This window comes from Pinus tabuliformis, chromosome X, assembly GCF_031772625.1.
Source record: "Pinus tabuliformis cultivar Carrire ecotype Pingquan chromosome X, CPIR1, whole genome shotgun sequence".
NCBI lineage: Eukaryota > Viridiplantae > Streptophyta > Pinopsida > Pinales > Pinaceae > Pinus > Pinus tabuliformis.
The window spans coordinates 326,445,095-326,589,273 of NC_142308.1; positions in this window are offsets into that span (position 1 = coordinate 326,445,095).

Here is a 144,179-nt window from a genome sequence, read left to right on the forward strand (position 1 = left end):
TTGTGTCATTCATGTTTGCTGCATTTGTATGGTCAATTTACATCTGATCCTAGATTGTTTATGATTATATATCCATGTTCTTGTATAGTGCTATGCTACTGTGATCTTACAGGTACTTGGTGAAGCTGGGCATGCAAGGGAACAAGTAGCGAAAGACTATCAAGAGAGAGAGGAATCGAACTAGGAGATTAGCGCAAGACAGAGGTTGGTCTTCTTTGTTCTTCTCTCATCTATACTTCATAAAGGAAAATTGAAAGTAGCTTTACTTTGTTTGTTTCTAAGGTAGCTATCACACCTTACTGGGATAAGCAGTTCTGTGTAGACACTTTTCCCTGTAACAATGGCTTCTAGCAATGATCATATTTTTATAGGAAAATATGATGGTCCCGCTATTGAAGGATTCATAAGCAAGAAAAAGTTCCTATATTGGAAACATTGGAAAGATTTTGTATGGCTTGGTTTGCACGATGAGGCTACCAAATGGTTTACATCACTTTACAGCAAGAAGTTGTACAAACTTTCAGATGAAGAGTTTGAAAAAGTCCTTTTAGACAAATGGTCTCATGCTAGAAAATAGGATAATGAGACATGTAAGGGGTTATTTTATGATGGTATCTCCTTATTACAGGTTCATGAATGTATTCAGAAAGAGAAGATAATTATGTTTATAGATCCTAGTTGCAAGTATAATTTTTTTAATGTTCATTTGGCTAAAAGATTGCAAGTCCTAGCCAAACAAATGGAGCACACACAGGTTAATAATGAGCAGGTGAAATTTTATACATATTTGAAGATTTCTATGGATAAGTATGTATTGCATTCTAATTTGTATCCTTCAGATATGGCTAATGTGGATGTTTTTTTGGGATACCCTTGGCTGGAATCTGTTGGTACTATCAATATTAATGTGTAGAAGAAATTCCTGAAGCTCTGGTATAAAAAGAAGAAAATTACATTATATGATATTTCCATCAATAAATAAGTAGAGTCCAAGGAGGTTGAAACAAAAGATGTTCCAGGGTATGACACATCGGATGAGGAATCTGTGGTTGAAGTAATACTAGAAGATAAGAAATAACAGTAGTTGCCACAACATATACCAGATACCAATCAGGCTCAATTAGGTGGTGAATTAAAGAAAGATACACCATTGGTTAAAACATGATTATATCACCACCCACATCACCCAACAAGAAAACAACCAATAAGATGGAAATGAATCAGCAACAGGGACAAAAACCCCCGCATGACAGATAGAGAGGGGAGATGATCCACCCACAACTCATCAACACAGAAGAGCTGCCAAGGTCAACTTCCATCTCAAGCAAGCGAGGCATCAGCTAGATCAAGGGTTCACCTTTCTCTTGGATGGCTAGATGCACATGCATGGTACCAGTGGACTACTCTTTTGAGTAGATCTTATTATTTGTGTTCTTCTTATGTTTCGAGGATGAAACATGTTTAAGGGGGGTGGAATGTAGTATACCTAGGGGGGATAGTATGGGGTACAGAAGGAGGTACCTAGAGGAATAATGTAATAATGGGATGGGCCATAGTTATAAGGTAAGCCTGTGGTATTAGATATATGGTATTTTTAGAACCATGGTAATGACCCATGGTATTGTATGTATGAATCATATATAGAGGTTAGATACTCCCCAATGAGGCATGAAGGAATATTGTCTGGACAAGCATATGGCTTGTGGAGTGTTCTCCTTCCTTAAGGAGTGAATATATGGTGTTGCCCTACCTTAAGGGTTTTGATATTAATAAAGAGAAGTTTATCTATTTAGATCTTGTTATTTCTGAGCATATTTTATATTTTCATATATTCGAAGGTCAGATCTATCACAATGGTTAAGTTTGTTTTCTTGGGTTATAGGATTCATTAACAATGAGATGCTTGAGAAGAATGGCACCCTTTTAGGATCAAGCTTATCATTGCTGGTGCTAGTGCATATCCTCAAGATATTGATTACCCTTGCATGAGGTAGGTATTGAAGTTGGGTATTTCTAGAGCTTATAATGGAAGTCCTTTCAAAAATTTCTCTTTGTTGTGGAATATTACACCTACAAGAACTTTGTTGTGGAATATTATCAAAACTAAGAGAAGGATATGAAAGAGTGTACAATAAGAACCTTGACAAACACAGCGACTGAAACTTGCAACATTTTTTGTAGGAAGAGAAAATTATGTTTCTTTTTTCCAAACATGTATGTTACTATATTATAGTTTAATGAATATGTTTTCCTATTATCATAAATGGTTTCATACTTTAACAAAACATTCACCAGGACTTCACAATGTTTTATTATTCAGTGAAATATTTTTCAAGATCTTACAAGATTTTATAATTCAGTGAAATATTTTTCAAGATCTTACAAGATTTTATAATTTAGTGAAAGATTCTCCATGACTTTACAAGATGATATAATCTGGTGAGAGATTCGCCAAAAAAATTATATATACATATTATATTATTAATAAAATCACCTCCCATTTTTCCTATGTATCATGGGGATTTGCCCATTTATTATACATATAAATTTAGGGTGGTTCTTAAAATTTTCCCTGCTCGAGTTGCACTTCCATCAGTACCCTTTGATCTTGCTCTCTTGGAGGCGATTGATCTTGTACAACTAAGAGGCATATGAACACCTGAAAGATCTGGAGATAAAGCGACATGCATGGCAAGAAATATGTTAGCAAAAACCAAAGAAAATTCAAGGAATAACATAACACATACCTGGGGAATCATAGGCAAAGATTGCGCAATTTCTTCTAGGACATTTGGTAACTTGCTGCCATAACTATGCAAAAGGTAGTGTGGGCTATTTGGGAGGAAATATTGGCTACTAGATTTGCGTACTGCACAATCCAGGCTGACTGTTGATTGCTGGTGATGATTGTAGGCTTAGTGATTGCATTGCACAATTTTTTGGGCCAGCAGTCACTGTCACTCAGAAAGGTGCAAAGTAGACCCGGAGGATAGTTCTTGGGTAGAAATATACATTTCTAGAGAGGAAGACAGAGCCTTCCTTCTCCAAATTGCACAATTCCATCTTGGTGAGGTAGAGTCTGGGCCAAGGTTAGCCGGACTCGCCGACGGGCAACTGAAAGCAAATGTGAAAGTGAATGCATGGCAATACTAAGTGAAAGAAGAAGTGATTGATCATGCATGCAAACATTGAATGAAAGATTCAGAAAATAGATCAACATGCATGTGGGTGAAGCAAGTTGCCAAATTAGTGACCGTTTGTGCAAAATAGTTTCATGCATGCGACATCAGTGAGATAGCAATGAAAACTAAAATGGTGCTAGTACAACCTAGTATGCATGTAAATGATAGCAAGAGTTCAAAGAAATCAAGCAAACAATACTCACATAAGAAAAAACACAAAAAGCAATAGAAATGTTGAAAAAGACAAGTTGATACCACTTACCCATGAATAGATGAGTTGGATGTGTCGAAGATTCCTGGTTGTGTTGTGGGATGTCAGAGCTCCAATATTGATGTGAAATAATGAGCTCTGATGTGTCGAATAAATAAGTTTGAGCTCATGATGACATGCCACAAATCTAGGAAAAAATAACACTTGGATGAATTTTTCTAAAACGAACTTTGCATGTAACCTCCAGTTGCTAAAAATATCTCCTTGAATCAAGGGAAGCTTTTTTCATGTTTCCTTTTTCTATTTTGGGAAAAATAAATACATGCATGCAAGTCAAGTTTCCTTGGTCTCGGTTGGAACTGGTCAACCCAATTGCTCATGCATGAGGCTACTCAACTGTTGGGAGAAAATGTGCATTTCTGGATGGGAGTTGGGATGGTTACCTAGGAGATTTGTGCAATTTATGGGCAGAGCAGCTGTCTACTACCTAGGATTGCACAATTCCTGGGCTAAACAGCCCTGCTGGGAAGAATTGTGCAATTTTCTAGGTGAATCTTGATTGGTAGAATTTCAAAATTCTAGAGCACAGTAGGCTGCTAGACATAATTGCACAATTTTTGGAGGGAAGGCTAGTTTCCCTCTAGAATTGTACAATTTCTTGGGAGAGCTACTCAGCGTGCAGCTGGACCAAGTCCGAATGAACAATCTGTGAGGGGAATGCATCAAGCTTTGATCAAAAGGTTGTCTTTGTGCAAGAAAAACACTGAAGCTTGTGTACTTGATGAAACAACACAAGGTGTTGTGAAAGGTTGGTAGGGAGGCTCCAAAACGAGGCTAAGGAAAAATTTTGGAGGGTGGTTGTAGCTGCTACAACACTTGGAGACATGTTGGTAGAAATCTAGCTCTTTCAATGGACCTTGTTCGTGAAAAGAAAATCTAACACCTCCGAAAGTATTGTTTAGTTCTCATTTCATCTTGGTTTCATAGTAGCTTGATTGTAAGATGCAACATCTACCAAAACCTTGGTCAATTGACACATATTCCAAGCCAAATAAACAAAATTGTTTTGATTGGGGTTGAGGGGTATATTAGTGCACAAGAAATATAATTGTCAGAGTCTTAGTTCCATATCTATTGTTGCTTTGTTGCCAGTAGGCCTAAACAGTACCCCGATGGAGTCACATAGGAACACAAGCATGGATCCATTTCTAGTGATCCCGGTCAGTACCCTAACAGAGTTAATTGCATCACCTCCTTGCGCAGGAATCCTTTGTTTTCTTTTGCCTTATTCCTTTTCATTTTTTCAAACTTTTTTCACTTTTTCATTTTTATTTTTATTTTCATAACTGTGCATAGCACTTATTCATTTCAGAGGCAGAAGAGGGATACCAACTTATTGAGAGAATAAGAGGTTATTCCTACAAAGAGGTAGTTTATTATACCTTTGATGTGCCTGTTAAAGTTTTTCCCACACACCTTACTCTACTTGACTGAACTGACAAGGGTTAACCCAAAAATAACTGACTAGAGTAGGTGACACTAGTTAGCGTGAAAATATTGTGTTTTCACCAAGGTTCACTTCGAAAAATACATATTTTCCTTCGATGTATCATGGACTAAAAAGTGAAAAGTTCTTCATACAGAGGTAAGATGACAGATAACCAACTAGTGATAGCTACACAAGGCCTCTTGTACTTTACCTAGCTTGTTTCAAGAGTCATACATGGTTTCATGAGAAACTATCCTACGAACAAAAACATGCAAACTAATAACCAAGAAAAGCAGAAGCAAAAGCAAAAGAAAAAGCAAAGCAAGTAAACAAGCAAGAAAAAAACAAACAAATAAAGCAAGTAAGAAAGCAAGCACGCAAGAAAACTGACTAAAAGAAAACACTACTCCTACTCCTAAACTAATGGTGCATGGGCTTGATCACATGAAGTGATATTTCCAATGTAGCCGTCAGCGCATTGGTTGACCGATGTTGGTGAAGGCTTGGTCCTTGAGAAACCTAGTTATGTGAACCATAAAGCAAGAAAGATATAACAATGAAGACAACCACACTTCGTGTTTGAATGTTCCCACAAGACATAAGTAAGTGGAAGTGCATGACAAGTAGTTCATGGAATTATCATGGTGTTGTGTGACACTACATGCAACTTTAAAGAATATGCACACTCTTGACTGTGACATGTAAGAAAACGAAATAGAAAAAGATAACTTGGGTCATGCACGCCTGCTTGCAATGTAATACTCCTCCAATGCATGAGCAATAGGATCATGTAGTTCGAGTGGAGGAAGATGATCTATGTGTGAGATTGATCTTCAATGCATACATATGAGTCATGAGGAGCCTTAGGTGATTGAACAGTTTCCTGATCGGAAGTGAGACTAACCCCAAGAGAGCAAGGGCCTGACATAACCGTCAAATTGGGTTGAAGTGCCTTGACAGTCTTGGGTGTTTCAACTTCATCGTCAGATCAATCATCATAAACTAGTGGCTTCGAAAAATCAACTGTGATAGGATCATGATCATGATCGAATGTAGGGGTAATGGAGCATGACCACCATGACTAGAAAAATCAATGATTTCATTGGCATCCTCATGATCAGATGAATCAAATAGAGTGGTAGATGAAAAGCGAACAAAATCATCCTCTGCATTTCCAAAAAAGGAAGATGAAAGATCAAGTGGATTTTCAACGAATAAATTATCCTCTCAATTGTCGAATGGTGGACTAACATCCGGTGTGTCCGGCAAGTGATCAATAATGGGTGCATCCATGGATGAAGATACACATGTGAAATCATGGATGGCAGGTTCACCAAATATGTTAGGAAGGAGTGGAGGAGGCTCAAACATAAGGGAGCCATCCTTTTTCGACTGTTGACGCTCAATATCCCACTCATATTCTTCATGAATGGCAACACATGTTGGTTGTGCAACACCAACTCCGTGAGTGGCTTGTTCCTCATTCACAACAAGTGTAGAGTCTGGAATGGAAGAACACAAGACACTATCATCCGGATGAATAGTTGAGTGTGAAGACAAAGGTTTTGGAACAAAATGCATATGACAACTCAATGGACTCACAACCAAATCTGCTTGAAAATTAACCGAAGTGATGTTGGGAGGATGTGATAGCTGAACAGGTGTATGAGCATGATCCTAAACATCACTTTGCAGTGTTGGAGTTGTTTGATGAGGGGATGGCAGACATTCACTTGTGACAGTGACTACATCTGCCTGGGATTGTATAGCTCCATCATTGAAGAATACAGAGCGAGGCTTGATTTCAAACTTCTTCTTGGGATGAACAATTTTCTTAACAAAATACTCGAACCGGTACTAAAGATAGAAAAAGTTCATCTGGCTTTTCGGAGCTTGAAACTGCAAGTCATGGAAGTGCTGCCAAAAATCCATAATCAATTCATGCGGAGCCTTTCATTGTTGTAACAGATTTTGGTCAAGATGGCCTAGAACAAAACGATGGAAAGTGTCCTCAATGAGATCACAAAAGTTCTCAGGTGAGTGCATATTGTCAGCCGATAGGATGCATAGCCATCGATGTGGAGATTTGTGAAGTGTGTATGCAAGCATAAAGTTGTCTTGTTCATTAGAACACCCATCTTCCTCATGAAGCATGTAAATAAAGTCATGTAAGAACTTAGGCCAAGCCACTTCGCCTTCACCATCATACGTGTAAGTGGAAAAGTTATCGAAAAACTCTCTCGTGTTGGTGACATCTTTGTGATTTAAAAAACATTGTAGAGGGAGAAGAGTGCACAAATCCATGATAGATATGCAAAGGTTCAAAATAGGGTGAGATGAAACAGCTTGTCATCTGGACCTCTTTCTAGTTCCATAAATGTTGACGGTACTGGACCCACCAACATATTAGGGGATCTCCTGGTAAGAAGCCCCAATTAGACCTCAAACCATTTGGTGTAGGAGTCCCGGTAGTGAGCTGTACGGAAATGCCTTGACCATGATTTCGCACAGAGGCAAGTAAGATAACTCTGCTGGTAGCAAGGGTGTGACAGCTTCAATGAGCCAAGCAAGGTGCATGAGAGGTTCTAACACATGGGGGTTGAGATGAGTGCGCCCCTTGGAAACCTGTGATAGCACGCAGTTAAGAAGGGAACACATGAGCAAAGATTCATCAAAACATGGAAGGAAAGTTAGCTAGCGATCCAAAGTGATGGTTAAACTAACAACACAATTCAAAAAGATTCATAGATACATACACGGATAGTTATACATGCAGCGGTAAGCAAACATATACATATATCATTTAGAGTAAACCAAGTAGCATAGAATACAATAAAACATATGCATGAAATGCATTGGCTCTTATTATATTAAGAAGTGTAAGTTCTAGTCATACATTACATCCATGTCTAACCACTAGTTCTGATAGCAAAAATTTATAGCAACAACTGCCTGCTCCACCAAAGAGATGTACTAGCTCTGTGCAGTGGATAAGCTAAGGCTCATTACAATACTGTCCAAGCTCTCTCCATGATAGTATTATCAGAAGCTTGGGTGACCAAAAGCCTCTACAATGAGTTATGAGGGACTATTTATTGCAAAGGGTGGGGTGGTCCTTAACATTCCCCTTTGTGACAGTTCAACTATCCTCATGACTCTTCATCTACTCTATGATTGTTACATCCAACTATCCACACTTCACTTACACTTGACAAGACATTACAATGCACATGTACCCATGTGAGAGAAATGGCTTGAGAAAGCCATGCTAGACATCATTTTGACCTAGAAAACCATGGATGTCCAACTCCTCAACATCCTCGTGCTGATCAATAGTAACATACCAATGCTAAGATCAGTAGTCCACGATGGTGTTTGTATTCTCTAAGGTGACATATTTCTAGAACCTGAATCTTTCCTCCATAGCATTCGGGTAGACTTCTCAGGCTCCTCTGTCTAACTCATTTGTAAGCATGTGCATCATTATCTTCAATGCAGTTAGACTAGCAACATACTTGTGCATGATGTCTTCACTGACGGGAAAGTATGGGCTGGTGGCAATGCACATCAACTCATCTAAGTACAAGTCAAGCTCTAGTCGGACCTAAGCTTTTGTCTTCACCTGGGTGAGAGTCCCAATAGATGGGATCACATGTGCGTGCACCATAACATCCATACTCTTGAATACACATGCATGGGAAGCCTATATACTAGTGATGAGTTGTGGGAGTTCTTCATAGTTCTGTATCTGACTCTGGATACGTGCCTTCAGGTTGACCACATTGGCTTTCATCATCTTAGGCAAGTGAAGTGGGGCTCCCTCATATCTCATCATCCATGTTTGCATGTAATCAACAACAACATGCAAGTTCGTCAAGCTACGTGATCTTCTAGAACATTGCTGTTGGCATCCGTTGAGATGAATGGCTACCTTATGCATGGTGCCAAACTTGGAGTACAATGCTTGCATAATTGTGTCAAGGGACAATAATTCATCTAGTATTTACTTCTTCAATTCAGCTCAGGCAGACATTTTCAACAACTCTCCTCCTTGCTTATATGTCTGTAGTTCCTTAGCCATTCACTCATTCTCAACTATCAGAAAGTGAACACTTGAGCTAGTGGATTCATAAGACACTCTAGTTACATCGAGCAAGGCTATTGGATATTTGCACATGTTAGACATGTTCACTCTTTCCTCAACTTGCACAAGAGATGTGTGATCATACAAAGTTGACACTCTATGAGAATGCACAAATCTATGTTGAGACTCATCAAATGAGATGTTGTGCATCTCTCCTTTCGGCTGATCTCCAAGGATCTTAGTGCCTCCTTGGTGACTTGAGACTTTCTCTTCATCTGGATGGGATGAAGTGGGTAGGTCGACCACTTGGTGACGGGGCATGAGGTCAGTTTCCTGTTCCAATTCCTGGTGCTCCATATCCTTATCCAATTGTTGAAGTGCTTGCTCTATCTCACGAGCGAAATCCTGCTCCTATGATGGTTCACCCTATCTGCCTCATGCTAGCTGTTCTAATGAATCCACTACCTATACGGGCACTGTTTCATCTATTTTCACATGTTTCACCCCTTTCTGTACCTATTGCTATTGCATTTCCCTCTCCTGTTTGCACAACTCTTGTTTCTTCTCGATTTGCTCCTTCATCTCATGCAACTCCTTCTCTGTTTCCTCCATTCTTCTCTTCTCCCTATGCCTTTGTGTGATTCGCTTGTCGCAATGATGCCTCTTCACCTCTATAACCATAGCTACATTCTCTAGCAGTGGATCTGCTTGGAACTTGCATCTTTTCTCTTCCTCCATGTGATTGACAATCTTCCTCTTTCCCTTGTCGCGCACTAGTATGATTGCCTATGCTTCTACTGCTGTTGGTGCTAGTGCTCTCCGGGATTCTGCTTCATGTTGTTTCTCTAACCACTCCACAATGAAGCCGACCTATTCATTGGATCTAGAGAAACTAAAGAAGTATTTCCATGGGTCCTCCTTAGTCCAATGAAATGCCCCGTGGATACATTTGAACTGTACTCTCATGTAGTGATCTTTCATAATACAATGTAGGTCATATAGACTTTAACTTCAGAGGTCAAATGGATACTTCTTCATCTGTTCTACTTCAACATCCGCTTGCTTGAAAATCTATATCTCATATAACCCAATGCGCAATGGAAGAATAGGCCAAGGTGCCTTCTTCTTCTGGTGTACTCTAGTTATCAATCCTGCCAAGATGTGATATGCTACTCCCTGCATGACGAGTATTTCCAAGGAAAACTTCAGTAGAATGTGCGAAGGCTTCTCCACGCTGAACATTCGTATGAAGGTGCCAGACGGTGAGTGTGCCAATCAGAAATGTCTACCAGTGCTTTTATTGCTACCCTCAACATGAAGGGTGGATCCTATTCGAATATCATCTAGTAAAATCGGGTGACAAAACGATCAGACAACTGTGTGATAACTCCTCTAAAGATGCATTTGGACAACAACTTACAATATGTGTTCACAGTAGTCTTCATCAATGACCATGCCCACTCCAAGCTCGGGAACTCCTGTCAGGCATAGATTGCATCTAAGATGTAGGTGAACATGTAGATCCCTCCTTGCATACCTTTGGGTGACTGTCGAGCCTTCATTATCTGTTCCTTCAGCTGATGAGCCAACATGCTGGACTAGTTACATGGTTTTCCTTCTCTGGCCAATTGGTCCAGTGTGATTAGCCAACTATGTGGGAAGGTTTCCATGCTTTCTTTGCCATACAGTCGACATGAAAATATGACCAAGTATTGATACACCTTCCGCAATATATTCTTCTTGTAGATCTGGTTGGGTGTCATCCCGAATCTAGCCAGCTCTTTTACCCATTTCTTAAGAATGTCTCTGGAGTTGGCACTGCTGTTGGGTAAGCTAAAGGGAGTCTCCATGATAGTCACGGGCTCTGACATTTGATACATCTCATCAGAATCATGTGCTCAGAAGGTTGCAATATTCATCCTACTGACACTACTCAAAGTCATCCTCTCGAGATAACTGTGCGAGACGATCCCGTGTATCATGTATGTTCATGGGAACGCGGGGTATCTACATGCAATCCATTACAAGCCAAACTTGTGAATGTTCGCATACACCTAGTAGTCCTTGAGGTATTCCCTAAGAGTGCTTACAAATTCTTCATTGACCGCTTGCCATTTCAACTTGATGTCCTTGTCTAGAAAAACCTTGGTATCTTCATAGATCGGTAGACATGTGGACACCTGTTCAACTGCTGCTCTAGTTGCACTTCTATCAGTGTCCTTTGATCCTATTTTCTTTGAGGTCATTGATCTTGTATTGCTAAGAGGTAGATGAACAACTGAAATATTTGGAGACAAAGTGACATGCATGGCAAGAAATTTGTTAGCAAAAACCAAAGAAAATTTGGGGAATGACATAACACATACCTGGGGAATGATAAGCAAATATTGCACAGTTTATTCTAGGAGGCTAGGTCACTCACTGCCAGAACTGCCCAAAATGTAGTATGGGTTGTCTAGGAGGCAAGAATAACTGCTGGATTTGCACATTGCACAATCCAGGCTGACTACTAACTACTGGAATTGCGCAATTTGCAATTCTAGCTAGCAATGACTGTAGGCTCAATAATTGCATCACACATTTTCTTGGGCTAGCATTCACTATCCTTCAGAAATATGTAAAGTAGTCCTTCAGGAAAGTTCCTGGACAAAAATGTACATTTCTAGAGAGGAAGACAGAGCCTTCCTTCTCCAGATTGCATAATGCTATCTTGGTGAGGCAGTGTCCAGGCCAAGGCTGGTTGGACTCGTTGACGGGCAACTGAAAGCAAATGTGAAAGTGAATGCATGGCGACACTAAGTGAAAGTAGCAGTGATTGATCATGCATGTAAACATTGAATGAAGGATTCAGCAAACAGATAAACATGCATGTGGGTGAAGCGAGTTGTTGAATTGACGATCGTTCATGCAAAACGATTTCATGCATGTGAGAGTAGTGAGATAGAAATGAAAACTAAAATGGTGCTAGTACAAGCTAGTGTGAATGTAAATGATAGCAAGAGTTCAAAGAAATCAAGCAAATAACACTAACAGAAGAGAAAACGCAAAAAGCAACAAAAATGCTAAAAAAGAGAAGTTGAGACCACTTACCCATGAATAGCTGAGCCAAATGTGTCAAAGAGTCCTAGATGTGCTATGGGATGTCAGAGAACTAAGATCGATGTGAAAGAATAAGCTCTGATGCATCGAATAAATAATTTTGAGCTCATGACGCACATGCCACAAATCTAGGAAAAGGCGACACTTGGAGGAAAGTTTCTAAAACAAAATTTGCATGTAACGTCTAGTTGCTAAAAATAGCTCCCTGAATCAAGGGAAGCTTTTTGCATGATTCATTTTGCTATTCCAGGAAAAAGAAAGCCATGCATGCAAGTAAATTTTCCTTGGTCTCAGGTGGAACTGGTTAGCCTAATTGCTCATGAATGAGGCTGCTCAACTACTGGGAGAAAATGTGCTTTTTTGGATGGGAGCTAGGTTGGCTGCCCAACATATTTACACAATTTCTAGGCAAAACATCTTAATTCTACCTAATATTGTGCAATTCTTTGGATGAGTAGCCCTGCTGGGAAGAACTGCGCAATTTTCTGGGTGAAGCCTAGCTGGCAGAATTGCACAATTCTAGAGCCTAGAAAGATGCCAGATAGAACTGCGCAATTTCTAGAGGGAAGGTTGGTTACCCTCCAGAATTGCGCAATTTCTTGGGGTAACTACTCAACCTGCATCCGGACCAAGTCCAGATGAACAGCCTGTGAAGGAAATGCATCAAGGTTTGATCTACGTGTTGTCTTTGTGCATGAAAAAAACTAAAGCTTGTGTACTTGATGAAGAAATACAAGGTGCTTTGAAAGGTTGGTAGGGAGGCTCCAAAACAAAGCTAAGGAAATTTTTTTGAGAGTGGTTATAGCCGCTACAGCATATGTGTATGTTATCTCATAGATTAGTTGTTAAATTGATTGCGGTGTTGTTAAATTGCAAGTATTGGTAGATTTGATTAGTTTACTTCCATTTCTAAATAGCTTTAACAATATCATTATGGGGATAAGAAAATATTCAGAAAAGGCTGATAACAAGTGGATATTACCTCATTCCTCCCTTCTTGGGACCATGGCCTGAGGAACAATTCCCATTCAACCCAAAAAAAGATAGAATTATGGTTTCTTATGAAATTTAGGGTTTTTTTGCTAATTAGGTCATCATCTTTTAGTTTTAGAAGATATTTTTCGTTTGACATTTCTGATTTCTTAAGTCTTGCATTAGATTTCATGATGTTTTCAAGTATTCCCATGCATAAACTTGGAAAATAAATGATGAAAATTATATTTCTTCTATTTTAGTAACCGTTCTTGTTTTGAGATGAATTTATGGATAAATGCCAACAATGATGTGTATGTTGTAGGAGTTTTTACATTTCATGATGACCTCATATAATTAGCCTCAGCCTAACCATATCCACCCATGATTGCCAAAAGCTACCAAGTCTCAATTTGGATTCTCATTTTACAAGGAAAACTTGCCATGCTTCTTGAGCAAATCCAACCATCGTAGAGATTTAGTTAGGGTTCTGAGTGAGTTCCTACCACTCTCTTGGCTTATTTCCTCCTTACCTTCTCCAAGCCCCATACCACCTTTCAAAGCACTCCCTATTATTTCGGCCTGTTCTTGTAGGAAAACAAGGGATCCCATAAGTGAACTAGGACATCTTGTAGGACATCATGTAGGAAAACCTGTAGTGGTCTGTTTTGAGCCCGAATTGTGAAAAAAGCATCACGAGAGCTAGGAGTAGACCCAAGTTTAGAGTTAATTTCACCAAACAAATCCCTACACCACTGCCTAGTATGAGGAGATGCTAGAACCAAGTTTTTGCACCCATAGATGAGTGTGATATCATTTTATGCCCTGAATCTTCCTTCACGTAGATCAATAAGCCTTTAGGGTTTATTGATATAACTACCCATTACATAGTAATTTGTCACTAACCCCGCATTTCCTGATCCTTGATACTATTGGTCCATATTACTGACATCTATTCTGTGTCATGTTGCAAATTATGTGGCAATACCTTCCTTGTAATCTCAGGAAGAATGTCTCAATTTATTATCCCTTAAGCAGACCCCTTTTTACCTAAGTTTCTAGGTCATCGCAGGTCATCAGTTGTCTTACCTACAAAGATGGTCAAGTTTGCACTAGCCCTAGCAAAGTCATCACTCTGTTCCTATGTTTTACTCGAGAATATCTACTTTTTGCAAGTTTTTTTAACAACTCATCGAAGCTTCGAGATGAAACTACTTCATGGGCGGTCCTAGGGCTGGTTGTTGGGTTAGATGAGCTCGCTTCTCTCCTTTGGGATAGTTGTTCGACCTTTTGTGAAACCTCCCTAAGAGATAATATCTTCCTCCCATCTCTTATGGAACCTCTCCCTCCTATAAATGTCTCCTCCATGAATGAGATCAGCTAGCTTGGATGTAACTTGATGATAGCTAGATGCAATTTGGTAGCTTCAAGTTTCTAAGAGAGAAGTAGAGGTAGAGAGTTTTAAAAGAGTGTGGAAGTAACGTGACATGTATTTTGGCTTGAGGGATTTTTTAATAGAGTTGGTTTGAGAACTTTGCAGCATCTATCCTTTGAACTAAAGAGAGTCATTTTCTCCCTGGGAGATGGTTCACAAGTGAATGCTTACGGAGACATGCCAACGGGACCCTTCCAGGAGACTTACAACATCAAGGCTCGTTTGTAAGTTTTACTTTGATTTATATTAATAAAAATCAATAGCTTGTTCCCTATATCATATGTTGAATTGTATATCAATAGATTTAGGTTCCTTGACACTTCAAGTAGATTGTTTGGTCGTTTTCTATTACATTTGTGATGTTTCTCTATATGTTGTTTTCAAGCATAAGTGACTAGAAGAACAAGAGCTAGAGCAACACGAAGAGGAACTCAATGAACGATGAACTGAAGGTGGGCCTTCATAACACCATATTTCTAAGGAAATTTTCTTTGGTATTGTCATTGCATTGACTAGACCCACTCTAGGGCTAGAGGGGTTACCTCTGTCCACAGAGGGAACTTGCCTGTGTCACAAGTCGGTGACCATACAACTACACAATTTATGTTCAATCACGTAATTACCAGGTTCGGAGTCCCTCAGGCTATAGTCACTAATCATGGTTCCCATTTCCGTGGTTATATGATTACTAAGTTGACAACCCAGTTAGGCTTGCATCACGATAGTTTGATGCCATATTACCCTCAAGCTAATGGCCAAGTTGAGGCAGTAAACAAAGTGTTGGTTACTATGCTTCAGCGTACCATTGGAATGCATAATTCCAATTGGAATTTGATGTTGTTTTCCACTCTATGGGCCTACCATACCTCGATTAAGGATCCGACCGGATTCACACCATTTCAACTTGCCTATGGTTTAGAAGCTACCCTTCTGATTAAATGCGAAATCTCTTCTCTCAAATTAGCTATTGAATTGCTACCAAATATTACTCCGGTGGAAGAACACCTTCTTTATGTAGAATGGCTTGAGGAGACTCATCAACTTGCTTGTTTAGTCATTGAAGCACATAAGAAGAGAGTGAAAACTCACTTCAATCAGATAGTCAACCCACGTTCTTTCATGGAGGGGGATTTAGTCTTGCTATATGATCAATCTAAAGAAAAGATGGGGGCTGCAAATTTGAACCCATGTGGCATGAGCCCTATATTGTCAAATGTGTTTTGAAAAAGGGTTCCTATGAGCCAATTGACTATGAAGGAAACCCTTTAGATAAGCCCCAAAATGGGCTTTATCTCAAGAAATATTATCCATGAGTCTTCCATGCATTTCTGTGTACATAAGTGTGTTTTTCATTTTGTACATGTTTGGCTTGGTGTGTAAGCATTTGCCACTTATTGTGTCCTTTTTGCTTCTTATGCAGATGTCTATCGCATCATATGTCAGTTTCGCTGATGGTGCCTGTCATAGTACTCAGAATATTTCCTCCATGGCATGGGTTATCTATGATCCTTACGATGAGTTGGTAGATCTGCAAGGTGTTTTTCTAAGATGTACTACGAAAAATGTTGCTGAATATTTTGTATTCATTGAATTACTGATTGAGATGTTTCCCTCAATATTCATGCATTGATCATGAATCTAGATTCACAACTTTGTGCTTCTTCAACTCAATGGGCATTATTCCGTCAGAAACCCTCAAATTTTAAAGTTTTATTTGCGTGTTTGTCTGCTAGAAAAGAACTTTGATTATATTACATATTGACATATTCCTACAAGACTAAATATATTAACTGATGCATTGGAAAATCATGTGTTAGACAAACATTTGCGACATTTGTAAAAATAAACATTAAAGACATAATAAGTCAATATAGAAAAACATAGGTATATATATGTATCTCAAGTGTTGCACATCGCAGTGCTCAAAAAATATATGTTTAGGTTACATCGCAAGACAACATGTCTCTCAAAATTGTAGAAATTAAACCTAAGAGTCTAATCTGCGTGATGCTCTTTATGGCACACAACTGCTCGGATGACACATCTAGGTAGTCGGTGAATCCTACCTGACACCCCTGTTGTGTGTCGTTGGTACTGTCGAGGGACATCCTTGAATCTTGCGTAGTCTAGGATCCCCTCCATTAACACCTCTAGGTCACGAGCAATCTCGTCCTCTACATCTCCACCAGGGGGAGGGATCTCAAACTCCTGCTTAGCTCTTCGAGCAATTGAAGACAAACCTACAGGCCTTTCCAGCCCAACATCTGAAAAATTGAAACATAATGATCAGAACATATATGAAAAATGATAAAAATTACAAAATATTTAAAAAATCAACAAATGAATTTGTTACCTCTATTATCCCAGTGTTCCCCAGGGAGGAGTATTAAATATGGATGACCCATGAAGTCTATCCCGGCATATGGCAAGTCCTCGACAACAACTAGTTGGTGATCTAGCCATTGTAAAAAATCGGGTCTCCATGACATATGTTGACCCCTGCCTCCTCAGGGCATCAGCATCACCCACCGAGTCATCTGTGGCTCCTGTGGAGGTGGCTATGCCATGACTGCTTCCTGTCTCTAGAAGATATGAAGATGCTCAGGGATGAATGCAATGAGAATAGACCCATACCCAAACTGTTTGACGTCCCCTCACTAGCACTTTGTTCCGTTTTAAGTTATTTGCTACGGCCTCGGCCCGGTTAAAAATGGTGGGATCCAAATAGTCAGCTGCCAGCCGGAATTAAGTTTTGGTGGCCTCATGTGGGGCCTATGAGATAGCTGCTCTAGTGATGGTAGAGAGGAGAACTCGAAGGGACAAGTCTCTAACTATCATGATCTTGAGTTTTCTGCCCTTATCTGACTTCTCTACCTCCAGACATAATCTTCCCATAAGCATATCCATGGTTTCTCCAGTGATACAGGTCTCAGTCATGTAGGGCCTTCCCCCCCTTTGTGATAACCCTGCCAGGATATAAATGTCTACTGCCTCAATTTCCATCTCCTACCCTCGAATGTTGAATTTCCCCTCATTTGGATACCACGCTCGAACAAGATATTGGAGCAAGTCAGGTTGCGCCCTTGGACAGGGCACCATCAAGAATTTCAGAAGCCTGCAATTCCATAGCACATCTAGGAAATTTTGATCCCCCATGGATAATTCATCACCACTATGCTCCCATTCCTTCCACTCAATCGCCATGGGTTTATCCTTCATATACACATAAGCAATTATAAGTGCTCCATTTGTGCTTAAAATCCCATGAAATTGCCTAGATTTTGAGAAATATTGAATATCGACACTCGTCGCGCCTGTTTTTCTAATAGGTGTGCCGAGCCAAAATCCTCCATTCGAAAAATTTGGGATCTCCATGGCTTTTCATTGTACAGTCGCGAGTGTAGAAATTTTGAATAATATGACACATATTCACAGAGATTATCCTGATTATACACTTATAAGCGGAACATGCATAATGCATAACCTCCTCTACGTTGTTCATCAATTTACAGAAGCAGAAACATTCACAAGCGTACATAGAAGCATCAATCACACATATCAACACAGTATTTTCCCGGGGAAAGCATCTCGCTAAAAACCCCAACTATCTATATATTATAGTGATTGAATCATGTAACAACACATAGTACAATACTCCTCACAAGTACTCAGTACTATCTCCACATGCTACACACAATACAGCTCAGATCTGATCTCCAAATCTCCCCCGCTGCTTGCCTGCCTCCATAGCTCAATACCTGCTCAAGAATCAATGAGAATGGCTTACCAAACTCGTATTTAACCTCCAAAGAATCACTCACACTGGGAAAGACGTGAGCAGAGGCTATAATACTTGGTATTGGCCAATTCATTGGCATACTCAATCCCTTGGAGTGTGAAAACCATCATGCACAACTATAGTTACAACTGATAGCAATCTGATCCTCTAACACCGTCACTGCTGAACTGAACATGCACTGACATGCAACTGAGTTAACTGATGTATTCTATAGTTGCATTATGAGTTAATAATTAGTTTAAAAAGTCATCATTAGTATATTTGCAGTTAGACTAATTACAACTAGTTTAACCAAGTCAAACTGAACACAACTCCATTAACTCCACAATCAACTCCACCAAACTCAACTGATTGAGTTCTAATTAAAGTCATGCATGCAACAACTCAAATGAACCACCAAGAAAGCGTACTTCCTTTTGACAGCTGCATGTGCCACATCTGTAGCTCAAACTGAAGTGCTCCAAGAGAATAAGATCAAGTTTATAGTCCAAATATTATTATGAGACAATAATATTTGACTTTTCTATTTTTGACAGCCAGTCTAAAAATAGACTTTGATCACTCCTGCTGTGATCACTCCTGTTGTGATCACTCCTACTGTGGTCGCTCCTGTTGTGATCATCCCTACTGTGATCACTCTTGCTATGATCATCCCTGCTGGGATCCAAAAATAGAACTTGCGCCATAATTTGCCTACGGGCCCACTTAGTGAAGGCGACTCTTTTCACTAAGCTCCATAATCTTGTTGCATTCTCAACAAGTATTTCTTGTTGCACACTTTTCAACACTCCCTCTCAACATGAAAGGCTTCCTCTCAAACCCGATCCTGTAACTCTGGAATGTTCTCCATGCAACACATCTGGCCGGTCCACTTGCTCTGTCATCAAAGTCTCTGACTGTTATTACCTCTGTCGACTGAAAACTCTGCATCTCTGTGCTCTTCATTATCTGATTGCTCTAGCCTCTATCACTTTGATCTCTGATTGCATCCGTGCTGCTGATGGTTCTATCTCCCAGCATTGCATCTACACTACACCTCCCAACTGACCTCCCTGTTGGGCTAGAAACACCCTCTGATGCTGAAGCTCTACCTGCTGCTGACAAGTGCTCCCTCTCTGACATCTGTGCTACTGCAACATATCCATGCATCTCGCACCATTGCACACCTCTCTATGCCACCTAGCACTGTGCAAAACACTTGTGCCTCTCGCATTGCTGCAGCCTGCTAGCTATGCACTGTCTTGGGATTCCCTGCACTGTCACTCTCTCTGCCGCTCCATCCGCATCTATCTCTGCCCAATCAGTCAGTTCCTGCTACTACACATCGGGGCTCCCGTAACAAGGTCTCATCCAAGAGGTTAGGTACCTCAAGGATCCTGCCCCTCCTCCTTGGGACAATCAATCCACATCACCCCACCTCCTACCTGGAGGTATGGCTGCATGCGATCCCTCAGCCCACCTGGCTCGAAGTTTCCCCATACTGGAGGTCTATACATGAGTAGATGTCTCTGCTCGATCTCCACTCAGCTTCCCTTGTTGTGGCTGCTCCACAACCTCCTGAAGCTGCTGCACCAATCGTGGCTCCTCCACAATCGTCTGAGACTTTTTTTGGCTCTGCATGTTGAGAGGTAATATACGCTCCCTCTCAACCACCAAGTCTCCATCAGTTGCCTCGTTGCTCAAGGCTTTGCATGCATCTTGAACCTCAAGAGCATATAGGTTCTTGACCCATGAACCCTCCTCATGACAACGAAAGAATTGCATTTTCGATTTGTCAACCTTCTTCCCACCACTAGAAGAACTAGATTCGGAAAGAGAACCCTTCTCCTTCCCCTTCTTCACCTTACTCGCTAAGGCACAGTTCTCCTCATCATGCATGGATGAAGAACTATCTCTGGTGCACCATCTAATATCCTCTTGCACAATATCTGACCAAAGTCTCTCCCATCCTGGCAATTTCTCCCTTCCATTCACCGAGTCTTGATAGCTATGCCAACTCTTAGGAAGGCCAAGGAGTGCTAGACTCACCTTCCTCATCCGATAGTCACCCCCACACTTCCCAGCTCATCCCGGCATTGGGTGAAATTCGTGAGATACTGGGGCATACTGTCTCCATTCTCACACTTAATGTTTCTGAGTTTTATCTCTTGCTTTGGAATTAAATTCGAATTCCACCAGCTCAAAAACTCAACCACTTCTGATCTAGAATTCGTGAGAACAAAGTATTTCTTGTACAAAGATTGACTGGGCATTCACCAGATATCTCACCTTCAAAAAGAAGGATGAATCCAGAGGCTACCTGGACCGATTACGGACTCTGCCTGAAGAAATAAAATGTAAACACTTTCTGAATAATAGATCTGATGATCAATCCTCGCTTGATATCCTGTAAAAATCTCTTCTACAAATCAAGCAGCTCTGATACCATGTAGAAATTTTGAATAATATGACACATATTCACAGAGATTATCCTAATTATACACTTATAAGTGGAACATGCATAATACATAACCTCCTATACGTTGATCATCAATTTACAAAAGCAGAAACACTCACATGCGTACATAGAAGCATCAATCACACATATCAACACAATATTTTCCCGGGGAAAGCATCTCGCTAAAAACCCCAACTATCTGTATATTATAGTGATTGAATCATGTAACAATACATAGTACAATACTCCTCACAAGTACTCAGTACTATCTCCACATGCTACACACAATACAGCTCAGATCTGATCTCCAAATCTCCCCCGCTACTTGCCTGCCTCCACAACTCAATACCTGCTCAAGAATCAATGAGAATGGTTTACCAAACTCATATTTAACCTCCAAAGAATCACTCACACTAGGAAATACGTGAGAAGAGGCTATAATACTTGGTATTGGCCAATTTATAGGCATACTCAGTCCCTTTGATTGTGCAAATCATCATGCACAACTATAGTCACAACTGATAGCAATCTGATCCTCTAACACCTGTCCCTGCTGAACTGAACATGCACTGACATGCAACTAAGTTAACTGATGTATTCTATAGTTGCATTATGAGTTAATAATTAGTTTAAAAACTCATCATTAGTCTATTTGCAGTTATACTAATTACAACTAGTTTAACCAAGTCAAACTGAACACAACTCCATTAACTCCACAATCAACTCCACCAAACTCAACTGATTGAGTTCTAACTGAAGTCATGCATGCAACAACTCAACTGACCCACTGAGAAAGCATACTTCCTTCTGACAGCTGCATGTGCCACATCTGTAGCTCAAACTGAAGTGCTCCAAGAGAATAAGATCAAGTTTATAGTCCAAATATTATTATGAGACAATAATATTTGACTTTTCTATTTTTGACAGCCAGTCTAAAAATAGACTTTGATCACTCCTACTGTGATCATTCCTGCTATGATCACTCCTGCACCCACCAAGAAAGCATACTTCCTTCTGACAGCTGCATGTGCCACATATGTAGCTCAAACTGAAGTGCTCCAAGAGAATAAGATCAAGTTTATAGTCCAAATATTATTATGAGACAATAATATTTGACTTTTCTATTTTTGACAGCTAGTCTAAAAATAGACTTTGATCACTCCTGCTGTGATCACTCCTGCTATGATCACTCCTGCTGTGGTCACTCCTACTGCGATCATCCCTGCTGTGGTCACTCCTACTGTGATCATCCCTGCTGGGATCCAAAAATAGAACTTGCGCCATAATTTTCCTGTGGGCTCACTTAGTGAAGGCGACTCTTTTCACTAAGCTCCATCATATTGTTGCATTCTCAACAAGCATTTCTTGTTGCACACTTTTCAATAGCGAAGACCTCGTTTTTTCCCTATTAAATATTTTGGGTCATCGCAGTCTTGAGCCAGCAACTCGCGACAACTGTCGCGAATATATTTACCCTAAAATCCTCATATATGGTGGCCAATACCACCCAAAAATGAATCACAATCTATATAAAAATGCAAGGAATCGTGTAGTGCGTACCTAGGCCGAAAGAGTTTGCCAACAAAGTTCTGATTTTCCTCCAATTGACCGTTGAAATCAAGAATGCACAAGGGTAAAACTTTCACTCTGAGGTAAAAAAATGAAACTAAATTGATTTTTATCTAATGACTCTTTTTATAAGCCTTTTGTAAAATTAGGGTTTGTAAATTAGGGTTTTTTAATATATTTTTGAATATTTCATGTATTTTTATATCAAAAATAGATCTTGAACTTGTTTTTGTGCAACGACAGGTTTCCGCAAACACTGATGATGAATTCGCGAGTTGTATTTTATACTTTTTTGGACTCGATAAAAACACGAAAGAGTCCCTTTTGGAGTCACCTTTAAGCTCTTTTCTCACTCTCGAAAAATGAAAAGATTTGTTGAGCTTTTATTGCTTTGAACTTGCTAAAGGCTGCGAAGCATCATCTACCTAGTATAAGTTTACCCCTTTTACGAGCTGGGATAGATTACTTAGGGAAAAGGTATACATTGATCTATCATGGTTAATAGGTTCCCTTGGATATTTTTTTCTACCCTTTCAGATTCAAGGGACAAATTTATGAAAAGGGACCTTTGGAGTTTTCTCTTCCGTGTCTTTTTCAAACTCTCTAAACATGAAAAAGACTCCAAGTTTTATGTATGTCAGACTTGTTAAACCTTGATGACATTGGACTTGTCACCATGACGAGACCGAGCTTCTCCTTCCCAGGGCTCGTTAAAAATCACTGGGTTGGATTCTTCCGAAGGATGAACTTACATTACAACCATATGCTATCCCCTTCAAGCTTGTGTTTCAAAAATAATTGGGGTACTCGCCAGAAGTGGTGGGGGAAAATTTGGAAACGTTCTGTTGGTTGTGTTAGTTATTACGGCAGCTTGTCACTCTTGAACATCGACACTCTTTCTACTTCCTATCGGGTTGGGATATCCTCATTCTATCATTGGCCTCCCAGGTTTTGGGTTGTTCATTTTGCCTCATTCCATCTGATCCTTGCTGCATCATCATGGCCTTTGATCCCTTGATACCAAAATGCTGCCAAATTCGGTAGTCGTGTCGCCGATATGTTCAAGAGCTTAATCCTTCTAAACTTTGCATCATTACACACATTCCTATGATTCTTTGTTTCATCCACCTCATCTTATTCCTCTGTCTCGTGTCAATGATGTGGGAAACATTATGGCCCTCCTTTGACTGATCGCTTCCTGTCGACTTCAGCTCATTATCTAGGAAGTTGATCTCGAGATTCCTTTTTGGTACCTTGGAGCTTACATGCCTCAATGGCAATTTCTTCGCATTCGATGATGGGCTTGCATCATTGGTCTTCAATCAAGTGATTTCACAAGTGTTCGATTTCATATCATTCTTCACACTTTGTGGATTGTACTAGCGGTGCCTTGAGAACCATTGACATTACTGGTGGTCTCTCTCGCACGCTTGTTAATGGTTTACATCATTGGCCGGTAATCAAGTTATTTTCTAGTATGCTCAACATCAGCACATTTATTTGCATATTATAATTTGTACCGTGATTAGGTTGGGATTCAATACCCTAGGCTCAGATTACACAAGTTTAGCTTGCGTGGATTGATTCATACATGACTCTTTTGATTGGATGGCTGCAACCATTCCTAAGTTTTTTTATTGTGGTCTTTCTGATTAGATGGTTGCGTCCATACCACAGACCATTTATGTTTATCTTCTGGATGGCTACACCCATGCCTTATAAACATATATTTCCTTTCGCTATGTACTCATTTATTAGAGATATTAGTTGTACTTGCGTTTTTAGGTTCTCTGCGAGGATGTTCTATTTCAGTTATGGATTCATAAAGAATTTCACCCCTCGTACTCTCTTGGCCTTCATGATTTGGGGGGCATATGTTACACAATAATTTGTCACCAACCCCGCATTCCCTGATCCCGGATACTACTGATCTATATTACTGACATGTATTTTGTGTCATCTTACCAATTATGTGTCAATACCTTCCTTGTAATCTCAGGAAGAATGTCTTAGTTCATTATCCTTGAAGCAGACCCCTTTTTACCTAAGTTTATGGGCCGTCGCGAGTCATCAGTTGTCTTACCCATGAACATGGTCAACTTTTCACTAGCCCTAACAAATTCGTCACTCTGTCCCTGTATTTCACCCGCAAAGATCTACTTTTGGCAAGTTTTTTTAACAACTCGTCAAAGCTTCAAGATGAAACTGCTTCATGGGTGGTCCTAGGGCTGATTGTTGGGTCAGAGGAACTCACTTCTCTCCTTTGGGATATTTTTTCCACCTTTTGTGCAACCTCCCTAAGAGATAATCTCTTCCTCCCATCTCTTATGGAACCTCTCCGTCCTATAAATGTCTCCTCCATGAATGAGATTAGCTAGCTTGGATGTAACTTGATGATAGCTAGATCTAATTTGGTAGCTTCAGGTTTCTAAGAGAGAAGTAGAGGTAGAGAGTGTTATCAGAGTGTGGAAGTAGCCTCACATGTATATTGGCTTGAGAGATGTTTGAATAGAGTTGTTTTAAGAACTTTCTAGCATCAATCCTTTGAACTAAAGAGAGAGTCATTTGTTCCCTTGGGAGATAGTTCACAAGTGAATGCTTACAGAGACATGTCAACGAGACCCTTCGAGGAGACTTACGATGTCAAGGCTCGGTTGTAAGTTTTACTTTGATTTATATTAATACAATTCAATAGCTTGTTTCCTTTATCGTATGTTGAATTGTATTTCGATAGCTTGAGGTTCCTTGACTCTTCAAGTAGATTGTTTGGTCATTTTCTATTGCATTTGTGGTGTTTCTCTATATGTTGTTTTTAGGCATAAGTGACTAGAAGAAAAAGAGTTGGAGCAACACGACGAGGACCTCATCAAACAATGAACTGAAGGTAGGCCTTCATAACACCATATTTCTAAGGAAATTTTCTTTGGTATTGTCTTTGCAGTGACTAGATCCACTCTAGGGCTAGAGGGGTTGCCTCTATCCGCAAAGGGAACTTGCCTGTGTCACACTACCCTTAATCAGCTTCTATACCTCCGTGAACATTCACGACTATCTTTCATGGACCTTCAATATGTGAATCAGCTACTTACGCACATTAAAGATTACTCTTGACCCAGTAATTACTCAGATCATCTTAAGTGTTAATAACTTCTACATACAATAAGATAATCTACACGTAAAAAATTAACAAGAACTGCGTTCATGTAACTATATCAATCATGTAATTTCGTGCATTAATACACCATTATTTCATAAGCCCATTATAACAGGAGGTGCATTCATATAAATAGAAATAAACATACAAAACACATGAATTTCTGGAATAATCTCTTTATTAATGCTTCAGTTTTGCATATAGACTCAAGACTTCCCTGCGCACTTAGCTACAAGGGTCCGCACACTCAACTGTGGACTCTACTCTAGGCCTCTACACACACAACTACAAAGCCTTTATTCCTACTCTTATTGCTAATTCTTCAGACTTCTCCCATAGACAATCTTCATTACTTGTCTTAGACATCCTAAGACACACCTATTTATACAATCCCATGGTCTGCGAACCATGGTTAGATCTTCAAAATCTGACTCAACTTACATAAAAGAAGGGTAGAAACCTTTATGACACATTAACTATCTATGTGATCAGTGACCAAAACTTGTGGAGACTTTACATTTACACAACAAAGCTTGGGCTTTTTGCCCCAAAACTTGGGCTTTTACCCCAAAATTGACCATAGGGGACCCTATCCCAACAGGCCCTTAACATAAGATTGTGACTCATCCTCAAGTCTCTCTACTGGTGTGGAGATCTTACTGTAGAGACCTCCCAACTCTACTTGTGCCACTGCTACTTCAGTCATGCTCTATGCGGCTGCCTATTTGATCTGCTCCACCAGTTGCTCTGTTGTCGGTCTTGCACTGTCTTCCTTGAGTTTCTACTGTGTGCTCTGTAGGCTCGCCAAATTCTCCTGAATGCTGGCAGAAATAATGTAGGCCTCATCCAGTGAAGGCCCCAATATGGCCTTGAGGACCACCTCTTTCCTTTGCGTTGCTTCCACCTATTCAAGCAACTGTTTCACCTCCTGCAGCTTGGCCAATCATTGTGCTATAGTGACGATGCACATTGTCTCTCTCGTTTCATCATAGTACTACTCCAGTTGACAGGCTTCTTTTTTTAAGCTCTGTAGGTTATGATCTTTTTGTAGAGCCACGACTACCTCCACAGATTTCTCGAAGAGTGCAGTGCAATCCACCACCGCGACATCCACTACTGCAACTCCATCCTTCATAGTGGCTTCGTGCTATTCTCTGACCTCTCACAAAGCTGAAGGCTGTGACTCCAACACTAACTCTATGATTTTCAGGTTCAGTTCAAACTAAACCTTGGCCACTTCCATTTTGGTGTCGTGACCACATGCATCCAACTTCCTAATATTTTTCTCCAACGACACTTCCTCCAGGATATGCAGTTCGGGTACTATTTTGCATGTCTTGGCCACCATGGTTGCAAGTTGATTGTTCTATGCCTAAACTTTCTTCTGTGCCTCCAGTGCTACTGATTTCTCTACAAACATCTGTTCATTGTTGACTTTGTACTCGCTTATCAAGCTCAGTCTGCACTGCTCCCAAGCCTTAACCTGTGCTACCACACCTACTTGCAGTGTGTGAAGAAGCTCATTGGGGATCGCATCCAGGTTGAGGCCAATATGCTTCAAAGAGCTGAAAATAGCCTTGTTAGCAGTTACCTTTGTGCTCAAAGCTCCATTAGGCAGCATGATTGCCCGAAGATCTAATGATCAAACCATCTCTATTTCTTGAGTGGTACCCAGTGCCAAAGTGGTTGATGTAGTGTTGCTCTGTCCCGCACCTACCTAGATTCTAGTCATCTAGATATGCAGCTCACACAAATCATTTTGGATGGTGCTCAATGCCTACTTATGCTGCTGCTCAAACTGCTGCAGCAGTTTTGCGGTAGTATCCCGCACCTTGTCTCCAATTTTATCTAGGTCACCAGTCGTCAAAGTAATCAGATCTAACAACAGCTTGGTGGATTTTTCCTTCTTCCGTAGTCCTTCCTTTTACTTCTCCCTATACCACTTCATGTGGAAGGGAGTTCTCTCCTGCTGATCATCGCCACCCTGTTCTGATTGCTCTTCCTCCTCTATTTGGGGTGAAGGTGACTTCTCACTCCACTCATAGCTACGCTCTTCCGGCTCTACCTATTTCTTCACGGTGCGCTCTACTTCTACCTGGGCCTTCTCCTTAGCCTCTTTCTTTCCTTTCTTAGCCAAATTCTCAACCTTCTATTTGGCTACATCCTTCTTTGTCTTCTCCATGGACTTGCTAGTCGCTGTGGCTATATCGAAAGGGGAATGCCAATCTGTTGGACAACGCTTGATGACCTCTTCAATAGGGTCATTAGTACTAAGGTATGGTAGGTCAAACCACTTCTGCTTTGGATCCTTCCACGCCCAGATGTATACATGGTGGAAGTCCACTTTGAACTCCGCGTACCCTGAAAGTCACTCAAATAAGGTTACTGACAACCATGACTTTTGGTTGATGGCCATGCGAATGCGCACCTCCATCAACACCCAAAAGACTTTGCTCTCTGTGACCCGTGTGACCTCTGTCATGGCCTAGAGAGATGAAAACTTTGTTGCTTCTGACAGATCTTTCTCCACAGGAGGAAACTGGTTGTCCTCCAACAAATTTGAGGCAACCAGGACAATCAAGAGAAATAATCATGAATAGTGGAAGTTTTTTCTCTTATCATGTGCTTCTCTGCAGGTAGCATTCCCAGTTGAATTGTATGCACATTGTGCTTCCAATGAAATCACTCGTATCGGAATCTTGTCCGTGCGATACTTTGTCATAACCTTGCTAGCCAAAATATGTGTGGCAACCTTTACTGTGCGGTCAGTAATTGAAGTAATCGAGTACCCGCACATTGTTTTCACAAGTTTAAACTTGTCCTTCATCTTCTGAGCCAGGTCATGCTAATTAGTTTTTCTTCCAAATGCCTTGGCTAGATTTGACCCTGAGTGTGGAAATAGTGTGATATGATGGATCAACATATCGGTGAGACCCCCCAGGATAAGATGGAATTTCCTGAGCAGTAGGTCTTTGCATACCAGCATAATGCATTTGATGCTGGTAACTTTGATAAGGTTGATGGGCATAACCATTATAGTATGGTTGTTGATAATCGCTTTGGAAATGCTATTTCCCATTACTTACAAAGCCTTGTTACTCAGGTGCTTGGTATGATTGCTGGAATTGCGGTTATTGATATTGCACTAGCCATGGTTGTTGGACCATTTGCTGTTGTCTAATACTGGATGATTGACCAAGATGCGGAGTGATAGTACTTGTTTGAGCCTGAGTCGCTCCAGATAAGGAGACACTAACCTGAGGTTGTGATTGAATCGCGGAGACGAGAAGCTGTTGTATTTCAACCTGAGAAACTTGAGGTTGACACACAATAGGCAGCGCTTGTACTTGCGATACAGTGACAATAGCAGGTGTAGTGGGAATATTCGACACAGGTTGGACTGGTCGCATTAAATATATATCCCTTGGTTGTTGAGGTAGTATTGGTACCAAACTGCTGGATGTAATTCCAGTTTGACTTGAATTTTGTTGTAAACTGCCATATGGTTGTTCTCCAGGAGGGAACAATGAAAAGGCATACTGCCCCTCATATGGTGGCAATCCATTGCTTAAAGGGTAGATCGGCCTTTGAAGACACAGTGGATCAACTTGTTGAGTTTCAACATAAGAAATATCAGATGAGATCCTGGATGAAGGAATAGGAACAGACAATGTCATCAAAATAGTCCCTGAGTGGACTCTAGCTTGTTGTTGATAAATAGTCAGGACAGATGGTATACCAGCAAACATTGTAGGAATGGTAGCAGGAAGCTCTGTCGTAGCTATGTCAATTGACATAGTCCTAGATTTTGATGGTTGTTCAAACATATTTAGTCTATCCAAAAGATTTCCTATCGATTCGATAGGAACTTGCTATGAAGGATGATTACAAGGACTAACTTCTGTAATAGAAGGATGTAGGTGGATCCCAGTTCCAAAATACATTAGAGTACTGGGTGGAAGATCCTCTACTATCTCTTCTATGGCAATCAATCCAAGTAGAAGAGGTAGACCGTTAGGTCCGTAAAATATTTCTGGGGCTGAAGAAACTATAGCGTCTACAGTAACAGATACTGGAGGGTGACACCTTTTGAATTCTGGAACTCAATTTCCAGATGTTCAGGCAAGTGAACTTCAGTTTCTGGATCAGTCCTAGGTGGAGATGCTTCAGGAATAGAGGTGTCTACCATTACACTAGGATTAGTTCTAATGTCCTCTTGTAACTGCGGAACTTTTTCTATAAAGTTAGATGTACCAGAGATAATTGGAGTAATTGTAGTCTCTGGCGATGTTGAAAAACAATTTTCAAATAAATCAGGTGAATTGGACTTACTTAAACGAGACCGTTTGGCCCGAGATGGTTTCATTTCCGAGGTCAAAGACAGTTGACTCACTACTCTCCACGAACGACAGGGTTTTGAATGACTTTCTTCCACGATTGCAGATTACTTGATCAACTCAAAAATTAAAGGGGAAAAATGTTATTCCAATTTAAATGAATTTTAAGACACTTTGACGCAACTTGCTTTTTCAATTTTTAACAGTTGAGAAAAAGCTAAAGTTGACTCTAGTCGCCTTCGATTTTTAATGAGCCTGAAGTGACAAGTTCTCAGATGGAACTTTTCTTTTAAGGAGTCAAAAAGGAATGAAAGTGACTACTCTGGAAATCTAGACAGAGGGTTTACCAAACTGATCGCAAAACTGCAAAATACACCTTAGTGATAAATGATAGAGAAATTACCAAGGAATTATGTATGGCAGTCAGTCTTCCCGAATGTTGTGTTCAGTGCATTGTGATCGATAGGGTGGCAGACACGACTTCCTAAGGATAAAGGATATCAGCCTATTGTGGTCTCCCAATATATACTCGACGATACGGGCAGCACAAGTTCGTGCTGGCACTTTTCGTATCAAAGAGGAGGAATCACCCAACCTTCGATGAAAAATGATAGTTACCAGGTTTTACGACGCCGGAACACGTCTCTAGCCTAGACTTCTAGATGTGTTGCATTAGGTTCCAAGGCATTTTTATGTTCATTTAGGTTTATTTTAGAGTTTATCTTGCTTAGAAGTTTTCCTTTCAAGGTTCACCGTGTGATGTAGATGTGAAATTCCTAAATATGCAATCTAAAATGATAAACAGTCGTTTATGTTCTTTTAGCAATGAAAATCCTAGCTACAAAGGAAAGAAGATAACGATTTTTCTTTCAGCAGAGAACATAGAGCACACACTAAATTCACTTTCCTAAATCAAATTTCACATGCAGTCAAAATACAAATGCACATGCATGTATTTGTTTTTCGCTTTCTTAATGTGTGAATGCCAAAAAAAAAGCTAAGTACAGATCTGAACTATTTTTTTTCAAAGCGACATTTCTAACAATTTTTTGTCAAAACAAAAGGAAGACTGAGATGACTCTTTTCGATTTTGAAATGAAAAACTATAAAATGACACTTCAAATACTAATAACTCAAATCAAGTACAATGACAAAAGTACAATCAATTATCTAGAAGAGGAATACTTTACAGCACTCTTCTTTTGATTCAGAATGACAATTACGACACTTGTATCAAAAACGATAGTTCGATTAGGCTACTTTCGACAAAGGAAGACTGTAAATGATTGACAAATACACATAAACATTCACAATTCCTATCTTATGGAGACTAAAAGATGTGAAGGAAGAAGGTTTCAATAAGAAGGCACTGATCATGAACAACAAAACTACTTAATAAAGCTGAAAACAAGGAGGAAAACCCAACTTTCAGAGAAGAAAAAAGTATCACTCAATCATCGCACCTGTAACACACTGAAAAAGTGATTCATCTCACCTGCAACACATGGGAGGTGCGGTGCATCCAGGTTGCACAGTTACAGACAGTGTGATGGACTAGGGAGCGAAACTAAGCTTGGTTTTTGCTCAAAATTTGTAGTTAAGTTCAATGATTTAGGTCGAGTAATGATGGATAGTAAAAACAAAGCATAAGAGTAAGATTTGATGAGGTTCTGAGCTACCACAAGGGCACATAGAATGCTTTGTAAGTCAGATGTTCAGTTCATAAAACAACCCAGAGATTAACTGAAGCAGCATTCATCTACTTCACAATTGCATAGCAAAGGCGTTTCGAAGGCTAAATGGCTAACTTCAAGCTCCGTCTGTAGGTTATAAAGAAAACAATAACCAAATAAAACAAACTATTCGTTCCCCAGTGGGGTCGCCATTTTGTTTCAGGTAAAACTAGTGTCGATTCGAATTGCTAGTCCCACTAAGATGGGTAGCTATCTTTGAAACAAACAATGAAAGCTTTTCAAGAGTTCCTTTAAGTGTGATAGATTAGAGGGAAGAAAAGAGGACCAACCTGGATCTTCCGCTTTGATCCTAGCTTGATTTCTCTTTTCCTTGATAGAATTTGTCACTCCTCTCCTACTTGTCCTGCTTCAAAGAGTACCTGTAGAGTCAAATTAATAACAAACCATCAAAGCATCTCCATCTAAAACATCATAAACAATGCAGAATCAGAAACACAATGACCATACAATTGCATTCATAAACAATAAGATTCACAAATACACAATTATATGGAGGAAAACTTAAAGAACTTTATTAATAGTAATGTAAGAGACGATTACAACCTAGCTGTCTGATCCAACATCATCCTCCCAGTTGTAGAAGCCCTCTTCACCTCATGAACAAGAAAATCACCCAACAATGCAATGTCTCTTCTCACCAACAAACCAACATCACTTCCTTACAAATTACAAAATTCCAGTCTCCAAATCTCTCAGATGAGGGATCCATTTATAGATGTCTTGCAAGGGTGTGAGTCAGCTCTGGGTTTTTTATTAGTGTCATTGCACTGATAGTTTTTGGTTCCACTTGGAGATTTCAGTGATCTCTTACTCATCCCTGGGCGAATTCAGAGAGGCAAGTGTCACAGGAGAAGTTTCTGAAAGATTCCATGATCATCCATTTAGCAAACTGTCTCTGCCATTTATCTATTCTCGCTCATCACACCCCACAGAAGGCCATTTTAGTATGCATTGCGCCTGGCCATTTTGGCAGTCAATATTCATCGCACCTTGCCCATGGAGCAGTTTGTATGGTCCAGTTTTGGCTAGTTCTAAGTAGGTTTTCAGGTGGAACTTCTGGGAAATGATGTAATTAGTTGACCATGATCCTTTAGGGTATGAAACAACACTTTTATGGACTTAAGGAGCCCTTAGTTTAAGGACATATGAGTTTGGGGTTGCAGTGACCAAATATGTCTATAACACTCCTCTCCTGTTTCAATGCGCAATAGATGGTCTAGCCCTACATTCAGCCTTCTTGGCTTCACAGTCACCTTGAAATCATATTGCTAAAACAACAACATCCATCTGCATATTCCCTATCCCCCCCCCCCCCCCCAAAACACAAGTTTGTTGACTAGGTACTTTAATGTAGAGTGGTCTATATACATCTAAAAGTGTCCACTGAGTAGGTAATTTCTAAACTTCTAGAGCACGTATACCATAGCCAACCCTTCATGCTCTATCATCGAGTAATTTTTTTCAGCCTTAGACAACTTCCTATTCACAAACGCTATAGGGTGATCTAGTTATCCTTCACCAGCCTATGTCAGCACTGCTCCTAGAACAATACATGATGCATCCACATGTACATGAAATTCCTTCATCCGATCGGGGAAGAGTAGGATCGATGCGGTGACCATCTTCTCCTTTAATACATCCAGACTCCACTGACACTGTTCAACCCAACATAATATAGTTGTCCTTATTTAGTAGCTCTTCCATCGGTGTGGTAATCTGAGCATAAGTTTTGATGAACTTTCGATAGTATCCTGTGTGGCCCAGAGTTGCACACAACTATTTAACACTCGTCGGTGCCTCCAAATTAATGATAATCATGACCTTAGCAAGGTCCACCATTAATCCTTGTATGCATACTACATGACCCAGCAAGATTTCGAAAGGGATGCAAAATAAGCACTTCTTCAAGTTTAGCATGATCTGATACCTCTGGCACGTATCCAGCATCAAGCGCAAACTAGCTACATGGCGTTTTACAGTCCAAACATTAACCAATCATCAAAATATACCTCCAAAAACTTGTGAATAAACTCTATGAATGTCGTGATGACTATGTGCGAGAAGATTGTCGGCACATTCTTAAGTCCAAAAGGCATTACCATATACTGAAAGCATCCCCACTTAGTCGTGAAGGTAGTCTTACTCCTTTTTTCTGGCGCGATCTTTATCTGATGGTATTTAGAGAACCCATCAGTGAATGAGTGGGCCTCCTACCCACCAACATTATCTAGTACTTCATCTGTGAACAAAGTTGGAAAAGGATCATGAATGAAAGCATTCTTCAACTTCCTGAGATCTATGCAAATCCTTAATCCATCCGTCTACTTTTTTTCCTGAACTAGCATTGGAATCACCCAATCAGATTCCTCCACTGGTTCAATAATACCTACTGCAAGCATATTGTCCAAATCCAAGCAGACCTTTTACTTATACTTGGGATTAAGGCAATATGGCCTCTGCTTAATAGGCTTCGTGTCTGGTTTCAAAGTTATTTTCATCACTCCCAAATTGCTTATGATGCCTTTCAAGTCCACAAATTTTTTGGGAAACAAATCATGATATTCAGGGAGCAAATCAATGACCTTGTCCACCATAGCATCATCCCAGTAGTCCCCTATCTTCAAAAACTTTGACTCTACCTTTGTGCCAATGTTCACTTGTCTAGTTTCCAGTGTTGCAGTGATAACTAGATTCTCTATCTGCAGTGCCTCCACCTCGCAGTGGCCTTCCACCTCTGGGATGTTAATGTTCCTCAGGTCCTCATCTTCTTCTTTGGTAGTCACATTATAGCATTCCAACACATGGCACAGCTAGGTGCTCCAATATGGCTGAATCAAATCTAAAGGATCCTATGGTATTCTGAAGATTGCTACCTTGACCTCCTGCAATGCTTCGTCAATACATTCGAACCCATCTTAAAAGCTAAATCTCATCAATTATCCCTATCTCAAAATGTCCCACTCTTCAGTACCATGGCAAAGCTTTGCTTCTAGGCACCAATTCATGGGTATTACATCCAAAGTGTGACAGAATAAATGTACCCACTCAGGTTGCAGATCTGTCCCATAAATTTCAATCCATTTTTCTAAGTGATCATGCAGATCATTCCTTCCATCATATTTCCATACTAACCAGACATTTGGTCTACCAAACCAAAATCTCATCATTTTTCTATACTCGCGGCACCCATCAAAATTGTCTTTATGTGTACCCCACCATCTTGCAGGCGTAGCACACAGCGCCAAATCTAGTGCTTGGAAGCGATGCTTCTCAGGAACTTCCCTTTAAAATGCATCCAAAAATTTATCTATATCAATTAGACCATCATAATAAGGCAAACTTCTTACCTTCATTTATACATAGTGCAACGATTTAGTCATCATATTATAGTGCAATGTAGATACTTTGTGCAACCTATTCTCCCATTGTTCTAATTCCTCATCTGAATTTGATGTATAAGAAATTTCGTGGTCCCATGCAATATCTCCATCGACAGTTGGATTAACCCAATCCTGATCTTGCGCTATTATTTTATAGATCTGGTCCAAATCGTCATCGTTGTCCTCATAATTGTATACTGGTTCAGTGTAGTGTGGTCCTCCTGCAAAGTCCAAAGTTACTACTATGCGGAGCGATTTCCTCTCAAATTGCATTGTATGATTCTTAAAATTGATTACCCCATTCATGACGATAGCCCAATGAATCCCCAAGAGTGCACGATAGGGATTGTTGTCATCCACAATCTCTATCACTTCAAAATCAGACAATGCGCTCATGCCTTCAATATCTACTATTACTCCCTACAATATCCCTATAGGGATAATCTTCTATTGATTCTCCATCCTCAATTGAATTGGACACCACTGCAGCTGTGGTGAAGTAAAATTCAAAGTGCGGACAAAAACAATTCCTCTAGCTCGATAGCGGGTCTAGCCACAAATAAGACATTCTATGGAAGATTTCCTTAGGTTAGAACCTATTAGGTTCTTATACCAATAGGAGTCATAATTTTGAATGGCTAAGGTTAAGCCTTGTAATATGTACATACCTTTGCTTTCTGCAAATGTATTCCATATTGAAAAATCAAAAAATGAAAAGAGGGTATGTCCTAAAAGAAAAATCAAAGGATAAAAAAGAATAAGAAAAGGTCCAAAAAAGTGAAAAATATGAACCCCCAAAACAAAATACCATGAAAGTGTGCAAGTAAAAATGCCACTACTATTTACTTTTATGCATAATAATGATTGTGTGTAGCTTGTTATTCATTCCACAATCCATGGTAATCAAACTATTTAATCTTGATTATGCCATGCTTTAAATTTCATGTTGATAGTTAGAGAATAAAATCTAACCAGACTGTTTAATCTTGGCAGATCATTAGATAGATAGAGTAAATAAAAGGAGCTCATCAGTTTAATATGAGCCCTTGGATGATATAAGGTTAGAACTAAATAGTTTCCTACTTTAAAAGAAAATGGACAAGGGTTTGTTAGCCTAAATGCACCCAAATAAAATGAAGGAAAAAATGGTAGGATGAATACATGGGTAAGTAGAAGAAAGGTTGAAAAGTATGTTGATTGATTAGACAAAATCACATTTATCATCTTTCAACATATATTTCAAATGTGAATGGGCAATTAAGCATGCATAAGGTTTACAAAGTCAATTAATTAACTTCCCCCATTCGTTTCACCCCTTTACTTTGCTAATTTCCCATAAATAAATTCTAAGTGCTAAAAAACCTTTAAGTCAAAGAGGCTCAGAGCATTTCTCTGCCTTTTGGAAGGACCAAACCCTCGGCTTAATGACTTAAGGACAATAGGTACTAGATTCCCCCTCATCAAAAAATCATCTCCCTTCATTCCCCCTCATCAAAAATTCATCTCCCTTCATTCTCCCTCATTTCCCTAATAAAACCCCTTTTCCTAAGGTTAAAACATTATTTTCCTAGGGAAAGTAATCACTCCCATGTAAAACGATTTTTCCCAAAAACCCACAAAAAAACTTTAGCCTAAGTTATAATGCATATATGCGAAAATCAAACAAATCACAAAAAATACATTATGCTTAGCACAATTCATTTCCGTCGTTTTCATATTAACTTCTAACTTTTATATATTAATTCCAATTAATAACCTTTCCCATATGTATATATTAAATCCCTTACATTAATATCCCTAGACCTAGTTTTAATTATAAAACTACGAATTTCACCTAAACCTCGACAAAGCTCATTAACTGATCAGTTCACGATTACGTTAAGTAAAACTCCCCAAATCACCCCCGATGCCTATGTTCGTCATTAACCCATGCTAATCACCGTACCACCACAATTAACCCATCACCCCCCCTTTACCCTCCGTGCTCGTTCGTAGTGCAATCACCGTCTGATCTGAAGGCCCACATCCAACACTCATAAGCAATTTCGGCTGGGATCATCTGTCGAATGATACCCACCCGAAAATGTGGTTTTCTGCTTGGCCCCCGATGATACATGTCATTCAATGAATGGAATTAGGCGACCCCTCCCAAATACCACCAAGCCCACAAAAGCGGTGCGAAATAAACCACTTACCACCCTCTCGCTAAATGACAAAACCGTCTTGTCACACAGAATGAGTCGATCTTACAGACAAGATAGACCTTCCTAGAATATAACGATATCTAATGACAAGCAAGCCAATCAAAGACTATCTTTCTCTAAATATGCAATTATAAACAAAGGCAAATAAGTGTTTTAGGCCTACCTTGGGTCTAATGCAAGTTTGTGGAAGCTTCGCTCTTTTGATCCAAATGAGCTCCCTTGTTGCGAATCTGCAAACACAAATAAGAAAAAAAATTAAATAGCACCTAAAAAGCCAATATCATAAAGCATACTTAACATGATGATCAAGGAATTCATGAAACAAATTACATAAGACAATTTGTTGAAAAAAATGAATCTGATTGTATTAATTCAAATCAAAGAAGAACTTTACAACCTATGCCTTGATGTTGTACAAGCTCCTCCCAGGGTCCAACAAGAAGTCTCTTCTACTTTTACAAGTTTCACTCTCTTCCCAATGAAGCCACAAAGGTATGTGATCTCTCCTCTCAAGCTTAACTAGGAAGTCTCAATTCCACCAGCATTTACCCTAAAAAATGTTCAGCTTCTAACCTCCCTAGCAACCATCCCAATGCCTTAATTTATAGTGCAATGGAGGGAAGTTACTAGGTCCTCCTTCAAAGGGATAAAGCCCTCCTTCAAAGGGATAGCTCCTCTCATCAAGGGATTAGCTCCTTCTCTTTTGGGATGCATGAACCACCTAAGAGTGAACAATCCACGTCAAATTTCCTTCTAGAATCATCTAGAATTAACCCAAAGTGAGTTTTTTTTAGAATAAACTTGCACCTTTTTTACTTTCATAGGGGTCTGCACCCACTCCTTTAGGGACAGAGCGGGCAGGTCTGCAGGTATTGTGAACAGTGGGTGCGGGACCGCAGGCAATAGTGAGAGAAAGTGCGGAACCAGAGCTTTGTTGATTTTCAATGTCTTTCTCTCATTTTCAAAGCTTGACTTGAAGAGCTAAGGTCTGAGACTTGCTTAGGAGGACAGTACAAGTGATGATAGACCCATACTGACTGCAAATAGTCATGGTGCCGATATTTTTGTATAACATATTGCCCCCTAAAGTGCGAAGTTTGTAGTAGATGAGGATTTAATTTATCATTTAGGAAGAGTGAAGTACTTTATCATTTCGAGGATCATCTTGTGGAGAGCCCGGTCGGAACTTGTAAAAACATTCAATGCAAAATATATATATGAGATCATATCATCGCTGAGGTAGGCATTCCCATACTTAGATCAAAACTGACTAGAAAACTAACTACTGCTCTGATATAGGAATGATCTTGTAATACATCACAAGTATAGACACATGTAGACACAGTATGGATGCAGCCATCTGTTTATGAATAGTCCACAATATAATGAATAAAAAATTCCTTGCAGCCTGGATTGCGGAAACTAGATCCAGGGTCTTCATTTCTACTTCCCGAAACAGTACGATTCTATCCATGCGAATGAATGTGTTGGAGTCGAACATGGTAGAAACCACTTGATTACCAGTCAATGATGTAAAATGTTAACAAGTGTGAGAGAAACCACCAGTAATGTCAATGTCTCTCAAAGTACTCAGTACAATCCATGAAATGTGAATAGATGTGTTAATGTCGATGTTACAGGGAAAAGTGTCTATATAGAACTTCTCTATCCCACTAAGGTGTGACATCTGCCTTAGAAACAAATAGAGAAAAGCTACTTATGTTTTTCCTTTATGAATTATAGATAGAGAGGAACAGAAAGACCAACCTCTGTCTTGCGCTAATCACTTGATTCGATCCCTCTCTTCTTTGATATTCCCCAGCTACTTGCTCCCCTGCATGCTCAGCTTCACAAAGTACCTGCAAGATCACAGAAGCATAGCACTATACAAAGACATGGATCTATATTCATAAACAATCTAGGATCAGATGTAAATTGACCATACAAATGTAACAAGCATCAATGATACAAAAGCATGGAGGAAAACTCAAATATCTTTTATTGATAAACAAGAAAAGATCCAGGAGGAGTTACAACCAGTTGTTCCGACCCAGCATCAACCTCCCAGCAAAGAAGCCCCTCTTCACCTCAAACAAATCTTAGATCACCCAACAATCTGATGTTTGTCTCTAAAACCAACAACAATTCCTTACAATATGCAAAATTCCAGCCTCTGGATCTCTGGGATGAGGGATCCATATATAGATATCTGTAAGGGGGATGAGTCAGCTTGTGATTTGATTAGTGTCTTCTCTCTGATAGTTCTTGCTTCCACTTGGAGACTGAGGGCCTCTTACTCATCCTTGGTCGAATTCAGTGAGGCAAGTGTCACAGGAGAAGATTCTGGAAGCTTCCATTGCCTCTCCACCTTGCGGAATGACACTGCCATTTGTCATTTCTCGTCCATCGCACCCCACAGAAGGGACTTTTGAAATGCAACGCACCCTCACAGTGCATTTGGTGAGATGCAACGCACCTAGCCGGTGGAGCAGCTGCAATGATCCTGTTTTGACCAATTCTGAGTAGTTTTTCATGGAGAACTTCTAGGAGAAGCTGTAATCTGTTGACCTTGTTCCTTTAGGGGTTAGAACAACACTTTTAGGGACTTAGGAGCCCTTGGTTTATGGACATTTCATGCTTGGGGTTGTAGGGCCCAAAAATGTCTATAACAGTTTCCCCCTAGAGTATGAGGCCATTAACCTTTTGGTGTCGGGTGAAATGCTTTATTATGAGGATAAAAGTTCTTTCAAAACTGGGAGGAGACTTGTAATAAGATACAATACAATACATTATCTTCATAACATTTTCATGATCTAGCTGAGGTGGGCATTCCCATGCTCAGCTTTATAAATTCATTTTCATGTACATAGGATAGACAATCGTCTGAGTGTAGACTGATGATTCTGGTAGAGCCATCATCCTTTTGGTAGGATGATTATCTGTGCTGCAATGATGTACATTTAATGTATTTATTTCCTTAAATATATATCACAGCCCGGATGGATGAAACTAGATCCAAGGTCTTCAATCTTGTCCGATCTTCACTTGAAGTACAAGTCGATCCATGTGAGAAATGTTGTGAAGTCGAACATGGAAAGACATTGCTTGATTACCAGTGAATGATGTAAACTGTTAACAAGCGCGAGAGGAATCACCAATAATGATAATGACCCTCAAGGTACTGCAGTACAATTCACGTGGTGTGAATAAAGGACTTGGCATCGAACACCATGCAAAATCTTTCGGTCGAAGGCCATTGATGTAAACCTGTCGCCAGAAGTGAGAAACTTGTCATTGAGGCATGCAAGCTTCAAAGTACTGAATGGGGTGTTCCTAGACCAACTTCTTGGATAATGAGCTGATGTCGACAAGAAGTGATCCGTCACAGGAGGGCCTTAATGAATCCCACATCAATGACACGGAACGGAGCAAATGATTTTGATGGAGGTGAAAACGATCTGATGATATATGGTTCAGGGTGGTGGTCATGAAAGAATGGAGAATAATGTATGGTAGTGGGCGGGACACAGGTGGCCTTTCTGGATGACTTCACTTGAAAATTTTGGCGACACTTATGTGATGGATTGGTAGCATTAACCCCAAATGTGGATGGTATGGCGAGACCATGGTGATGTGACCGGTGAATGAAACAACCCAACCCGACTCGGACATGGAGCGGAAGTGTCACGTTCAAGAACGACTTGCTACCAACAAAGTTTCTTTGAGTTTTCTTCCCAATTTTTCCCCAGTCATTGCTGACCAGTACCTCTTTATTTTTGTCAAGCTTGAGGAGGATAACATATTCTTGTTCTATAATTTTCCCTTCGGGCAAACCCATCGCTATGTTTTAACGAGCCTAGCGATAGTGAAACTCGTTATCGTCTATAGACAAGTTTGTCGCTATTAATCTTTTTAACGATTTTAATGACAAAGATAACTCGGTCCTTTTCAATTTTAGAGAGTCTGAAAAGGAACATAAAGGTAACTCCAAAATTCCTTTTTTGTCATCTAATCCCTTAAGTCCGAAAAAGTATAAAACAATACAGAAGGGATGGATTTTCGATACTTTAACAATCCGAACAAAACAAGCGCTCGATCCTTTTGTGTAATAATCCCTGAGGTCCAAAAAGATTAAAATCTAGAGGAGGGATAGCACTTCCTGTCCCTTTAATGAGCTGGAGAGGCCAATGGCTCGGCAATCTTTTCATATTTTACGAGTCAGTTGAAAAGAGCTTAAAGGAGACTTGTCTTTTGAGGAACGAGTGATAAAACGGGTAGCAGCTGATTCCAGGTAAGGTTTGGAATTTTCCAATCACGGCAGTGTCACAAGGATGGCTAGTGAAATCACTCTTCGCAGCTGTTCCTCAAAATGGGTAAACAATCAAATGGAGGTGAATGATCGGCCAATGACAAAGTGGAGGTGATGGTGCAAACACAACCAAGGCTTTAATGGCTGAAGTACTACATTCACGATGGTTATTTACCGAGGAATAGTTCATTTTTTAACGAGCTTAAACGCGGGTGGAAACATTTGCTCATGTCTTATGTTTATTTTTTAACGAGCTTGAACTATGTGCTAAAACTGCTCGGTTAGATGGTCCTATTTTGATTTTACCATAAATAGCTTTGTTCTTTCAAATATCGTATTGTATTTTCAACTACTTCATCAAACTAGTCAAAAATGAATAATATATGCTTGAAAACGAGTTAGAACACTAATATTTTACTTTGAACTACGTAAAAAGTAATGAAAAAGTGTTTTTACCTCTCATTTTACCATTTCATTTGAACTTTGGTTTGTTGGAGCTTTGGAGGTGCTTTTCCCCCTTGATTTTCATCAGTTGATTTCGGGAGATTTTGTGGACGACTCTCAGCGTCGTCTGGACCAGGTAGGAGCTAAACCTGAGCTCTTTCATTTCATGGTTTCCATTTTGCATTTTGAGCTTGATTCCTGGCTTTTCTGAGCCCCTGGGGTTTGAATAACTCATTCTGCCTTCAACGCACCCTCTATGTATCAAAAACTGCATTGAATGTTGGCCTGTATAAAGGCTATCTGACATTCAACACACCTAGAACACTGCTGCAGGTGCGTTGGGCGCAAAAAGGGAATTTGATGCACAATTTTTGATGGAAATTTTTCCTGTTTCTTACCAAAATCAGGATCTAACTCTTCTCTTGTTTGTTTTTCAGAGATATTTGGAGAAAGATGACCATTACCTGGCGAGAACGTGAGCATGAAGAAGAGGACATGATAGCCCTACATGATCCGGTTACAGTGAACACACTGTGGAACTGTGGCTTGCTAAAGTTCTTCCGCATTTCTAGCATGAGACAGAAAATCAACTTACTGCAATATTTGCTCGATGCTTGGGATCCTACCAATCAGGTTTTCCAGATCAGGGGCAAATCTATCCCCTTGACTGTAGTAGACATCTATTTCTTGACTGGCTTGTCAAGGCGGGGTGCCCCCATCTCTTTGTCAGGTTCCGCCCGAGGAGGCGACTCTATGAGAGATTATGTTCGTCGGTACTGCAGAGAAGGATCTCAGCTGAGTAAAGACGGCAAGATCATCATTCGTGATGTCATTGACAGGTCCCTTAGGATTATTCTGTTTACTTTTGGTAGGATGGCAGTGGTGCGGCTCTTCATGTAGCCAACCGATCTTACATGCAGTATGCCTTGGAATGCCTCCAACTGAAGGTGTTCAACTGGTGCGATGCAGTGCTTCTTGTGATGAAAGAATAGTTGACCAAGATAAAGAGCGGGAGGTTGAAGAACTTTGGGTACGATTCTATTTTGACCGCCTTTGCCTTGGAGAAGATACCACTGATGCAGCCGCAGTACATTGCACTCGATTTACCTTCTCCTACTGAACCACGTATGTAGAGATGGGTTGACCATATGTCTAGGCATGCTGGCCAGTCTCAGATTTCATTTTCTGATACCTTCTTCAGGTGGTTTGATCGTCAGGAGATGGTTTATTCTGAGTATCCATACGCTGGCATGGACTTCCGGGGTGATCCAGATTTAGTACTGCCGGATGGCGAGCAGTGGGGTGCCATTGGTAAAATCTTTGACCATATCCCTGTTTATCGTTTTTTGTTTATAATGTCCTTGTGCTTTATTCTATCAAGACTTTAATCAAACTCATGTGTACATGCAGATGTTGGTCTTGTTCGTCCAGTAGTTCGCCTGAGAGTACCGGCTACTGCCCCAGCAAGAGAGGTCGTCGGAAGGGCCATCCTTCGCGACCTCGACATGGCTGAGACTCTCACAGCATTACAGGATCAGGTTGAGGGACTCATTCTTGGTATTCCCGATGTGAGGACTGACTAGCTACCTTTGAGGTTACAGCGGCATACTACTGGTGTGCCCAGACGATGGACTCGTCTCTTACGCATGATCGCACAGGCTGTGACTTGCTATCATGAGCATCATTAGACTAGGGTGCCCCCTATCATTTTGAGTTTTCGGGTCATTTGACCGATTTTGTCTTGGTTACAGAACATTATGTGTAAACCATAAACAGTTATATATATTTTTGATTTTCGGAGTTTTACTTTGGTTAAGTTACATAATCCAAATGCAAACATTAATGGTATGTTTCTTTTTATAAATGTTGCAAATGTCTATCTAACTCATAATTTGCTAATGAGTCAGTTAATGTGTTTAAGTTTCTGGAAATATGTTGATATTGAATAACATCAAATTGTCTTTCCAAAATCTTAACCCTTAGGAACATGCGATAAATAGCTGGGTTTCGGACGGAATATATACCATTGAGTTGTAGTATTACGAGTTGTGAGTCTAGCCTGATAATCAGTCGGCGTATACCATGTGTGATGGCATCAGAGAGAAGTTCTATCAACGCGCTATATTCAGCGATGTTATTTGTTGATCGACCAATACATACCCCTTTGAAACTTACTAACTCACCGCTTGGATCAAAAATAGCCCAGGCTACGGAAGATAGGTTCTGTGAACTACGACTCGCTCCATCGGCATATCCAACACATGACTCCAATAGGTTTGACATCTTCAATAAATGTAAAAAGTGGATTACTTGACCAAAATAAACACTTTAGCGAAAACAAAAACATAACAAAAGCATACAGGTTACCATTACGCATAGTAACGCTTGAGGTACAACCCATTACGAGGTTGTGCCAGTGTGATTCTGTCATAGTCCATTAACTCGTAGGCTCCTTTTGCTAACACTCGTTTAACAATATAGGGGCCCATCCATAAAGACTTAAATTTTCCTACTCCCAATTTATTGGATTCTTGGTCGTAAAGTAAGACCAAGTCACCTTCTGAGAAGACACGGGGTTTGACATTTTTTTCGAACTGTGCCTTGACTCGTTTCTTATGGGCTTCGTTAGCCAAAGCGGCATCACGACGGGTTTCATCGAATTGGATTAATTCCAAGAAACGAGCCTCTTCTTTTGAAGTTCTGGGGAGGAGATCAATTGCGAGTTTGAGAGACGAGATTTCACACTGGATTGGTAAGACTGCTTCCAAGCCATATACCAGTTGGAAAGGTGTAAAATCGGTTGCATTCTTTACCGATGTTCGGTAAGCCCACAAAGCTGAGTATAGGATTAGGTGCCGTTTTCTCTTGTTAACTCCAATCATCCTTTGCAGCATGCGCTTTAAGACCTTATTGATTGCTTCAACTTGTCCGTTGGCTTGTGGATAATATGGAGTGGAGCTGTCGTGAGACAACCCTAGTTTGGCAGCTAATTCGACCATCATGTGATTGCGAAAATGCGATCCATGATCTGTGACTATAGCATGCGGTACACCGAATGTGGCGACTACATGATTGAAAAAGAAGAGGGCAGCTGTTTCACCGGTATTATCTAATGTAGGCATCACCTCGGCCCATTTGGTAAAATAGTCAATTGCGACTATGATATACCCATGCCCCCCTGTCGAGGTGGGGTTACATGTCATGAAATCGATGCCCCATTTGGCGAATGGCCCAACAACAACTCTTGGCTGCAGAGGTGCGGGTGGTCTTCTAGTTTTACTATCGAAAATTTGACAAGCATGGCAACTTCTAACTGCGGTTATGCAATCTTTGAACATTGTTGGCTAGAAGTATCCTTCTCGTAAGATTTTTTGCCCTGTAGCATATCCAGACTGATGCCCCCCACACGCGCCTGAATGACAATCATTCAGGACTTTTTCGGCCTCCTCATGGGTGAGGCACCTTCTCAGAACTGTATCGATACCACAACGGTAAAGCGTGTCACCGACAATCATGTAGTCTTTAGCTTGGTATCAAATACGTTTTTGTTCGGAGTGGGAGGTGTTTGGCCTGTATTTTTGGGTTTGGAGATAAATGATTATATCTCCATTGTTACACAGTAATTTGTCACTGCCTTCCTGTCAGTCACCCTGCTGTGCCAATCACTAAGTTTCATGCCTTCTGAACTGGCCCAAAAACCCATTTTCCTAAAGTTTTATTCATCAGCGCGTCTGTTTGCAAAATACCCGCGATGACTGGCGCTCCATAGTGTATTCCGCGCGCTGCCAGCTCGGAAGGACATCACTTTTCCGCGCTGGTCGCCAGCGCGCCTTTCCCGTGTTCGTCCGCACTGACATGACTGTCCTAGTTATGTAGACACAGCGACATCGCATCAGTTGCCTCATAATCCGCGCTGATCCAGTTTGGGCGAATTTGTTCAAACAACCAGCCTTCCAGATAACTCCAGGCTTGGTTGTTAGCTTTGTGAATGTCGACTCCCTTCTATGGCATGTCTGTTCGACCCTTTGCAACCATTTCCCTCAAGGATAAGCTCATCCTTCCACCCTTTTAGGAGGCTCCTTCTCCTACATATACTTCCACCATTACCATGAGCAGCTAGTTAGACATAGCTTGGATTGTATAGAGCTTATAGTGCTCAGATTGCTGCTACTATAGGTATTTGGTGCGCTAGGTGTGGAAGTGGTTGATTGCTTAGGGAAGGTTGTTTTGTGTTGCTTGTATGTGAGAGAGAGTTGTTTGTCTTGGGAGAATCATCCTCAAAGGTGAATGCTTGAGATACATGCTGACCGGCCCCTCCTGAGAAGGTTACCGACGTCAGAACATTTGGTTGTACTCTTCTCTATTCTGATTAATAATAGATGACTGCTATTATTGTTCCATTCTCGTTTGTACTTGCAATGGTTGAATGTGAATTACATCTTTTCTGACTGATGTATGGTTGCTTTTACTAGATTTCACGCTTGCGTTTGTTTCCTCTTCGTGTGTGCAGGTATCTATTCGCGGAGATCGCGGAAGATTGTGACCAGCGAAAGCGAAGGAGCGAAGGTAGCATCTCTTCGTCAAACGACAGCGCAGGAATCCAAGTAGGTGCTCTTTACCTCTTGTTTAATTGTAATTAGGAACATGCATAGCAGCATTGTTTGATTGTTGCTAGACCCTTGCTGGGCTAGTAGGGATCGCCTCTATCCGTAGAGGGGATTTACCTCTCCAACAATTTGGCGACTCCGCTGGGGATCAGCCTTTTTGTCTTTTGAGTCCACTTTTGTGTTTGACTTTGATTGGTCTCTTTTTCCGAGATTATGGGATTGTCTCTCTGCTTATAAACTTTCTGGGTACACCTGGGAAGTGTCTTGATTGTTAGAAGGCTCTTGCCTTTGGTTTGGGAAGTTTTTGCTTTGGCTTTGCTTGTTTTTCATCCTCAGTGTGTTTTAATTCAGAACAGTCGCACTGGCATCGCGCCCCTGTTCCTTTGGTATCCTTTTCATCGCGCCTTTACGTCTAACAGTCGCGCTGACCTCGTTTTAGAGACAACGCGCTTTATTCGTGTCCTTCCGCGCTGGCATCGTGCCCCTGCTTCTTTGTGATCTGTGTCATCGCGTCTGTGTGGTTTCTTTCCGCGCTGACCTCTTTTTCTGAGACAGCGCGCTTTATCCTTGTCCTTCCGCGCTGACGTCGCAAAGTTGCTACAGGCCTCCTCCTGTCAGCGCCGAGTTGCTGAAGGCTACCCGCGCTGGTCCCGTAAAGTTCATTTTTGACCAAAATAGCCTCCTGAACCTCTTGCTTTGACTATCCCTTCTTCTCTCCACCTGCTTTGTGACTTGCTTTTCACTGTCTGAACTCTGAACTCCTTGATTGCGGAGTCTGGATCCATAGGGTTCCGTTTTTGCTTAGTTTTTGGTTTTGCGGATACCTTCCCTTTCGCTTTCGCTGCTTGGTTTGTGTTTGCACCGTCACTTTTTCGATTGCTGAATGGTTTTGAGTCTCTAATTGACTGGTTGTAACTCTCATCCTTCGGGTGTTTTCCCTTTTCTGTTGATTTTGCACTCTAGCCCTAGGGTATCTAGTGGCCGTGTGTGTGTCAAGCCTTCCGTAAGGATTTTGTTTTCTCGTTTGACCAGCCAACTTCAGATTTGTTGAGTGCACTTGTTCAGCGATTGTTGGAGTGTTTTTGGTTGTGTTTCCGTGCAATTTCTCGCTTTCCCCCTTGTTTCAATCCTTGCTTGTCTTGCCGAGCTTAGATCACATAGCTCGTGCGGAACTTGATTTTCTCGTCGATTTGGAAATCTTTGTTGAGTGTTTTGGGAACTTTGTGTGCTTTCATTAGGCAATTGCATTTTGCTTGGTGTTCTAGTTCCTCCAAATTATTTTAGATGCTTTGTGTCACTGAAAGAAAATCAAACTAGTGGCTTTGCTTTTAAAAAATTGAAAAGGAAAAGAATGTTTCATTGATTTGCATTTTCAAAAGAAAAAGTTTCCTTTCCTCGCTTTTAGTTGCATTAGGCTGTTTGATTGATTGTGTTCGTTTTGTTTGATCGAAATCTCTTTACCCTTCCATAGCTAGAATTCATCGAACAAAATGATTCTCTTTGGCATGTAGTTTGCATCTAGGTAATTGTGAGAGAACATACGATAGGACCTGAAATCGAAACTTAATCTCAAGATCAACTATAAAATGAACCGAATGAATCTAAAAACGCATTGGAACTAAACGCAAACATCTAGAGGTCTAGGTTAGAGACGTGTTCCGGCGTCTTTAAACATAGTCACTGTTGTTTCACATTACGGTTGGGTGATTCCTCCTTCTGTGACTCGATAGTGGTCTAACACGGACTGTGCTCCCACGTACCGTCGCGTATATAGGGAGACCCCACTAAGCTTTTATCCTTGATCCATAGGAAGCCGAGTCTGCCGCCTTACGATTCGCAATGCAGTGAACACAGCATTCACGGAGATTGACCACCCGTACCCTAAAAAGTATTCTGTGGTTTTGCGAAAAGTCTGGCACACCTTTTACCTAGAATCTCCAGAGCAGTCACTTTTGATCCTTTTCGGACTCCCTAAATGAAAAGGTGTAAGTGAGTGTCTTGTCACTTCGTGCTCATTAAACATTCGAAGGAGACTGGAGTCATCTTTTCGTCCTTTTCTCGACTCTTGAAACATGAAAAGGTCGAGTCTAATTCCAATGTCTTAAAAAATTTATTCGGCCACGATAACATTTCCTGTTAGATCTTGTGTGCGCTATTTTGAGTAGGGTTTTCTATCGGTAGTTTCCCTTAGGTTTTTGTGTGGGGTTTGTCATCCTGGCTGACCCGTCCACCCCCGATCCAAGTGATCAAGGCTCTCCATCTTCGGTTGCTCCCGAGGTACCAGTTGTAAGCGATACTCTTCCTGTTATTCCGAGTATCCAGCCCATCAACGTACGTGCCCCAGGCGACGCGGATTACGTAGAAGATTGGAGCCCTTCTTGGGAAGGCAACGAAGACCTTTTTCATACCCCTCCCGGTATGTTGTCTCCAATGTCTACCTCGAGGGAGACATCTCCCAGTGTCAGTGAAACACCTGTGGTTTCGAGCGTCTCTACTCCCATCTCAGCCTCTGCCTCCCTCCCTCCTCGATATCGACAAATGAGGGATAAGATGGCTGCTAAAATGCCTGCATCGACTATGTGGGATCCTAATGTCACTCCGACCACTGGGCCTTTTGTTTCACAATCTCATACCACATCGGTTACCTCAGTTCCCACAACTCCAACTGTTTGTGTGGCCTATTCTACTCCAGTCGTTAGTATTGTCACAACATCTTCATCTACAAACCCAGGAGTTGGCTCTTCTCACGCTCAAGTGAATAGTAGCCAACTTGAGGTTTTGTCTAGAGTCATCGACCCTGCCCAAAGTGCTCAACCCTCTTCTGGCGGTGTTCCAGGATCGAGGCCGTATGATGCCTTTGGGCAGCCTATTACGGATCCAGATTACGAAGGTCCGTTCTTTTATTATGATGCGAATGGTCAGTACCTCGAGAACGTTTCGATCCTCCCTCATCGTCCTTTCGAAGAAAACGAAGAACCTTTGAACATGAGGTACGATCCCACCTCTCATGTTTTTTATGGGAACCAGGATCCTCCCGTGCAGCCTCAAGGACCACCCAATCAAGGCCAGCCGCCTTATGTGCAAACCCCTCAAGGGAAACCACTTTACGGCCCGCCTTACCCAGGACAATCTGGGGGCCCACAGGGACAACCCTCGACCATTGGAGGTCCATCGTATTCATATCAAGGTCAACCTACTGGGTATCCAGGGCAACCTAGTACTCAGCAAGGTTACCCAACTGGACGACCAGGGAAGCCTTACGTTCAGCAAGGCCAACCTGGTTTCCAGCAAGGGTACCCATCTGGACAAACTGGGTCAGTTTATAATCCTCAAAATCAACCAGCAGTCCAGCAGGGATATCCTCTTGGGCAGGGTGGGCAACCCTATGTTCAGCAGGGTCAACCCACTGCTCAATCCATGAATCCTTCTGGGCAAGGGGGGCAACCTGCTATACAGCAAGGCCAACCCTCTGCTCAGCCTATGCACCAAGGAGGGCAGCATGCTATGCAGCAAGCCCAGCCCTCTGCTCAGTCTGGTCACCCTGGGGGGCAAACGGGCCAACCTTCTACGCAGCAAGGTCAACCCGCTGTCCGCCCTAATCGTCCAGCTGGACAAGCTGGCCAACCTCGGCGTCAACCAGCTATCCAGCCAGCTCAGTCATCCGTTCCGCAAAGACAACCCTTGGTGGCGCATGGACAACCTAGTACCCAGCAAGTTTATCCTGCTGGCCAACCAGGCCCATCTCAAATCCAACCAAGTCAACCTTCGGGACAGATGGTTCAACCCCAGCTGGTTCAAGGACATTACCCTGGGCCTCAAAGTCAACCAGGTTATCAACCTCCTTACCAAACGCAGCCTGCCTATCAGGCTCCGTATGGGGCCCAGCAACCATATGGCTACCAGCAACCCCAGGGGCAAAATCAGTTTGCTCCTTATCAAAATTATCAGCAACCACAGGTCACTCCTTACCAAAACTATCAATATGGTGCACCTGCGGGCCAAGCTGCTAATACATGGGGTGCTGGGGGGCAGTATCAGGGTCAATCGTCCGCATATGGACAAAATCTGTATGGACAGAACCCCTCTGGACAAGGTCCCTATGCGCCCGGCCCTTTTGGGCCAGGCCCGTCGGGACAAGGTCCTTATGCGCTTGGCCCTTTCGGGCCAGGTCCGTCGGGACAAAATTCTTATGCTCCAGGCCCTTTCGGGCCAGGTCCATCTGGACAAGATCCTTGGGGACAACCACCATCTAGTTGGAACCCTAATACTGCCTCGAACCCTCAGCCTCGGATGTCCTTTAATCCTCAACTGCCATTTTTAGCGACGTTGGAACTTCCGGATGTGTCCAAGTTAACAAATGATCCCATTTTGCATAATCCATATTGGCCGCCGGTTCCAACTAAAATACCTGGTGATTGTCCAAAGTTTGACGGTAAGGCAGGAGAGGATCCTCAAGCACATGTTATGACTTATCATCTTTGGTGTTCATCGAACTCATGGCTTGATGACTCTATCCGGCTTCGCCTCTTTCAGAGGACTCTCACCGGTGCAGCTGCCAAATGGTATATTGAGCTGAATCGCGGTATGTTTCAAGACTTCAACTCGTTAGCTATGGCATTTTTAACCCATTTTCAGTTGCCCATTCGGTACGAGACTGGGAATAATCTCCTCACGTCTTTGAAATAGGACACGGCTACGCACATCTCTGATCATATACATGAATGGAGAAGGCGTCGTCGTTTGATCAAATTCTGGATTCCTGATCAACTCCTGACCGACTGGTTTACAACCTCCTTTGTGCCCAAAATTGCAAAAGATATTGCCATGGGAGCTTGTGTAACTGAAGAGCAAGCGATCGCGCGAGCTCAGTACCTAGACTTGGTCTATTCTCAGTCAGGTACTCTATATGAGTATTTGCCAGATGCTCCGAGGCCTGGGCAGACCAAAGCTCCGCCGAAACCATCAGTAGATGGAGTCATTGGCTCTGTCAATTCGTCGTCGAAGAAATCCTCCGCAAACCCTGGAAAGTAAAAGCAAAATGCTTCCAATGAAAATGCTTCTCAGGGCCCATCGAATTCTGTTAGTACCTCAGAGGTTAACGCCGTTCAGTCCACCGCGGCGGATAAATCCTCGAAAGGGAAAGGGAATGGGAAAGGAAAACCGAAAAATGAGAATAAACAACCCAAGCAGGAATCTCCTAAAAATTCATCTGAAGATGGAGCCAAGCGAAAACCTAAGTATCCTTGCCTCATCTGTGAGGAAGATCACTATACCAAAGACTGCCCTAGGTGGTCCGAGGTTAGTCGGTTATTGAAAGGCGCTCCTGGACCTCCTGCCGTGTTGAAAGAACCTTTCCCTTCCCAACAGACGCATCAGGTGGCTGACCCCTCTCAGTCCCCTTGCTCATTCGGTTCTCAAGTGTTCATGGCTGGCACCATTCCCATCCATGTTTCGACTCGAGCAAAAGATTATCCTTGTTCAGCCAGGAAGGAGCCAGAGATTCCCTCCAGCGCTCCTCCGTCCAGTTCTGGTCCCCTTCACATCGAACGGCCCAGCGCTGAGACGATCCCCCGACCCCCTCCTAAAGGTGTACTCAGGAAGTCATCCTATAACCCCAATGCTCGTGCCGCCCAGTACTATAGCATTGTCGAGGACTTAGCTCAGGCTCCGTCTGCTATGTCCACGTTAGAAGTCCTCCAGAGCTGCCCCTCACAGAGGAAGTCCCTGCTATCAGCCATTGGTGGCATCGACCCGACAGATTCGGATTTGATTACTTTTGATCTCGAGGGTTTTTCCCAGAGACTGCCTCACCAAGTAGCATTCCTTATCCAGGTCATCATTAATAGCAAAACGATTCATCGTACCGTTATTGATGAAGGTGCCTCAACCTGTATCATGTCAGTTGCTTGCTGGAAGGCTATTGGTTCCCCCGCTCTGAGTCAGTCTCCTACGACCCTAGAAGCGTTCGATGGAAGAGAATCTCGCCCTTACGGTATTCTCCAACGATTACCCATTTCCTTAGAAGGTAAGACAGTCGAAGTAGAGGTAGAGGTCATTGACGCAAATCTCACGTACAACCTCCTCCTCGACCGCAGCTGGACTTATGCCATCCAGGCCGTAGCGTCCTCCTTATTCCGTGTCATTCGTTTCCCTCACCAAGGAAAGATTGTCACGGTGGACCAGCTCTCTTTCTTCGCCTCTTCCTCCGAAGGTAATGTGCCATTTGTGGAGCATACCTCCAAGTCCTTAGAATGTGTGGGAGCCGGACTTTTCAAAGATCCTGCTTTGATGGGAGTTTTTCCCCTCCCACCTCCCAATTTCGCCTCTATCAATATGATCTCTGTACGTTCAGATCCATGGGTTCTTCCTCCCCCGAATCAGGAAGACTCTTGGGGCGATATGATGCCATTGAGTCCCGCCGAGCTCAATTACATCGAGATTGTCGCTGCATCGGCTCCACCCCCGGAACCTGCTCTTCCAAGCAGTGTTCCCGATTCATATGATCATTTCCCATGGTTAGGAGATGAGCCTACTTCGGACCCTTTGAAAGAGATTTTCCCGTCCGATGAGGCCATTATAGAGATTATGTCTCTAGAAGAGCTCCCTTGGTGAGATCACCACCATCACTCTTCGTTTCTCCCTCCCCATCCGGAAATGGCCACATGTCTCGAGCGGTTTGCTTCATGTGTCCCATCTCCGCCTCTCCAAGCGCCTGTCTAGCTATATCAAGTGTCGTCGGAAGGCAATTTGGGAAATATAACGCAAACCCAGCCAATCGACATCTCTGTCAAACCAGGGATTGTCGAGAATATTTTCATTGGAGTCACATGCACTCCTGAGGAAGTTCAACTTTATACCGCTTTATTTCGTGAATTCCGGGATGTCTTTACATGGTCTTACGAGGAAATGCCCGGCATCGACCCTAGTATTGTGGTGCACGAAATTCCTACTTATCCAGGCGCCAAACCTGTTCGTCAGCGTTTACGTCCTGTGCACCCTCGAAAGGCAGCAACCATCAAGGCTGAGGTTGAAAAGCTTCTTCGAGCTGGTTTCATCTATGCCATTCCTCTCACGGAATGGGTATCTAACATAGTCCCTGTGAATAAAAAGCAGGGCACTATTCGGGTCTGTGTTGACTACTGCGATATTAATCGCGCCTGTCCAAAAGATAACTTTCCTACGCCTTTTATTGATCAACTCATTGACGACTGCGCAGGAAGTGAGATTTATTCCTTTATGGACGGCTTCTCTGGTTACAACCAGATCAACATAGCCCCAGCAGACCAGCACAAGACAGCTTTCATTTGTCCTTGGGGTACCTTTGCTTATAAAAAGCTCCCTTTCGGTCTCAAAAATGCCGGTGCCACTTTCCAGCGTGCGATGTCGTATGCTTTTCATGATATCCGACACATCGTACAGCCTTACCTGGATGACCTCCCAGCTCATTCAGCTAAACGTCAAGACCATCCATCTCATTTACGCGAAATCTTCCTCCGCTGTCGACACTACCGTATTCGACTTAATCCGCATAAGTGTGTCTTCTGCGTGGAAGCTGGCCGACTACTCGGGTTTATCGTCTCCCAGGAAGGCATCCATCTGGATCCCCTGAAAGTCGAGGCCATTTTGAATCTTCCTCCCCCTGCCTCTTTGCAGCAATTGCAGAGCTTGCAAGGGAAAGCTAATTTTCTCAGACGATTTATCCCGAATTATGCCGAGGTGGCTAAAAGCTTCACGCGGTTATTAAAGCAAGACACACCCTTTCGTTGGGATGCCATCGCCTAGGAGTCTTTTGAGTGCCTTAAAGACCTTCTTGTCTCAGCTCCGCTCTTAAGACCTCCGAACTATCACCACGACTACATTCTCTATTTAGCTGCCGCTAACACCACCATCGGTATGGTTCTAGTGCAGGACGATGATGCTGGCACCGAGCATGTTATCTATTATCTTAGCCGCAACCTTCTTGATACCGAAACTCGCTACGCATATGTTGAAAAGTTGGCATTGGCAGCTGTCTGTGCCGTCCAACGATTCCGTCATTATATCCTGTTGCGCACAACGACCGTGATCTCTGATTGCAACCCCATGACCTACATTTTGTCACGTCAGCTGCTGGGGGGCAAATACTCGAAGTAGATTGTAATCCTCCAAGAGTTTGACTTGAAATTCACTGCGGCCAAGTCTAAGAAATCTTTGGTCTTTGCTGAACTGCTCTGTTCCTTACCATCTCACTCTGCACCATCCCGCTCAGAAGAGCATATCCCGGATGAAACTTTGTTTCTCATCAGCGCCCTCGACCCGTGGTACGGGGATATTATCGTATACTTACAAACGTCTTCGTTCCGTCCAAACGTATCGAAAGATGCTCGGCGACGAATTCGTCACCAAGCTCAACCATATTGTATCTTGGGCGATACCCTGTACTGCCTCGGCGTCGATTCTGTTCTTCGCTGATGCTTAACTCTCGAGGAGGCTGAGCGAGTCTTAAATGACTGCCACTCCGGAGCTTGTGGCGGCCATATGTCCGGATATGCTACCGCCCAGAAGATCCTCCGTGCTGGTTATTTCTGGCCTTCCATCTTCAAAGATTGCATCCTTGCTGTGCGTGCATGTCACGAGTGCCAGGTCTACCACCGGAAGATGCGTGCACCTGTTGCACCACTGCACCCTGTTGTCACCGTAGGTCCATTTGCCAAGTGGGGCATCGATTATACGTCCTGTAACCCTCGTTCGGCCGGGGGGCATGGATACATCATCGTTGCTGTGGATTATTTCACCAAGTGGGCCGAAGCAATGCCTACATTAAACGAAGACGGTTACACAGCAGCGCAGTTTTTATTCAATCATGTCATTACTCGTTTCGGAGTCCCTCATGCTATCGTTACAGATCATGGAAAGCATTTCCGAAATCATATGATGACGGAGCTAACGACCCAACTAGGCTTGCGCCAAGATAGTTCGTCACCATACTATCCACAATCTAACGGTCAAGTTGAAGCCGTGAACAAAGTTTTGATCACTATGCTTCAGCGCACCGTCAATACGCACAAGTCTAACTGGCACCTTATGCTTTTCCCAGCCTTTTGGGCCTATCGGACTTCTGTGAAGGATGCCACCGGTTTCACTCCTTTCCAGTTGGTTTATGGACTGGAGGCTACCCTTCCCGTCGAATGCGAGATTCCTTCATTAAAATTAGCTGTCGAGTTACTCCCCAACACCACTCCGGTGGAGGAACGGCTTCTTTACCTAGAACGGTTAGACGAGACTCGTCGTTTGGCTTCTCTGGCTATCGAAGCGCAGAAGAAGAGAGTCAAGGCTCACTTCGACCAGAATATTCATCCTCGTTCCTTTGTTGAGGGAGATTTAGTACTGCTCTACGATCAAGCTAAGGATAAGCTGGGGGCAGGGAAACTCGAATCTATGTGGTTAGGTCCCTACATCGTAAAAAGAGTTTTACAAAAGGGCGCATATGAGTTGATTGATTATGAAGGAAATCCTCTTGACAAGCCCCGCAATGGGCTGTATCTAAAGAAATATTATGCGTAACTTCGCGCACTCACTTTGTATATACGTGTGTTTTGTGTGTTGTGCATGATTTTGTTTTTGCCTTGGTGTGAAAGCGTGTTTTGCCTCTTATTGTGCTTTCTTTTTCTTGTGCAAATGTCTAGTGCACCCTATGTTGGTTTCGCTGATGGCGCCTGCCGCAGCACTTGCAATTTTTCATCTGCGGCGTGGGTGATCTACGATCCTCACGGAGAATTGTTAGACCTTCAGGGTGTCTGCCTAGGTCGTACCACTAACAATGTTGCCGAATACAGCGCTGTAATTGAATTACTTGCCGAAGCAGTTGACCTCGGCATCCGAGAATTAGTGGTGAACCTGGACTCCCAGCTGGTCGTCCATCAACTTAACGGGCGATATTCCGTCAGAGACCAACGCATATTAAGATTGTACCTACGTGTAAGATTGTTGGAACGGAACTTTGATTATATTACATATCAGCATATTCCGAGACGATTAAACACATTGACTGATGCATTGGCAAATCATGTGTTAGACAGACATTTGCGAAACAGATAACATCATACAAGAAGACATAGAAAGCATAATAGAGTAAAGCATATGTAAATAAATCATTTCAAGCATAGTGTGCATATGTGTGCCTTTAAGCTTGTTTAAAAATATAAAATACATGGGTCATGTGTCGTGCAAATTCATACATAAGATCACAGTTGTACTGAACAATTGCATAACATAAACAAAACATCATCACATGTAACAATGATCCATCCAAAAACCGGTATGTATATATATATATATATCATGTGGCGCACTAAGGCGCTCAAAAATAAGTGTATATGTCCAAAATATCAGTACGTCTGAGTCATGTGCCTCAAAATAACAGTGGAAATAAAGCCTAGGCGACTATTGAGCCGGGTGGTGCTCTCTGTAGTACACAGCCGCTCGTGCTACCCGCCTCAGAAGGCGGTGCACCCTGGGTTCCACCCCCACTGTATGGATCTGGTGCTCTAAAGGGACCTCCTCAAATATCAGTACGTCTGAGTCATGTGCCTCAAAATAATAGTGGAAATAAAGCCTAGGCGACTATTGAGCCAGGTGGTGCTCTCTGTAGTACACAGCCGCTCGTGCTACCCGCCTCAGAAGGCGGTGCACCCTGGGTTCCACCCCCACTGTATGGATCTAGTGCTCTAAAGGGACCTCCTCGACCCCCTGGTAGTCAGGCACTCCCTCCAGCAACCCCTCAAGGTTGCAAGCTACAGTCTCTGACGTGTCAACCCCTGGAGGGACTAAGGCCAGGGCTCCAGCTCCCTGTCCCTCTCTCCGTGCCTCGGCAGCCAGGCCAATCGGTCTAGTGGGCCCCACATCTGCACACCATGACATTTATTAGGACATGTATATGAAAAATTCAAAAACATTACAAAACTCAAAAAGTCAAGTGTTATACCTGCATCATCCCACTGTTCCCCTGGGGGCAGCACCATATCAGGGTCATTGCAGAAATCCATACCCGCGTATGGCCAGTCCTCCACGAAGACAACCTGCTGATCTAGCCAGTCCCGGAAGAATGCCCCCCAGGCATGTGGCCGACCACCACCTCCGCGTGGCATGATGCGAGCCCATCGTATGGCCCTCATCTCCCGAGGATCCCTAGGAGCATCCACGGCCATCGTCTGCAGCCGCATGGCTGGCACTCGTTCTAGGATAAGCGGGACTAGGATAGACCCGTAGCCGAACTGCTTCGTCTCTCCGCGATGACAGTTGCTGAGCTGCCTCTTCATGTTGTTAGTCACCGCTGTGGCCCAATCGAACACAGTAGGCTCAAGGCAATCGAGAGCTAGCATAAGGTGAGTCTTCGAGGCCTCGTGGTTGGCCATGCTTCCCGCTGCTCGGGTCACCATGAACAGGATGGTGCGAAGGACTATGTTTCTCACCGTGGGGATTGCCACTTTCCCACTCCGCGTCTTCTCGGCTTCTGGACATACTCGAGCCATGAGATCGTCTAGAGGACCGCCGCCAGGTCGTTGTCCCTCTATGATGGGCCTCGCACCCCAGCGCGACAACCCAGTCAGAAAGAAAATGTCCATATGGTCGAATTCAATGTCTTGGCCCCGGATGGTGAATTTCCCATACACCGGGTTCCATGCCCTGATCAGTAGCTCGAGGAGATCATGCTGGGCCCTTAGGCGCGGTGTGAGGAAGAACTTCATGAACCCGCATGCCCGCATGGCATTGCAGCACTCCACACTTGAAAATGCAGCTATGTCCTCAACCTCGTGCACTCTTTCCTGCCATTGGAAAGCCATTGCGTCCTGCACAAGCCATGAAAAGAAATTAGAAGTGCTGGCATGAAATTTTTCACGTTCAAATTGAAACAAAAAAAAATTTCCGCGCCAGCGCGACTGTTTTAAAAACAGCCGCGCTGGCCATGGCAGCCCTTTGTTATTTTTCAAGGTCAGCGCGGAAGAACACGGGTTTTCCGCGCTGACCCGAAGTTGGGTGCGTTTTGTCCTAATTTGGCCAGCGCGGACCGGCGTGGGAAACCCGCGCTGACCGAGAGCGCATCCATGCGCCAAGAATTTGCCCAATTGGGCAAATTCAACCGTTAAAATCCTATAAAATATGATCAAAATGCAGGGCAAGGAGAGGAGAACCTACCTGGAAGAAACGGTTCGAAGAATGGTGTCCGTACGAGCTGGAAATCACTCCGTCAACTTTCTGGCTTCTCCACGTCCTTCACATCCAGAAATGGTAAAATGGTAAAATGATCTTTCACCCCCCCCATTTATAGTAAAAAACTCATAAATGTCCATATTTTTGGGTTTCTACCATCTTTTGCCATAAATTTAGCCCTAGATTTATCAAATACATGTTTTAATATGTTTTTTTTTACACATATCGAATGGATTTATGCGGGTAGTGCTCTTGTGCAGGTTCGAATAAAAGGTGAAAATCATCATGGTCCTGAAATCACTTGGTCCCAACAATGTCGTCTTTGAGCTCTTTTCCGACATAAAACAAGAAAAGATGGCCGAGCCTCCTTTCAGCTCGTTAAAGGAAACGAGAGGCGGTCATTTTAAGCTCTTTTTCCGACCGTGTAACTTAAAAAGATTGCTGGGTGTTTGTCGTTTCGCACTCGTTATTGGCCCTAAAACGACGTGTTTTCGACCGCTTTTTTACTTTTTCAGGCTCGAGAGACACAACTGTACGAAAAAGGACCCCCCCTGGAGTCTTCTTTTCTGCTGTCTTTTCAGGCTCTCTAAACAAGAAAAGACGTCGAGTTTTTCCTTTGTCAGGCTCGTTAAACACTCGATGACATCGGATATTGTCGAAATGACACTCTTCAAGCATATTCTATCCCCATCAAGCTTGTCATCCAAAAATAACCGGGGTACCTGCCAGAAATGGTGGGGAAAATGGAACTGTAATCATAGTCGTGTCGGCAGTATGTCGCTCTTGAACATAGCACTCTTCTGCTTCGTGTCTGGGTGGGACCATCTCATCTTGTTTTTTACTGGCCTCCGTGGGTTTGGGTTATCTTATTCGACCTCTCATCTGCCCATTGCCATCATCACTATACCCTTTGCTCATTTGATGTCAAATACTGCCAAACCCGCTACAGTGCCGCCGATATGTTCAAGAGAAGTTGACCTCTGCAATAATACAACCTCATCTGCTATCTCCCACAAATCATTTTTCCTCTGTCTCGCGTCGATGATGTGGGAAACATTATGGCCCACCTTCGATCAAGGTCACTTCCTGTCGACTTCAGCTCATTATCCGGGAAGGTGACTTAGAGACTCCCTTCAGGTGCCTTAGAGCCTGCATGCCTCAATGGCAGGTTCTTCGTGTTCGACGCGAGGTTTACATCATTGGCCTCCGATCGAATGATTCCATGGGTGTTCGACACCAGCTCATTGATTCACATGCCGCGGATTGTACCTATAGTACCTTGAGGGCCATTGTCATTATTGGTGGTGCCTCTCGCGTCTATTAACAGTTTTCATCATTGACTGGTAATCAGACGATGTTCATGCATGTTCGACTTCAACCCATATATTCACATGCTTGAACTTGTACTTTGTTCGGATCGGGACGGAGCGCAAGACCCTGGATACCTGTCTGTTATGGTCCAGGTTGCGATTTTGTGGATGATCATTACATGACTCATTGATGGATGGCTGCGCCCATACCTGAGTCTTCATGGATGGCTGCGACCATACCTTATCATTATTATGGTCTTTTTAGCTGGGTGGCTGCGTCCATTCCACGGACCTTTTCGCATGTCTTTTGGGATGGCTGCGCCCATGCCTAGACTGCATGTACTTGATTATCAGAGATATTTCGGTCCTTCCTGGTGGTGTTCCAGTTTGGCGTGCGTTGTAAAGCATTTCACCCCTCCCACTCTCTCGGTCTTCATGCTTTAGGGGGCATTGGTTACACAGTAATTTGTCACTGCCTTCCTGTCAGTCACCCTGCTGTGCCAATCACTAAGTTTCATGCCTTCTGAACTGGCCCAAAAACCCATTTTCCTAAAGTTTTATTCATCAGCGCGTCTGTTTGCAAAATACCCGCGATGACTGGCGCTCCATAGTGTATTCCGCGCGCTGCCAGCTCGGAAGGACATCACTTTTCCGCGCTGGTCGCCAGCGCGCCTTTCCCGTGTTCTTCCACGCTGACATGACTGTCCTAGTTATGTAGACACGGCGACATCGCATCAGTTGCCTCATAATCCGCGCTGATCCAGTTTGGGCGAATTTGTTCAAACAACCAGTCTTCCAGATAACTCCAGGCTTGGTTGTTAGCTTTGTGAATGTCGACTCCCTTCTATGGCATGTCTGTTCGACCCTTTGCAACCATTTCCCTCAAGGATAAGCTCATCCTTCCACCCTTTTAGGAGGCTCCTTCTCCTACATATACTTCCACCATTACCATGAGCAGCTAGTTAGACATAGCTTGGATTGTATAGAGCTTATAGTGCTCAGATTGCTGCTACTATAGGTATTTGGTGCGCTAGGTGTGGAAGTGGTTGATTGCTTAGGGAAGGTTGTTTTGTGTTGCTTGTATGTGAGAGAGAGTTGTTTGTCTTGGGAGAATCATCCTCAAAGGTGAATGCTTGAGATACATGCTGACCGGCCCCTCCTGAGAAGGTTACCGACGTCAAAACATTTGGTTGTACTCTTCTCTATTCTGATTAATAATAGATGACTGCTATTATTGTTCCATTCTCGTTTGTACTTGCAATGGTTGAATGTGAATTACATCTTTTCTGACTGATGTATGGTTGCTTTTACTAGATTTCACGCTTGCGTTTGTTTCCTCTTCGTGTGTGCAGGTATCTATTCGCGGAGATCACGGAGGATTGTGACCAGCGAAAGCGAAGGAGCGAAGGCAGCATCTCTTCGTCAAACAACAGCGCAGGAATCCAAGTAGGTGCTCTTTACCTCTTGTTTAATTGTAATTAGGAACATGCATAGCAGCATTGTTTGATTGTTGCTAGACCCTTGCTGGGCTAGTAGGGATCGCCTCTATCCGTAGAGGGGATTTACCTCTCCAACATCCATACCATTCATTGCTTGCAGATATCAGAAACAAATTTTCGTCCACGATTGTTTCTTCGGATGTGTCATCGTTGGACGACGATGGGAGATCGCACAATAATTCTGCGAAAACTAGAGCTTTCTTTGACTTGGATTTTACAAATTCCAGTTCAAACTCTTGTAGGATTGCTATCCATTTTGAATATTTGCCCCCCAGAAACTGTCGCGACAATATATAAGTCATGGGGTTGCAATCTGACAGAATGGTAGTTTTCCGAAAGAGGACATAGTGTCGAAATCTCTGTATTGCTTGAACAGCTGCGAGTGCTAGCTTTTCAACGTAAGAATATTTGCTTTCTGTATCATTTAAGTTTTTACTTAAATAATATATGGGATGTTCTATTCCATCGACTTCTTGAACTAAAACCATTGCGATGGTCGTATCCGCTACAGCTAGATACAGGTTAAAATCTTTTTGATAATCAGGAGCGTACATTAATGATGCTTTCATTAGTGATTCTTTTAAAGCATCAAAGGAAGCTTGCGCAACCTGATCCCAAACAAAGTAGATAAATGCAAAGTAGATAACTACTGCTTCAATCCATCCACTGGATCTGTTTATGATTTAAACAACTTATTCACAAACTATCTAATTTCCCTTGTGATAGCTCTTAGATCCTCCTTAGATCTACCCCTAATTTAAATAGGTTAACAAACGATCCAATCGCTTACGCCCCTTGGTGGCCGGCGATTCCGCATAAACTTCCATCAGACATTCCTAAATTTAATGGAAATCTGGGTGAAGATCCATCGAATCACGTGATGACCTTTCATCTATGGTGTTCATCAAACACCCTAAATGATGATTCGATAAGACTTCGCCTCTTCCAGAGGACGTTAACGGGTCCAACGGCAAAATGGTATATTGAATTACCTAGAGCTTCGTTCGAAAACTTCAGTACCTTAGCCACAACCTTTTTAACCCATTCCCAGTTACCAATAAGGTACGAAACGGGAACAGAACTTCTTACCAACTTCAAATAGACAACGACCACTCACATATATGATCATATACATGAGTGGCGACGTCGTCGTAGAATGGTAAAAACGTATGTCCCTGATCAGCTCTTAGCTGAATGGTTTATCAAGTCATTACTACCTTCCATCACGGAAGATGTGGCAAAGGGGCGAGTCATAACAGAAGAGCAAGTTATCGTTCATGCGCAATATCTGGACTTGATTTACACTCAGTCCGGCACGCTCTACGATAAAATACCTGACGCCCCTAGACAGGAATTCTCAATTCCTCCTCCTCCTAAATCGAACAATGACTCTCATGCCGACGATGGCGTGATTGGCACAACAGACACGAAATCGATAAAGGCTACATCCAAAAAGGCCCGTAAGATTTCAAGTCAAAATGCAAAAGACGAACTTCTTGCTTCGGAAGTAAATGCCGTATCAACAGATAAACGCAAAGAAACCAAACAACCAGGGAGCAAGAAGAAAGGCAAAGGGAAGAAGAAGAAACAGGAGGAATCATCACTTGAAAAATCTTCTTCAAACACTCCTAGAGATAGGAAACCAAAGAATCCATGCCTCATATGCGATGAGGATCATTGGACCGCAAATTGTCCACACAGAGCTGAGGTTAAAAAATTCTTTAAGAATTCGAAAACCTCCGCAGTGTTAACTGATCCATTTCCAAATCCATGAAAAAATCAGGTTGAAAGTGAAAATGCTTCCCCGTCCCAAGTGCTAATGTTGTCGGTTTCAAAATAGCAAAATGATGCTTTGATATCGACAAGGAACAAAGATTATGGGAATCCACAGCTGTCGAACAACAAGGATAAAGAACAACCCAGTAGTTCGACAACAACTTCGATAGAAGTTGCGCCACCCATCATCCCTGAATTGATAATAAAACCACCAAAGGGAGTAGTACACAAGTCGACGTTTAATCCCCGCACTAGAGCAACACAACATTATAATATAGTGGAAGATTTGGCCCAATCGCCATCCGCTATGTCGACTCTTGAAGTACTACAGAATTGCCCATCCCAAAGGCAGGCTTTATTATCAGCCCTTGGTGGGATAGACCCAAAGGATTCCAATCTTGTATCCTTCGACCATAAAGGATACGATCCTCAATTACCAGCTCAGCTAGCTTTCCTTGTTCAAGTGAAAGCCATCAACAAAACTATTCATCGACCAATTATTGATGAGGGAGCATCTACATGTATTATGTCGATGAGTTGCTGGAAAACTTTAGGATCTCCAACCTTGTCGAGATCTTCAACGACATTAAAAGCATTCGACGGAAGGACATATACCCCATATGGTATCCTAAGTAACTTGAAAGTTGAACTAGGAGGGAAAACGGTAGAAATAGATGTTGAAGTCATCGATGGGAATCTTGATTACAACATCCTACTAGGAAGACCATGGATATATGCCATGGCAGCTGTTGTGTCGACCTATTTTAGGAAGATTACATTTCAGTTTCAAGGAGGGATTACAATCATCGATCAACAAAACTTCCTCCCCAATGGTTCTCAAGTTACAGGAAGCATTCCCATGATCCATGGAAGCCCCCATTCGCTTCAAAATATTGGAGTAGGCCTACTAAAAGATCCTATACTAATGGGAACTTTCGCCTTTCCACCTCCAATCAACTTGGTGGAAGTGGCGTCGATAGGAACCTGCAATATGATATCTTCTAAAAAGATCTCAGAAAACGATATTGACATGGATCATGCAATGGTTTTGCCCCCAAGCCCAACGGAAGTATTGTAGCAATCAATGTTTCTAGCATGGGAGGCAAACCCAAATCAACGTTCATCAAGCGTTTGGATAGATAGGTCTAAAGAATATGGTACCCCTTCAGATCCTTGGTCGCAAGTGCATGTCACCGACGAAGGAATTATCCAATCAATGGTAATTGAAGGAGCACCATGGAATGATTCCCACCATCGTTCCCTTCTTCCGGATTGTGGAGAAGATACTAAAGATGACCTTTATCATCCTTCAGTCTTTGATTTCCTATCAAATACTGTAAACACGATGGATTCCGAGTGAAACTTGTCCAACATTGAAGAGACTATCACCATAAATATCTCGACCAAAACAGATGTTGTAGAGAATATTTATGTCAGCAAATGTTGTTCTCCTTCAGAACTGGGAATATATAACGTTCTTTTTCACGAATTCAGAGATGTCTTTGCTTGGTCATATAGTGAAATGCCAGGCATTGACTCAAGTATCGTTGAACACGAAATTAAGATGTATCCAGATGTCAAACCAGTACGACAACGGCTAAGGCAGGTGCACCCCAAGAAAGCCGCTGCAATTAAGGCAGAAGTAGAAAAACTTCTCCATGCTGGTTTCATCTACCCGGTTCCTCTAACCGATTGGTTATCGAATATTGTCCCTGTTATGGAAAAACAAGGAACAATTAGAGTGTGCGTCGATTATAGGGATGTAAATCAAGCTTGTCCAAAAGACAACTACCCTACACCCTTCATCAACCAGATAATAGATGAATGCGCCAGATGCGAAATATTTTCATTTATGGATGGATCCTCCGGGTATAATAAAATAAATATTCGCCCACAGGACTAGTCAAAGACTGCATTTATTTGTCCGTGGGGCACGTTCGCATATCGAAAATTACCCTTTGGTTTGAAGAATGCAGGGGTGACGTTTCAGAGGGCAATGAATTATGCCTTCCATGAACAGTTATATATATTTTTGATTTTCGGAGTTTTACTTTGGTTAAGTTACATAATCCAAATGCAAACATTGATGGTATGTTTCTTTTTATAAATTTTGCAAATGTCTATCTAACACATAATTTTCTAATGAGTTAGTTAATGTGTTTAAGTTTCTGGAAATATGTTGATTTTGAATAACATAAAATTGTCTTTCCAAAATCTTAACCCTTAGGAACATGCGATAAATAGCTGGGTTTCAGACGGAATATATACCATTGAGTTGTAGTATTACGAGTTGTGAGTCTAGCCCGACAATTAGTCGGCGTATACCATGTGTGATGGCATCAGAGAGAAGTTATATCAACACGCTATATTCAGCGATGTTATTTGTTGATCGACCAATACATACCCCTCTGAAACTTACTAACTCGCCTGCTTGGATCAAAAATAGCCCAGGCTGCAGAAGATAGGTTCTGCGAACTACGATTCGCTCCGTTGGCATATCCAACACATGACTCCAATAGGTTTGACATCTGCAATAAATGTAAAAAGTGGATTACTTGACCAAAATAAACACTTTAGCGAAAACAAAAACATAACAAAAGCATACAGGTTACCATTACGCATAGTAATGCTTAAGGTACAACCCATTACGAGGTTGTGCCAGTGGGATTCCATCATAGTCCATTAACTCGTAGGCTCCTTTTGCTAACACTTGTTTAACAATATAGGGGCCCATCCATAAAGACTTAAATTTTCCTGCTCCCAATTTATCAGATTCTTGGTCATAAAGCAAGACCAAGTCACCTTCTGAGAAGACACGGGGTTTGACATTTTTGTCGAACTGCGCCTTGAATTGTTTCTTATGGGCTTCGTTAGCCAAAGCGGCATCACGACGGGTTTCATCCAATTGGATTAATTACAAGAAATGAGCCTCTTCTTCTGAAGTTCCGGGGAGGAGATCAATTGCGAGTTTGAGAGACGAGATTTCACACTGGATTGGTAAGACTGCTTCCAAGCCATATACCAGTTGGAAAGGTGTAAACCTAGTTGCATTCCTTACCGATGTTCGATAAGCCCACAAAGCTGAGTACAGGATTAGGTGCCATTTTCTCTTGTGAACTCCAATCATCCTTTGCAGCATGCGCTTTAAGACCTTATTGATTGCTTCAACTTGTCTGTTGGCTTGCAGATAATATCTACAAGCAATGAATGGTATGGAGATATAATCATTTATCTCCAAACCCAAAAATACAGGCCAAACACCTCCCACTCCGAACAAAAATGAATTCGATACCAAGCTAAAGACTACATGATTGTCGGTGACACGCTTTACCGTCGTGGTATCGATACAGTTTTGAGAAGGTGCCTCACCCATGAGGAGGCCGAAAAAGTCCTGAATGATTTTCATTCAGGCGCATGTGGGGGACATCAGTCTGGATATGCTACAGCGCAAAAAATCTTACGAGCAGGATACTTCTGGCCAACAATGTTCAAAGATTGCATAACCGCAGTCAAAAGTTGCCATGCTTGTCAAATTTTCGATAGCAAAACCAGAAGACCACCCGCACCTCTGCAGCCAATAGTTGCTGTTGGGCCATTCGCCAAATGGGGCATCGATTTCATGACATGTAACCCCACCTTGACCAGGGGGCATGGGTATATCATAGTCGCAGTTGACTATTTTACCAAATGGGCCGAGGTGATGCCTACATTAGATAATACTGGTGAAATAGCTGCCCTCTTCTTTTTCAATCATGTAGTCGCCAGATTCGACATACCATAGGCTATAGTCACAGATCATGGATCGCATTTTCACAATCACATGATTGTTGAATTAGCTGCCAAACTAGGGTTGTCTCACGACAGCTCCACTCCATATTATCCGCAAGCCAACGGACAAGTTGAAGCAATCAATAAGGTCTTAAAGCGCATGCTGCAAAGGATGATTGGAGTTCACAAGAGAAAATGGCACCTAATCCTGTACTCATCTTTGTGGGCTTACCGAACATCGATAAGGAATGCAACCGGGTTTACACCTTTCCAACTGGTATATGGCTTGGAAGCAGTCTTACCAATCCAGTGTGAAATCTCGTCTCTCAAACTCGCAATTGATCTCCTCCCCGGAACTTCAGAAGAAGAGGCTCGTTTCTTGGAATTAATCCAATTGGATCAAACCCATCATGATGCTGCTTTGGCTAACGAAGCCCATAAGAAACGAGTCAAGGCGCAGTTCGACAAAAATGTCAAACCCCGTGTCTTCTCAGAAGGTGACTTGGTCTTGCTTTACGACCAAGAATCTGATAAATTGGGAGCAGGAAAATTTAAGTCTTTATGGATGGGCCCCTATATTGTTAAACGAGTGTTAGCAAAAGGATCCTACGAGTTAATGGACTATGACGGAATCCCACTGGCACAACCTCATAATGGGTTGTACCTCAAGTGTTACTATGCGTAATGGTAACCTGTATGCTTTTGTTATGTTTTTGTTTTCGCTAAAGTGTTCATTTTGGTCAAGTAATCCACTTTTTACATTTATTGCAGATGTCAAACCTATTGGAGTCATGTGTTGGATATGCCGACGGAGTGAGTCGTAGTTCGGGGAACCTATCTTCCGCAACCTGGGCTATTTTTGATCCAAGCAGGCGAGTTAGTAAGTTTCAGAGGGGTATGTATTGGTCGATCAACAAATAACATCACTGAATATAGCGCGTTGATAGAACTTCTCTCTGATGCCATCACACATGGTATACGCCGACTAATTGTTAGGCTAGACTCACAACTCGTAATACTACAACTCAATGGTATATATTCCGTCTGAAACCCAGCTATTTATCGCATGTTCCTAAGGGTTAAGATTTTGGAAAGACAATTTTATGTTATTCAATATCAACATATTTCCAGAAACTTAAACACATTAACTGACTCATTAGCAAATTATGTGTTAGATAGACATTTGCAACATTTATAAAAAGAAACATACCATCAATGTTTGCATTTGGATTATGTAACTTAACCAAAGTAAAACTCTGAAAAGCAAAAATATATATAACTGTTTATGGTTTACACATAATGTTCTGTAACCAAGACAAAATCGGTCAAATGACCCAAAAACTCAAAATGCTAGGGGGCACCCTAGTCTAATGATGCTCGTGATAGCAAGTCACAGCCTGTGTGATCATGCGTAAGAGACGAGTCCATCGTTTGGGGACACCAGTAGTATGCCACCGTAACCTCAAAGGTAGATCGTCAGTCCTCACATCAGGAATACCAAGAGTGAGGCCCTCAACCTGCTCCTGTAATGCTGTGAGAGTCTCAGCCACGTCAAGGTCACGAAGGATGGCCCTTCCGACGGCCTCTCCTGCTGGGGCAGCAGCCGGTACTCTCAGGCGAACTACTGGACGAACAGGACCAACATCTGCATGTACACATGAGTTTGATTAAAGTCTTGATAGAATAAAGCACAAGGACATTATAAACAAAAAACGATAAACAGGGATATGGTCAAAGATTTTACCAATGGCGCCCCACTGCTCGCCATCCGGCAGTACTAAATCTGGATCACCCCGGAAGTCCATGCCAGCGTATGGATACTCAGAATAAACCATCTCCTGACGATCAAACCACGTGAAGAAGGTATCAGAAAATGAAATCTGAGACTGGCCAGCATGCCTAGACATATGGTCAACCCATCTCTGCATACGTGGTTCAGTAGGAGAAGGTAAATCGAGTGCAATGTACTGCGGCTGCATCAGTGGTACTTCTCCGAGGCAAAGGCAGTCAAAATAGAACCGTACCCAAAGTTCTTCAACCTCCCGCTCTTTATCTTGGTCAACTGTTCTTTCATCACAAGAAGCACTGCGTCGCACCAGTTGAACACCTTCGGTTGGGGGCATTCCAAGGCATACTACATGTAAGATCGGTTGGCTACATGAAGAGCCGCACCACCGGCCATCCTACCAAACGTAAACAGAATAGTCCTAAGGGACCTGTCAGTGACATCACGAATGATGATCTTGCCGTCTTTACTCGACTGAGATCCTTCTCTGCAGTACCGGCGAACATAATCTCTTACAGAGTCGCCTCCTCGGGTCGAACCTGACAAAGAGATGGGGGCACCCCGCCTCGACAAGCCAGTCAAGAAATAGATTTCTACTACAGTCAAGTGGATAGATTTGCCCCTGATCTAGAAAACCTGATTGGTAGGATCCCAAGAATCGAGCAAATACTGCAGTAATTTGATCTGCTGTCTCATGTTAGAAATGCGGAAGAACTTCAGCAAGCCACAGTTCCGCAGTGCGTTCACTGTAACCGTATCATGTAGGGCAAGCATATCCTATTCTTCATGCTCACGTTCTCGCCATGTAATGGTCATCTTACTCCAAATATCTCTGAAAAACAAACAAGAGAAGAGTTAGATCCTAATTTTGGTAAGAAACAGGCAAAATTTCCATCAAAAATTGTGCATCAAATTCCCTTTTTGCGTCCAACGCACCTGCAGCAATGTTCTAGGTGCGTTGAATGTCAGATAGCCTTTAGACAAGCCAACATTCAACGCAGCTTTCGATACACAGAGGGTGCGCTGAAGGCAGAATGAGTTCTTCAAACCCCAGGGGCTCAGAAAAGCTAGGAATCAAGCTCAAAATGCAAAATGGAAACCATGAAATGAAAGAGCTCAGGTTTAGCTCCTACCTGGTCCAGACGGCGCTGAGAATTGTCCACAGAATCTCCCAAAATCAGCTGATGAAAATCAAGGGGGAAAAGCACCTCCAAAGCTCCAACAAACCAAAGTTCAAATGAAATGGTAAAATGAGAGGTAAAAACACTTTTTCATTACTTTTTACGTAGTTCAAAGTAAAATATTAGTGTTCTAACTCGTTTTCAAGCATATATTATTCATTTCTGACTAGTTTGATGAAGCAGTTGAAAATACAGTACGATCTTTGAAAGAACAAAGCTATTTATGGTAAAATCAAAAAAGGACCATCTAACCGAGGAGTTTTAGCACATAGTTCAAGCTCGTTAAAAAATAAACATAAGACATGAGGAAATGTTTCCACCCCCGTTTAAGCTCGTTAAAAAATGAACCATTCCTCGATAAATAACCATCGTGAATGTAGTACTTCAGCCATTAAAGCCTTGGTCGTGTTTGCACCGTCACCTCCACTTTGTCATTGGCCGATCATTCACCTCCATTTGATTGTTTACCCATTTTGAGGAACAGCTGTGAAGAGTGATTTCACTAGCCATCCTTGTGACACTGCCGTGATTGGAAAATTCCAAACCTTACCTGGAATCAACTGCTACCCGTTTTATCACTCGTTCCTCAAAAGACGAGTCTCCTTTAAGCTCTTTTCAACTGACTCGTAAAATATGAAAATATTGCCGAGCCATTGGCCTCTCCAGCTCGTTAAAGGGACAGGAAGTGCTATCCCTCCACTGGCTAGGTGCGTTGCATCTCACCCAAATGCACTGTGAGGGTGCATTGCATTGCACCAACCATGGTTGTGAAGCCATGTGCTGTTGTCCGATACTAACAGTTTGACCAAGATGAGGGGTAATTGTACCCGTCTGAACCTGTGTCGTTCCACCGGTCGGCGATTGTGGTTGAGTCGCAGGGTCAAGGGGCTGTTGCATTACAACCTGAGAAACCTGAGGTTGGCATACAACAGGCAGCGCTTGAACTTGTGATACCATGACAATAGCTAGTGTAGTTGGGATATTTGACATAGGCAAGCATTGTTGCATCGAATATACAACTCTTGGTTGTTGAGGTAGTATTGGTACCCAACCGCTTGAGGTAATTCCAGTGTAACCTGAATGTTGTTGTGAACTCCTGTATGGATATCCTCCCGGAGGGGATAATGAAAGGGTATACTCCCCCCCATACGGTGGTAATCCAGAACTCAAGGGAATTGTTTGTCCTTGGGGACCGGATTGCCCAAATTGACCTCCTCCTAAATCGAACAATGACTCTCATGCCAATGATGGCGTGATTGGTGTTATCACTCAAGTTGTTCCCTTTGACTCCTAAGGGAATACGGCCGAGGTAACCACAGACCAATCTTTGGATCACAGGTCCTAGCCTACCTGCAGTCGGAGAGGGCTCTCTCTTTAGAATTTAGCTTTGTTTAAGTAATGTTGAGGCTAGTTATGATGTACTGAATTTTGTTTAAAGTTTTGGTTGAATGATGTCTTCTAACAGCTTAAAATGTAATCTTCAGAGGTTTCAGTCCATTGGGCATTGGAGTCTGTGATTATGTGTTGTTTGAGGCGTTGAGTGAGTGATGAAACTGCAGGGCCATATGGGTATTCATGAAACAATCTTTAAATAGTGGAATATGGACTGTTTCCAGCCAGTCAGAGGCAACTAAGAATCTTTCACTAAGCTAGTCATATGGAGAAACGAAATATTACTCAGGAGCAGATTAGAATTCCTGAACAGTATTTACCATGAAAGATTTAGTGTAAATGTGAGCAATTAAGAATTACACATTCATAACTAATTCTGAAGAAAACATGCATAACAGCATAGATTGAGTTCAGGGTGTTCAATGAACAAATCCTAAACTATTCTTCTTCTCTACTGCTAAACCTATGAAACATACATCATAAGGGATTATGAAAGAGCAGAATACATAAAAACATGGTTCAGAAAACTTATTGTGACATGAAATAGCACAGGAATCCTGTAGCAGCAAACAAGCACACCACAACACTTCAAACAACTCAGAACTTCGGAAATTCCATTAGCTTCTTGTATTGAAAGTCTGAATTTACAGCATCGCTCTATGGAAGAAAAATCAACAACCCCAATAAGTTTATACATGGGGATATATATACAATCGTTTTACAACATATCTTAACGATGAGTCATTTGCTCAATAACTGTTTTTACCAACTTTCCAGAATAGCAGATGCAACAGTTATTGCTACTTTAAATGAACAATGCATGACTGTTCACTCTTGTCATAAGCTTTTTGACTTTTGGAGGCAACTGGGTCGGTTGGGTGCATCGCATTGATTCTGAGTACTATGCCCTTTACTGTTTTGTCGTGCTGCGGCTATCTCAGCCCCGTCATCTGCATCTATCAGCCCTGCTTGGTGGTCAAACTTGATTGCTGAGTTGGCCTTTTTCACTTTTTTCCCAGTCAAAGCAAATATATCAATTTTTGAAAACGCTGACTTGTGACTGAGAAACAAAATTTGGTGAACAATCTGTTTCTTCATAGTAGTGTTTGTATCATGTTCGTCCACCATTCCTGTGCAGGCAGCTGGTGCCTTAGAATTATACCAAGGGTCTCATCTGCCTCAGTATATTTGTAATAGTTTGGAGGCACTTCGAAAAGATGTCTGATCTCATTCAGAATAAAAAATAAATTCTCTATTTTGTCATAGAAACTCTGCCCAGATGGAGGCCCTGTTTCCTCTGGGGCACTTGCTGATGCAGTGATCTGATTTGTGACATATGTATCAACTCTTTTAGCATAGTTTTCATGAGATAGTAACCTTCCTGCACTGGTTACTAAGCTGGGGAGACCTCTGTCATGTAGTGCTGTAATTTTCTCAATGAATTTATTCACCTCTGTCTGCATTTCTTGACACCTTCTATCTAGTGTCTGTACATGATTTCTCAAAGTGAGAACTCTCTTTACCAGTAAAATGGTATTAGTTCTGTTAGTGATGCCCATTGCTGCCAGCTGGGGGCCAGTGCCATTGCTCAGGACATTGATCATCCTGTTGGCTATTTCAGGCATATTTCCTAGAGATGCTCTTGCTCTTTGACTTTCCTTTTGGGCCCTGCCTATAAGATCCAAGTGTTCATGAATAGTTTCAATATATTGCCACTGGTCTGAAATAGATTGACTAATATTGGCCCACAGGATTTTCTTGATTTCAGCTACAACCTTGTCAAGAGAGAGCTCTTTTTCCAGTTCCTTTATTTTCTTCTCAAGAGCCCTTACCTCTCTTGTTTTTTCAGCTACACTTTGTTTTGATTTATCATACTTTTCTTCAATGATAGCCAATTTATCCTTGGCCTCTTTTAGTTTAGCCATTTGTGCTTCTAAAGCCTCAAGCTCTTTCATCATGTTCTACATGCTTAGACTGGGTTCCTGTTCTGGTGCTGTTGCTGGAGCTGCTGTTGAAGGGGCTGCCTCTGATGTTTGTCCTGTGGGAGGACCTGCTGTAGATGCCTGTGCTGGCTGCATTGGTAATTCAGCTTGCTTTGTTTTCAATGCTACCTCCAGTGCATTCTCTGTTTCCATCAATCTTCTGTACAAACTTAGGAGTAGATCCATTACATCCTGATCCTTCTTTTGCTCTGCCACTTCTCCAGTTTGAGGGTGAAGGGTAGCTGGCAGCTTGATATGCTTTCTCATAGCTGCTATGTCTTCATCTCTCTTCTTTAGTAGTGCCTGGACACCCTTAGGGTTCTTGGGATCATGACCCAACTCTACAATGATCTCTTCCAAGGACTTGATTCTGTTGTCCTTGGCTTGAGATGATGCTTTTTCCAGTTCCAGTTGAGCAGCAGTATTGTGTAAGGAGTTTTGTAATTGGTGTGCTAGTAGGGTCTTATCAGCTAATGTAGAATATAACATCTCCCCGGTTTGCCTGTGTAGCTCAATCTGATCCAAGGGGTGGATGTCTTTGGAAAAAATTTCCAGATTTGTTCTGATATAGTCGGCAGCTGTTTGAGGTTGCTGCATAGTAGGCCTGAAATGACTAAGAGTCATTTTATGTTCTTGAATGTCATAAACAGACATTAATCTTTGTTGATTGGTTGGTGCCATTTTCAAAAGTTGGTTGTAGATTTGGTGTTTGAGGGCTCATTCCTTTTCTTGATGTCTATGAACTGTTGCTTGATGCTAGAGTCCACCTTTGATCGCTGCCTTGAAGAGCTCACCTCTGCCCCATGTGGTATGTCTTGTCCTTGCTGTAAGGAACTGGCCGATGTTTCAATGCTAGGAGGGGGCATTGTATTAATTGGTCTCTCTGGTAATTCCTCCTCTAAAAAGGGGTTTAGCCTCTGCCTTTTTTCCCCTTGCTGATCCGTTGAAGTTGTAAGAGGAGTGTCCTCTTGTCTGTGCCTTTTCCTTGTTCTTTCTTCATTAGCAGGTGTTTGTAGAACCGAGGATTCAATTGTTACCTCCTGTCTTGGAGGGATTTGCTCTTGTGTTTGCTGTTCTGTGGGGGCAGGTTCCTTGGCTGTACCTTCCTGCTGCTCTGCTTGCTGTTCCATACTTGGAGGTAACTCTTCTTGCTGCACTTCTTTTCCTTTAGCCATGTCTGTTGTTTGGTCAGTTGCTTTGGCAGGCTGCTTGGGAACGGTGGACGAAGAGGCAGCTTCTCCAAGATGCTGAGTGCCAGAAGACCAAACCTGTCCAAAATATTCCAAGTCAACTGCTTTTTCTAAAGTTTTAATGGGCTTCTCTACTAATTCTTCCTCAGAATAATCTTCCACTAAGGTGCCTTGCCTCCACTCTAGTTGGTTAGCATATTTTTCAATTTTTGGAATGCTAAAATGATCATAGGTGGCAAGCCTATATTTGATTCTTCTGAGGCTTATGAAATGGTTAGGGTCATAGGGTGCCCAATAGAAACTGGTCTTGAGGAGGAGGCCCTTTAGCATTTTGTCTGCCTCTTCCCAAGCTTCTTCCCTCTTGTTAAAGATAAATGGACCCAATTGATGCTTAATTTTTAACTATGCCTTCTTGTTTCTTCTATGGAATTGAATCATATCTGCATTGCCAAACTGCCTGAAGTATTCTAGTGCAAAGAGTCTCATGGGAACATACTTTGGTAGCCTGTATGGTGCTAACTCACAACCATATACTCTGATCATTGTGTGGTCTTGGTAAAAGTACCAATCTCCAATGCTATAGTTCTTAGAGAGCTGGAGAATTTTCTGCATATCATCAGTGAGTCTAGGAGGAGGGGAACTCTGCAGCGGTGATAAGGCTGGGTGAATGAAGAGGTCAATAAACTCACAGTATGTATATGGTGAGTAATGAATATGATGGAAGACTGATGTCCAGAACATTACAGACCTTCTGTTTCCCTTTGGATCTAGTTTCTTGAGGAAAAGAAGAAAGGCATCAGGCTGATTGTACAATATCAGATGATATATATAGGAGGTGTACCTGAAAACCCTCTCTCTTTCCAAGATCATGAACTGTTCATGCATTTTGTTGGCTATAAATGAAGCATAGTCTTATTGGACAGCAGGGGGCTATCCTGGGGCAAAAATAGATAGCACTACCAATGTTGTCTCATCTACAAACTCATTGGTTTTGAACCCCAGGATGGAGGATATCATGTCTACTAACAGTATCCCTATGTCATTAAACCAGACATGCAGATAAGGGGGAGGCTGCTTAGGCTGAAACTCTGGAAGCATAAACAGTTGGCCAATTCTTGTAACTTGTGAGCTGGAGAGCTTCGCACCTTGTTCTAGTAGAAGCTGCATAGTAAGAGGGGCCAGTGGCTTTGTAGGTCGAAATTGTAGCATCTGGTTGATAGCTTCAGGAGAAATGTGGAACAAGACAGAGCCTGAAGGACTCAAAACAGCCCTTTGATTGGGGTCATATTTTGTGCAGCACTGGTGGATCAAGTCAGGAAACTCATTGACCTGAGGGAGATAGTAGATTGGCAAATGGGATTTCCAGATTCCCAGGAGGTCTGTACCATCTCTGTGTTTCTTCCTTAACTCTCAAACCGTTTCTACGTGGTATTTGTTACACAGCTCTATAGTGTCTCTCATTTGATAATCTCTGTCTGCCAGGGCTAGCCATTCCTGGTCCTTATGTGGGGCATTCAATGGTGCAATGTTTAATGCCACAGGGGTCTCCATGGTTAATTGATATTTGAAGCTATGCTTGAGCTTGATTTTCTGGGTACAGCACTATAGAGCAGTGAATTTTCAACAAGGGGGGCAATTTTCAGAGAGGACAAGGTAAATAAGGGATAAACTGAGTTGAAATGCTTCTGGGAGAGATTCAACGAGCAAATGCTGGGATTGAGAATTGCTTTCCTGGTGGATTTGTCTAGCAGAGGTTTAGATTTGCGAATGCGCAATAAGCTGTGAAATTGTGATAATTTAGCACAATGTGGAACCTCTGTAGGTGGATTTTGGGCTTACAGTGGGAAATGAGGCTCGGTTACTAAAGGTTCCTAGCAATTCCTGCGTTTTCCCTCTTTTCTTATTTGCTTCGGTGAATTATGCAAAAACTAAGGCATGCAGAGGGAAACTGATAAATACATGGGTAGAATATGACAATGGCGTTGATATACAGGTGAATTCACGGTGCCAGTAGCAAGGAAGCAGTCTTGAGAGTTGGTGGATAAGCAACGTAACCGCCCATGCAGAAGTACAGTGAGTGTTTTTGTAAATAACGCGAAAAAATGACTTTTTTGGGCAAAATAGGAAAATTCGGCCTTTGGCGCCTTTTGTTGGATGACGTCAGCATGACATCATAGGTGGGGTTAGGTACAGAATGATGACATGGCGGTCGGTGAGCAGCTCTACATGGACAAGTGACATGGCAGACAGCTCGGAGCAATGGAGGATCGGGCGGTAATGTTATGCTGAAGCGGCAATGACGTGGGGGTGACGTAGGAGTGACGTATGGCGGAAATAGGAGGGCAGTAAGCAGTAATATCGGACCGCTCATGGTATGGGTGTGATTTTGGCAAGAGGCCGCCCGACGAAATGCAGAAGCGACACGCGTCCGAGCCCTGATGTCACCCTCTGACAGATTTCGGGCGCTAACGTTCAGGCATCGGGGGTGGTCCGATATTGCTGTGGGTCGTCGGATGGGAGGGCCCGGATCTGACGGTCGACGGGCTGCGGAGGTGATGGGTGGATACGGTGGGTCCTGGCGGAGATTTTAATAATATTTTTTTGTTTTCTGCGGTGCGGCGCCCCGAAATATATACTTTGGAAACCGAACAAAAGTGGGTTTTTGCAAGATTTATACCATGGCGGGAATAATGCAATGTTGAAGGTTTGCATAGCGAAGAAGGGTGGGAACGGGTTATTAAATTAACCAAGTGTTAATCCAATCCCCAATCTTTCAAAGTGACCCAGATATCAGAAACCTTTGATTCTGTAGTATTGTCCAAACTTTGAAACTATGGCTATAATGCCCAAGGGGGGAATTTACATATTATTTGGGCTTTTTCACAATAGTGCTATAGTAGTATGGGAAGAGGGGCACTTAGGGAGTTAGATAATAGGGTTAGAAGTCAATGTGAATTGGGGATATGAGAGATTGGAATTGAGGAATAGAAAACTAAGTTTAGTAAGTAAACTTAGATTTTTAGGAGTTGATGGGGAATGATTTTACACAAGAAATGTGGCTTCTTTTCGGAGAAGAAAGTGAAAACTTGCCATGAAATTTCCAAGAAGAAATACAAGGAGGATTATTTAGGAAAATCCTGAAGTCCTCCATGGGATGTTAGAAAGAGAGTCTTTGGGGAAAAAAAAGGGGAGTTGGACATGCTTCTTTATTCTGCCTTCAAAATGATGCATAGATACCTTTGCAACTGCTAACATATGCCTTCTTGATCAAGGCCAAAATTGAATATGATCAGGATTCTGCAACTTCTGGCTACCTACCCAACTTAGAACCTAGAATTTTTTGTTACTTCAGGGAGGGTGCATTTAGACTTGCAAACCCTCATATGCTCTTTTCCTTTTGCTGCTCTCCTACCTAAATCTACGCTTATATCTTCCAAGGGCCCAGATTAAGCTAGTGGGCTCCTTTCTTTCTCTATCCAGCTAATCATCTGTCAAGCTTAAACTGTTTGAACAGTTACTCATTACCTACTCTACAACAAGCAATTCAAAACATGGCATGGCCTAGCTTGAACTATTGAGCCATGCATCAAGATAGCAGTGGCATTTTGATTGGCCACTTTCCTGGTCTTTCTTTGGGGTTCATTTCAATTCTTTTTTCTTTTGACCATTTCATTTTCTTGCCTTTTGATTATTCTTTTAAGGCATACCCTCTTTACATTTTTTAACTTTTTGCTTAGTTCACAAAAATGGAACCTTTGTATCATCAAAGATGATCATTTTTGGCACTTCCACTGTCCATCATGAAATATGAAACCCTATTGGTATAGGAGGCTAACAGTGGCTCCACTTGGGGATGACTTTTCCAGATGAAAAGTCAAGATCAGCAGGTCAGATTGCCTTCTTTTTCACCCTTTTGCAGTTTACCTTTCCTTTTGTTGAAGACCGAACATCTGAATCCATGAAACTTACATGCAATACTCCTTAAGCTGATTTGCTGTGAAATTACAGCCCTGTTTTTGCCTTGCTTCTCTGATTGTTTCTCATCTCCCAGATAGTTCCCAAGTACCTTCTCTTATTTTCCCATGACAAGGTGAATAATATTCATCAAAATAGTGCAGCACCTTAGTTTTTCTCAAAATCTGCTTCTTTTGGACCTTTATCTATCCGCTGAAAATAAACATATTGAAAATACACATTTATGTACAATATACAATTGAGCAGTGCTTGATCAGAGTGGGTCAAAGTAATGCTTAAGAATCCTCCCATTGACTGGGCCTTCCTCATTGTTTGAGCCATCCAAGCTCTTTAGAAAATAAGTGTTATTACCTTGTACAACATAAATTACATAAGGTCCTTTCCATAAGAAGTCAAATTTCCCATGTTTTCCTTTGTCCTCCCTCCTGGAATCCCATCTCAGCACTTTGTTTCCTATAGAGAAGTCTTCAGCTTTGGTTCTTTTGTCAAATATTCTTTTGAGCTTTTCTTGCAGTACTTGGGTTCTTTCATAAACTTCCTCTCTCGTCTGCTGTAGGTGAATTGTCTGATTGATCCTTCTTTGAATGTCATTGGGCTCAGCTTGTATTTCTTGCAGCAACTTGATTACAGGAACACCTAAAGATGAAGGAAACCTTGCTTCCATTCCATAAACTAGTTCATATGGACTTGTACCAATGGATCTCTTGGTGGTTAGCCTATCTGCCCATAGAGCATTCACTAACTTCTTATGCCAATTCTTTTTGTTTTCCTCCAAAACTTTTTTGATGATGTTGATTAGGCTTTTATTGGAAGACTCAGCTAGGCCATTGCCTTGAGGATAATAAGCTGTGGAATGACCTAAGGTCATATGATATTTGTGGCAAAAGTTGATCATTTTTTTGGACTTGAAAGCGGCAGCATTGTCTGTGATAATTTTGTCTGGACAGCCAAACCTGGACAAGATGTTGGTCTCTAGAAATTGTATGATAATGGAGTCATTGGCCTGCCTACAAGGGACAACTTCTATCCATTTGGTGAAATAGTCTGTAGCAGTCAGAATCCACCTATGCTGGCTAGAGGATGGGGGGTGAATTTCACCAATAAAGTCTAAACCCCATTGCTGGAATGGTCTCTCAGTTGAAACAGGTTTGAGTGGTAAAGGCAACAGTTTTCTCTTCCCCTCAAAGATTTGACATTTGTGACAAGACATTACAAATTTTCTTACATAAGTAAACAAGGAGGGCCAATAAAAACCAGCCCTTAGGATTTTATCAGCTGTGGATTTCTAGTATAAGTGTCCTCCACAGTCACCTACATGAAATTCTTTGAGGACATTGTCAGTTTCATTCAACGTTAAGCAATTAAGTAAGATTCCTTCATGATTTCTCCAAAACAAAACACTGTCAATAATACAAAATCTTGATGCTTTCATTTTCAAGAACCTTTTCTTAGTTCTGGACAACCCTGGAGGAGCTTGCAGGTTTAACAATACAAAACATATATCAGTATACCAGGGGGATTGCATAAAGGCTTGGTTGATCTGTGGAGTCACCATCTCCTGTTCATTGTCCAGTTCATTAATGTCAAGGGCTTGAAAATTAGCTTCAGCCATCAGCTTGGCTAGACCTTATCCTTTTATCAGTTTGGTAGGCTTGATTTCCATGTCATATTCTAAGATTTTGGCAATCCATTTACCCCTCCTACCTTCAATTCCTTCTTGGGTCAAAATGTCCTTCACTACTGCATTTGGGACATAGGAAATGATGTGGGAGTACAGGATATAAATTCTAAAGTCTTTTATTGCCTTTACCAATGCATAGGCTTGTTTTTCCATAATCTGATATTTCAAGGGGGCATCTCTAAGGGCTCTGCTAAAAAATGCAATAGGTTTTTCACAGTCTTGGTCATCTTTTTGTAACAGAACAACAGCAATTGTATGCTCAGATGCAAAAGAAAAAATGATGAAATCTTTATCAAATCTAGGACTTGTTAAGACTGGTGTGTTTGTCAATGCTCTTTTAATATCCTCAAAAGCTTGTCTAGCTTCCATGGTCCATTTGACCTTGGAGTCCTTCTTCAGCATGTTGTTTAACAGTCTTGTGAGCTCAGCCAAATTGGGAATGAATCTTCTCAAGAAGTTGATTTTTCCTAGAAAGCTTTGTAGTTCTTTGATGTTTCTTGGATGTGGTACTTGTAGGATAGCTTGAATTCTGTCTGGATCGATCCTAATACCATCTTTTGAGATTATATGCCCCAGGAGTTTACCTTCCTCCAGACCAAACAGTGATTTCTTTGGGTTTAAAGATATGCCATATTTTCTACAAATTGTGAAAACCTGCCTCAAGTGTTCTAAGTGTTCTTGGTTTGATTTTGAGACGGCTGTAAGCTCATCCAGGTAGACCACTAGAAAATCATGAATTTCCTTGGAGAAGGCTATATCCATTGCTCTTTGGAAGGTGGCCCCTGCATTCTTAAACCCAAAAGGCATTTTGACATATTTGAAAGTTCCCCAAGGTGTTGTGAAGGTAGTTTTGTCTTGGTCATTTGGGTGTACTAGAATTTGATTGAATCCTGAGAAACCATCTAATAATGAGATCCTAGAAGCTCCCACTACCCTTTGCAGGATATGATCCATTTTTGGTAAGGGGTAATGGTCTTTGAGAGAGACTTTGTTCAAATTTCTCAGGTCAACACACAGTCTGATTTCTCCTGTCTTTTTCCTAGTAGGTACTAGGTTTGAAATCCATTCTGAGAACCTGATTAGAGTGATGATTCCTGCTTGATACATACGTTTCACATATTTTTCAATAAGGGGAAGTAGCACCGGGTTCACTCTTCTAAGTTTTTGTTTAAAAGGCTTTTGGTTTTCTTTTAAAGGTATAGTATGCTGGATGACTGATGTATCATAAGATTTGAGGTCCTCATAGCTCCAGGCAAAGACATCTTGGAACTCTTTAAACAACTCAATGTATTTCAATTTCTGATCAGGTGGTAATGTTTTAGATAGCTTTATCATTTTCGGATTTTCTGTAGTTCCAATGTTACAATCTTCAATTTCGGCATTTAGTGGTTGCATTTTTGGTTTTCTTGAGATATCATTTGAATCAAACAGATCCTCCAAAGGGGTTAAACCTGTGGGCAGAAAATTATCTTTTAGCTCAATTACCTCTGTTTCTGTTTCAGCCAATTCATCTCCATCTATCTGCTTCAACTTTTGTATGGTTTCACTGTTAAAGGTGGTAGGATGCAAAACTATATTAGCTGTTTCAGCTGATATGTTCTGTGTGAGAGTGTGTGTCTGTTGTTGATCATCTCCAGTAATTGAGTCAATGTTAATGCCAGAGAATTCCTCTTTTAGAGTGAGGAAGTTATTTATCTGAGTGTCACTCTCAAAGACTTGCCAGTTTTTAATGTTGTCTGGAACTGCAGGTCTATGCTTAATTTCAGCAATAAAAGTGTGATTGGGTTTGAAGGGCAGCTTACAGGTGCTGGCAAAGGTTGCCAAGCTGTGAGCATGTAGATTGAGTTCTCTAGAAATTTTAGTCAGCTGTGAGTGTGAAAAGGTATCAAGTACCTGTATAGCTGCTCCCTTATATGCTCTCAATCTTAGATCATTTGTGGTAAAGTTTCCTTTCATTTGTTGTATGATCAGATCTGAATCTCCTAGGATTGAAACTCTGGTTGCACCCAAATTTTTTATGAGCTTCAGACCTAACAAAAGGGCCTCATACTCAGCCATATTGTTTGTACATCGGAAGTTTAACCTGTATGCATGACCCTCAGCCTGGTCATTGAGCATATTATGGATCCAGACTCCTGCCCCAGCTCCTAACTTGTTTACAGAACCATCAAATTCTAAATACCATAAGGTTTCATGATCAAGATTTGAATTGAGGTCTTTAGAGAATTGGATCATGGGCAGGTTGGTTTCTTGCAAGTCACTTGATATATCATGTCCCTTTGTTTTATCAGCTGTACCTAACGTGTTTTGGTGTTGGGGGGCAAATTGTTCATTTGATTCCTCTGTCTCTACTGCCATTACTTGTTTAGAATAAACTTTGTTGCAGATGTCAGCATTATAGAGAATAAATGAATCCATGTCAGAGTGTATTGAATAGATTGGGAAGTTTTGGGGCTTCTCTTGACTGCTTACCACATATTTCATTAATGTTTCACGGTACAACCTCTTTGGCTACCCAAAGACTGAAATGGTTGCATAGGACATATCTAATTGCAAAGATCCTTGGAGTTTGGCCCCCCAGGATCTAGATAAGAGCATACCATACTTGGAAGGTATGTCAGCTACCACTACATCCATCAAGATTGTTTTGGTTGGGTATTGGACCAGGGAGACACATAAATCTTTAATCAATCCTAAGCACCTGACTTGGTTTGATTCAAATGAGAATAGATCTTTATAAGGTCTTGTGATGTCTAAGTCGAGTTTTTCCATTACAGATTTGGGCATTAAGTTGTGTGAGGCCCCGGAATCAAACATTGCATTGTGTAGAACCTTATCATGAATGTTTAAACTGACATAGAAGGGTGGAACCCCTCCATTTTCTGTTTTTCCATTAACCTCAGGGCCAAACAACAACTCTGGTTGATCATCTAGGACATTCACAGCATCTTTATTGTCTGATATTTGGAGTGATTTGTTGATCTGTTGTCTGTATATTTGGTGTTTGGCCAATTCCGAAAGAGGGACTGATATCTTCAGCTTACTTATTTCAGTTTCTAAGTTAAAAGGATTTTCTATTTGAATCTTGGCATTAAGTGCAGTGGGTTTATCTGTTTCAGCTGAGTTATCAGAGATCTTTTGTTCATTGTCAGCATGATTTTGAACGGAACTGGTATGATGTTTGTTTCCCGGGGCGGCATCTGCCCTTGCCTTTGCAGGATGGAGTGGAGCTGTTTGATTTTCAGGGAGCTGTTGTTCTGAAACATCCTCTATAGTGACTTCTGTGATATGTGGGTTTGAATTCCTAGCTGATTGCGGAAGAGCAGTCTTGTCATTGGTCTTTTTTGGTTGCTTATTGTCCTTTGGTTTAAGAGGTTCAGGTACATCTATCGTTCTAGTCCTTAGTTTATACTGTTTGTGTACCTCATACACAGCTGCGTCATAACCTTCTTTGAAATCGAATGATTCTCCTGACTTAGTGTGGCATTGATTGTTATTATAGATGTCTTGATCTTCTTGTGTTAAAAAGACTTGATGTTCACTGTCCAAACCCATTAAATTGATGTGAGGTTCCTCCCCTGGTTCATTAGATGTTGAAGCCTCAGCATAATTTTCTTGGAAAGGAGGTCTGATATGCTGGTCTGGATCAGTCCTTCCAACATTAGAACTTTGATTCTTTCTAAAGTTTGGGTTTCTAATATTGCTTGGTTGACCTTCCCATGATGATTTTCTTTCTATGGTTTCCACCCTGTCCCCAAGTCTGTCCATACCTTTGATAATTGCATCTAGCTTTTGCTCAAATGATGAGGGTTCTTCCTTAAAGGTGGTTCTTCTTTCAGTTCTTGCTCGGTTTCTTTTAGCAATCAAGTTTGCCTCTACACTTACAGCTATGTTTTGCATGTCTGCCAAAGTTGCAGGGGCTCTTTCCCTTAGTTGATATGCCATATCAGCATCAAACCCATCAGGGAACTTAATTAATGCCAAATCAGGTGGAGGCCTAAGATTTTGAGGAATGGCATCATAAACAGTGTTGAATCTGGTACAATAATCTAGTACAGTTTCTTGAGGGCCTCTCCTAATGGAGTCATACTCGGATAAAATGTGTAGAGGGTCCTTTTTCTTTTCCCATCTGTTCAGGAAGGATTGATAAAGAGCGCCTGAGTTAGGTATAGAATTTGCAGCAAGTGCTCTGAACCAAGTTCTTACTTCACCTGTTAAGCTTTGGACAAAAATTTTCATCCTTACATCATCATCATCTATCTCATAGTTCTCAAAGTAATCTTGCATTTTCTTGGTATGCTGTAAGGCAGTGTATGTACTGGTTCCATCAAAATAGGTGATCTTACTTTGGTAGTCCTGAGGCATAGCCCCCGGATTACCAGGTAACTGAAGAGGAGCATAACGATTAGCCATATTTGGAGGGATAAGTGGGACAACGGGAAGAAAAGGAACAACTGGAACAATAGGGACAGCAACAACAGTTTGTGTATTGGGTGGGGGTGTGGATAGTATGTTTTGGGAAGTGGATGAGGAAGAGGGGGAAGAGTGGGTTATATGTAGGTGAACTGATGGTTTAGCAGGAGTTGGGATATAACTTTGCTGAACTGCCTCAGGGCTGGACTCAGCAGATTCTTCTGGTTCCTTTTGGTTCCTGAGAGCCCTGGGAATCAGATTAGGGTTATCGAAAACAAGTAGAGGATTTGGGTCAAGATTTGACCTGGTATGCCAAGTTATCTTTTTAGGAGCCAGCTTGTGAGCTTGTTTTTGGTATTTTTTGAGAATATCTTTAGAATGGTCAAGGGATTGCTTAAATTTTGGAATCACTATCTAGAACAGACAACAGTTGAAACATTAGTTCTGATCCCCAGTGGAGTCGCCAATTATGTTATCACTCAGGTTGTTCCCTTTGACTCCTAAGGGAATACGGCCGAGGTAACCACAGACCAATCTTTGGATCACAGGTCCTAGCCTACCTGCAATCGGAGAGGGCTCTCTCTTTAGAATTTAGCTTTGTTTAAGTAATGTTCAGGCTAGTTATGATGTACTGAATTTTGTTTAAAGTTTTGGTTGAATGATGTCTTCTAACAGCTTAAAATGTAATCTTCAGAGGTTTCAGTCCATTGGGCATTGGAGTCTGTGATTATGTGTTGTTTGAGGCGTTGAGTGAGTGATGAAACTGCAGGGCCATATGGGTATTCATGAAACAATCTTCAAATAGTGGAATATGGACTGTTTCCAGCCAGTGAGAGGCAACTAAGAATCTTTCACTAAGCTGGTGATATGGAGAAACGAAATATTACTCAGGAGCAGATTAGAATTCCTGAACAGTATTTACCATGAAAGATTTAGTGTAAATGTGAGCAATTAAGAATTACACATTCATAACTAATTCTAAAGAAAACATGCATAATAGCATAGATTGAGTTCAGGGTGTTCAATGAACAAATCCTGAACTATTCTTCTTCTCTACTGCTAAACCTATGAAACATACAGCATAAGGGGATTATGAAAGAGCAGAATACATAACATGGTTTAGAAAACTTATTGTGACATGAAATAGCGCAGGAATCCTATAGCAGCAAACAAGCACACCACAACACTTCAAACAACTCAGAACTTCGGAAATTCCATTAGCTTCTTGTATTGAAAGTCTGAATTTACAGCATAGCTCCGTGGAAGAAAAATCAACAACCCCAATAAGTTTATACATGGGGATATATATACAATCGTTTTACAACATATCTTAACGATGAGTCATTTGCTCAATAACTATTTTTACCAACTTTCCAGAATAGCAAATGCAACAGTTATTGCTACTTTAAATGAACAATGCATGACTGTTCACTCTTGTCAGAAGCTTTTTGACTTTTGGAGGCAACTGGGTCGGTTGGGTGCATCGCATTGATTCTGAGTACTATGCCCTTTACTGTTTTGTCGTGCTGCGGCTATCTCAGCCCCATCATCTGCATCTATCGGCCCTGCTTGGTGGTCAAACTTGATTGCTGAGTTGGCCTTTTTCACTTTTTTCCCAGTCAAAGCAAATATATCAATTTTTGAAAACGCTGACTTGTGACTGATATACAAAATTTGGTGAACAATCTGTTTCTTCACAGCAGTGTTTGTATCATGTTCGTCCACCATTCTTGTGTAGGCAGCTGGTGCCTTAGAATTATACCAAGAGTCTCATCTGCCTCAGTATATTTGTAATAGTTTGGAGGCACTTCGAAAAGATGTCTGATCTCATTCAGAATAAAAAATAAATTCTCTATTTTGTCATAGAAACTCTGCCCAGATGGAGACCCTGTTTCCTCTGGGGCACCTGCTGATGCAGTGATCTGATTTGTGACATATGTATCAACTCTTTTAGCATAGTTTTCATGAGATAGTAACCTTCCTGCACTGGTTACTAAGCTGGGGAGACCTCTGTCATGTAGTGCTGTAATTTTCTCAATGAATTTATTCACCTCTGTCTGCATTTCTTGACACCTTCTATCTAGTGTCTGTACATGATTTCTCAAAGTGAGAACTCTCTTTACCAGTAAAATGGTATTAGTTCTGTTAGTGATGCCCATTGCTGCCAGCTGGGGGCCAGTGCAATTGCTCAGGACATTGATCATCCTGTTGGCTATTTCAGGCATATTTCCTAGAGATGCTCTTGCTCTTTGACTTTCCTTTTGGGCCCTGCCTATAAGATCCAAGTGTTCATGAATAGTTTCAATATATTGCCACTGGTCTAAAATAGATTGACTAATATTGGCCCATAGGATTTTCTTGATTTCAGCTACAACCTTGTCAATAGAGAGCTCTTTTTCCAGTTCCTTTATTTTCTTCTCAAGAGCCCTTACCTCTCTTGTTTTTTCAGCTACACTTTGTTTTGATTTATCATACTTTTCTTCAATGATAGCCAATTTATCCATGGCCTCTTTTAGTTCAGCCATCTGTACTTCTAAAGCCTCAAGCTCTTTCATCATGTTCTGCATGCTTAGACTGGGTTCCTGTTCTGGTGTTGTTGCTGGAGCTGCTGTTGAAGGGGCTGCCTCTGATGTTTGTCCTGTGGGAGGACCTGCTGTAGATGCCTGTGCTGGCTACATTGGTAATTCAGCTTGCTTTGTTTTCAATGCTACCTCCAGTGCATTCTCTGTTTCCATCAATCTTCTGTACAAACTTAGGAGTAGAGCCATTACATCCTGATCCTTCTTTTGCTCTGCCACTTCTCCAGTTTGAGGGTGAAGGGTAGCTGGCAGCTTGATATGCTTTCTCATAGCTGCTATGTCTTCATCTCTCTTCTTTAGTAGTGCCTGCACACCCTTAGGGTTCTTTGGATCATGACCCAACTCTACAATGATCTCTTCCAAGGACTTGATTCTGTTGTCCTTGGCTTGAGATGACGCTTTTTCCAGTTCAAGTTGAGCAGCAGTATTGTGTAAGGAGTTTTGTAATTGGTGTGCTAGTAGGGTCTTATTAGCTAATGTAGAATATAACATCTCCCCGGTTTGCCTGTGTAGCTCAATCTGATCCAAGGGGTGGATGTCTTTGGCAAAAATTTCCAGATTTGTTCTGATATAGTCGGCAGCTGTTTGAGGTTGCTGCATAGTAGGCCTGAAATGACTAAGAGTCATTTTCTGTTCTTGAATGTCATAAGCAGACATTAATCTTTGCTGATTGGTTGGTGCCATTTTCAAAAGTTGGTTGTAGATTTGGTGTTTGAGGGGCTCATTCCTTTTCTTGATGTCTATGAACTGCTGCTTGATGCTAGAGTCCGCCTTTGATCGCTGCCTTGAAGAGCTCACCTCTGCCCCATGTGGTATGTCTTGTCCTTGCTGTAAGGAACTGGCCGATGTTTCAATGCTAGGAGGGGGCATTGTATCAATTGGTCTCTCTGGTAATTCCTCCTCTGAAAAGGGGTTTAGCCTCTGCCTTTTTTCCCCTTGCTGATCCGTTGAAGTTGTAAGAGGAGTGTCCTCTTGTCTGTCCCTTTTCCTTGTTCTTTCTTCATTAGCAGGTGTTTGTAGAACCGAGGATTCAACTGTTACCTCCTGTCTTGGAGGGATTTGCTCTTGTGTTTGCTATTCTGTGGGGGCAGGTTCCTTGGCTATACCTTCCTGCTGCTCTGCTTGCTGTTCCATACTTGGAGGTAACTCTTCTTGCTGCACTACTTTGCCTTTAGCCATGTCTGTTGTTTGGTTAGTTGCTTTGGCATGCTACTTGGGAACGGTGGATGAAGAGGCAGCTTCTCCAAGATGTTGAGTGCCAGAAGACCAAACCTGTCCAAAATATTCCAAGTCAACTGCTTTTTCTAAAGTTTTAATGGCCTTCTCTACTAATTCTTCCTCAGAATAATCTTCCACTAAGGTGCCTTGCCTCCACTCTAGTTGGTTAGCATATTTTTCAATTTCTGGAATGCTAAAATGATCATAGGTGGCAAGCCTATATTTGATTCTTCTGAGGCTTATGAAATGGTTAGGGTCATAGGGTGCCCAATAGAAACTGGTCTTGAGGAGGAGGCCCTTTAGCATTTTTTCTGCCTCTTCCCAAGCTTCTTCCCTCTTGTTAAAGATAAATTGACCCAATTGATGCTTAATTTTTAACTGTGCCTTCTTGTTTCTGCTATGGAAGTGAATCATATCTGCATTGCCGAACTGCCTGAAGTATTCTAGTGCAAAGAGTCTCATGGGAACATACTTTGGTAGCCTGTATGGTGCTAACTCACAACCATATACTCTGATCACTGTGTGGTCTTGGTAAAAGTACCAATCTCCAATGCTATAGTTCTTAGAGAGCTGGAGAATTTTCTGCATATCATCAGTGAGTCTAGGAGGAGGTGAACTCTGCAGCAGTGATAAGGCTGGGTGAATGAAGAGGTCAATAAACTCACAGTATGTATATGGTGAGTAATGAATATGATGGCAGACTGATGTCCAGAACATTATAGACCTTCTGTTTCCCTTTGGATCTGGTTTCTTGAGGAAAAGAGGAAAGGCATCAAGCTGATTGTACAATATCAGATGATATATATAGGAGGTGTACTTGAAAACCCTCTCTCTTTTTAAGTTCATGAACTGTTCATGCATTTTGTTGGCTATAAATGAAGCATAGTCATATTGGACAGCAGGGGGCTGTCCTGGGGCAAAAATAGATAGCACTACCAATGTTGTCTCATTTATAAACTCACTGGTTTTGAACCCCAGGATGGAGGATATAATGTCTACTAACAGTCTCCCTATGTCATTAAACCAGACATGCAGATAAGGGGGAGGCTGCTTAGGCTGAAACTCTGGAAGCATAAACAGTTGGCCAATTCTTGTAACTTATGAGTTGGAGAGCTTGGCACCTTGTTCTAGTAGAAGCTGCATAGTAGAGGGGCCAGTGGCTTTGTAGGTCGAAATTGTAGCATTTGGTTGATAGCTTCAGGAGAAATGTGGAACAAGACAGAGCCTGAAGGACTCAAAACAGCCCTTTGATTGGGGTCATAGTTTGTGCAGCACTGGTGGATCAAGTCAGGAAACTCATTGACCTGAGGGAGATAGTAGATTGGCAAATGGGATTTCCAGATTCCCAGGAGGTCTGTACCATCTCTGTGTTTCTTCCTTAACTCAAAAATTGTTTCTATGTGGTATTTGTTACACAGCTCTACAGTGTCTCTCATTTGATAATCTCTGTCTGCCAGGGCTAGCCATTCCAGGTCCTTATGTGGGGCATTCAATGGTGCAATGTTTAATGCCACAGGGGTCTCCATGGTTAATTGATATTTGAAGCTATGTTTGAGCTTGATTTTCTGGGTACAGCACTATAGAGCAGTGAATTTTCAACAAGGGGGGCAATTTGCAGAGAGGACAACGTAAATAAGGGATAAACTGAGTTGAAATGCTTCTGGGAGAGATTCAACGAGCAAATACTGGGATTGAGAATTGCTTTCCCGGTGGATTTGTCTAGCAGAGGTTTAGATTTGCGAATGCACAATATGCTGTGAAATTGTGATAATTTAGCACAATGTGGATCCTCTGTAGGTGGATTTTGGGCTTACAGTGGGAAATGAGGCTCGGTTACTGAAGGTTCTTAGCAATTCCTGCGTTTTCCCTCTTTTCTTATTTGCTTCGGTGAATTATGCAAAAACTAAGGCACGCAGAGGGAAACTGATAAATACCTGGGTAGAATATGACAATGGCATTGATATATAGGTGAATTCACGGCGCCAGCAGCAAGGAAGCAGTCTTGAGAGTTGGTGGATAAGCAACGTAACCGCCCATGCAAAAGTACAGTGAGTGTTTTTGTAAATAACGCGAAAAAATGACTTTTTTGGGCAAAATAGGGAAATTCGGCCTTTGGCGCCTTTTGTTGGATGACGTCAGCATGACGTCATAGGTGGGGTTAGGTACGGAATGATGATGTGGCGGTCGGTGAGCAGCTCTATGTGGACAAGTGACATGGCAGACAGCTCGGAGCAATGGCGGATCGGGCGGTAATGTTATGCTAAAGTGGCAATGACGTGGGGGTGACGTAGGAGTGACGTATGGCGGAAATAGGAGGGCGGTAAGCGGTAATATCGGACTGCTCATGGTACGGGTGTGGTTTTGGCAGGAGGTCGCCCGACGAAATGCAGAAGCGACACGCGTCCGAGCCCTAATGTCACCCTCTGACAGATTTCGGGCACTAACGTTCAGGCATCGGGGGTGGTCCGATATTGCTGTGGGCCGTCGGATGGGAGGGCCCGGATCCGACGGTCGACAGGCTACGGAGGTGATGGGTGGATACGGCGGGTCCCGGCGGAGATTTTAATAATATTTTTTTGTTTTTTGTGGTGCGGCGCCCCGAAATATATACTTTGGAAAATCGAACAAAAGTGGGTTTTTGCAAGATTTATACCATGGCGGGAATAATGCAATGTTGAAGGTTTGCATAGCGGAGAAGGGTGGGAACGGGTTATTAAATTAACCAAGTGTTAATCCAATCCCCAATCTTTCAAAGTGACCCAGATATCAGAAACCTTTGATTCTGTAGTATTGTCCAAACTTTGAAACTATGGCTATAATGCCCAAGGGGGGAATTTACATATTATTTGGGCTTTTTCACAATAGTGCTATAGTAGTATGGGAAGAGGGGCACTTAGGGAGTTAGATAATAGGGTTAGAAGTCAATGTGAATTGGGGATATGAGAGATTGGAATTGAGGAATAGAAAACTAAGTTTAGTAAGTAAACTTAGATTTTTAGGAGTTGATGGGGAATGATTTTACACAAGAAATGTGGCTTCTTTTCGGAGAAGAAAGTGAAAACTTGCCATGAAATTTCCAAGAAGAAATACAAGGAGGATTATTTAGGAAAATCCTGAAGTCCTCCATGGGATGTTAGAAAGAGAGTCTTTGGGGAAAAACAGGGGGAGTTAGACATGCTTCTTTATTCTTCCTTCAAAATGATGCATAGATACCTTTGCAACTGCTAACATATGCCTTCTTGATCAAGGCCAAAATTGAATATGATCAGGATTCTGCAACTTCTGGCTACCTACCCAACTTAGAACCTAGCATTTTTTGTTACTTCAGGGAGGGTGCACTTAGACTTACAAACCCTCATATGCTCTTTTACTTTTGCTGCTCTCCTACCTAAATCTACCCTTATATCTTCCAAGGGCCCAGATTAAGCTAGTGGGCTTTTTTCTTTCTCTATCCAGCTAATCATATGTCAAGCTTAAACTGTTTGAATAGGTACTCATTACCTACTCTACAACAAGCAATTCAAAACATGGCATGGCCCAGCTTGAATTGTTGAGCCATGCATCAAGATAGCAGTGGCATTTTGATTGGCCACTTTCCTGGTCTTTCTTTGGGGTTCATTTCAATTCTTTTTTCTTTTGACCATTTCATTTTCTTGCCTTTTGATTATTCTTTTAAGGCATACCCTATTTACATTTTTTAACTTTTTGCTTAGTTCACAAAAATGGAACCTTCGTATCATCAAAGATGATCATTTTTGGCACTTCCACTGTCCATCATGAAATATGAAACCCTATTGGTATAGGAGGCTAAGAATTGGCACAACAGACATGAAATCGACAAAGGCTACATCCAAAAAGGCCCATAAGATTTCAAGTAAAAATGCAAAAGACGAACTTCTTGCTTCGGAAGTAAATGTCGTATCAACAGATAAAGGCAAAGAAACCAAACAACCAGGGAGCAAGAATAAAGGCAAAGGGAAGAAGAAGAAACAGGAGGAATCATCACCTGAAAAATATTCTTCAAACACTCCTGGAGATAGGAAACCAAAGAATCCATGCCTCATATGCGATGAGGATCATTGGACCACAAATTGTCCACATAGAGCTGAGGTTAAAAAATTCTTTAAGAATTCGAAAACCTCCGCAGTGTTAACTGATCCGTTTCCAAATCCAGGAAAAAATCTGGTTGAAAGTGAAAATGCTTCCCCGTCCCAAGTGCTAATGTTGTCAGTTTCAAAACAGCAAAATGATGCTTTGATATCGACAAGGAACAAAGATTATGGGAATCCATAGCTGTCGAACAACAAGGATAAAGAAAAACCCAGTAGTTCGACAACAACTTCGACGGAAGTTGCGCCACCCATCATCCTTGAATTGATAATAAAACTGCCAAAGGGAGTAGTACACAAGTCGACGTTTAATCCCCGCGCTAGAGCGGCATAGTATTATAATATAGTGGAAGATTTGGCCTAATCGCCATCCTCTATGTCGACTCTTGAAGTACTACAGAATTGCCCATCCCAAAGGCAGGCTTTATTATCAACCATTGGTGGGATAGACCCAAAGGATTCCAATCTTGTATCCTTCGACCATAAAGGATACGATCCTCAATTACCAGCTCAGCTAGCTTTCCTTGTTCAGGTGAAAGCCCTCAACAAAACTGTTCATCGACCAATTATTGATGAGGGAGCATCTACATGTATTATGTCGATGAGTTGCTGGAAAACTTTAGGATCTCCAACCTTGTCGAGATCTTCGACGACATTAAAAGCATTCGACGGAAGGACATATACCCCATATGGTATCCTAAGTAACTTGAAAGTTGAACTAGGAGGGAAAACGGTAGAAATAGATGTTGAAGTCATCGATGGGAATCTTGATTACAACATCCTACTAGGAAGACCATGGATATATGCCATGGCAGCTGTTGTGTCGACCTATTTTAGGAAGATTGCATTTCCCTTTCAAGGAGGGATTACAATCGTCGATCAACAAAACTTCCTCCCCAATGGTTCTCAAGTTACAGGAAGCATTCCCATGATCCATGGAAGCCCCCATTCGCTTCAGAATATCGGAGTAGGCCTACTAAAAGATCCTATACTAATGGGAACTTTCACCTTTCCACCTCCAATCAACTTGGCGGAAGTGGCGTCGATAGGAACCTGCAATATGATATCTTCTAAAGAGATCTCAGAAAACAATATCGACATGGATCATGCAATGGTTTTGCCCCCAAGCCCAACGGAAGTATTGTAGCAATCAATGTTTCTAGCATGGGAGGCAAACCCAAATCAACGCTCATCAAGCATTTGGATAGATAGGTCTAAAGAATATGGTACCCCTTCAGATCCTTGGTCACAAGTCCATGTCACCGACGAAGGAATTATCCAATCAATGGTAATTGAAGGAACACCATGGAATGATTCCCACCATCGTTCCCTTCTTCCGGATTGTGGAGAAGATACTAAAGATGACCTTTATCATCCTTCAGTCTTTCATTTCCTATCAAATACTGTAAACACGGTGGATTCCGAGCGAAAATTGTCCAACATTGAAGAGACTATCGCCATAAATATCTCAACCAAAACAGATGTTGTAGAGAATATTTATGTCGGCAAATGTTGTTCTCCTTCAGAACTGGAAATATATAACGCTCTTTTTCGTGAATTCAGAGATGTCTTTGCTTGGTCATATAGTGAAATGCCAGGCATTGACTCGAGTATCGTTGAACAAGAAATTAATATGTATCCAGATGTCAAACCAGTACGACAACAGCTAAGGCAGGTGAACCCCAAGAAAGTCGTTGCCATTAATGCAGAAGTAGAAAAACTTCTCCATGTTGGTTTCATCTACCCGGTTCCTCTAACCGATTGGGTATCAAATATTGTCCCTATTATGAAAAAACAAGGAACAATTAGAGTGTGCGTCGATTATAGGGATGTAAATCAAGCTCGTCCAAAAGACAACTACCCTACACCCTTTATCGACCAGATAATAGATGAATGCGCCAGATGCGAAATCTTTTCATTTATGGATGGATTCTCCGGGTATAATCAAATAAATATCCACCCACAGGACCAGTCAAAGACTGCATTTATTTGTCCGTGGGGCACGTTCGCATATCGAAAATTACCCTTTGGTTTGAAGAACGCAGGGGCGACGTTTCAGAGGGAAATGAATTATGCCTTCCATGACATCAAGAACATCGTTCAACCATACCTTGACGACCTTCCGGCTCATTCGCGAAAGCGGTCTGATCATCCGCAGCATTTAAGAGCGATATTTCTACGTTGCCGGCACTACAAGATACGACTCAATCCACACAAATGTGTATTTTGCATCAGTTCTAGTCGTTTACTTGGCTTTGTAGTCTCGAAGGACGGGATTCGTCTCGACCCATGTAAGGTCCAGGCAATCATAAATTTGCCTCCACCTTCGAATTTGCTTCAAATTCAGAAACTCCAAGGGAAAGCGAACTTTCTGAGGAGGTTCATTCCAAATTACGCCGAACTTGCTAAAGGTTATACACGTCTTTTGAAAAAGGAAGTGCCCTTTGTTTGGGATCAGGTTGCGCAAGCTTCCTTTGATGCTTTAAAAGAATCACTAATGAAAGCATCATTAATGTACGCTCCTGATTATAAAAGAGATTTTAACATGTATCTGGCTGCAGTGGATACGACCATCGCAATGGTTTTAGTTCAAGAAGTCGATGGAATAGAACATCCCATATATTATTTAAGTAAAAACTTAAATGATACAGAAATAAAATATTCTTACGTTGAAAAGCTAGCACTCGCAGCTGTTCAAGCGATACAGAGATTTCGACACTATGTCCTCTTTCGGAAAACTACCATTCTGTCAGATTGCAACCCCATGACTTATATATTGTCACGACAGTTGCTGGGGGGAAAATATTCAAAATGGATAGCAATCCTACAAGAGTTTGAACTAGAATTTGTGAAATCCAAGTCAAAGAAAGCTCTAGTTTTCGCAGAATTATTGTGCGATCTCCCATCGTCGTCCAACGATGACACATCCAAAGAAACAATCGTGGACGAAAATTTGTTTCTGATATCTGCAAGAAATGAATGGTATGGAGATATAATCATTTATCTCCAAACCCAAAAATACAGGCCAAACACCTCCCACTCCGAACAAAAATGTATTCGATACCAAGCTAAAGACTACATGATTGTTGGTGACACGCTTTACCGTCGTGGTATCGATACAGTTCTGAGAAGGTGCCTCACCCATGAGGAGGCCGAAAAAGTCCTGAATGATTGTCATTCAGGCACGTGTGGGGGGCATCATTCTGGATATGCTACAACGCAAAAAATCTTACGAGCAGGATACTTCTGGCCAACAATGTTCAAAGATTGCATAACCGCAGTCAGAAGTTGCCATGCTTGTCAAATTTTTGATAGCAAAACCAGAAGACCACTCGTACCTCTGCAGCCAATAGTTGCTATTGGGCCATTCGCCAAATGGGGCATCGATTTCATGACATGTAACCCCACCTCGACCGGGGGGCATGGGTATATCATAGTCGCAGTTGACTTTTTTACCAAATGGGCCGAGGCGATGCCTACATTAGATAATACTGGTGAAACAACTGCCCTCTTCTTTTTCAATCATGTAGTCACCAGATTCGGCGTACCACAGGCTATAGTCATAGGTCATGGATCGCATTTTCACAATCACATAATGGTCGAATTAGCTGCCAAACTAGGGTTGTCTCACGACAGCTCCACTCCATATTATCCGCAAGCCAACGGACAAGTTGAAGCAATCAATAAGGTCTTAAAGCGCATGCTGCAAAGGATGATTGGAGTTCTCAAGAGAAAATGGCACCTAATCCTGTACTCAGCTTTGTGGGCTTACCGAACATCAGTAAGGAATGCAACCGAGTTTACACCTTTCCAACTGGTATATGGCTTGGAAGCAGTGTTACCAATCTAGTGTAAAATCTCGTCTCTCAAACTCGCAATTGATCTCCTGCCTGAAACTTCAGAAGAAGAGGCTCATTTCTTGGAATTAATCCAATTGGATGAAACCCGTCATGATGCCGCTTTGGCTAACAAAGCCCATAAGAAACGAGTCAAGGCGCAGTTCGAAAAAAATGTCAAACCCCGTGTCTTCTCAGAAGGTGACTTGGTCTTGCTTTACGACCAAGAATCCGATAAATTGGGAGCAGGAAAATTTAAGTCTTTATGGATGGGCCCCTATATTGTTAAACGAGTGTTAGCAAAAGGAGCCTACGAGTTAATGGACTATGACAGAATCCCACTGGCACAACCTCGTAATGGGTTGTACCTCAAGCGTTACTATGCATAATGGTAACCTGTATGCTTTTGTTATGTTTTTGTTTTTGCTAAAGTGTTTATTTTGGTCAAGTAATCCACTTTTTGCATTTATTGCAGATGTCAAACCTATTGGAGTCATGTGTTGGATATGCCGACGGAGCGAGTCGTAGTTCGTGGAACCTATCTTCCGCAGCCTGGGCTATTTTTGATCCAAGCAGGTGAGTTAGTAAGTTTCAGAGGGGTATGTATTGGTCGACCAACAAATAACATCGCTGAATATAGCGCGTTGATAGAACTTCTCTCTGATGCCATCACACATGGTATACACCGACTAATTGTCAGGCTAGACTCACAACTCGTAATACTACAACTCAATGGTATATATTTTGTTCGAAACCTAGCTATTTATTGCATGTTCCTAAGGGTTAAGACTTTGGAAAGACAATTTGATGTTATTCAATATCAACATATTTCCAGAAACTTAAACACATTAACTGACTCATTAGAAAATTATGTGTTAGATAGACATTTGCAACATTTAAAAAAAGAAACATACCATCAATGTTTGCATTTGGATTATGTAACTTAACCAAAGTAAAACTCCGAAAATCAAAAATATATATAACTGTTTATGGTTTACACATAATGTTCTGTAACCAAGACAAAATCGGTCAAATGACCCAAAAACTCAAAATGCTAGGGGGCACCCTAGTCTAATGATGCTCGTGATAGCAAGTCACAGCCTGTGCGATCATGCGTAAGAGACGAGTCCATCGTCTGGGCACACCAGTAGTATGCCACTGTAACCTCAAAGGTAGCTCGTCAGTCCTCACATCGGGAATACCAAGAGTGAGGCCCTCAACCTGCTCCTATAATGCTGTGAGAGTCTCAGCCACGTCGAGGTCGCGAAGGATGGCCCTTCCGACAACCTCTCCTGTTGGGGCAGCAGCCCGTGCTCTCAGGCGAACTACTGGACAAAAGGGACCAACATCTGCATGTACACATGAGTTTGATTAAAGTCTTGATAGAATAAAGCACAAGGACATTATAAACAAAAAATGATAAACAGGGATATGGTCAAAGATTTTACCAATGGCTCCCCACTGCTCGCCATTCGGCAGTACTAAATCTGGATCACCCTGGAAGTCCATGCCAGCGTATGGATACTCAGAATAAACCATCTCCTGATGATCAAACCACCTGAAGAAGGTATCAGAAAATGAAATTTGACACTGGCCAACATGCCTAGACATATGGTCAACCCATCTCTGCATACGTGGTTCAGTAGGAGAAGGTAAATCGAGTGCAATGTACTGCGGCTGCATCAGTGGTATCTTCTCCAAGGCAAAGGCGGTCAAAATAGAACTGTACCCAAAGTTCTTCAACCTCCCGCTCTTTATCTTGGTCAGTTGTTCTTTCATCACAAGAAGCACTACGTCGCACCAGTTGAACACCTTCGGTTGGAGGCATTCTAAGGCATACTGCATGTAAGATCGGTTGGCTACATGAAGAGCCGCACCACCGGCCATCCTACCAAAAGTAAACAGAATAGTCCTAAGGGACCTGTCAGTGACATCACGAATGATGATCTTTCCGTCTTTACTCGGCTGAGATCCTTCTCTGCAGTACCGGTGAACATAATCTCTCACAGAGTCGCCTCCTCAGGCCGAACCTGACAAAGAGATGGGCGCACCCTGCCTCGACAAGCCAGTCAAGAAATAGATGTCTACTACAGTCAAGGGGATAGATTTGCCCTTGATCTAGAAAACCTGATTGGTAGGATCCTAAGCATCGAGCAAATACTGCAGTAAGTTGATCTGCTGTCTCATGCTAGAAATGCAGAAGAACTTCAGCAAGCCACAGTTCCGTAGTGCGTTCACTGTAACCGGATCACGTAGGGCAAGCATGTCCTCTTCTTCATGCTCATTTTCTCGCCATGTAATGGTCATCTTACTCCAAAGATCTCTGAAAAACAAACAAGAGAAGAGTTAGATCTTGATTTTGGTAAGAAACAGGCAAAATTTCCATCAAAAATTGTGCATCAAATTCCCTTTTTGCGCCCAACACACCTACAGCAGTGTTCTAGGTGCGTTGAATGTCAGATAGCCTTTAGACAGGCCAACATTCAACACAGCTTTCGATACACAGAGGGTGCGCTGAAGGCAGAACGAGTTCTTCAAACCCCAGGGGCTCAGAAAAGCTAGGAATCAAGCTCAAAATGCAAAATGGAAACCATGAAATGAAAGAGCTCAGGTTTAGCTCCTACCTGATCCAGACAGTGCCGAGAATCGTCCACAGAATCTCCCGAAATCAGCTGATGAAAATCAAGGGGTAAAAGCACCTCCAAAGCTCCAACAATCCAAAGTTCAAATGAAATGGTAAAATGAGAGGTAAAAGCACTTTTTCATTACTTTTTACGTAGTTCAAAGTAAAATATTAGTGTTCTAACTCGTTTTCAAGCATATATTATTCATTTCTGACTAGTTTGATGAAGTAGTTGAAAATACAGTACGATCTTTGAAAGAACAAAGCTATTTATTGTAAAATCACAAAAGGACCATCTAACCGAGCGGTTTTAGAACATAGTTCAAGCTCGTTAAAAAATAAACATAAGACATGAGCAAATGTTTCCACCCGCGTTTCAGATCGTTAAAAAATGAACTATTCCCCGGTAAATAACCATCGTGAATGTAGTACTTCAGCCATTAAAGCCTTGGTCGTGTTTGTACCATCACCTCCACTTTGTCATTGGCCGATCATTCACCTCCATTTGATTGTTTACCCATTTTGAGGAACAACTGCGAAGAGTGATTTCACTAGCCATCCTTGTGACACTGCCATGATTGGAAAATTCCAAACCTTACCTGGAATCAGCTGCTACCCATTTTATCACTCGTTCCTCAAAAGACGAGTCTCCTTTAAGCTCTTTTCAACTGAATCGTAAAATATGAAAAGATTGTTGAGCCATTGGCCTCTCTAGCTCGTTAAAGGGACAGGAAGTTCTATCCCTCCTCTAGATTTTAATCTTTTTGGACCTGAGGGATTATTACACAAAACGATCGAGCGCTTGTTTTGTTCGGCTCGTTAAAGTATCGAAAATCCATCCCTTCTGTATTGTTTTATACTTTTTTGGACTTAAGGGATTAGATGACGAAAAAGGAATTTTGGAGTTACCTTTACGTTCCTTTTCAGACTCTCTAAAATTGAAAAGGACCGAGTTATCTTTGTCGTTAAACTCGTTAAAAATATTAATAGCGACAAACTTGTCTATAGACAAGAAAGAGTTTCACTATCGCTAGGCTCGTTAAAACATAGCGATGGGTTTGCCCGAAGGGTAAATTATAGAACAAGCATATGTTATCCTCCTCAAGCTTGACAAAAATAAAGAGGTACTGGTCAGCAATGACTGGGAAAAATTGGGAAGAAAACTAAAAGAAACTTTGTTGGTAGCAAGTCGCTCTTGAACATGACAGTTCCGCTCCGTGTCCGAGTCGGGTTGGGTTGTTTCATTCACCGGTCACATCACCATGGTCACGCCATACCATCCACATTTGGGGTTAATGCTACCAATCCATCACATCAGTGTCGCTGATATGTTCAAGAGAAGTCATTCAGAGAATTCACCTGTGTCTCACCCACTACCATACATTATACTCCATTCTTTCATGACCGCCACCCTGAACCTTATATCACCAGATCGTTTTCACCTCCATTAAAATCATTTACTCCGTTCCGTGTCATTGATGTGGGATTCATTAAGGCCCTCCTGTGACGGATCACTTCTTGTCGACATCAGCTCATTATCCAAGAAGTTGATCTAGGAACACCCCATTCAGTACTTTGAAGCTTGCATGCCTCAATGACAAGTTTCTAACTTCTGGCGACAGGTTTACATCAATGGCCTTCGACCGAAAGATTTTGCGTGGTGTTCGACGCCAAGTCCTTTATTCACACCATGTGAATTGTACTGCAGTACCTTGAGGGTCATTATCATCCTCAGTGATTCCTCTCGCGCTTCTTAACAGTTTACATCATTGACTAGTAATCAAGCGATGTCTTTCCATGTTCGACTTCAGAACATTTCTCACATGGATCGACTTGTACTTCAAGTGAAGATCGGACGAGATTGAAGACCCCGGATCTAGTTTCATCCGTCCGGGCTGCGATATATATTCAGGGAAATAAAGACACTAAATGTACATCATTGCAGCACAGATAATCATCCTACCAAAAGGATGTTGGCACTACCAGAATCATCAGTCTACACTCAGAAGATTGTCTGTCCTATGTACATGAAAATGAATTTATAAAGCTGAGCATGGGAATGCCCGCCTCAGCTAGATCATGAAAATATTATGAACATAATGTATTGTATTGTATCTTATTACAGGTCTCCTCCCAGCATTGAAAGAACTTCGGATCCTCATAATAAAGCATTTCACCCGACACCAAAAGGTTAACGGCCTCATACTTTAGGGGGCAACTGTTATAGACATTTTTGGGCCCTACAACCCCAAGCATGAAATGTCCATAAACCAAGGGCTCCTACGTCCCTAAAAGTGTTGTTCTAACCCCTAAAGGAACAAGGTCAACATATTATAGCTTCTCCCAAAAGTTTTCCATGAAAAACTACTCAGAATTGGTCAAAACAGGATCATTGTAGCTGCTCCACTGGCTAGGTGCGTTGCATCTCACCCAAATGCACTGTGAGGGTGCATTTCATTTCAAAAGTCCCTTTTGTGGGGTGTGATGGGAGAGAAATGACAAATGGCAGTGTCATTCCATGAGGTGGAGAGGCAATGGAAGCTTCCAGAATCTTCTCCTGTGACACTTGCCTCATTGAATTCGACCAAGGATGAGTAAGAGGCCCTTAGTCTCCAAGTGGAAGTAAGAACTATCAGAGAGAAGACACTAGTCAAATCACAAGATGACTCATCCCCCTTACAGATATCTATATATGGATCCCACATCCCAGAAATCCAGAGGCTGGAATTTTGCATACTGTAAGGAATTGCTGTTGGTTTCTAGAGACAAACATCAGATTGTTGGGTGATCTAAGTTTTGTTTGAGGTGAAGAGGGGCTTCTTTGCTAGGAGGTTGATGCTGGGTCAGAACAACTGGTTGTAACTCCTCCTGGATCTTTTCTTGTTTATCAATAAAAGCTATTTGAGTTTTCCTCCATGCTTTTGTATCATTGATGCTTGTTACATTTGTATGGTCAATTTACATCTGATCCTAGATTGTTTATGAATATAGATCCATGTCTTTGTATAGTGCTATGCTTTTGTGATCTTACAGGTACTTTGTGAAGCTGGGCGTGCAAGGGAGTAAGTAGCTGGGGACTATCAAAGAAGAGAGGGATCGAATCAAGGGATTAGCACAAGACAGAGGTTAGTCTTTCTGTTCCTCTCTATCTATAATTCATAAGTAGCTTTTCTCTGTTTGTTTCTAAGGCAGCTGTCACACCTTAGTGGGATAGAGTATTTCTATATAGACACTTTTCCCTGTAACAATCTCGTTCGATCTTCACTCGAAGTACAAGTCGATCCATGTGAGAAATGTTCTGAAGTCAAACATGGAAAGACATCGCTTGATTACCAGTCAATGATGTAAACTGTTAACAAGCGCGAGAGGAATCACCGATAATGATAATGACCCTCAAGGTACTGCAGTACAATTCACGTGGTGTGAATAAAGGACTTGGCGTCGAACATCACGAAAAATCTTTCGGTCGAAGGCCATTGATGTAAACCTATCGTCGGAAGTGAGAAACTTGCCATTGAGGCATGCAAACTTCAAAGTACTGAATGGGGTGTTCCTAGATCAACTTCTTGGATAATGAGCTGATGTCGACAAGAAGTGATCCGTCACAGGAGGGCCTTAATGAATCCCACATCAATGACACGGAACGGAGTAAATTATTTTAATGGAGGTGAAAACGATCTGGTGATATAAGGTTCAGGGTGGCGGTCATGAAAGAATGGAGTATAATGTATGGTAGTGGGTGAGACACAGGTGAATTCTCTGAATGACTTCTCTTGAACATATCGGCGACACTGATGTGATGGATTGGTAGCATTAACCCCAAATGTGGATGGTATGGCGTGACCATGGTGATGTGACCGGTGAATGAAACAACCCAACCCGACTCGGACATGGAGCGGAAGTGTCATGTTCAAGAGCGACTTGCTACCAACAAAGTTTCTTTGAGTTTTCTTCCCAATTTTCCCCAGTCATTGTTGACCAGTACCTCTTTATTTTTGTCAAGCTTGAGGAGGATAACATATGCTTGTTCTATAATTTTCCCTTCGGGCAAACCCATCGCTATGTATACTCCTGAATGTTGTGTTCAGTGCATTGCGATCGATAGGGCGGCAGACACGGCTTCCTATGGATAAAGGATTTAAGCCTATAGGGGTCTCCCAAAATATACTCGACGGTACGTGGGAGCACAAGTCCATACTGGCACTTATCGTCTCAAAGTGGAGGAATCACCCAACCATCAGTGAGAACAACAGTTACCAGGCTTTACGACGCCAGAATACGTCTCTAGCCTAGACTTCTAAATGTTGTGCGTTAGGTAACAAAGCTTTGTTAGATTCATTGAATTTATTTTAACTTGATCTTGTTTATGAATTTTGCCTTTCGGGTTCACCACGAGATGTAGTTGTAATTCCTAAAATGCAATCTAAGATGATATTAGATGAGTCTAGAGTTACCCACCAACCTTCTACTTCCTCTAATTCTTCCTCTCCTCCTTCCTCTTCGCTTGATGGGGTTGGTAAAGCCAAAATTCAGGTACCTAAGGAGAAGAAGGAAAAGAAGAAGAAAGAGAAGAAGAAGAAGGAGCCAAAAGCGAATGGGGCAAACGAGTGTCGTCTAGCGAAAATCCACACACTGCACCAACCAGGCCTAAATCGCCATGTGTCATTTGCAAAGGAGACCACTATCACAGAGATTGTCCTTGCATCCCTCGGATCTTAAGGGACTGGTCTCCTCATTTGCACAACCCGGTGTCGTCAACCTCTGATGATCATGTTGAAAACACACCGTCAACTAGCGAAAGTGAAGCCCCAGGACAAAAAGGAAAATATAGATTTCCTTGCAAATTGTGCGAAGGTGATCATGCCGTCCACCGTTGTCCCTTCTTAGACGAAGCTAAAAGAGTTTTGGATGATCGTCCGGTCTCACCATTACGACTTCCTCCTGGATATAAAAAACTCTTGCCGAGTCCGTCACTAGTTGAAAATCCGGCTGACCCGCTCAGGTGGTCGGCTGAAGCACCTATCATTGAAGATAAACCATCTGAATCCATACTAGACGAAAGTCAAAAGGTCGAGGCGGCAATTGACCTGGTCTTGCCTTCAGAGGTTCCATCTTCAGATGATACAGTCACTGAAGAGAACAAGGATGACACCGTCCAAATTCTTTTCATAAGCACAGACTCCAATGAACATGGGGGCAATTTACCCGTTCCTTTACCACAGGAAGGAAGTTTGTCAGAGTCATACCCGACCGTCTATTTGGTCCCACCTCCAAGCAACCTAGTTGTCTCCTTCGACTGGAATGAACTAGGCAGACCCCATTTACCAGCTAGTGTACCATTCCGAATCATTTTTCAAATATATAGAATGGTTATGGCTGGTACCATCATAGATGAGGGGGCTTCTGTGAGTATCCTTTCCTCAACTGCTTGGAAAGCGCTTGGTTCGCCATCACTTTTGCCTGAGATGAGAAATCTAACAGGCTTTGATAAAGGAACCAGTCGACCGTTAGGGATCCTTCCCAATGTGCCCATAACATTGAGAGGGAAAACCGTTCACATGAACGTAATGGTAGTTCAAGGACCCCTGGATTACAATCTACTCCTTGGACGAGACTATATTTATTGCATGGGAGCAATTGTTTCCTCACTCTTTAGAGTAATATGTTTTCCGCACGAAGGAAGAGTGGTCAAGCTCGTGGACCAGCTTTCATTTCCTGGATCATACAGAGCAAATAGTCATATACCATCCCTGAATGGTCTTTTCACGCAAGAAATGTCTCAATCTCCAGTCCATCCTCCCGATGAGCGCGAGTGATTCGGGGGGACATGACTGAAACCCAGGGGGCATGCACCCTGGTCTACTTCGACACAAAAACTTCGGGTATAGGGTAGGTTTCCGCGGGAGAATATGACTAGTCTGTACCCCCATCCGTGATTGGAAGAGGGGGTTATTCTAGAACAAGATTCTCTTGTCAAAGTTATGTGAGTTGGCGGGCATCGCCGCTCACCTTTGTTTATTTCGATAGACATCGCCAGAGAAGTGTTTTGTTTACACCATAAATAGAACTATCTTTGGTAACTTGTAAGAGGTAGGCCTCTCTCGGTAAAACAAATGTTTTAACGGACTAAAGAAGGGGTAACCTTGAAACTCTGTTTTATACCTGGGGGCATGCAAGCGAAGAGTGACTATTTATTTTTTTAAATTTTTAGGACCTATAACCCTTTAAACTCGTAGGATTGGTCGTTTCCTAACTTGCATGAAGAAAGGATGTGGGGAAAATCTCTAAAGTTGTCGTTTTATATGAGACATTCTTATCACACGACTGGATTGACCGAGCAGTTTTAGCACATAGTTCAAGCTCGTTAAAAAATAAACATAAGACATGAGCAAATGTTTCCACCCACGTTTAAGCTCGTTAAAAAATGAACTATTCCCCGGTAAATAACCATCGTGAATGTAGTACTTCAGCCATTAAAGCCTTGGTCATGTTTGCACCGTCACCTCCACTTTTTCATTGGTCGATCATTCACCTCCATTTGATTGTTTACCCATTTTGAGGAACAGCTACGAAGAGTGATTTCACTAGCCATCCTTGTGACACTGCCGTGATTTGAAAATTCCAAACCTTACCTGGAATCAGCTACTACCCGTTTTATCACTTGTTCCTCAAAAGACGAGTTTCCTTTAAGCTCTTTTCAACTGACTCGTAAAATATCAAAGGATTGCCAAGCCATTGGCCTCTCCAGCTCGTTAAAGGGACAGGAAGTGCTATCCCTCCTCTAGATTTTAATCCTTTTGGACCTGAGGGATTATTACACAAAAAGATCGAGCACTTGTTTTGTTCGGCTCGTTAAAGTATCGAAAATCCATCCCTTCTGTATTGTTTTATACTTTTTCGGACTTAAGGGATTAGATGACGAAAAAGGAATTTTGGAGTTACCTTTACGTTCCTTTCAGACTCTCTAAAATTCAAAAGGACCGAGTTATCTTTGTCGTTAAACTCGTTAAAAAGATTAATATCGACAAACTTGTCTATAGACGAGAACGAGTTTCACTATCGATAGGCTCGTTAAAACATAGCGATGGGTTTGCCCGAAAGGCAAATTATAGAACAAGCATATGTTATCCTCCTCAAGCTTGACAAAAATAAAGAGGTACTGGTCAGCAATGACTGGGGAAAAATTGGGAAGAAAACTCAAAGAAACTTTGTTGGTAGCAAGTCGTTCTTGAACATGACACTTTCGCTCCATGTCCGAGTCGGGTTGGGTTGTTTTATTCACGGTCACATCACCATGGTCATTCCATACCATCCACATTTGGGGTTAATGCTACCAATCCATCACATGAGTGTTGCCGATATGTTCAAGGGAAGTCATTCAGAGAATTCACCTGTGTCTCACCCACTACCATACATTATACTCCATTCTTTCATGACTGCCACCCTGAACCTTATATCACCAGATCGTTTTTACCTCCATTAAAATCATTTACTCCATTCCATGTCATTGATGTGGGATTCATTAAGGCCCTCCTGTGACGAATCACTTCTTGTCGACATCAGCTCAATATCCAAGAAGTTGATCTAGGAACACCCCATTCAGTACTTTGAAGCTTGCATGCCTCAATGGCAAGTTTCTCACTTCCGGCGACAGGTTTACATCAATGGCCTTCGACCGAAAGATTTTGCGTGGTGTTCGACGCCAAGTCCTTTATTCACACCACGTGAATTGTACTGCAGTACCTTTAGGGTCATTATCATTATTGGTGATTCCTCTCACACTTGTTAACAGTTTACATCATTGACTGGTAATCAAGCGATGTCTTTCCATGTTCGACTTCAGAACATTTCTCACATGGATCGACTTGTACTTCGAGTGAAGATCGGACGAGATTGAAGACCCCAGATCTAGTTTCATCCATCCGGGCTGCGATATATATTCAGGGAAATAAAGACACTAAATTTACATCATTGCAGCACAGATAATCATCCTACCAAAAGGATGATGGCTCTACCAGAATCATCAGTCTACACTCAGATGATTGTCTGTCCTATGTACATGAAAATGAATTTATAAAGATGAGCATGGGAATGCCCGCCTCAGCTAGATCATGAAAATATTATGAACATAATGTATTGTATTGTATCTTATTACAGGTCTCCTCCCAGCATTGAAAGAACTTCAGATCCTCATAATAAAGCATTTCACCCGACACCAAAAGGTTAACAGCCTCATACTTTAGGGGGAAACTGTTATAGACATTTTTGGACCCTACAACCCCAAGCATGAAATGTCCATAAACCAAGGGCTCCTACGTCCCTAAAAGTGTTGTTCTAACCCCTAAAGGAACAAGGTCAACATATTATAGCTTCTCCCAAAAGTTTTCCATGAAAAACTACTCAGAATTGGTCAAAACAGGATCATTGTAGCTGCTCCACTGGCTAGGTGCGTTGCATCTCACCCAAATGCACTGTGAGGGTGCGTTTCATTTCAAAAGTCCCTTTTGTGGGGTGTGATGAGAGAGAAATGACAAATGTTAGTGTCATTCCATGAGGTGGAGAGGCAATGGAAGCTTCCAGAATCTTCTCCTGTGACACTTGCCTCATTGAATTCGACCAAGGATGAGTAAGAGGCCCTTAGTCTCCAAGTGGAAGTAAGAACTATCAGAGAGAAGACACTAATCAAATCACAAGATGACTCATCCCCCTTACAGATATCTATATATGGATCCCTCATCCCAGAGATCCAGAGGCTAGAATTTTGCATATTGTAAGGAATTGTTGTTGGTTTCTAGAGACAAACATCAGATTGTTGGGTGATCTAACCTTTGTTTGAGGTGAAGAGGGGCTTCTTTGCTGGGAGGTTGATGCTGGGTCGGAACAACTGGTTGTAACTCCTCCTGGATCTTTTCTTGTTTATCAATAAAAGCTATTTGAGTTTTCCTCCATGCTTTTGTATCATTGATGCTTGTTACATTTGTATGGTCAATTTACATCTGATCCTAGATTGTTTATGAATATAGATCCATGTCTTTGTATAGTGCTATGCTTCTGTGATCTTACAGGTACTTTGTGAAGCTGGGCGTGCAAGGGAGCAAGTAGCTGGGGACTATCAAAGAAGAGAGGGATTGAATCAAGGGATTAGCGCAAGACAAAGGTTGGTCTTTTTGTTCCTCTCTATCTATAATTCATAAAGGAAAAACATAAGTAGCTTTTCTCTGTTTGTTTCTAAGGCAGCTGTCACACCTTAGTGGGATAGAGCAGTTCTATATAGACACTTTTCCCAACTTGTTTTTTCAGTATTTAAGAGTCAAGAAAAAACAAAAGATGACTCTAGTCGCCTTCGATTTTTAATGAGCTTGAAGTGACAAGTGCCCAGATGGGCCTTTTCTGTTAAGGAGTCTGAAAAGGAACGAAAGTCAAACTAATCTAAGATCCATATATAGATATCTGTAAGGGTGATGAGTCAGCTTGTGATTTGATTAGTGTCTTCTCTATGATAGTTCTTGCTTCCACTTGGAGACTGAGGGCCTCTTACTCATCCTTGGTCGAATTCAGTGAGGCAAGTGTCACAGGAGAAGATTCTGGAAGCTTCCATTGATTCGCTAATCCCTTGATTCGATCCCTCTCTTCTTTGATAGTCCCCAGCGGAGTCGCCATTTTGTTACAGGGAAAAGTGTCTATATAGAACTGCTTTATCCCACTAAGGTGTGATAGCTGCCTTAGAAACAAACAGAGAAAATTATGGATTTGAGACTTCTGCGATTTGCATTCTGTGTGGTTGTATCTTCCGGATTCATCGCATCTGTTGTTTTAGTGCATCGACGTTTCGAACCAGCCTCTGTGGTTCATCATCAGGATGAGAATTATTTGAAGAAGTCAGAGATGGGAAGTGGTGAATAAATATGTGAAGATAAGGGAGGGCGCAGGACCGACAAGATCCAGATAAGTTTGTTGAAAATGTGGAGGTTTCTGAAGTTTTTAAGACTGTGCTTTATGGAGGCGAATGGAGGGATAATGGAGGCGTCTCTGCAACGTTTGAGAAAGGTGAGGTCTAACTTCTTCTTTGCAATTTTTACCCTGTATTGTTCCAGTAAACGGACTTCTTGTTAGATTTGAGACTTCTGCGATTTGCATTCTGTGTGGTTGTATCTTCCGGATTCATCGCATCTGTTGTTTTAGTGCATCGACGTTTCGAACCAGCCTCTGTGGTTCATCATCAGGATGAGAATTATTTGAAGAAGTCAGAGATGGGAGGTGGTGAATAAATATGTGAAGATAAGGGAGGGCGCAGGACCGACAAGATCCAGATAAGTTTGTTGAAAATGTGGAGGTTTCTGAAGTTTTTAAGACTGTGCTTTATGGAGGCGAATGGAGGGATAATGGAGGCGTCTCTGCAACGTTTGAGAAAGGTGAGGTCTGACTTCTTCTTTGCAATTTTTACCCTGTATTGTTCCAATAAACGGACTTCTTGTTGGATTTGAGACTTCTGCGATTTGCATTCTGTGTGGTTGTATCTTCCGGATTCATCGCATCTGTTGTTTTAGTGCATCGACGTTTCGAACCAGCCTCTGTGGTTCATCATCAGGATGAGAATTATTTGAAGAAGTCAGAGATGGGAGGTGGTGAATAAATATGTGAAGATAAGGGAGGGCGCAGGACCGACAAGATCCAGATAAGTTTGTTGAAAATGTGGAGGTTTCTGAAGTTTTTAAGACTGTGCTTTATGGAGGCGAATGGAGGGATAATGGAGGCGTCTCTGCAACGTTTGAGAAAGGTGAGGTCTGACTTCTTCTTTGCAATTTTTACCCTGTATTGTTCCAGTAAACGGACTTCTTGTTGGATTTGAGACTTCTGCGATTTGCATTCTGTGTGGTTGTATCTTCCGGATTCATCGCATCTGTTGTTTTAGTGCATCGACGTTTCGAACCAGCCTCTGTGGTTCATCATCAGGATGAGAATTATTTGAAGAAGTCAGAGATGGGAGGTGGTGAATAAATATGTGAAGATAAGGGAGGGCGCAGGACCGACAAGATCCAGATAAGTTTGTTGAAAATGTGGAGGTTTCTGAAGTTTTTAAGACTGTGCTTTATGGAGGCGAATGGAGGGATGATGGAGGCGTCTCTGCAACGTTTGAGAAAGGTGAGGTCTGACTTCTTCTTTGCAATTTTTACCCTGTATTGTTCCAGTAAATGGACTTCTTGTTGGATTTGAGACTTCTGCGATTTGCATTCTGTGTGGTTGTATCTTCCGGATTCATCGCATCTGTTGTTTTAGTGCATCGACGTTTCGAACCAGCCTCTGTGGTTCATCATCAGGATGAGAATTATTTGAAGAAGTCAGAGATGGGAGGTGGTGAATAAATATGTGAAGATAAGGGAGGGCGCAGGACCGACAAGATCCAGATAAGTTTGTTGAAAATGTGGAGGTTTCTGAAGTTTTTAAGACTGTGCTTTATGGAGGCGAATGGAGGGATAATGGAGGCGTCTCTGCAACGTTTGAGAAAGGTGAGGTCTGACTTCTTCTTTGCAATTTTTACCCTGTATTGTTCCAGTAAACGGACTTCTTGTTGGATTTGAGACTTCTGCGATTTGCATTCTGTGTGGTTGTATCTTCCGGATTCATCGCATCTGTTGTTTTAGTGCATCGACGTTTCGAACCAGCCTCTGTGGTTCATCATCAGGATGAGAATTATTTGAAGAAGTCAGAGATGGGAGGTGGTGAATAAATATGTGAAGATAAGGGAGGGCGCAGGACTGACAAGATCCAGATAAGTTTGTTGAAAATGTGGAGGTTTCTGAAGTTTTTAAGACTGTGCTTTATGGAGGCGAATGGAGGGATAATGGAGGCGTCTCTGCAACGTTTGAGAAAGGTGAGGTCTAACTTCTTCTTTGCAATTTTTACCCTGTATTGTTCCAGTAAACGGACTTCTTGTTGGATTTGAGACTTCTGCGATTTGCATTCTGTGCGGTTGTATCTTCCGGATTCATCGCATCTGTTGTTTTAGTGCATCGACGTTTCGAACCAGCCTCTGTGGTTCATCATCAGGATGAGAATTATTTGAAGAAGTCAGAGATGGGAGGTGGTGAATAAATATGTGAAGATAAGGGAGGGCGCAGGACCGACAAGATCCAGATAAGTTTGTTGAAAATGTGGAGGTTTCTGAAGTTTTTAAGACTGTGCTTTATGGAGGCGAATGGAGGGATAATGGAGGCGTCTCTGCAACGTTTGAGAAAGGTGAGGTCCGACTTCTTCTTTGCAATTTTTACCCTGTATTGTTCCAGTAAACGGACTTCTTGTTGCAATTTTTACTCAGAAATCAACAAAATTCGCTTGCAACTCAATCTATTAAGCCAAAAAACCCTTAAACTGCACCTGAACCTACCGAATCTCATTGAACCAACGCTTTGGTCCAGAATAGACTCTTGCGCATCTCTAAAATCAATTAAAATAGAAGAATGCAAAAATAAAAAACACTCGCGGAAATTCGAAAAATTAGACAATAAGATGAACTCCGGCATAACCCCCTGCGCATCCTCTACAAATCGCTCCAAAACTGGTTTAGAAATATCGTTGGATGATAATGCAATGCCCCACGCAGGCACTACACCACGCTCAAATACCAGAATTCGACCTGTGCAGATTTTGGCCAAAGTTGAACATTACCACCATAGGAAATTCAGAGAAGCAATTGAAATAAGAAAACACCCAGATAACCTGAATCGCGATGACGGCTGGAAGATAAGCGATAACTGGATTCCCACAATAATAGAAGATCCCGCCACTTCCTAGTCACCCGTTCCCTTTTTTCCCCTCCCATCCCTTTGTCTAATCAATTTCCCTCACCCTCATAATGCAACACACCCTTCACCTTATCCAATTAATTTAATTCCATAATAAAATTCTATATACATTGATATATATATATATATATATATATATATATATATATATATATATAAATTATAACATATTAAATTAATATACATATATATCCTAATATATTAAATCAACCAACATACATATAAATAGATATATAAAGGAATATACTAAGCATTCATATTAAAAAACAATGCACTTGTAATTATAACAATATCATAATACATATTAAAACAATAAATATATATCACAATATATCATATCAACCAATATACATCAAAATATATTAAATCAACCAACATACATAGAAATAGGTATATAAAGAAATATACTAAGCATTCATATTCAAAACAATGCACTTGTAATTATAACAAAATCATAATACATATTAAATCAATAAATATATATCACAATATAATAAAACAAAACATAATATATATTAAATCAAATATTAAATCAAAACATAATATATATTAAATCAAAATATACATATACATCATAATATAATAAATCAATATATACATATCTTAATACATTAATATCAATCAATATACATATATAGGTATAAAAGTAATATCATAATACATATTGAAGCAATAAATATATATCACAATATATCATATCAACCAATATATATCAAAATATATTAAATCAACCAAGATACATATAAATAGATATATAAAGAAATATACGAAGCATTCATATTCAAAACAATGCACTTGTAATTATAACAAAATCATAAAACATATTAAATCAATAAACATATATCACAATATAATAAAACAAAACATAATATATATTAAATCAAATATTAAATCAAAGCATAATATATATTAAATCAAAATATACATATATATCATAATATAATAAATTAATATACACATATCTTAATACATTAATATCAAAGTAATAAACATAATACATAATTCATATTAAATCAATATATATATATCACAATATAAGAAAATAAATCATAATATATATCAAAAATCAATATATATTAAATCAAATCATAATATATATTAAAACAAAATACATATATCATAAATATAATAAATTAATATATATATCACAATATAATAAAACAAATCATAATATATATTAAAATCAATATATTAAATCGAATCATAATATATATTAAATCAAATATATATATCATAAATATAATAAATCAATATAACAAATATACATATCATAAATATAATAAATCAATATAACAAATTATGTCTAAAGATAATAAATATAATAAATTAAATTAAATTAAATTAATTAAATTAAATTATTAATTAAAAATTCATCCTAAATCCAATTAATAAACCCTCCTCTTATCTGGATCTTGTCGGTCCTGCGCCCTCCCTTATCTTCACATATTTATTCACCACCTCCCATCTCTGACTTCTTCAAATAATTCTCATCCTGATGATGAACCACAGAGGCTGGTTCGAAACGTTGATGCACTAAAACAACAGATGCGATGAATCCGGAAGATACAACCAAACAGAGAAAAGCTACTTATGTTTTTCCTTTATGAATTATAGATAGAGAGGAACAGAAAGACCAACCTCTGTCTTGCGCTAATCCCTTGATTCGATCCCTCTCTTCTTTGATAGTCCCCAGCTACTTGCTCCCTTGCACGCCCAGCTTCACAAATTACCTGTAAGATCACAGAAGCATAGCACTATACAAAGACATGGATCTATATTCATAAAAAATCTAGGATCAGATGTAAATTGACCATACAAATGTAACAAGCATCAATGATACAAAAGCATGGAGGAAAACTCAAATAGCTTTTATTGATAAACAAGAAAAGGTCCAGGAGGAGTTACAACCAGTTGTTCTGACCCAGTATCAACCTTCCAGCAAAGAAGCCCCTCTTCACCTCAAACAAAACTTAGATCACCCAACAATCTGATGTTTTTCTCTAGAAACCAACAACAATTCCTTACAATATGCAAAATTCCAGCCTCTGGATCTCTGGGATGAGTGATCCATATATAGATATCTGTAAGGGGGATGAGTCAGCTTGTGATTTGATTAGTGTCTTCTCTCTGATAGTTCTTGCTTCCACTTGGAGACTGAGGGCCTCTTACTCATCCTTGGTCGAATTTAGTGAGGCAAGTGTCACAGGAGAAGATTCTGGAAGCTTCCATTGCCTCTCCACCTCGCGGAATGACATTACCATTTGTCATTTCTTGCCCATCGCACCCCACAGAAGGGACTTTTGAAATGAAACGCACCCTCACAGTGCATTTGGGTGAGATGCAATGCACCTAGCCAGTGGAGCAGCTGCAATGATCCTGTTTTGAACAATTCTGAGTAGTTTTTCATGGAGAACTTCTGGGAGAAGCTGTAATCTGTTGACCTTGTTCCTTTAGGGGTTAGAACAACACTTTTAGGGACTTAGGAGCCCTTGGTTTATGGACATTTCATGCTTGGGGTTGTAGGGCCCAAAAATGTCTATAACAGTCGAACATGTCATGGAGTCCTTTGATCGAAGGCCAATGATGCAACCTATCGTCGAAGGTGAGAAACCTGCCATTGAGGCATGCAGATCCCAAGGTATTGACGATTTCTAGATCATCTTTCTAGATAATGAGCTGAAGTCGATAGAAAGTGATCCGTCGTAGGCAAGCCCACAACACGAAATCATAGATCAAGTTGAAGAAATTTAGTTGCAAGGACTGACTCAAGGATGGTCAAGATGGATGACAGATATTTTGCAGATGAATGGCTTATTGGCACTGACCTCTTGAACACATAACGACACAGCAGATGGTTTGGTGACAATTGACCCAAAGTTAATACCCAGAAACTGGCTGAAGACTTTAAATGTGGTTTGATCAACTGTTAGACAAAGGATTTCCCAACCTAGGTGAAAAAGTGTCGTGTTCAAGAGTGGTTACAAAGTATGACAAACAAGCTCATTTTTCTCTCTTTTCCCCCACCATTTCTGGCAAGTACCTCTTTATTTTTGACAAGCTTGAGGAGGATAACATTTGCTTGATTATAAGCTCATCCTTCAGATGAGTCCAACTTAGTTTAAATTTGAACCCTAAGAAGGAGTGGTTCGTTCCTGTTTGTAATTGAACAGGTCCTTTACTGTTTAAATTTTAACGAGTCCAGTATAGGAGAAACTCGGCGTTTTTCAAATTTAGAGAGTCTGAAAAAACTTAAGAAGACTCTAGGGTTGACCTTTTTCGTAAATTTGTGTCTCCCAAGCCCGAAAAATTATAAAATAATACTTGAGAGAGCCGCTTGATCTTTACGACCAAGGAGTACTTTTCATAATTAGTGCCTTTGATCTGAAAAAGTAAAAATAGCGATCAATGACACGTCGTTTTATAACCAATATTGAATTTGAAACGACAAAAATCCAACAATCTTTTCATGTTTTTACGATCAGAAAAAGAGCTGTAAGTGGACCGTCTTTTTAGTTTCGTTTTAACGAGTTTAAAAAGAAAAACTCGGCGATCTTTTCATGTTTTAGGAGTCAGAAAAGAGCTTAAAGGTGACTCTAAATGTTTTTTCGTCGAAAATGACCGATTTCACCTGAAAAATCCGTTATCCTGAACAAAAATGCAAAAATTACTCATACATGTTTGAGATGGATAAAAATGCTGCAAAAGTTACCTTTATAAAGTGAAACATAAACAAATTTGCAATTCATTTATTCAAAAAACTTATAAAAAGGGCTTTCGTCAATTCATTTTTACCGTTTGAGATTTGGGTGAGAAAATAGTGCTTTTGGTCATAAACTTCCCGTGAAGATTGCAGAAAATCCATCCGTCAAAATCGAGCGCCGTCTCCTCCAGGTAATCCACATCATCCTACTCTTCAATTTCATTTCTTCCAATTTGTTTTTTAGGGTTTTATTTCATTTTTTGAGGGTTTTTAGGATAGAAACCCGCGCGCGGGGGCCTGCAGGCACAACACATGTAACGTGCGGACCCTGACTTTTTCTTAGTGGGGAAAAAGTCAGGGTTATGCACCTGCCGTGAAGGCAAGGTGCGGACCCACGCACTGTCTCTAACAGAGAGGGTGCGGTCCCCGCAACAAGGGTTTTTAACCCTAAATTTCTCAAAAGTTACCCAAACAATTCAATTTTTTGCATTCTAACTCGCCATTTTGTTGGATGTAGAGTATACATCATGCTTGATTGGCGAGAACGAGAGCATGAGGACATAGATCTTGCCGTGTTAAATCACCAACCTTCGATCGATGCATTGAAGGCATGCGGCTTGTACAAATTCTGGTCCATACCTGGCATGAGGGCCCAGGTGGACTTCTTGCAGTGGCTGGTAGACAGGTTGAGCATACAGGACCAATGCTTCTTCATTGGTGGACACCAACTCGAAATTGAGATAGTAGACATATACTTTTTGACTGGTTTGCCTAAGAGAGGTGAAGACTTGACTCTATTCGGGACTAGGCCAAGTGGCCAGTCTGTCGATAGCCTCCGACTAGAGTTCTGCAACAACCAGACTAGAGACAAAGGGATAGACATTAAAACCATATCCCGTCCTGAACTCATGGTGATCGCGTTTACTATTACCAGGTTTTGCGGGAGTGCCGCACTACATATAGCCACCAGATCCCAGATGGATGGCAGTTGACTGCTTTCAAGGCACCATCTTCAACTGGTGTGATGTTGTGTTGGCTAATGTAAAAGGCCAACTGACCAGAGCCAAGAACAGACAACTGAAGACCTTTGGATATGGTGCTTTGGTTGTGAGCTTTGGTCTGGAGAGGGTCTCAATGTTGGTCTCGCAGCACCTCACTGTTGGAGCTAGACTTCCTCGAGAGCCCAAACTGATGCGATGGGTTGTAGTTATGGCCCGTCATCCTGACGAGGGGACAGAGGTCATTTGATTCAAACCTGAGTATTTCCATTGGTTAGAAAACTAGGTTTTTTCTATTCAGGACTTCCCTTATGCTGGGGTAGATTTTCGCGGTGACCCAAACATGGCTCTTCCACCAGGAGAGCAATGGGATGACTCAGGTAAAATCATTTTCAACATTTTCCTATTTTAATTTATTTTTTTTGTTTTTATCTCATCCCAAAACTGATAGTAAAAGTTTCAAATGTAGATGTGGGTCCACAACGACTAGCCGCTCTCCGGCCTTACGAGAGGAAACAACCAGCTGCAGCTGCACCAGCCCCACAGGACGAATCAACAGAGACCTTGGCCGAATTGGAGAGCCATCTAGAGCATTTTACAGGAGAAATTCTAGAGACCGGCATAGATGACATTCCTCGTTGACTACAGCACTATGTGATTGGGGTCCCGGGACCTTTTAGGAGGTTCCTTTGTAAGGTGGCCTGTACAGTGGTTTCTTATCGAGATCATCACCAGTGATAGGATGATCGCCTATTGTAGACACATATGACATTTTTCTTTTTTTACTTATCATTTTTGCCGATCATAAGGTGTTTTTCAACCTATGATCGAGGACGATGTATATTTTGACACACTCCTATATTATACTATATCACTATTACAAGCTTATCTTGTAAAACATGTTATGGAATGCTTTTAAATTTACATGTATGATTATTGCAAATGTCTACTTAACATTCGAGAAGTGATTACATCTGCTAATGTATTTAAAGATCTTGGAATATGCTGATATTCAATATAATCAAATTCACGTTCCAAGAGACGCACTCTCAAAAACAATCTCAATAACACTGGATTTCTAATGGCATATACTCTATTAAGCTGTAATACAACGAGTTCAGAATCTAACCTCACTATTAAAATCCGAATCCCAAATGAAATAGATTCAGATAATAACTCAATCACTGCACTATACTCTGCAATGTTGTTCGTTGTTTGACTGAGGCTTACCCCATGCATAGATACCAACTCGTCAGAGGGCGAATAGATAACCCAAGCTGCAGAAGAAATGTTCCGTGTATTACGACAAGCACCATCATCAAAACCAATGTATGTTTGGAGAGGCATCGACATCTGCAATATCAAGAGTAAAACCAAGATAAGCAGGAATAATGACGGAAAACACTCTCTAAGCTAACCACACTTTTTAAACTAAAACACACCAGCTAGAAAGAAAACTAACCTAACTAAAAATCTCCACACCCATTTTTTAAGCATGATACCTCTTTAGGTAAAGACCATTTATGGGTTTACCTAAAGAGTCCCCGTCAAAGTCTACTAATTCATAGGCCCCTTTTGCTAGCTTTCGCTTGACAACATAGGGACCATGCCACATAGGAACGAATTTTCCAACGCCTAATTTATCATTAGCTTGATCATACAATAAGACTAGGTCTGCTTCCGAAAAATTTCAAGGGGTCACATTTCGATCATACTGAGCTTTAATACATTTTGCATGAGTTTCGATCACTAATACAGCATCACGTCGATTCTCATCTAATTGAGCCAAGTATAACAAATGTTTTTCCTCTTCGGAAGTGGCTGGAAGTAACTCGATGGCCATTTGCGATGACGGGATTTCACACTCAATGGGTAACACAGGTTCCAGACCATAAACTAGTTGGAAAGGAGTGAACCTTGTTGACGTTTTTACTGAGGTTCGATACGCCCAAAGCGCTGAAAATAGCATGTTGTGCCAATTCGACCGATGAATCCCAATGATTTAACAGATCATGATGACTAAAACTTTGTTGATGGATTCAACCAGACCATTAGCTTGTGGATAATAAGGAGTTGAACTATCGTGACGCAAGCCAAGCTGGTCTGTAAGTTCAGTCATCATAACGTTTCGAAAATGACGCCCATGATCAGTGATAATCGCTTGTGGAACACCAAACCTAGCAATTATATGATTGAACACGAAAATTGCAGTTGTTTTGCCGTCTACCTCAAATGTAGGCATCGCCTCGGTCCACTTGGTAAAATAATCGACCGCAAGGATGATATACGCATGCCCCCCAGCCGAGTGAGGGTTACATGTAATAAAATAGATACCCCATTTGGCAAAAGGACCAACGGCAATTATAGGGTGGAGAGGAGCAGGTGGAGCGAGCATCTTTCGATCAAAAATTTGGCAGTTGTGGCATTTTCGGACCGCATTAATACAATCTTTAAACAAAGATGGCCAGAAGTAGCCAGCGCGCAATATCTTTTGGGCTGTGGCATACCCAGACATATGACTGCCACACGCTCCAGAGTGATAGTCATTTAGAATCCTTTCAGCTTCCTCGTGAGTTAAACAACGTTGAAAAACACAGACCACCCCACGGTGATAAAGAGTATCTCCAATAATTCTGAATTGTTGGGACTGGAATCGTATTTTTCGACGTTTTGACCTTGAAATTTCTGGACGAAAGGATTGGGTCTAGAGATAAACGATGATATCCCCATACCACGGATCTAAATTGCTGATTAGAAACAAGGATTCGTCCGCAATGGGCTCCTCCGCCACAGTTTCCGTGTCAGCACGCGGAAAGTCACTCGTTAACTCCGCAAAAACTAAAGATTTCTTAGACTTAGACTTTTCAAATTCCAAGTCAAACTCCTGCAGGATCACAGTCCATTTGGAGTACTTGCCCCATAGCAATTGCTTGGTCAAAGTGTAGATCATAGGGTTGCAATAAGAAATTACTGTAGTTTTACGTAGTAAAATGTAGTGACGAAACGTTGGACAGCTTGAACAACTGCCAATGCCAATTTCTCTACATGTGAGTATTTTAGCTCAGTTGGATTTAAAGTTAGACTAAGGTAATATATCACATGTTCAGTACCGAATTCATCAACCTAAACTAACACCATTCCAATGGTGGAATGGGAGGCGACGAGATACAAGAAGTAGTCCTAGTTGTAGTTGGGAGGATGCAATAATGGTGCATGGGTCAACGCGTGTTTTAGTGCATCAAAAGATTTATAATCTATCTCATCCCAATAGAATGGGGTATTCTGTTTCAACAACCGGGTAAAACCCTTTGTAACCTCGGCGTAGTTAGGAATGAATCGTCGTAAAAATTTTGCTTTCCCTTGCAAACTTTGGAGTTGGAGAAGACTCGAAGGAGGAGGCAATTTGACAATAGCTTCAACGTTCGAGGGATCGACGCAAATGCCAGATTTTGAAACAACAAACCCCAAAAACCAACCCGTTTCTATACAGAAAACACACTTGTGTGGATTCAACCTAATCCAATAATGCCTACACGTCATAAAGATTGCTCGTAAATGGATGAGATGATCAGCTCGAAGTAATGAATGAGCAGGCAAATCATCGAGATAGGGTTGCACAATGTGCTTGATGTCATGAAATGCATAAGACATGGCCCTTTGAAAAGTTTCCCCAGCATTCTTGAGCCCAAAAGGTAATTTGCAATAAGCAAATGTCCCCCAATGGACAAATGAAAGCCGCTTTTGATCGGCAGGTAGAATATTGATTTGATTGTATCCAGAAAAACCATCCATGAAGGAGAATATTTCGCTGCTGGCACAATCATCAATGATTTGATCGATATAGGGAGTTGGGTAATTGTCCTTTGGACAGGCTCGATTAATGTCCCTATAATCAATACATATTCTTATTGTCCCTTGCTTTTTGTTAACAGGAACAATATTCGATACCCAATCCGTTAACGGAATCGGATAAATGAAACCTGATTTGAGTAATTTTTCAACTTCTACTTTAATAGCAGCAGCTTTTCTCGGGTGAATCTGACGCAAACGTTGCCGGACGGGTTTAGCGTCTGGGTAAGTTTTGATTTCATGAACAACAATTGCGGGGTCAATTCCTGGCATTTCCTCATATGACCAGGAAAACACGTCGCAGAATTCTTGAAATAGGGCCTTATATATTTGAATTTCATCTTCCGTACACGAGGCACCTATGTGAATGTTTTCAACAATTCCAAGCTTAACCAAAATATCAATAGGAATAGTTCGAGAAATGTTTCCCAAATTTAACTCTGAATCAGGATTTTTCATTGGATTCTGAGGTTCCTTGACATATTTAGTTGTAAAAATTGATGAAAAATCATTTTCAAAACAATCACTCTCAGGTAAAAACGAAGATCTATGATGGAGATCTTCCCATGGTAAATCATCAACACATAGGATTTCACGAATTTGCTCATCAGTGTGAACAAGTTCAGAAAACATTATTGAATCTGAGTTTGATGTGAAAAGTGATTCCTCATGGACCACATTCATTAAGTCAATTTTGGTTGAAGATAGGTCAGAAAACGATTGCACGGCCTGATACGTACTTTCATATGGACTCAAAGGCATAACATCACCAAATGAGTCTATCTCAGATTCGGAAGGTACGATCCAAGGATCATCATAAACAATGGTGTCTGACGAAATCATATGAATGGTTGCAAAAGAAGACGATGCGTTGATAGGAGGAAAAGGAAAAGTTCCCAGTAAACCGACATCTTTAACTAGTCCTACTCCAACATCCTTATACGAGATAGTCATTTTGCTGACATGCTGAATGCTTTCAGAAGAGGCTGGGTCGGATGAAAAGTAAGGCAACTGGTCTATTGTTACAATCTTTCCATTATGAGGAAACTTTATAACCCGAAAGACTGATGAAACGATAGTTGTCATAGCGTAAGACCAACTACGACCCAAGAGAAGGTTGTAATCTAGAGGGGCATCAACCACCTCCACATCTAGATTAACAGTTTTGCCCTCAATCCCTATAGGTAAATCCTATAGAATGCCAAAAGGATGAAATGCACGGCCATCAAAGGCCTTTATAATCGTCGGGGATTGATTTAGCGAAGGAGAACCAAGCGACCTCCAACACTGTATCGACATAATACACATTGAGGCTCCCTCATCAATCACAGTCCTATGAATATGTTTGTTTTTTACTAACATTAGGCTCTGGAAAGCCATTTGATGAGGTAAGCGTGGTGTACTATTTTCTAGATCGAAAATTATAAGGTTCGAATCCTGAACGTCAACAGTTCCTATACCCGATAAAAGTAATTTACGCTGTGCTGGACATGATTGCAACACTTCCAAAGCCGACATTGCTGAAGGTGAAACAGCTAAATCTTCAACAATGGTATAGTTCTGAGCCGCTCTCGCATGTGGATTGAAAGCTGACTTTTGAAGTATACCCTCGATGGGCGATTTGATTACTAATTCTAGATTAGGTTCCTCGATCTGTAGTGGATCGGAACCAGGAGCTGAGGTTGATGGGTTAGAATGAGATGATTTTGCTTCTTTACCATCAACAGGACTTTTACTACCATAATCATGCGATCGAGTCGCAATCCTAACATGGGACATCATCAGTATGGGTTCTTCGTTGGCATTTGAGGAAGAACCTATCATCTTACTGTCTTGACTTGGAAAAGGATCCTTCAAAACAGCAGGCGTTTGGGAACCTTTGACAATTTTTGCAACCTCTGCACGATGAGGGCAGTCTCTTGTAAAATTCTCTTCGTCACAAATGAGATAAGGATAACAAGGTTTACGTTTCTCATCAGTTGATTCCACTTTTTCTGGTTTCCCTTTCGAATTTTTATCTGTTTTATTTTTCTTCTTCCCTTTCTTCTTACCACCAGATTTTGATTTGGCTGTAGATGACTCTACAACATGAATATCGACAGAAATCTTTGCGGAAGAATCTCCTGTCGAGGAATCTGGAAAGGTTATGATAGGAGAAGAATTCTTGGAAGACTTCTTCTTACTTTTGGTATTAATCGTAACAATCATATCGTCAGCGGCATGAGACCCTGAAGGAGCGGCAACGATTTGATTTTGCTTAGGAAGATCGAGGATTTTCTCGTGTAACATACCTGACTGAGTATAAACTAAGTCAAGGTATTGTGCTTGAGCAATAACTTACCCCTCAGTAATGACTCCAGCCTTAGCTACATCCTCAGTGATCTTCGGCAGTAAATATTTTACAAACCATTCAGCTAAGATCTGATCCGGAATAAAAACCTTCACTAAACACCGTCAACATCTCCATTCATGAATGTGATCTGAAATGTAAGTGGATGTCGACTGCTTTAACGAAGTTAATAATTCCGTGCCATTGTCATATCTGACTGGCAACTGAAAATGAGTTAGAAACGAAGTAGCTAACTGACTAAAATTATAAAAAGTAGCTCGAGGTAACTCAATGTACCACTTGGCCACAAGACCAATTAGAGTGCACTGGAAAAGCCTTAAATGGATTGAATCATCTAAAATGGAATTAGATGCACACCAGAGGTGATAAGTCATCACATGGTTCAACGGGTCCTCTCCTGATTTTCCTTCAAACTTAGGAATATCACTAGGCAACTTATTCGGCATTGGCGGCTAAAACGGAAGATAGTTAATGGGATCGTTTGTTAGGCACGACAAGTCAGGCAAGTCCAAAGTTGCGATAAACGGTAACTGACGATTAGGGTCCCTAAAACTCTGGGTCATGAGACCAGCCCCAGGAGGAGGATATCCAGGATAACTAGGAATTGGAATTGCATTTGGGATATTATATCCTCTTGAAAAACGAGGATTAACCGGACCGTACTGGGGTTGTTGAGGTTGTTGATATGTATACCTAGGGTATGGTTGATACTGATATACTGGTTGCTGCACAACAGGACCAAATTGGTACTATCCCTGGTATGGTTGATAAGTAAATTGTGGTTGACTTGTGACAACCGTACTTGAACCAGGTTGTCCTACAGGCATCTGAACCGAAGTTTGAATTGTGGATCCAGACTGAGGTAAGGATGTTTGAGGAGTTGATACAGGAACAGTAGAAACCGGAGCTGTCGATACTCCAGAAGTAGGTGGGGTTGATTGAACAGATGTTGCAGAAGTTGCAGCAACCGTTTGAGGTGGAGTACGAGGCGTACTAGGCCCAGGCTGAGAAACTACCGAAGGTACAGAAGTTTGAATAGTAGACTGGACAGGTTGCTGGGGTGAACCAAAAACTAAGGGTTGTCCAGTTTGAGATGACAACTATACATTCGGTTGCAAGACCTGTTGAGTTTGAGGTGGATCCCACACTAAGTTCATTCCGGGGTACGGGCCCATAACAGGTTGAGAATATTGAGATACATAACCGGTTTGAGGGTACAGTTGATAATTCAGAGGTACATTTCTAGTTCCTTGAACATATGATTGACCGGAGGGTGGTTGGAAACCTTGGTTCGAGTACTAACGTTGGGGTTGATAACCTTGAGGCACGTACTGATACTGGGGTTGACCGTGAGGTACATATTGATACTGGGGTTGACCTTGAGGTACATATTGAGTCTGGGGTTGACCTTGAGGAACGTACTGTCTCGTAGGTATGTACTGTCCTTGAGGTTTCCCCCCAGGCACAAATTGGGTACCTTGAGGTTGCCCCTCAGGCGATACTTGAGGATTTTGAGGTTGCCCCCAGGCGGTAACTGGCCACCTTGAGGTTGAGGATTAGGAATAGTACCTGATATCATGAGAATATCTTCTACACTCAACGGATAAGTACCATTATTTCCAGTTAATAACCCTTGTTCAATGGGTTGAGGAGACGCTCCTGCAAAAGTACCAGAAAGTGACTGATACCCAGAGGGAACAGAAGGACTGCCGTACAAAAAGGTATCTGGCGATTGAGAAAACATGGACGATTGTCTTGACATATTTAACAGAGGATAGTAACCTCTAGGTGTTGGGTGATAAGGAATACAAGGTGGTGAAAAACTTAGTCCCGGGTTTTCCAAAAATTTTATCAATGAGAGATACCAAGCACTGCTCCTAGGTGGACTGTAAAAAATTGATTCACGCTCCCTAAGTTCGATAACAGGTTGATTTTCAGGGATAGGGATGCCTACTTCTTCTTCCGGAGTAGCAAGTTCTTCAATAGCTATAAGTCCAGAAGGAAGATTTTGGGTTATTATTCTTTCTACCCTGGGTGAACCAGGACCACTAGAAGTTGGAGAGGTAAATCCCGATGTCGGAGTAGTAGCAAATTCACTTTCAGGTTCAAATATTTCAGGTTCCTCACCTATATCACTAGTAGATGAAAAGCTACCAGTAATTTTGGAAACAGACACATATTGTAGATTATAATCTGCTACTAAAGCTTTAAAATTAGGATGTACCACTCAAGAAGACTCTCCTTTAGGTGACCCAACTCTACTATCTCTAGGAGTTACGAGGGCTCTCAACCCTTCAGGCTGGCTCGGTGAAAACTCAGGAGGTTGGCCCCAAAGTCTACGGGACTTCCTCGGTAATTCAACCACGATTAAAAAATTTTAACTACTTCACACGCAAACAAAGTAAAATCTCAATGAAAACCACCTAAAGCCTCTAAAAAACCAAACAAATTTGAATCACATGCCTAAAGAATCTAGGAGATCAAACCACACACAAACAGTAACTTTCTGTGCTGAAAACACTAGTTGGAGATGAAACCCAACGTCGCAGAGTTCAATACAGAAATGGCGGTTGGAACAGTTACTCCGGCAACCTGCTTAATGAATAGACTAGCACAAGTTCCTCCACTAAACCGTCTCGAGTGAAGAGAACCTCCCAGAAAATCCAAGTGAGTCTAGCCGACGTTTGCTCCAGGTACAGTGGGATCCTCCCACCACTGTCACCTTAGGAAGAATCCTAAAGAATATGGTCACTATGGTTACCAACGGAAACAAATATACCTGGGGGAATAGTCTACGATCCGATACGCACACAAGGGTAGAGTAACAAGCTCAATCCCCTTGAAGGCTCCTTGACATAATCCAAGGTTTACCAACAAGTGACCCCAGGCTCCTTAACAATGGTTAATCCGAGGTTTACCATTTTTAATACGTGAATATCTGGCGTCGTTCCCAATGAGGAAGGATTGATTCCCACACTGGTTTGGACACGATCTCGTGCTTCTCCTTTAAGAGGAGCTTTCCCAGAGCATAAATGCAACAATTAGATTTTTCTCCTGCCGCAAGATACAACTACTAGTTTGTTTTACTGTCTTGGAGAGTTAATTACTCCCTACTCCAAGACACTAGCCTAAGCTATGTTGGTGTATTAAAGCCCTAGAAATAAAAATATTACTAGATAGATTTTACTTTAAGCGTTACTTTTATTGGTTTTGTTTAAGTCAAGAGGTGCGGAGATGAAACTCATGGTGTGAAGACTCGACTCGAAATCACTAAAAAATGCACTTAAGATGATTAAGCAATCTTTTCCCTTCAATGAACTTCTAGCTAGGAAAGAGTTTGAGAATGCAAATACTTGTAAACACAAACCTTTCTTAACAGACAAATCAAAAGAAGAGTTTTTTGTCTTTTCCAATGCACTCAAAATGAGACAACTAGTTATTTTCACAAAAAATTCCCTTTTCTTTCAAAACACTCAAATACTACAAAAAAAAACTTTTTCCAAAAGAGATTTTTTTATTTTTTATAAAACACTCGAAACCATGGAAATGACTAATCTTGAGATCTATAAACTATAAAAAAACTATTTGAAGTCAAAGCTTACAAGATGTCTTTTTCAAGGATGTTTTACTTAGCTATAAGCAAACCAAGGACTAATTTGTCTAGAATCACAAATCAGTCAAAAAACAACCAATTTTTGTTTTCTTTTCTAAAAATGAAATCCAAACTTTTAACACAAGCCTTTTCGAAGTTTCACAAAGTGGATTCCTCAATAAAGGTAGATTTTGCAAATGGTCAGACTCATAAGAAGGCCAGTAAAAACCAAGGTGATATGAGGCTTCTACAGCTTCTAAACTCAGAGCTACTACAAGACCAAAATGAAAACCAAGCCCGACAACCAAAACTTCTAGGAATTTCACCTAAAACCCTAACACCAATGGAATTAACCTAAGAAAAGCTTCTGACAGGTTATATGCAGGTCTGGGCAGGGGATAATAACATCTAAACAAAAACTAAGCTGACTAACAGAGAAAATCTTAGGTTTTCCAAAATTTTGACAGGGTCCGCAGTCCCACAGTTCACACAGGCGCGGTACCGCTCTGTGCTAAAAGCAAAAGTGCGGATAGGTTTGCACTGTGTCGCAAGATGAGGGTGCGGTCCTCTCCCAAAGTTATGAAAAAAAAATCCTAGATCTACTAAATCTACCCAATTCCACACACAACAAGTCAAAAACAAAAACAAAAACACAGTTTCTCAGGTCAAAGTAAAAACAAGGAAAAAATCAAGTCCCCAGCAGAGTCACCATTTTGTCACACGGAATGAGTCGATCTTGCAGACAAGATAGACCTTCCTAGAATCTAACGATATCTAGTGACAAGCAAGCCAATCAAAAACTATCTTTCTCTAAATATGCAATTATAAACAAAGGCAAACAAGTGTTTTAGGCCTACCTTAGGTCCAATCCAAGTTTGTGGAAGCATCGCTCCTTTGATCCAAATGAGCTCCCTTGTTGCGAATCTGCAAACACAAACAAGAAAACAAATTAAATAGCATATGAAAAGCCAATATCATAAAGCATACTTAACATGATGATCAAGTAATTCATGAAACAAATGACATAAGACAATTTGTTGAGAAAAATGAATCTGATTGTATTAATTCAAATCAAAGAAGAACTTTACAACCTGTGCCTTGATGTTGTACAAGCTCCTCCCAGGGTCCAAAAAGAAGTCTCCTCTACTTTGACAAGTTTCACGCTCTTCCCAATGAAGCCAAAAAGGTATGTGATCTCTCCTCTCAAGCTTAACTAGGAAGTCTCAATTCCACCAGCATTTATCCTCAAAAATGTTTAGCTTCTAACCTCCCTAGCAACCAGCCCAATGCCTTAATTTATAGTGAAATGGAGGGAAGTTACTAGGTCCTCCTTCAAAGGGAAGTTATAGTGCAATGGAGGGAAGTTATTAGGTTCTCTTTTGGGATGCATGAACCACCTAAGAGTGAACAATCCACGTCAAAATTCCTTCTAGAATCATCTAGAATTAACCCAAAGTGAGTTTTTTTTAGAATAAACTTGCGCCTTTTTGACTTTCACAGGGCTCCGCACCCACTCCTTTAGGGACAGAGGGGGCAGGTCCACAGGTATTGTGAACAGGGGGTGTGGGACTGCAGGCAATAGTGAGAGAAAGTGCGGAACCAGAGCTTTGTTGATTTTCAATGTCTTTCTCTCATTTTCAAAGCTTGACTTGAAGAGCAGAGGTCTGAGACTTGCTTAGGAGGACTATACAAGTGATGATAGACCCATACTGACTACAAATAGTCATGGTGACGATATTTTTGTGTAACACGTCTACTATTCACTTTGCGCCAAGATTCAAAAAAATCAAACCTTTACCCGTTTAAACACAAAAACCCTATTTTTACTCGTTTTCACTTGTTTGTGGAGTAAAACCCTGTGTAACCCTTCTGCGCCACCTGAAATCTCTACTAACCAACTAAAGCATGTTTTACCTCCCAAAAGCACTTCAGACTCACTCCATAGAACTATAAAGCTCGATAAAGCCATTAATGACCCTCCCTGTCAACCCAAAATTTTCCTAACAGTTTCTTTTATTTTACAGGCGATCAAAAGACTGCAGCCTTGGATAAACAGTCTTAATACTAGTAATTAGACCTGTCTACTCCGAGATTGTTATCAAATCTATTCAAACAGAGATGGAAAATAAAACATACAGTTAAAATACAAGTAGAGGAAACATGGAATGAAATGATTTATTATTGAAATAGACAGTGAAAACCTAAAATATACAATGAAGGTAAAAGGACACAGTAAAGAATAGTCAAATTGTATCAGGGTTAAAGAGTATTAGATTGAAGACCAAGTAAGGTAAAGCAGCTAGAATGAAAACAACCAGCAGGGAAGATAGTTACAAAGCATACAGATTCATGTGAAAGTGAAGATAGATGAAAAAACTGAGCGGTAAAAGTAAACAATAAAAGTAAACATGGAGGCAATAATGGTTAAACAGAGATGAAAACACTTTCACCAAAAGCAATGAAGTTTATCCAAAGTAAAAGAGAAAAAATAGTTAAAAGAAATTTAAGTTTAAAAGATGAAATCAGAGCAGAAATGGTACATTCTTTAGAAATTTGCTATTTAAGTCATAGTTCTTCATAAAATAGTTCAGCCAATCCAAGATGAATTTGGAGAAAGTGGAGGAGGTTTGTGTTCCTAAAAGGATAATATACAATAATTTATCTCACTTTTTACACAGGTATTACCAAATGTAAGATAAGTGCATGTCTTCACAACCTATTTTTCAGACTGTGCAACGTCATACTTTTGACATATTTTTGCAGAGACTATTGTGAATAGCTGGAGCTGAATTTTTGGAAACTGAGAGAGGTTTATCTCCAAAACATAAGTATCTAAAATAACCTCTTTCACATTTTACATATCTATCACGGATTGAGATATACAAAGGTATCAATGGACTTGAATTTTGTAGAATTTCTTTGGAAAAATGCACAAAGAACGGATGCAGTTAGTGACTTGGTGCCTCATCATCAATTAAGAGTTGCTATAAAATTCAAATTTCTCTTCTTCATCACCCTCAATCCATAAATATAGTTCCAAATAGATTCATTAGTTTTGAGTGTCCTTTATTTAAGTTCTATTAATGTAAAACAGTTTGAGATATTTGTAAAACCAATCTTGATATTTTTTCAAGATATTTCAGTTTAGAATTTGTATAAATACTTCTTCATTTGAAGTATGTTGGGTGGATTCCATAAATTTCTATAGAATTTTCTCTCAAATCTGAGTTCTATTATATCAATGACTGGATTGGCTTACTGATCAAGGAATAAAGATCAGATATTTACAGGATTCTTGTGTAAAGCGAAATACAAATAAGTATTCTCTTATATTCAATGCTATTTTCCTTATGTGTTTTCCACAATATTTTGTGTAAATTCCTAAAATCTAAATGTATAGCAAGGAATGATATTTCAGAAATTGCTTAAATGCACTTTGTCGTGACTGTCTTACATTCTAAATGTTTTCTCCTAAACTAACTTAGCTAGGAAATTCTTAACAACTATAGCAAAGGATTCTTAATTGCCCTTTGTTCATGATCACCCTCTGTTCTTCACTCTGATCTCGGTCCAAGGATTCTTAAGTGCCCTTTCACTGTGGTTAGAATCACGTCACCCATTAGGCCTAAAGATTTGCATTTTTCTTTGGTAGCATGCCCTATGAACATTCCCTTTAATGATATGGTCTAGTTATGCTATCCATTTGTTGACTCCATAGCCCAATGGTTTGAAGACCTATCTCTATCCATCTGCTCCAAGAATTCCACCACCAAATCTTGAACAAAAATCAAAACCCCCCTGAACTTTCATAACTAGCCTAATATCCCATCAAACAAAGCTAAATCATATAAAGAGAGCCCTCTCTGGACTTGGGTTGGCTAGAGCCTAAGCCTAAAAGTTGGTTTGTGGTTACCCTGGTGACCTCTTTCCTTAACCTTGGGATGTTATTGGGTGATGACATAGTGGCGACCATACTAGGGAGAACAAACATTTTCTTCAGATATATTTTACAGGTTCAGATCTGATCTATGATGGTGGACAGTGATTAGACACACAAAGGTTAAAATCATCCACCTTGTGACTCCAAATCAATTTCAAAATCAAGACTCCACTGGAGGAATGAACCTGGAAGAACAATATGAAAAGATCAGGCTTTTAACTTGGATTGTTATCCAAGACATTATGTTATTGCTCATCAATAAAGTTTTTCAATGTATATTGTATTTTAAAGAAGATTTTACATTAATTTTTTATTATTTTCCTTTGAAAATTGTAGATATAAAGTATCCTTAGACATTTAAGCAACATTCTTCTAACTCTTATGAAGATCATTTTCCAATTGAGGAGCATCAAACAATCAAGACTAATTATACAATCCCTATACATATTCTAGTACCTCATAAAGTTCTTGATAGATATATACCACTGATTTTACCTCCTACACTCCATGCTTTCCCTAACAATTATTACAAGCATCTCCCTAGGTTTGATGGAGAGAATGGTGTCACTACTCAAATACATATTCAAGGTTTTGAGAATTATCTAGACTTATTTGAAATTGATGAAGATGATGTTATTATTAGGCTCTTTTCTCTATCTTTGCAAAGTAGAGTAAAGAGTTGGTTCAATAATTTACCTAATGCAAGCATCTCCAATTTCCAACAGTTTGTGAAAATTTTCCTTGATAGATGGATAATCAAATTCAATCTTCTTGTGATCATAGAAGAATATAATCAGTTAAGAAGATAACCAGATGAAATGATACAAAAATTTTCAGACAGATTTAATCAAGCCTATTATTCAATGCCATCAAATATAAGACCTCCCCTTGATTCAGCTCTTTTGCATTACCCAAGAGCATTTGATCTAGAGATAGAATTTCATCTAAGAGAAAGAAACCCCTCAACACTGGAACAGATGCAAAACATTGCAGTAGATGTAGAAGTTAATCTGCAAATTAGAAGAGATTGAAAGCAGAAGCAGAGGAAAACAACATTGCAGAGGTAGAACACGACATTTTGGTAAGAAAGATAGAGGAAAGGATATAGAAGATCGCCATGAAAGATAAAATTTTTGCCCAAAATCACCATGACACATTTATTTCACTAAAAGAAGAGGTTGATAGACATGAACAATTTCCTTCTAATTCCAACAACCATAGATCAAAAGATATATTTATAGAGCAATATGTGGAGAAGAAATCTCTTGATCTAATGTGTATGTTTGATGACATTACCTATTTTAATGATTTGCCTAAATATGATCAGTATGATGATAATTATGTTCTTCAAATCCAAACTAACTTTACAGGGAAATCAGAAACTAGTTTGGGGAATAAGGAAATTCAGTTTCATCAGCTTGAAAATAGTGATCATATTATTCATATCAACTATGAAAGTGAGGAATAAAGTGCAGAAAATTTGGAAATAAGTGAAGCTTCTTTGCCTCTTTGTTTTGCTTCATTTCAGTTCATCAAAGAAAACTCTAAAGCAATAAAAAATTAGAAATATTTAGGTATTGACATTAACAATAAAGAAGATAATAAAATTCTTGATCAAGATCCTTCAGTTTCATAATTACGATTGCCAAATTCCATTGAAACACCTGATCAAATAATACAAGAAAGCTATATACCACTATGTTTTAAATCATTTCAATTTTTAAAGGAAATGTGGTATGAAAACTCTAAAGAAAAGGATGAGTAGCTTGTAGAAATTTGTGAAGTCCCATTCGAACCTATGAGTAATAAGTTGCAACAATCCTTCCAAGTTTTTCATGATCCCATAACTGATGGGTTGGATAGTGAATGCAATCAGAATTTTTCTTCATTAACTAACAATCAGATTCAAGATCAAAATGATAAAGGTTTCATCAGTCAAACATTTCAATTAGAAGAAATATCATCACAAATCTTGCTTGAAAATATGCAGGGTGATAAAGGTGAAAGTGATATTTCAGTTTCATGGCCTGGAGGCCATCCACAACAGATGTACAATTGCTTAAATCAGTTCAAAAATAGTGTGTATATTTTGGAAGATCCTTTTGTATAGTTTCTAGAGTCAACAAAGGAAATCAAGTATTTCCTTATCTTCTCATTTGTTGACAAGGTTATAATTGGCTTTATAATCTCAGTTTTAATCACAAACAAGCACAAGCAACAAAATTCACCAGTTTATATGATGCTTGAATGGTTGCATTGGCTATTTCACTTTACCCAACCAGTGATCAGAAAGCTGATTAGCTTAAGTAGGCGGGATTTTAGTTTGAATAAATTCAGTTTTCAGTAGGAAATTTATGTTAGATCAGAATTCAGTTTGCGAAAAAGGGTGTATTTCCAGTTCAAAAGTTTTAGTCAGAAAGATTATACAACAGAGCATATACATGTGTGGGATTGGCCCAATGGATCAGGCCACTAGTCGACGGTGTTCTTAACATTTCACAAGGAAATACCATCCCCAAGTGGAGCCACTGTAAGGTTCCTATACCAATAGGTGTCATAATTTTGAATGGCTAAGGTTAAGCCTTGTAATATGTACATACCTTTGCTTTCTGCAAATGTGTTCCATATTGAAAAATCAAAAGAAGAAAAGAGGGTATGTCCTAAAAGAAAAACCAAAGGACAAAAAAAAAAAAAAAGGTCCAAAAAAAGCGAAAAATATGAACCCCAAAAACAAAAAAAAAACATGAAAGTGTGAAAGTCAAAATGCCACTATTATTTACCTTTATGCATAATAGTGGTTGTGTGCAGCTTGTTATTCATGCCACAATCCATGGTAATAAAACTATTTAATCTTCATTATGCCATGCTTTAAATTTCATGTTGATAGTTAGAGAATAAAATTTGACCAAACTGTTTAATCTTGCTAGATCATTAGATAAGTAGAGTAAATAAAAGGAGTTCATTAGTTTAATCTGAGCCCTTGGATGATATAACATTAGAATTAGATAGTTTCCTACTTTAAAAGAAAATGGACAAAGGATTGCTATCCTAAATTCACCCAAATAAAATGAAAGAAAAAATGGTAGGATGAGTAGATGGGTAAGTAGAAGAAAGGTTGCAGAAGTATGTTGATTGATTAGACAAAAGCACATTTATCATCTTTCAACATATATTTCAAATGTGAATGGAAAATTAAGTATGCATAAGGTTTACAAAGTCAATTAATTAACTTCCCCCATTCATTTCGCCCCTTTACTTTACTAATTTCCCATAAATAAATTCAAAGTGCTCAAAAACCTTTAATTCAAAGAGGCTTAGAGCATTTCTTTGACTTTTGAAGGGACTAGACCCTTGACTTAATGACTTACGGACAACAAGTACTAGATTCCCCCTCATCAAAAATTCATCTCCCTTCATTCCCCCTCATTTCCCTAATAAAACCCCTTTTCCTAAGGTTAAAACACTATTTGCCTAGGGAAAGTAATCACCCCCATGTAAAACCCCTTTTTCCCAAAAACCCACAAAAACACTTTAGCCTAAGTTATAATGCATATATGCGAAAAGCAAACAAATCACAGAAAATACATTATGCTTAGTGCAATTCATTTCCGCCGTTTTCATATTAACTTCTAACTTTTATATATTAATTCCCATTAATACCCTTTCCCGTATGTATATATTAAATCCCTTACATTAATATCCCTAGACCTAGTTTTAACTATAAAACTACGAATTTCACCTAAACCTTGACGAAGCTCATTAACTAATTGGTTCACAATTACGTTAAGTAAAACTCCGAAAATCACCCCCGCTGCCTAAGTTCTTCATTAACCCATGCTTAATCACCATACCACCACAATTAACCCATCACCCCCCCTTTACCCTCTGTGCTCGTTCGTAGTGCGATCACCGTCTGATTTGAAGGCCCACATCCAACACTCATCAGCCATTTCGGGTGGGATCATCCATCAAACGTTACCCACCCGAAAAAAGTGGTGTTCCGCTCGACCCCCGATGCTACGTGTCATTCAATGAATGGAATCAGGCAACCCCTCTCGAATACCACCAAGCCCACAAAAGCGGTGCAAAATAAACTGCTTACCTCCCTCTCGCTAAATGACAAGACCATCTACTATTCACTTTGCACTAAAATTCAAAAAAATCAAACCTTTACCTGTTTAAACACGAAAACCCCAATTTTTCTTTTTTTCACTTGTTTGTGCAGTAAAACCATGTGTAACCCTTATGCGCCACCTAAAACCTCTACTAACCAATTCAAGCATGGTTTACCTCCTGAAAGCACTTCAGACTCACTACATAGACCTATAAAGCTCGATAAAGCCATTGACGACCCTCCCTACCAACCCAACATTTTCCTAAGAGTTTGTTTTATTTTACAGGTGATCAAAAGACATCAGCCTTGGATAAATAGTCTGAATACTAGTCATAAGACCTATTTACTCTGAGATTGTTATTAAATCTATTCAAACAGAGATGGAAAATAAAACATATAGTTAAAAGACAAGCAGAGGAAACATGGAATTAAATGATTTAATGTTGAAATAGACAGTAAAAACCTAAAATATATAGTGAAGGTAAAAGGACACAGTAAAGAATAGTGAAAGTGTATCAGGATTAAAGAGTATCAGATTGAAGACCAAGTCAAGTAAAGTAGCTAGCATGAAAACAAACATCAGGGAAGACAGTTACAAAGCATACAGATTCATGTCAAAGTGAAGATAGATGAAAAAACAGAGCGGTAAAAGTAAACATGGAGGTAGTAAGGGTTAAATAGAGATGAAAACAATTTTTCTAGAAACAATGAAGATTATCCAAAGTAAAAGTGAAAAAAAGTTAAAATAAATTTAAGGTTAAAAGATGAAATCATAGCAGAAATGGTACATTCTTCAGAAATTTGTTGTTTAAGTCATAGTTTTTCAGAAAATATTTCGGCCAATCCAAGATAAATTTTGAGAAAGTGGAGTTCCTAAAAGGCTAATTGACAACAACCTATCTAACTTGTTACATAGGTATTACCAAAAGTGAGATAAGTGCATGTCTTCACACCCTATTTTTTGGACTGTGCAAAGTCCTATTTTTGACATATTTTTACAGAGAATATTGTGAATAGCTGGAGCTAAATTTTTGGAAACTGAGAGAGGTTTATCTCCATCACGTAAGTATCTAAAATACCCTCTTTCACTTTTTATATATATATATATCTCGGATTGAGATATGTAAAGGTATCAATGGACCATAATTTTGTAGAATTGCTGGGGTAGAATGCACAAAGAAAGGATGTAGTTAGTGACTTGGATGCCTCATCGTCAATTAACAGTTGCTATAAAATTCAAATTTCTCTTCTTTTTCACCCTCAATAATTAAATATATTGCCAAATAGATTCATTAGTTTTGAGTGTCCTTTATTTAAGTTCTATTAATGTAAAATAGTTTGAGATATTTGTAAAACCAATCTTGATATTTTTTCAAGATATTTTAGTTTAGAGTTTGTATAAATACTTCTTCATTTGAAGTATTTTGCATCGATTCCAAGACATTTCTATACAATTTTCTCTCAAATTTGAGTTCTATTGTATCAATCACTAGATTGGATTGCTAGATCAAGGAATAAAGATTAGATATTTTACAGGATTCTTGTGTAAAGTGAAATACAAATAAGTATCATCCTATGTTCAATGTTATTTTCCTTATGTTTTTTCCATAATATTTTGTGTAAACTTCTAAAATCTAAATGTATAACAAGGAATGATATTTCAAAAATTTCTTAAATGCACTCTATCTTGACTGTTTTACATTCTGAATGTTTTCTCCTAAAGTATCTTAGCTATGGAATTCTTAATTGCTCCTTAGCTTCCGTAGTTTCTCCTCTAATCTATTGCAAAGGATTCTTAATTGCCCTTTGTTCATGATCACCCTTTGTTCTTCACTCTAATCCTGGTCCAAGGATTCTTAAGTGCCATTTCACCCTAGTTAGAATCACTTCACCCATTAGGCCTAAAGATTTGCATTTTGCTTTGCTAGCCTGCCCTGTGAACATTCCCTTTAATGATTTGGTCCAATTATGCTATCCATTTGTTGACTCCATTGCCCAATGGCTTGAAGACCTAGCTCTATCCATCTACTCCAAGAATTCCACCACCCAATTTTGAACACAAATCAAAACCCCCCTGAACTTTCATAACTAGACTAATATCCCATCAAACAAAGCTAAATCATATAGAGAGAGCCCTCTCTGGACTTAGGTTGGCTAGAGCCTAATCCTAAAAGTTGGTTTGTGGTTACGCCGGTGATCTCTTTCCTTAACCTTGGAAAATTACTGTGTGATAATAGAACCAATTAATAGGGCCTACCTATTAGTATGCTTATCCAATTTGGTGATGACCTTGCTTGCTCGCTCCAGCTATCTCCCGTTTCCTTCTTCGAACACTTGAAACAAGTAAACAACAACAAACAACAACCATGATAATAGACAAATTGTAATTCAACTTACTTAACAAGTCAAGAAACATTAAGCCATAAATATGTGAGATGACATATTATGTAGGAAACCAATCGATAGTTGCATATATATTAAATCAATAAGAGATTACAACCATTGTCTTGATGTTGTTGTTCTCCTCCGACAAATCTGGGTTCCCACACACTTCTGCTAGCATTCCATGATGGCCTCAACAATGGTAGTTTTAAGGCTCTTCCCTTTAGTCTTCACACTAAACCAAATTCACACATCTCCCTCACACACAAATAGATAGCTACAACTATGAATAACTTGCTTATTACTCTTCAAACAGAGCCTAATTAGAACTGGCACACCAACACTAGCTTGTGCTTGGGAAAAAGGGAGGTTTATATAGCATGGATGGAAGGGATATGGTTCCTCTTCTCATGGGAGAAGGTCTTATTTCTTGAGGTAGTTCCATCCTAATAGGGGAAAGGAGCCCAAATTGACATCCTCAACTCGATTTGGCCCAACCATTTACCAGACTTCTATTATGAAGCTTCTAGAGCTGGAAGCTTTGGCTCCTTATTTAAAAAATTGTCCAAAAGAGGATCGGCGCAACTGGAACAAGGATCAATTGCTCTGGTCATTGCTAGGGATAGTTATAATCCTTGCATATTGGTGTGAGGAGGACATGGGCCATTAGTTCCAGTCTTGTAAATTAAGAAAAACAAAATATTTTTTGGAAATGATGCAAAAGGGAATTGTTCTGCTCATGAATAGGGACACAATGGGAGTTTCTTCATGAAGGGGAAGCATGTGGGGTTCACTGTTGAGGTCCTCTAGGATCATGGAATTTGGAGTAAAGGGGCAGTGAAAAAATGTTGTGTAACAGATGCCCCCTAAAGCGTGAAGGCTGAACTGGAGTGAGGGGTGAAATGCTTTATGAACTAGTGTGTGGAACTAGAGTTTGTCTTAGGAAAACCTGCAAGAAAGTAAAGATACATATACATAACTAAAAACTCTGTCAAATGATACATGAATCATGGTATGGATGCAACCATCCAGAGAATGATCATGTAAATGGTTCTAGGCATGGGAACAACCATTTGATAAAAAGGATCATATCGAAACCAAGGTATGGTCATAGCTATCCAATAATGAGAAGGATCACAAATGACAACTCATGGTATGGTTGCAACCATTCATATGAAAGAGACATGTATATCAACATAATCATGTCACAATGCCTTGCAACCTAGACTTTTGTAAGTTGATCCCAGGGTCTTGCACTCCAACACGACCCGATCAAAGTACAGATTCTAACATAGAAATAGATGTGTTGACATCGAACATGCTAGAAAATCGCTTGATTAAGAGTCAATGATGTACATTGTTAACAAGTGCGAGAGAAACCACTAATAATGACAATGGTCCTCAGGGTACTATCAACACAATTCAAAGAATGTGAATAAAAGAACTGTAGTCGAACACTAGTGAAATCACCCGATCGAAAGCCAATGATGTGAACTTGTCATTGAGTGTGAAGAACTTGCCATTAGGGCATACAAGCTTTAAGGTACTGGAATGGAGTCTCTCAGTCAACTTCCTGGATAATGAGCTGAAGTCAATAGGAAGTGACCGTGTCAAAGGAGGGCCATAATTTATCCCATGTCATCGACACGAGACAAAGGGATGGAAAATGATTTTGGATGATACAGAGAATCAGGAATGAGTGTAACTACAGAAGGACAACTCTTGAACATATCAGCAACACGACTGGAAGTTTGGTGGCTTTTGGATCCATAAGATCTGTGGTCATGATGATGTGGTAGAGATCAAATGGAAGGTGAAAATAAACGGCCCAACCCAAGAAGGTTAACGATAGAAAGGAGGATATCCCAACCTGACATGAAGCAGAAAGTGTCATGTTCAAGAGTGAGCTACCAACACAAGTGATTGGATTTCCAAATTCCCCCCCACCATTCCTAGCAGGTACCCCAATAATTTTTTAATTGCAAGCTTGAAGTGGATAGCATATGCTTGCACTGTAAGTTCATCCTTCGAATGAATCCAACCTAGTAAGTTTAACGAACCCTAGGAAGGAGAAGCTCATGTTCGTCATGGTGACGAATCCGATGTCGTTGTATGTTTTAACGAGTCCGAAAAAGGTGTAACTCGATATCTTTTTCATGTTTAGAGAGTTTGAAAAAGACACAAAAAAGAAAAATCATAATCCCTTTTCATACATTTATGTCTCTCGAGCTCGAAAAGGTAGAAAACGCTACTTGAGAGAATCGCTTTACCATTTCAGTCAAGGAGTACCATTTTCGTAAATAGTGCATCCCAACCCAAAAAAGGGGTAAATGTATACTGAGCACACGACATTTCACACCCGTTAATGAGCTGAAAATGACAAGAGCTCGGTAATATTTTTGTGTTTAAAGGGTCGGAAAAGAGATTGAAAGTGGACCCCCCATTTTATTCTCTTTTACGAGTAAAAAGGGAAAAATACTCAGTAATCTTTTCATTTGAGTTTTATGAGTCGAGAAAAGAGTTGAAACGTGACTTGGCACCATCGTCAAACATCCGTCACCTGTCACTGCACAAAAAGTTGAAGTGCATTATCCAATTCTTGAGGCAAAATAGGTAAAAAATACTTAAAACCCTAATATTTCATGAAAAAACTGAATAAAAGGAGGGAAAAGTAAATATTTTTTACCATTTACCATTTTTCCTTGTTGTGAAAAACTTTTTACCTACTTTTTCCATAATTTTTTTGGAGCAGATTGCAAGAGATCCAGGAGGTCATTCACTGAGATGCTAGTTGTAGGTATGAGCCAAGTCCCTAAGCTCCATTTCCATACTACTTATTCCTATTTTTATCCATCTTTTGGATTTCTGAGGGAGCTTTTGGAAAAAAAATCACCCTCGGTTAGAGTGACTTCCAGGCATGGAATCACGTCGGCCAAGGGTTGCTAAAATGACCAACCGCACCATCGGCACAACTGTTTTTAAAATAGGCGTGCCGACGCCATGAACAAAGAAGAAACCATATTTCCTCTTGAATCCACCATTTGAATCCAAATTTTAGTTGCCAAAATGATTATTGACTTGAATACATGGTTTTTTCATGAAAGGATCGTCGAAAATGGTATATTGGAAAGAACGTGAGCACGAAGATGTGGACACTCAGGCAATAAATTATCCAAACTACCTAGATGCCTTGATGAACTGTGGGCTCCTCAAGTTCTTTCTCACACTAGGGATGTAGGATCAACCTGAGCTTCTTCGATACCTAATTAGTCTCTGGGACATAAATCAGGAAATATTTATCATTGGTGACTAGGAGCTGGAGTTGGAAACTTCAGACATCTACTTCATCATAGGGCTGTCTCGGAGAGGGGAACTGGTCAGCCTATACGGGTCACGACCGATTGTAGTAAGCATATCCATGTTACTTGCTGAACATTTCTTGGAAGCCCTCAAATCCAAGAGTGACAAGATTGAGATTGCCAATATGCAAGATCTCAAACTGAGAGTGCTACTATTGACTATCAACAGAGTGGCTGGGTCCCAAGCAGAACACGAAACTAACAAATCAAAATTTCTATATGTTATCGACTATACAACACTGACGATCTTCAATTGGGTAGAAGCCATGAAGATAAACATGAAACGCTAGCTGTCAAAAGCTAAGGTGGTGAATCTGAAGCAATTTTGCTTCAAATCTAAGCTAGTGACCTACTTCGTAGAGCGGGTTCTGTTGTTCTACTACCAACTGACTGAGGTAGATCTACCAATGCCGTGAGACCCACGGATGATCCATTGGAGTCGTTTAATCCCTAGGATCATTGGGGGCCAGCATATGTCCTACAAGTGCACCTTATTCTCATGCTATGATGATAGCTAATCGTAGCGGAGGATTGGCTATACAGCGGTACCAGCTTCCGTGGAGATCTGGACATGCCGCTTCCAGATGGGAAGGATTTCGATGATGAAGGTAAAAAATCAATTTTGAATTTTTGAATTTAATTATTTTTTATATATATGTGTTTATAACATTTTGTTTTATCAATGCAGATGTTGGACCAGAGCATCCTATCGAGATGTCCCCGATAGCCAGGCATGTCGCTCACTAGTTTGATGTCGCTCCTTATTAGGAAGGAAGTGACAACAAGGAGGAGATCGTGAGGAACCTTTAGGGGTTGAATCATGGTATCCCATAGTATGCCTGGGTGGGAGACATCCCATGCCAATACCTATTATCACCCCAAGAAACTCACCTAGGTTTTATGTCAGTGATGCTCGGGAACATTACAAACTCAACAAAATGTTGGAAAAATAGGTGGATGAATGAAGGAAATGCTGCATATTCAAGCCAGATAACCACTTCTACTATGATTGACCACATACATGGGTGAACACCCCTAGACTGCAAGTATTTTAACCACTGATTACTCACAGCTTTAGGGACAATGTGATGATAGATAACACTGATCACACCAGCAGATGCACAGGACCTTGTGATGGCCAGCTGCAACCAGTTTAAAGGTCTGTAAATCTATTTTCTAATGCACAGACAGGATGACAACTCTCTGGCATTAAAAAAACAGAAACCTACAAACAAATTCAATGATGCATGCTAAATCCTAACACAGAGGTGGGATGACAGCCCCTCTAATGCTAAACATTAATAGCACATGAACAACTGCAAAACAAGTACAGCCTGGAACAAGAAGAAGAAGTGGAAAGTGAGCAATTAATAGCAAAAGAAGCTTGTATTGGTTGGAAAAGAAGACTAGAGGATGCAGGTTACAAAGTAGTTACAGTCTCTAGAAGTTGAAGCTTACAATAGAATAACATTCATCAACCTAACTACATTGTTTTTCTCAGTATATATAGAGTTTGTTTACAAAGTTATTCAGCTAGGCTATGTGTGAAGGTGTCTTAATTTACCACCAACTGCATTTACAGTTAGGTATGGGTCTTCTACTAGAATCTGAATGTTTTAATGAGAAAAATGGCTCCTTTTTTACTCTGGTGTACTCCTTGAACAGGTGGAATGTTCCCTACATAAATGTTCATAATTGCTGAATGAACTCCATTGCTCGAGGTAGTACTTTCTCGTGCTGTTCTTTAATTGTGGTAGCTGATGATTAAATGCAGGTAGTTGGATCATAACTTGCTTTTTCATGTGCCCAAAATTGGCCAAAAACACAGCAATATACATCAAAAATGGACAAAGGGCCGAGGAGGAAATGCTAGTCGTTGGATGGAAAAAAGGACGACCAAGATTTGTTTGGAGTGCTATCAGGAGAATATGGGAGCAGAGCATTGCAGAACGTCGGATCATACATATGGATGAACGAGATTAGTTTATGGAGGCTATCAGGTGATGGATGATCGTATTAAATGAGGGTCGTCGGATCATGATTAGGAGATCCGACGGTTGATGGGTGATAGAGATGCAAGCGTGTTAATGAGCGGGAAGCCGGGTATGGTGGCGGGAAGTGGTTTCCCTGCACCACCTTTGGGCTATGAGTGGTTTCCATAATGGGCAATGCGATGCAGTAATATGGCACCGCATGTCTGACGGGACAGCGGGGAAACCACTTTCCCCGAGAACTAACAGGCATGCATGTTTGCGGAGTGGGGTTTGCGAATGGCGTTAGATTATACAGCGGGCGCAATCGGATGGCAGATAAAGGTCAAAGGTTAATGCACCTGTTTGGAGTTTGATGTGACAGGTGAGGGGCAAGCCCGAGCTTAATTAAAGCTTAGGGTTATAAACTTTATTATATGCGCGAGGTGAAGAGCAATGTTATAAGGTTTAGCTTCATGCCAGGACCAAAGGGAAAAATGGGTTATACAGGTTTTAATAATATTAAAACATAAAAAAGCTCGGGGTGGTAACAAGGACTTAAGCAGGGTTATGGGGGTTTATCATAGTGTTAAAGTACAATATGACCAAGGAGTTAGTAAAAGGGTTTAGGTGGGGTTTAAAAGGGAATAAAAGGGATATAGGAGAAGGAGGAAACAAAGGAATAAGGAGCTAAAATAACATAATGCAAATGGAAGGGAGAAATAAAACCAATTGCTGCAAACCCTCTACAACCATAACCAGCACTGCTAAACCTGCCTTTTTGCCCATGAAATGTTGCAAACTGTAGCAGAGCTAACACTGGCTCCTTCTAGGGATGAGATCCTCCCTGTGAGGTCTCAAGAACCTACAGACCACTGCCTTTCCAGCTGAAAACACATTAACCAAAATTCCTAGTGTTCCATTGGGCATGGAGTCTACTTTCTCTATAAAACTGATAAAAACAACATATTTACAAATTTTAAGGTTAAATACCTTAAACAACATAAACTTCAAAAACCACCCATTAACTGGGCCATCAAAAACTACTTCTCCCCCCATACTTTTCAGTATGAAGGTGTTGTTCCCTCGAACCTGTGAAATGATAAAAGGCCCTATCCAAAAATCATCAAATTTCCCATGATTGCCTTTCTTTTCCTTTAGTGCATCCCATTTCAAAACCAAGTCACCAATATGAAAATTATTTGTTTTTTCCTTCTTGTCAAAGGCTTCCTTGACCTTCCTCTGATGTGTTGCGGCCTTTTCAACCAGTTGTTCTCTAATCTGATGTAACTCCATCAAATCAGTGATTCTCTTTGCCATATATTCTTCCTCATCCTGCTCTTCTTGAAGGAATTTTGTCACAAGGAGAGTTAACTAAATAGGGAATACAACATCAGTGCCATATACCAGCTTGAAAGGAAAATTCCTTGTGGATTTTTTAATGGTCACTCTGTCAGCCCACAGTGCATACTTGAGCTTTGAATCCTAATTCTTTTTATTATCCTCTAACAGCTTTTTAATTATCTTAATCAGGCTTTTATTAGAGGATTCTGCTAGACCATTTCCCTGAGGATAATATGAGGTGGAATGAACAAGTTTAATGCCCATTGAATCACACATTTCCACCAAATCTTTGGCCTTGAAGGCTGCTGCATTATCTGTTACTAATTTATGTGGACAACCAAATCTGCTGAAGATATTTTCTGTTAAAAACTTCATGACCACATTATGATCAGCCTTCCTTGTAGGTATTGCTTCAATCCATTTAGTGAAATAATCAGTGGCTACTAGTATCCACCTGTGCTGGCCACTAGGATGTGGATTGATTTCTCCAATAAAATCCAAACCCCATTGCTGAAAAGGTCCTTTTGCAATTATTGGTTTTAGGGGCAGGGATTTCAACTACTGTTTTCCTTCAAATCTTTGGAACCTGTCAAAAGATTTAACAAAAGCAAATACATCAGAAAATAAAGTGGGCCAATAGTACCCATCTCTGAGAATTTTATGGGCTATAGTTTTCCAATAATGGTGCCCTCCACACATGTTGTTATGAAACTGCCACATGACTTCTTCTAACTGTCCTTTGTCCAGACACCTTAGAAATATTCTAGATGGATCCCTCCAATAGATCAGACTCTCCATAATGCAA